The 144179-nt window shown below is 44.1% G+C and overlaps 2 protein-coding genes across 4 annotated transcripts in view; both read left to right on the top strand.

Annotated features, from left to right (window-relative positions):
- ndufc1 (NADH:ubiquinone oxidoreductase subunit C1) overlaps positions 1-12091 on the top strand; it is a 19037-nt gene extending 6946 nt beyond the window's left edge. The window contains exons 2-4 of one of the 2 annotated variants that reach the window (XM_055643498.1): positions 1299-1402; positions 4743-4823; positions 11856-12091. In XM_055643498.1, coding sequence (XP_055499473.1) covers positions 1299-1402; positions 4743-4802 — 164 coding nt within the window. In that variant the 3' untranslated portion in view covers positions 4803-4823; positions 11856-12091. Of the gene's footprint in view, positions 1-1298; positions 1403-4742; positions 4824-11483 lie in introns of both variants that reach the window. The other variant, XM_055643491.1, reaches the window with a different exon arrangement.
- A 16485-nt stretch (positions 12092-28576) lies between these two features.
- Positions 28577-94018, top strand: mgarpa (mitochondria localized glutamic acid rich protein a). 2 transcript variants are annotated; one of them, XM_055643467.1, is made up of 6 exons: positions 28577-28814; positions 44427-44530; positions 48109-48214; positions 70066-70080; positions 75910-76062; positions 81412-94018. In XM_055643467.1, exons 1-6 carry the CDS (start codon positions 28733-28735, stop codon positions 81591-81593), a joined length of 642 nt encoding a protein of 213 aa, XP_055499442.1. In that variant the 5' UTR covers positions 28577-28732; the 3' UTR covers positions 81594-94018. The 2 variants fall into 2 exon arrangements, with proteins under 2 accessions (XP_055499442.1, XP_055499450.1); XM_055643475.1 differs by lacking the exon at positions 70066-70080.
- The last annotated feature ends 50161 nt before the right edge of the window (positions 94019-144179 follow it).

Genomic DNA, 144179 nt, shown 5'->3' with positions numbered 1-144179 from the left:
TCTGCAATCTTGGCCGCCTTTATTCTAGTTCTCCACACCACTGCGTGCAAGCCTTTTGTTTCTTTAGATGATATGTTAACTATCCAAATATGTTTTCTACCTGTTCTGTAGTACTTAATTCTGTTGCACTTGCTGGCCTGCTACTTAATCTGTTCAAGTTCTAAGGTTTGTAAACAGATACTGCATAATGTAATTTTTTGGTAATATCTGGATTGACAATTGGAATGCTGGCTTCACAAGGCTTTAAAGGAAACCAGTGAAAGGAGACAAATCCAAGAGATAGATTATGGGGTGGGTACACCTGGAATCCTAATGTTTGTGAGAGAAGGTAAAGATTTGATGGAGTCTGAAGCCATTGGAAATAAGGATTGAGATTGAAGGTGAACAAGGATGTGTATTTTAAAAAGAAAACACAAGTTTGAATTATTTGACATTTCCTCACAAAGATTATACAAGAGAGTTTAAAAAAAAGTCTTGTATGTTCCTGGTTTTCATATTTAAGGGCCATTCAAATAGATCTGCAAATGAAATGTAGGGCATAAAGGAATTTTTAATAATTCATAGTAGCCAATTTCTGCTTGAACCTTTCCATTACTTCCCTTGTGGAATCTTCCCTTGTGGAATATAAATCAATGTGTTGGCCAGCTGTGAATTATTTTCTGAAGTCATGTCCTCTTGTTTGAATCTTCCCTATTCTCAAAGGGAAAAGATGATCCACAGCAACTCTGTCTATCCCTCTCATCATTTTAAAGACCTCTATCAAGTCCCCCCCTTAACCTTCTGCTCTCCAGAGAATAAAGACCTAACTTATTCAACCTTTCTCTGTAACTAAGTTGTTGAAACCCAGGCAACATTCTAGTAAATCTCCTCTGTACTCTCTCTCTTTTGTTGATATCCTTCCTATAATTGGGCGACCAAAATTGTACACCATACTCCAGATTTGGTCTCACCAATGCCTTGTACAATTTTAACATTACATCCCAGCTTCTATACTTAAATGTTTTCTTTCTTGAAAATTGAAACACATGTTGAGCTGTGAATTCATATTCCTTTTCCAAGTTATCTGACTTTTATGAGTCGGCTGTGAATGTATTCAACCTTGAAGGGATTGTGGCTTAATGTCTTCAAGTGCATTCTTCACAATAAGATCAATGGACAGAAGCTGAGGTTGGAAAATGGCTAGCTTAATTTTTTCTGAACTCTGATGGATGCATTTTGTTGTATGAGGTTCATAGTAACAATGTAAAATTGATGTTATTTCATGCTAGAAAGCAATTAAATGCCCTTTTTATTTTCAGTACTGACTCGATCTGTTTTCACTGCAAGGAAACCTGACTACACAAATCCAAACTGGATACGAGTTGGCTTAGCCTTTGGAAGCACAATAGCACTCTGGACTCTGGTAAGCAATACTGTAGAAGTAAATAATTTAAAAAATACAGTATCATACATTATAGCCCAGGTGAAGAGTTAAGATGAAAAGATAGAATAATATTTTACAGCAGCATTACAACAAAGGATTTTAACTTGAAAAATACTGTGTTGCATCAGTAGCTCTTTTTGTAAAATATAAAATGTAACTTTACACTGGAGGCCTGGTCCCCCAACGCATGAACTAAAATTGTCATTAACTAAATATTTTGAAAATCAAAGCTTCTCCTACACAATCACTTTATACCTACTGACTCATCCCTATTTTGCTGACCTGTCTTCAGCAGAACCATAGGCAGATACCACATGTGATAAAATAAAAGCATGCAAAGCACCAGAAGCAGCCATCTGCAGCAGAACTAAGAAATCCAATCGCCAACTCATTACATTCAACTTCCACAGTCCTACTACATCTTTGCATGAATGGCAATGGACAATTAAACAAACTTAACTGAAGGAGCTTTGAGCATTACCACCCTCTATGATAATGCACTCATTTTTAAGGACACATAGACATGGGCAATAAATTATGCCATATTTGGTGAATTAATAAATAAAATGTGGTGTGACATACTTTTTGACATCTGTTGTCATTCAAAATTATTTTTTATATAATACTTGAAATATTTGCAATTGCATAACGAGTAAGTAATTTTGTTTAGAGCTGCCTGGAAAACAATGTTTAAATAGATAACCAGCATGTTAGAAGTAAGAGCGAGTGTAGGCTTGTATTGTCCTCTGGTATACTACTGGCCAATCTAATAGTCACATGGAGAGTCTATCTTGAAGCCTTCTACAATTAAAGTTCCCCTGAATTTAATACATGAAGCACATCTGTTTCTGTCAGTGCGTAAGATTATCCTCCGAGCACTTCATTGCTATTTCTCTATGTAGAGACATGAAAGCCAGTATGTTGTTTTGAGATTATTAAATAGATCTTCCTGGATTGTTTTAGTACAATATCCCCAAGCAGGGTGGTGTTATAATCAACAATATATTAGTGTGCTGGAAATCCTGCCTATTCTCCACAGTGGTCATTTCCTTCAGGCAAAACTGATATTCATTGAGGAAATTACAATTTCTGAGATGAATTCATAAATGTGATCTGGTACAGATAACGGGCAGTTTTCTCAATCATGTCAGGGATAGGAAATGATTGTAAAATTTAAAAAGTGCATTTAGATTGGGGTCTTGCTGTGAATAAGTTGAAGAAAGCTGATAGCTTAGTTTGGGTCATGTGTGCTTGACAATGATGATGTTCATCAATATAATATTGCATGGTCACTGCCCATATGATTTTTAAATTAATAGGCTATTAATATTTTAAATTAAATAAAAAAATGTCAGAACATTATGAAGACTCTACAGCTTGTACCATTCAACAATTAAGTCAATTTTCTGGCCTCGATCAATTTGAATGGTCCTCCTACATTTTTTACTTGTTTTTAATCTCTTTTTACTTCTATCCCAATGCATGCCCTGTATAACTTTCACTATGCTTGCAATTACTATAATTGAACTGTAGTTTATCACCAGTAACCCTTTCCAATCTAACCCTATGAGTTGATAGGATGGATTTCCAAAAGCATCATTTTTTTCTAAATGTTCTAAGCATGGGGAAGTAATGGGGATATCAGGTAGATTTTATCTGAAATAGTCTTACCTGACCTTGAATTCATGAACATTGTGGAAACCAGTGATTCGTTTAAAAAAAATAATTGACCCATGTTTTTGAGAGACTGGTGCAGAGGGCAGGGATTCAAGTTTCTGGATCATTGGGACCTCTTTTGGGGAAGGTGTGACCTGTACAAAAAGGACGGGTTGCACTTGAACCCGAGGGGGACCAATATAACCATATAACAATTACAGCACGGAAACAGGCCATCTCGGCCCTACAAGTCGTTGCCGAACACTTATTTTTTCCTAGTCCCATCTACCTGCACTCATATAACCATATAACAATTACACCACGGAAACAGGCCATCTCGGCCCTACAAGTCCGTGCCGAACAACTTTTTCCCCTTAGTCCCACCTGCCTGCACTCGTACCATAACCCTCCATTCCCTTCTCATCCATATGCCTATCCAATTTATTTTTAAATGATACCAACGAACCAGCCTCCACCACTTCCACTGGAAGCTCATTCCACACCGCTACCACTCTCTGAGTAAAGAAGTTCCTCCTCATGTTACCTCTAAACTTCTGTCCCTTAATTCTGAAGTCATGTCCTCTTGTTTGAATCTTCCCTATTCTCAAAGGGAAAAGCTGATCCACATCAACTCTGTCTATCCCTCTCATCATTTTAAATACCTCTATCAAGTCCCCCCTTAACCTTCTGCGCTCCAGCGAATAAAGACCTAACTTATTCAACCTTTCTCTGTAACTTAGTTGTTGAAACCCAGGCAACATTCTAGTAAATCTCCTCTGTACTCTCTCTATTTTGTTGACATCCTTCCTATAATTGGGTGACCAAAATTGTACACCATACTCCAGATTTGGTCTCACCAATGCCTTGTACAATTTTAATATTACATCCCATTACATCCACTCATACCATAACCCTCCATTCCTTTCCCATCCATATACCTATCCAATTTATTTTTAATAATAAAATCCTTTCGCACCTCCTATTTATAATAAATATTTTAATGATAAAATAGCTGCTGCACCCGCTGAGTTTCTCCAGCTTTTTTGTGTACCTTCGATTTTCCAGCATCTGCAGTTCCTTCTTGAATAAGATGTTACAGCAGTGCTTTGGCAGGATAGAACCAAGAGTTGAGATGTTTGATTGGAGAAATGGTAACTTGGAGGAGGTGCGAAAGGATTTAAAAGGAGTGAATTGGGACATTTTGTTTTATGGGAAGGATGTAGAAGAGAAATGGAGGACATTTAAAGGTTAAAGCTGAAGTTTAAATATGGTTCTACATCTAGTAACATTGTCCAGCAGAGACCACTGAATGTTGCTTGGATTTGATGATTTGCTTTATTTTTCATCTTTAGTCCTGAGCATTGAAGCAAATTTCTGTAGCAGAATTTGAATAATATGGAGATCGGAGATTGTCGTTGGGTTTCTTCTCTATCTGCTTCATTGTCATAATTTGTTGTAGTTATTCATTGCAATCATAAATTGTGAAGGTGACCAAACAAACAGTTGAAAGTGTCATTATATGTCTCCAGGAAGTAAAGGTTATTTATGACACTCCCTGCTGAATTATTCATTGGTGATCAAATAAATCAACTGTGTACTGCAGGTATAATAAAATGCTCACAGATGTACTATTTATTGTGCACTTATTCTGTTAAATGTTCAGCTCTTCAAGCAACATGATCAGGATGTTCAAGCATACAAAACACACCATGACATCAAATAACTGTCTGCCATTGTACAATGAGTAAGGATAATTTTAATGTTATTTTATAATTAGAATAGTACATCAACAATGTACAAATATCATTATTGTTTAAGAAGTTACTTTGATCTATCTAGTACCAAGGACACCATGATCAAATCGCCATGTTGCATCTTTCATTGTGGCTCTGATATTAGTTGTTATTGTTTGGTGCTCTGCCTCTTTAGACGTGTTATCATTACTCTCCTCCATAGAATAAAACCTCCTTCAAACCCATTGTCCTTGCAAAGCAGAACTACTTCTCCAACCTTTTACATCTCCAGAGTCCTTGAATGTGCTATTGGTTAATAAAGTTTGCTCATCTCTCCCAGAGCTCCATAATTAAATCTGCATGATCAGATTTTGTCCCTGCCAATATTACAAGCTATCTCTCCCATGTTCTCAACTAGTCTGCATCCTTTGTGGGTGGCCTTCTCATTCATCCCTCCCGTCATTTAATTGATTTGCCATTATCTCATTGGGTGAAATTGCATATATGTAATTCCTTGTGTCTTAACTGAACTGATATTAGCTATTCTTCTTGCTGCTGCATCTATTCCATTAATATTCCCAAGGATGTTCCCTTTGCCTCACCTATCTTGCTCAGTGGTTGCTCAGACATTATCTGAAAAGAATGTCATTGTCCATGTCAAAATGCAAAGTGTTGAAGGTACTCAGCACGTCAGGCAGCATCTAGAGGGGGAATGGACAGACAAAAGTTTTGAGACGGGACCCTTCCGTCTGCTTAACCCGAAAAAGGGTGCTGACATGAAACATCGCCATTCCCTCCGTACACGCTGCCTGACCTGTTGAGTTCCTGCAGCACTTTTTGTTTTGCTCAAGATTCCAGCATCTGCAGTTCTTCGTGCAGTCATACTCCACATCAAAGGTATCAAAGGTATTTTATTAGTCACATTCACATACACCCAGGTGTAGTGAAGTGAAATGCTTTTTGCCATTTTGCAGCACACAAAAAAAGAATACAGACATAACACCAATGAGGGTCTAAAACACATAGAACATCCCCCCACAATGGCTCCCACCATGAGGGAAGGCACAAAGTCCAGTCCCCGACCCCAGTTCACACATAGTCGGGCCCATTGAGGCCTCCACAGTTGCCTCTACGGAGGCCCGATGTTCCAGGCCGTTCTCACCGGGTGATGTCGGGAGACCTGGGAACCCTGGAACGGCCGCTTCCGCACTGGAGGCCGCGGCTTCCGAAGCCAACAAGGCTGCGCCGGTTGGAGCTCCACAACTGGCGATCTCATCTAGAGATCCCAGGCTCCCGATGTTAAGTTCAGCGCCGCCGCCCGCAGCTGGTCGCTCCACAGTCATGCAGCTCCACGATGTTTTACCCGGCGGTCTCAGCTCCAGCGCGGCGACCCAGGCAAGGCATTGTCCCCCCGCTCCGCGATAGCGCTCCAGCGCTGTGCCGCCGCCGAAGCCAAGGTTCTGGGCGGTCCCCGACAGGAAACGCCGCTCCAGGCCCGCTGGTAGGCCGCGAGGATGAGTCGAAGCTGCAACCCGGAGAAAAGCCGCCTCTCCGACCAGGTAGGGACCCTGAAAGGTAGCCTGACATACAGCATGGAATTACCATCTGTCTCTCAACATTACTTTTCTCGCTCCTCCACTAGCTCTAAATTATCCAAATGCATTTGACATGCAGCACTGGGTGAACGGGAATCAAGGGGTGAGAGAGATGGGAGGACAGAGAGAGGGGAGGAGAGAGAGAGAGAGAGAGAGAGAGAGGGGCTGAGAGGGGGGAGGGAGGGAAGGGGGGAGAGGGAGGGTAAGGAAGGGAGAGAGGTGGGGGGGAAGGGAGGGTGGGCGCAAGGGAAGGGGATAGAGGAAGGAGGATTAGGGGAAGGAGGGCTAGGGGAAGGAGGGCGGGGAGGGCAGCGGGGTGGGGGAGAGAAAGGGGGGGGAGGGGGGGGAGAGAGAGAGGAGAGAGGAGAGAGGGGAGAGAGAGATAGGCGGAGAGAAAGAGCGAAATGCAATCTTGCGTCACGCGTTCTGAATGTTCTGGAAATGAAGCAGGAGCGTCCCATGCACGAAAGCCGTCGGCAGCTCCATGGAATTCAGGAGAGCAGCCTGCCGCGTCACACACACACTAAACCACCCCCCATCTCTCCCCCCCCCCCCCCTAAAACCACCCCCTCCTCTCCTCCCCCCCCTCTAACCCCCCCTCCTCTCTCCCCCCCCCCAGCTAAACCCTCCCCCCCCTGCTCCCCCCCCTCTCCCCCCCCTCTCCCTCCTCCCCCCCTCTGACCACCCCCCTCTCCCCCCCCTCTGACCACCCCCTCTCCATCTCCCCCCCCCCTCTAACCACCCCCCCTCCCCACCCCCCACCCTCTAACCACCCCCCTCCTTTCCCCCACCCTCTAACAACCCCCCTCCTCTCCCCTCTAACCACCCTCCTCCTCTCACTTCCCCTCTAACCACCCCCCCTCTAACCACCCCCCGCCCACTCACCCTCTCTAATCACACCTCTCCTCTCTCCCCCTCTAACCACCCCCCCCCGTCCTCTTCCCCCCCCCCGGGAAGTCCTCTTCCCCCCCCTCTTCCTCTTCCCCCCGTCCTCTCCCCCCCTCCTCCCCCCCCTCCTTTACCCCCCCTCCTCTCCCCCACCCTCCTCCCCCCGAATTCACTCCGGCCCCCGCATATGGGGAGGGGGTGGGGAAAGAGGGTGGAGTAGGTGGGCGGGCGTGATGCTAAGTGAGCTTGCAGGCCAGGCGTACGCCGTCAAGACGCTGCGTACGCTGTCGAGATGCTGTGTACACCCTCAATGCGCTTGCAGGCCGACAGGCCGATGATGCGCTGGCAGAGCCGGGGGGGGAGGGGGAATGGAGGAGAGCAGGGAAAATCGCTAGTGAAATGTGAAAAATGGTGGCGTTTTTGGAGAAGAGGCGGGCGGCAGCAGCCATTATGGTGGCTGGCCAGCAGGAGGCGAAAAAATGAGTGAGTGGGGGGAAGGATTTTATTAAAAATGTGTACAGAAAAATGTTTGCGGGGAGGGGGGGAAGCTGCGGGGGCGGCATGCGGCATCTCACACACTAACCACCCCCATAATAACTACCCCCTTGATATTATATTAATATTATTAATTAGATCCTTTTACCCCATAATCGCCCTATCCACTGACGCATAGCCCCCAACTCGCAGTCGCGTCTAGAGAGGCAGAGGGGGGTAGAGAGTGAGGGCCAAGAGAGAATGGGGAGGCAGACAGCGAGAGACGCAGAGTCAGAAGGGCAGGAGACGGAGAGACAGGGAGAGGGGGAGGGGTGAAGAGGGAGGGTGGGGGAGGGTAGGGGAGAGAGATGGGAGGACAACAAGGGGGTGGAAGGGAAGGGGGGAGATGCGGTGAGAAGAGAGGGGGAGAGGTGGGGGAAGGGAGGGGGTTTTAGGGGAGGGGAGGGGGGGAGAGAGGGAGGGGAACGAGAGGGGAAGAGAGAAGAGAGGGGGAGAGTGGGGTGGGAGGGAGGGAGCTAGAGGGGGGCGAGGGAGGCAGGGGAGGGAGACAGAACGGGGGCTAGAGAGAGAGAGAGTCACAAGGTCCATTTCAAAGCTCGCGTGCCTGCTCGGCAGATCTTTTCAAAGGAGCCTGGTTTGCATCTGCGATTGTGCGGCGGCTATGAACAGTCACCTCCGGATCTGCAGAACGCTTGTTCTTTCCAAAGATCCTATAGCCGCTTAACCGCTATGGGATCTTTTTTAGTTATTTCTGCGCAATTTGAACAACGGGGGTGGGAGGAGGTTTTGGAGCGGGCGGGCGTGGGGACACCGAGGCACACAGAGGGGCACAGAGGCATACAGAGAGGTGCACACAGAGAGTGGGCGGGCGGGCGTGATCCCGAGTGAGCCTGCGGGCCGGCAGTGAGGACGGCGAAAATAGCAGCGGGGGAGCAGCCGATCTGTGCCTTCCGCCAGCGTGACAGAGACACACACACACACACACACACACACACACACACACACACACACACACACACACACACACACACACACACACACACACACACACACACACACACACACACACACACACACACACACACTATAGATAGACTAGACCAAGTGCAGACCCGTTGGGTCTGTTCCCCCAAAGTGTGTTTGCGGGGGAGGGGGGAAGGGGGTGGGCGGCATGCGGTGTCACACACACTTACTACCCCCCTGCACACACTCTAACGACCCCCTTTGGGCCAGGTGCAAAGGCATTGTGAAAGGGAGGGAGGGGGAGAGTTCTCTCATGTCCCAATTTGACTCATGCAGAAGTTTGATTTTAGTTGAAACACGTGAAGGTTCCAATCTCCGTCACCTGTCCCATTGTGATGTCATATATGTAAATGAGATCCATTGTGATTGGACCTCTGAAGTGGCACTTTGGCTCATGCAGCAGTTTGATTTTAAATTTTTTTGATGTATTGTGAACAATTTTATTCAAAATCTGGGGAAATTGAGAGCCAAATCTAGAGATGGATTTCTGAAATCACGTAAAATCCGTACTGAAATATGTAAATATCTCTGCGTTTTTGCGTCTTGTCAACAAAATAGAGAGAGTACAGAGGAGATTTACTAGAATGTTGCCTGGGTTTCAGCAACTACGTTACAGAGAAAGGTTGAGCAAGTTAGGTCTTTATTCTTTGGAGCGCAGAAGGTTAAGGGGGGACTTGATAGAGGTCTTTAAAATTATGAGAGGGATAGACAGAGTTGATGTGGATAAGCTTTTCCCCATTGAGAGTAGGGAAGATTCAAACAAGAGGACATGATTTCAGAATTAAGGGACAGAAGTTTAGGGGTAATATTAGGGGGCACTTCTTTACGCAGAGAGTGGTGGCAGTGTGGAATGAGCTCCCGGTGGAAGTGGTGTAGGCAGGTTCATTGGTATCATTTAAAAATAAATTGGATAGGCATATGGATGAGAAGGGAATGGAGGGTTATGGTATGAGTGCAGGCAGATGGGACTAAGGGGAAAAAAAATTTGTTCGGCACGGACTTGTAGGGCCGAGGTGGCCTGTTTCCGTGCTGTAATTGTTATATGGTTATATGGTTATAAATGCATTACAAATAGTTAGGTTTAACTGAAGATTTGGGACCTATTCCTGCTGGTGTCTTAAGTTGAATCATGATCAATAGTCTCTACATTCAGATTCAAACTTTATTGTCATTGTGCAGTGTACAGTACAGAGACAACGAAAAGCAGTTAGCATCTCCCTAGAAGAGCGACAAAGAATATGAGCAATAAATAAATAAATATATTTACATGCATACAGTCATAGTAGTGCAATTATTTTTTCCTGGTGGAAGGAGTGTGGGGTGATTGTCAATCACCGAGGTACAGTGTTGAGTAATGTAACAGCCGCAGGGAAGAAGCTGTTCCTGGACCTGCTGGTCCGGCAACGGAGAGACCTGTACCGCCTCTCGGATGGTAGGAGGGTAAATAGTCTGTGGTTGGGGTGAGAGCACTCCTTGACGATGCTGAGCACCCTTCGCAGACAACGCTTGCTTTGGACAGACTCAATGTCCAAATGGAGTGAGGAACCGGTGATGCGTTGGGCAATTTTCACCACCCTCTGTAGTGCTTTCCGGTTGGAGACAGAGCAGTTGCCATACCATACTGTGATATAGTTGGTAAGGATGCTCTCGATGGTGCAGCGGTAGAAGTTCACCCGAATCTGAGGAGACAGATGGACCTTCTTTAGTCTCCTCAGGAATAAGAGACGCTGGTGAGCCTTCTTGACCAGAGTTGAGGTATTGTGGGTCCAGGAGAGGTCACCGGAGATGTTGACCCCCAGGAACCTGAAGCTGGAAACACGTTCCACCTCCGTCCCGTTAATGTGGATGGGGGTGTGCGCGCCGCCTCTAGACTTTCTGAAGTCTACAATGAGCTCCTTGGTCTTCTTGGAGTTAAGGGCCAGATTGTTGTCTGCGCACCATGCTGCTAGGAGCTGGACCTCCTCTCTATAGGCCGACTCATCGTTGTTGCTGATTAGTTCCATTTGACTCAGCTGGGAATCTGAACTGATATCATCACGTATCAACATCGCCTAAAAGTACTTCTGCATTATCAGTCTCAGTCCATCTGCTGATGAGAGCACCATCCATCATTTAGCTCACTATAAACTTGAACTCATCGAAAGATATAAACTCTCATTTAAGTCCTGTTCACACATCATTATCCATAAACCACATTGACTCATGGGTTTCAAAATCCTCCTTAAAATGTTCATCCCCATATTGTATGACAAGAAGAGGCCATACAGTGTTTGTGCTCATTCTGCCACTGAATTAAATAATGGGAGATCTATGTAATGTTCGTGTGCTTGCGATGAATATGCAGTCAGTTCTTGTTTGAATTAAGATGCAGGGAACTGTAAATGGTGGTTTACAAAAAAAAAGTGCTGGACTACCTCAGTGGATCAGGCAGCATCTGTTGAAGACATGGATTGGTGACATTTCATGTTCAAATTGAAGTCTCCCGAACCAAAACGTCACCTATCCACGTCCTCTCCAAATACTGCCTTACCAAATGAGCACTTTATTTATTTTATTGAATTAAGATCGACCAAATAGCATTTGGGATTTTTCCTTCCTTGTACCTTTTTTGTTTGATTTTCTTTCTTGCCTGATTTAACTCCTTTCACCCTTTGTTGTTGAATATTGCAGCTTATTAAATCCTGAACGCATTGGATTTGTTGTTTAGTACCTTGACTTCAGCACCTTGAGAAGGGGATCATGATTTAGTCTGGACGACAACTGACTGGACATACAAGAATTTAACCTAATCCTATCTTTGTGTGTTTCACATTTACTAACTTCACATTACTGCTCATTGTTTTAGTTTGATAATTCATCTATGCTGAAAGGTTTTCATGTCTTTGATTTACAATGAGAAATGAAATGGAGATTTAAATAAAAAAACACAATAGTAATGTTATGTGGGCCATGGCCACCTGTAATAGATCACTAAATGGTCATATCAGGTCTTTGATATAATTTTCCTTTTTAAAGTTGAAGGCATAAACTTTTTTCTTTCAGGAAATAATTAATTGAAGAAGTGCATGAGTGGTGCAAAATTAATCGGCAGAAAACCGACACCAACTATTCAAACGTAACAATCCGAATGATGATTCATTCTGTATTAAGTAGAAATTGTCTGTTTACTTCTGGTGTTCCTCACACATTATTAACATTAGAATAACTTATGAAAAATGAGGTTGCAGCCCTGTGTTGTAAAATGTGCCTGTGATAATTAAATGCAATAGAAGATCAAATTCAGTGTTATGCCTGGTTATTTCCATAAACAATTTGACAGATATATAGACAATAGGTGAAGGAGTAGGCCATTCGGCCCTTCAAGCCATTCAATGTGATCATGGCTGATCATCCACAATCAGTACCCCATCACTGCCTTCTCCCCATACCCCTTGATTCCGCTAGCCCTAAGAGCTCTATCTAACCCTTTTTTTTTAAATGCATCCAGTGAACCGGCCTCCACTGCCTTCTGAGGCAGAGAATTCCACAAATTCACAACTCTCTGTGAAAAAGTTTTTCCTCATCTCAGTTCTCAATGGCCTACCCCTTAATCTTAAACTGTAGCCCCTGGTTCTGCACTCCCTCAACATCGGGAACATGTTTCCTGCATCTAGCGTGTCCAATCCCTTAATAATTTTATATGTTTCTATAAGATACCTTCTCATCCTTCAAAAGTCAGTGAATACAAGCCCAGTTGTTCCATTCTTTCATCATATAGGCTGTGGGCCGAGGAGCTTTATTCCAGTGTTTTGTGACCCAAGTCACACAACTACATGAAATTTTCACATATTGTGTAAAAAAATTATATAAATCACTCCTGAAACTCGTCATGAACAAGACTGGCACATTTTCATTAAGTTAGAGAAAAAACGGAAACGTTTTGGGTATTTATAGTCCAATCAAAGCACGTTTAACATTGAGTTGTCTGCCAGTTGGCCAATCACACACTTTGTTTCAGGCTAGCACACAACATAGCTGAGAGGGCTTCACTGATGCCTGTTTTACTGGAGACTCCGATGAAAGATCTTTGCCGTGGAAACTTGAGGCAGGGTAAATTAATTTAGTGAGAAAAGCATTAAGAAGTCTGAAAAATGTGCAGCTTAGTGGATAGAAGTGGAAGAAAGTCTTGAAAGCAAAGTCACTGCTAAGGTGCTGGAGTCAAACTTTGTGAATCAACGAACTGAAAGGTAAGATCTAAAGTCAGAATTTATGAAAATTAATCTGTATGGACTTTTAATTTCAAAAACAGTTGCTTTCCAAAAGCCATAACCTCCCTGAACTCATACATGTATTGACTTCACAGCCAAACACCCGGACTTCCATCTATCCACCTACTGTAATTTGTACTGTAACTGCATATAAGAATCCTATTTATTCACTCTATTCATCCATTGTCTTTTTATAGATACGTATATAGCGTCGCAGAACTGTGCACCTTATCCCCCCCCCCCCTCTTTGTTTTTTGATTAATTACATGTCTGCACTGTAGGAGCTGCTTTTAATCTCATTGTACATGTGTATAGTGACAATAAAATGGCATTATTATTATTATTATTAATTAATTTAATTGCACCCTTTATAATGTGAAAAAATGAGATTTGGAGGCTGTACTCACTCACTCACTCACTCACTCACTCACTCACTCACGGTTGAGGGCCTAAACTATATGTATCAATAACACGGTAAATTAAACATTTTCACTAATGCCAGCTTGGGCCTATGTAGTGAAGCCGCGGCCTCAATTAAAAAGCGGCCGATTCGCAAACGCGGAGCCGCGGATCTTCTTGGCGGGGGGGGGGGGGGGGGGGGGGGGGGGGGGGGGGGGGGGGGGGGGGGGGGGGGGGGGGGGGTGTACATAGTGCCGTCCGTAGCGGCCGTTTCCAGGAAAACGGAGGAATATATCTATCTGAAATATATATTGGTATAATAATATATTATATGCCTGACCCGCTGAGTTACTCCAGAACTTTGTGTCTAATGTCCACAAATGAATCTCTCCAATGCAGTCATATATTATAGTGCAGTGACCAGAACTGCACACAATGTTCCAAGTGTTATTTATATCATGTTTTTAAAATAATGTATTATATTATTATACCTATATTACTATCTGGAATATATATAGGTATAATAATATATTATATTATTATACCTATATTACTATCTGGAATATATATAGGTATAATAATATATTATATTATTATACCTATATTACTATCTGGAATAGATATAGGTATTATCTATCTTCTATATTACTAAAACTCTGTTCTTGACCGGTTTTGGCTTTCTGTGCTGCGGTTTCCGAGAGAACGCCGCCACCTACGGCCGTCATTTTTGGCCACCTCGCTCAGAGACTTCCTCCACCGCGTGTGTGCCGAGGATTTTTCCTGTCGATGAAAATTGACAGAGATATTAATGTTTTTACAACATTCCCCATTCTCTTTGCTGCACCTGCTGGAGGGAGGGAGAGGGACTATAAAACCTGGAAGTGGTGTGCCTCAATCAGTCTCTGCAAGTGGTGTGCCTCAATCAGTCTCTGCATGTGGTGTGCCTCAATCAGAGCTTTGAATGACGCTGACAAATGTCTACAGCACTGTGAGTACCCTTAATTTAGTTTGAAAATGAAAATAGGGTTAGAAGTAAAAAAGCACTGCCTGCAAATAGTTGTTTGGGTTTGGGTTGTAGTAAAAAGGCACTCTCTCTCTACCCCTCCCCTCTCCTCCTCCCCCCCCCCCCCCCCCCCCCATCTCCTCTCCCCCCCCCCCCCCCCCTCCATCCTCCTCTCCCCCACTCCCTCTCCTCTCCTCTCCCCCCCTTCTCCTCCACTCCCTCCCTCCTCCCTCCCCCCCCTCTCCTCCCCCCCCTCTCCTCCCCCCCTCCCTTTCCCCCCCCCCCCCCCCCCCTCCCCCCCCCCCCTCCCCCCCCCCCTCTCCTCCCCCCCCCCTCCCCTTCCCTCCCCCCTCTCTTCCCCCCCCTCCCCCCTCTCCCCCCTTCCCCTCCCCCTCTCCTCCCCCCCCTCTCCTCCTCCCCTCCCTCTCCTCCCCCCTCTCTCCCCCCCCTCCCCCTCCCCCCCCCCCTCCTCCCCCCTCACCCCCCTACCCTCCACACCCCCCCTCCCCTCTCCGCCCCTCCCTCACCCCCCTCTCCTCCCCCCCTCTCATCCCCCCTCTCTCCCCCCTCCTCTCTCCCCCCCTCTCTCCTCCCCCCCCCTCTCCCCTCTCCCCCCTCCCCTCCCCCCACCCTCTCCCCCCCCCTCTCTCTCCCCCCTCCTCTCATCTCCCCCCCTCCTCTCTCCCCCCCTCTCCCCCTCTCTCCCCCTTCCCCTCCTCCCCTCTCTCTCTCTCCCCCCCTCTCTCCCCCCCCTCTCTCTCTCTCTCCTCTCTCTTTCTCTCCCTCTCTCTCCCCCCTCTCTCTCCCCCCCCTCTCTCTCTCCCCCCCTCTCTCTCCCCCCCCTCTCTCTCTCTCTCTCTCTCTCTCTCTCTCCCCCCCTCTCTCTCTCTCCCCCTCCCTCTCTCCCCCCCTCTCCCCCCCCCTCTCTCTCTCCCCCCCTCTCTCTCCCTCTCTCTCTCTCCCCCCCTCTCTCTCCCTCCTCTCCTCCCATATCTCCTCTCCCCCTCTCCCTCTCCCTCCCCCCTCCAGGATACCCATCTCTCTCCCTCCCCCCCTCTCTCTCCCCCCCTCTCTCTCCCCCCCTCTCCCCCCCCCCCCTCCTCCCCCCCCCCCTCTCTCCCCCCCTCTCTCCCCCCCTCTCTCTCTCTCTCCCCCCCTCTCTCTCCCCCCCCCTCTCTCTCCCCCCCTCTCTCTCTCCCCTCTCTCTCCCCCTCTACTCTCTCCCTCTCTCACTCCCCTCTCTCCCCCCTCCTCTCCCTCCCTCTCCCTCCCTCTCCCCCCCTCTCTCCCCTCTCCCTCTCCTCCCCTCTCTCCCCCTCCCCCTCTCTCTCCTCCCTTCTCTCCCCCTCTCTCCCTCCCTCTCTCCCCCCCCCTCTCTCTCTCCCCCTCCCCCCTCCTCCCCTCTATTAGCGTGAGTGTGGGGGGGGGGGTTGTTAGTGTGTGATGCTGCATGCCGCCTCCCCCCCCCCCACAACCGCACGTTGGGGGAACAGACCCAACGGGTCTGAACTTGGTCTAGTTATATTATATATATTATTGTATTATATACATTATTATATATATATATTATATTTTTATACCCATATTACTATCTGGAATATATATAGATATAATAATATATTATATAATATTATTATACCTAAATAAATCCTGAATGGGGAGGGAGAGGAGCCTGAGGTTGTGGTGCATATAGGTAAAAAAAGAGAAGAGGTCCTGAAAGAAGAATTTAGGGAGTTAGGTAGAGAGTTAAGGAGAAGGACTGGAAAGGTAACAATCTCAGGATTACTGCCTGTGCCACGCGACAGTGAGAGTAGGAATGGAGTGAGGTGGAGGATAAATGCGTGGATGAGGGACTGGTGCAGTGGGTATGGATTCAAGTTTCTGGATCATTGGGACCTCTTTTGGGGAAGGTGCGGCCTGTACAGAAAGGACGGGTTGCACTTGAACTCAAGGGGGACCAATATCCTGGCGGGGAGATTTGCAAAGGCTACTGGGGAGACTTTAAACTAGTATGGTTGGGGGGAGGGACTCAAATGGGGAAAGCTAGCAGTCAGTGTGTGAAGCAGGGGGCAGAGAATGGTAGCACTCTGACCCAAAATGTAGGGGAGAGAGAAGAAAAAGAAAATAATCAGAGAATAAGAGAGGGTGGGTTTCTTAAATGTGTATATTTTAATGCTAGGAGCATTGTAAGAAAAGTGGATGAACTTAGAGCCTCGATTGACACCTGGAAGTATGATGTTGTGGCGATCAGTGAAACATGGTTGCAGGAGGGCTGTGATTGGAAACTAAATATTCCAGGATTTTGTTGCTTCAGGTGTGATAGAATTGGAGGGGCAAGAGGTGGAGGTGTTGCATTGCTTATCAGGGAAGATATTACAGCAGTGCTTTGGCAGGATAGATTAGAGGGCTCGTCTAGGGAGGCTATTTGGGTGGAACTGAGAAATGGGAAAGGGGTAGCAACACTTATAGAGGTGTATTATAGACCGCCAAATGGGGAGCGAGAATTGGAAGAGCAAATATGTAAGGAGATTGCAGATATTAGTAGTAAGCACAAGGTAGTGATTGTGGGAGATTTCAATTTTCCACACATAGACTGGGAAACGCATTCTGTAAATTGGCTGTTGGTTACACAGAAAAGCTGGAGAAACTCAGCGGGTGCAGCAGCATCTATGGAGCGAAGGAAATAGGCAACGTTTCGGGCCGAAACACTGTAAATTGGCTGGATGGGTTGGACTTTGTAAAATGTGTGCAGGATAGTTTTTTGCAACAATACATAGAAGTACCTACTAGAGAAGGGGCGGTACTGGACCTCCTGTTAGGAAATGAGATGGGTCAGGTGGCAGAGGTATGCGTTGGGGAACAGTTCGGGTCCAGTGATCACAATACCATTAGTTTCAATATAATTATGGAGAGGGACAAAACTGGACCTAGGGTTGAGATTTTTGATTGGAGAAAGGCTAACTTTGAGGAGATGCGAAAGGATTTAAAAGGAGTAAATTGGGACAGTTTGTTTTATGGGAAAGATGTGGAAGAGAAATTGAGTACATTTAAAGGTGAAATTTTAAGAGTACAGAATCTTTATGTCCCTGTTCGGTTGAAAGGAAATCGTAAAAATTGTAAAGAGCCATGGTTTTCAAGGGAAATTGGACACTTAGTTCGGAAAAAGAGGGAGATCTACAATAATTATAGGCAGCATGGAGTAAATGAGGTGCTTGAGGAGTATAAAGAATGTAAAAAGAATCTTAAGAAAGAAATTAGAAAAGCTAAAAGAAGATATGAGGTTGCTTTGGCAAGTAAGGTAAAAGTAAATCCTAAGATAGGTGTGGTTGCGGGTAATGAAGTAGAGTTTCAAAGTTTACAGAGAGATTTATGCCAGTTGGAAGAGTGGGCTGAAAGATGGCAGATGGAGTTTAATGCTGATAAATGTGAGGTGCTACATCTTGGCAGGACAAATCAAAATAGGACGTACATGGTAAATGGTAGGGAATTGAAGAATGTAGGAGAACAGAGGGATCTGGGAATAACTGTGCACAGTTCCCTGAAAGTGGAATCTCATGTAGATAGGGTGGTAAAGAAAGCTTTTGGTGTGCTGGCCTTTATAAATCAGAGCATTGAGTATAGAAGTTGGGATGTAATGTTAAAATTGTACAAGGCATTGGGGAGGCCAATTCTGGAGTATGGTGTACAATTTTGGTCGCCTAATTATAGGAAGGATGTCAACAAAATAGAGAGAGTACAGAGGAGATTTACTAGAATGTTGCCTGGGTTTCAGCAACTAAGTTACAGAGAAAGGTTGAACAAGTTAGGGCTTTATTCTTTGGAGCGCAGAAGGTTAAGGGGGGACTTGATAGAGGTTTTTAAAATGATGAGAGGGATAGACAGAGTTGACGTGGAAAAGCTTTTCCCACTGAGAGTAGGGAAGATTCAAACAAGGGGACATGACATGAGAATTAAGGGACTGAAGTTTAGGGGTAACATGAGGGGGAACTTCTTTACTCAGAGTGGTAGCTGTGTGGAATGAGCTTCCAGTGAAGGTGGTGGAGGCAGGTTCGTTTTTATCATTTAAAAATAAATTCGATAGTTATATGGATGGGAAGGGAATGGAGGGTTATGGTCTGAGCGCAGGTATATGGGACTAGGGGAGATTATGTGTTCGGCACGGACTAGAAGGGTCGAGATGGCCTGTTTCCGTGCTGTAATTGTTATATGGTTATACCTACAGTGGCTTGCAAAAGTATTCATACCCCTTGAACTTTTCCACATTTTGTCACGTTACAACCACAAACGTAAATGTATTTTATTGGGATTTTATGTGATAGACCAACACAAAGTGGCGCATAATTGTTAAGTGGAAGGAAAATGATGCATGGTTTTCAAATTTTTTTACAAACAATAAACTGAAAAGTGTGGCGTGCAAAAGTATTCAGCCCCCGTGAGTCAATACTTTGTAGAACCACCTTTCGCTGCAAATACAGCTGCAAGTCTTTTGGGGTATGTAGAACCATGTAGGGGGTGCTGCACTGGCAGCAGCCTGTCGGCAGCGTGTCCGTTTTTTTTCAACTTTTTAAATTTTTTTAGTATGTTTAAAAGTCTGTTTTTAATGTTTCTTTGTGCGTTATGTGTGGGGGTGGTGTGGGGGGGGGGTGAGGGGGAAACCTTTTCGACCGCCTACTCCATGGAGAGGCGACTTTTTTCAGATCGCCTCCCCCGTGGCCTAACATCAAGGATCGGGCGGCCTTTCCCGGAGACGCGCTTGGACAGGCGGGCGCAGCGTGGACTCTCGGCGCGGAGCGGGTGAGACCTTGCTGGGGCTCGCCGGAGGGGAGTGCTCCATTACGCTGGCCCGCGGCAGCCGGCAGCCTGAAGCAGCGGTCTGCAGAACTCCAGCTGGTGCGGTGTCTACAGCCCGGGATCCCTCGTGGAGGACCCGGGGGGAAGAAGAAGCTTCCACCGTCGGCCCGCGGCCGCCTTCTACCGCGGGCGCGGTATGGACTTACCATCTCCCCTGGAGGGGAGCTTCCACCGCCGGCCCTGCAGACTGCGGTGCTTCCGGCTGCGGCACGGCAGGTACTTTAAAACTTTGACCACCGGCCTGCGGCCTACACCAGCCTGAAGCCGCGGTCTCTGGTTGGGAAGAGCCAATCCTGGACTCACCTTGACTTTGTCCCTTACCATCTGGACGCCCGCAGCAACGGCTGTGGAGGGTGGAGGTCCCGACCACGGGGGAAAATGGAGGAGGACTGGCCAAGTTCTGTAACTTCCACCATAGTGATGAATGCTGTGGTGGATGTTTGTGTAAAATTTTTATTGTGGTTGTGTGTTCTTTATTACTGTACCGCTGCTGGCAACCCAAATTCCACCGACCTTGGTTGTGTGGCAATTAAATTATATCGATAAATTAGATCTTATGTCTCTACCAGCTTTGCACATCTAGAGACTGAAATTTTTGCCCATTCTTCTTTGCAAAATAGCTCAAGTTCAGTCAGATTGGATGGAGAGCGTCTGTGAACAGCAATTTTCAAGTCTTGCCAGAGATTCTCAATTGGATTTAGGGCTGGACTTTGACTGGGCCATTCTAACACATGAATATGCTTTGATCTAAACCATTCCAATGTAGCTCTGGCTGTATGTTTAGGGTCGTTGTCCTGCTGGAAGGTGAACCTCCGCCCCAGTCTCAAGTCTTTTGCAGACTCTAACAGGTTTTCTTCCAAGATTGCCCTGTATTTGGCTCCATCCATCTTCCCATCAACTCTGACCAGCTTCCCTGTCCCTGCTGAAGAAAAGCATCCCCACAGCATGATGCTGCCACCATCATGTTTCACAGTGGGGATGGTGTGTTCAGGGTGATGTGCAGTGTTAGTTTTCCGCCACACATTGCGTTTTGCATTTAGGCCAAAAACTTCAATTTTGGTCTCATCTGACCAGAGCACCTTCCTCCACATGTTTGCTGTGTCCCCCATATGGCTTGTGGCAAACTGCAAACGGGACTTCTTATGGGTTTTTTTCAACAATGGCTTTCTTCTTGCCACTCTTCCATAAATGCCCGATTTGTGGAGTGCACGACTAATAGTTGTCCTGTGGATAGATTCTCCCACCTGAGCTGTGGATCTCTGCAGCTCCTCCAGAGTTACCATGAGCCTCTTGGCTGCTTCTCTGATCAATGCTCTCCTTGCCCGGCCTGTCAGTTTAGGTGGATGGCCATGTCTTGGTAGGTTTGCAGTTGTGCCATACTCTTTCCATTTTCGGATGATGGATTGAACAGTGCTCCGTGAGATGTTCAAAGCTTGGGATATTTTTTTATAACCTAACCCTGCTTTAAACTTCTCCACAACTTCATCCCTGACCTGTCTGGTGTGTTCCTTGGGCTTCATGATGCTGTTTGTTCACTAATGTTCTCTAACAAACCTCTGAGGCCTTCACAGAACAGCTGTATTTATACTGAGATTAGATTACACACAAGTCTATTTACTAATTAGATGACTTCTGAAGGCAATTGGTTGCAATGGATTTTATTTAGGGGTACCCGAGTAAAGGGGGCTGAATACTTTTGCACGCCACACTTTTCACTTTTTTATTTGTAAAAAAATTTGAAAACCATGTATCATTTTCCTTCCACTTCACAATTATGCGCCACTTTGTGTTGGTCTATCACATAAAATCCCAATAAAATATATTTACGTTTGTGGTTGTAACGTGACAAAATGTGGAAAAGTTCAAGGGGTATGAATACTTTTCAAGCCACTGTATATTACTATCTGGAATATATATAGGTATAATGATATCTATCTACCTATCTATCTATCTATCTATCTATCTATCTATCTATCTATCTATCTATCTATCTATCTATCTTATCTCTCTTTCATATATTAAAACTGTGTGCCTGCCGGTGTCCGCTGTCCGGCTGCCAGGCCGCCTTTCTTCCTTTGATTCCTTGCTACTCCGAAACCAGACGCAGAAACGCCGAGATCTTTTCCATTTCGGGAGAGATTTCACTTTTCTTTCACTTTCCCCCACCCCCCCGAATATTTAAAAAAAAAACTGACTTCTCACCCATAGAAGCAGCCCCAGCCCCAGCCCCAGCCTCTGGTGAACGTTCCATTGTGTGATGTCACAATGCCCAATGTTCACAGATGTCCAATCGGAATGGATTCATTTACATATGCCTTTGCAGGAGCCCCAGCCACCATGGTGAACATTCCATCGTGTGATGTCACAATGTCCAATGCTCAAAGACATTCTTGCCATAGAGGGAGTACAGAGAAGGTTCACCAGACTGATTCCTGGGATGTCAGGACTTTCATATGAAGAAAGACTGGATAGACTCGGCTTGTACATGCTAGAATTTAGAAGATTGAGGGCGGATCTTATAGAAACGTACAACATTCTTAAGGGGTTGGACAGGCTAGATGCAGGAAGATTGTTCCAGATGTTGGAGAAGTCCAGAACAAGGGGTCACAGTTTAAAGATAAGGGGGAAATCCTTTAGGACAGAGATGAGAAAAAATATTTTCACACAGAGAGTGGTGAATCTCTGGAATTCGCTGCCACAGAAGGTAGTTGAGGCCAGTGCATTGGCAATATTTAAGAGGGAGTTAGATGTAGCCCTTGTGGCTAAAGGGATCAGGGGGGTATGGAGAGAAGGCAGGTACAGGATACTGAGTTGGATGATCAGCCATGATCATATTGAATGGTGGTGCAGGCTCAAAGGGCCGAATGGCCTACTCCTGCACTTAATTTCTATGTTTCTATGTTTCCCTCTCCTCACCCCTCTCCCTCTACCACCCGTCCCTCTCTACCTCTCTCACCCCCCCTTCACTCTCTACCCCACCCCCTTCCCTCTCTCCCCGCCCCCTTCCTCCTACCCCTCTGTCCCTCTTCCACCACTCCCCCTATCCCTCCCTCCGCACTCTTCCACTTCTCTCCCCTTACCCCACCTCTCTCCCTCCCCCCCCCTCTGTCTTCCCCTCCCTTCCCCTCTCCCCTCCCCCACCCCCTTCCACTCTGTCCCTCTTCCACCACTCCCCCGTCCCTCTTCCATCACTCCCCCTACCCCTCTCCTCCTCCCTCCCCACTCTTCCACTTCTCTCCCCCTTCCCCCTCCACTCTCCCTCCCCACTCTTTCCCCCTCTCTCTCCCCCCCCCCCCTCTCCCCCCCCCCCCCCCCCTCTCTCCCCCCCCCCATCCCCCCATCTCTCACCCCCCTACCCCGCTCTCCTTTCCCTCCCAAATCTGTCCAGTTTCCTCCTCCTCCTCCCTCCCCTCTTCTCACCCCCCCTCCCCCCACCTGTGTGTTTGGGGGGTGGTTAATGTGAGTGTGATGCCGCAGCCCCCACCCCCCCTCAAACGCCATTGGGGAAACAGACCCAACGGGTCTGCACTTGGTCTAGTATAGTTTAAATGGACTGCACACGGAAATAGGCTGCCCATCGTGTAATATGGGCATTGGCCACTAGATGGCGCTTACTTTCCCAATCTCATTTTCTAATTAGTTTAATTAATCAATTGCAACTTTCGGCAATGATGAGTTATGACTTCCTTCTCAATTATATTTCATCTAAATCTGTGGAAAATTTCATGTAGTTTGGTGACTTGCGTCACAAAAACATATTTCTAGACACATTTTTGATGCTCGGCCCACAGCCTAATATGACAGTCATGCCATCCTGAGAATTACTCCCTCAATAGCAAGAATGTCCTTCCTCAAATGATTTGTAGATGTAGATCCTAAGGTTTATTTTGTATTTTTTTCCTCTCCTGACGATCTCCTATTTCAAGTGCACACGGACTATATTTTGCAACCTTGAAATGCATTTTAGTGCTCTTGGAAGATGAGTAAAATGTATCTTCTTTATTTAAAAAAAAAGGATAGGAAACAAAATACTCAATTCTTATCAGTTTACCAGATTGTCAAACGCATCAGGACAGTTTGTGGAGTGCAATCTTGTTAATCATGTTCACTTGTCCGATGAAAGGTGGTGCTCTGCCATCCAGAATGCACTACAGGGTACATAAATACCATCATGCAGCTGATTCAAACTGGGAACACATCCAGTGTCCATTCTACAGCTGAGCCGGAAAGGTCCTGTTGCATTTGAAGTTGTCACAATGTGGCATAATTTAGCTGAGTCAACTAATTTGGGGTTACAATCATAGCTTCAACTTTATGCACTGCCAAAAGTAGGAGGATAAACAGACTTTCAAAAAGAAAAGTGCTGTTCTCGATTTTACTCAATACAAAAAATATAAAGAAAGGTGACCTTGATTAAATATTTGAACAGAACAAACTCAGAACAAACTAGAGTACTGTGTAATGTGGCAGTCAATTTGGTAGATAAGATGTGAGATTTCAAATCCCAACACAACAGCTAGGAATTGAAAAAAAAGTTTACATTTCTGCTGAAATTAAAACAAAATAGCTACAGTGCCCTCCATAATGTTTGGGACAAAGACCTATAATTTATTTATTTGATTCTGTACTCCACAATTTGAGATTTATAATAGAGAAAAATCACATGTGATTAAAGTTGACATTGTCAGATGTTATTAAAGGACATTTTTTTATACATTTTGGTTTCACCATGTAGAAATTACAGCTGTGTTTATACATTGTGTCTCTCTCCCCCCCCCCCCCCCCGGTTTATTGCTGTTTATCAACATGAGGACCAAAGTTGTGCCAGTGAAAGTCAAATAAGCCATTATGGGAATGAGAAACAAGAATAAAATTGTTAGAGACATCAGGCAAACCTGATTACCAGCTTGATTACCCTGATTACCAGCTTACCAAAATCAACTGTTTGGAACATCATTAAGAACAAAGAGAGCACTGGTGAGCTTACTAATCGCAATGGGACCGGCAGGTCAAGAAAAACCTCCACAGCTGATGACAGAAGAATTCTCTATAATAAAGAAAAATCCCCAAACACCTGTCTGACAGATCAGAAACACGCTTCAGGTATCAGGTGTGGATTTGTCAATGACCACTGCCCGCAGAAGACTTCATGAACAGAAATACAAGATGCAAACCACTGGTTAGCTGCAAAAATAGGATGGCTAGGTTACAGTTTGCCAAGAAGCACTTAAAAGAGCAACTACATTTCTGTAAAAAGGTCTTGTGGACAAATGAGACAAAGAATAACATGTCAGAATGATGGCAAGAGCAAAGTATGGAGGAGAGAATGAATTGCCCAAGATCCAAAGCATGCCATCTCATCTGTGAAACACAGTGGTGGGGGTGTTATGGCCTGGGCATGTATGTCTGCTGAAGGTACTTATCTTCATTGATGAAACAACTGCTGATGGTAGTAGCATAATGAATTCTGAGGTGTATAGACACATCTTATCTGCTCAAGTTCAAACAAATGTCTCAAAACTCATTGGCCGTTCTACAGCAAGACAATGATCCCAAACGTACTGTGGAAGCAACAAGTGAGTTTTTCAAGGCTAAAAAGTGGTCAATTCTTGAGTGGCCTAGTCAATCACCTGATCTGAACCCAATTGAGCATGCCTTTTATATGCTGAAGAGAAAACTGAAGAGGACTAGCTCCCAAAACAATCATAAGCTAAAGATGGCCACCGGCCTGGCAGAGCATCAGAGAAGACACCCAGCAACTGGTGATGTCCATGAATCGCAGACTTCAAGCGGTCATTGCATGCAAAGGATATGCAACAAAATACTAAATATGACTACTTTAATTTCTATCACATTGCTGTGTCCCAAACATTATGGTGCCCCGAAATTGGGGGTCTATGTATAAATACAACTGTAATTTCTACATGGTGAAGTCAAAATATATTTTAAAAAATGGCCTTTATTAAAATCTGACAATGTGCATTTTTACCACATGTGATTTTTTTCCATTACATATCTTAAATTGTGGAGTACAGAGGGAAATAAATAAATGATGGGTATTTGTCCCAAACATTATGGAGGGCACTCAGGGCCGGATTTACGTATAAACTAGACAAGCTAAAGCTAGGGGGGCCTACTCACCTCGCTGCCTCACCGGATCCATCGAACCTCGCTGCCCCACAGACCATGCGCCCACCGGGACCTCCTCCTCTTTGCCCGCTGACCCTGGCCACTCTACCGTCCTCCAGCAGCCCGCAGTCATCTCCTTAATTGCAGCCTGGACTCAGCCTGAAGTTTCCATGCTGCAGACTCCCACGCCCCCGAGTTTGACTGCGCTGCGTCCTAGTGCCTGTCCCCCAACCCTGGTAATCTCAGTGGTTGTTCCACTGGGTCTTCCCCATTCCCCTCAAACCATGTGACCCCAGCTCTTCCCCACCCACACTACAGTCCTCCTACCCCCCTACCCCCTGACCACCCACCACCTCTCCACCAGACATCGCTTCGGCCTCAGTCCACTCACGTGCCTTCCTCCGACCCCAACCCCCATCTCTGCCGCGTTCACCATCCCTCCTGACCTCCCCCTCTCAGATACCGAATGCTCTGTCCACAGCAGAGGCCTCACCTTTGTCCCCCTCCGTCCCCACCTCAATGAGTTCCGCGGCCGCCGCGCTTTGGAACTCTTCTTCCGTCGCCTCCGCCTCACACTGTTCTTCCATGGGAAGGAGTCCTCGCCCCCATTGATGATCCCTTTTCCTGCCCCCTCCTCTTGGACCCCCCTCATGGCCATTGGTACAATGAAATTTGCGGTCACCATCCAACATTGGAACGGGAGAACATTCTCAGCGACTTGGACTTCCAAATCAGCCACTTCCTACGCGGCTCCCGAAGTCCACAGGCTGAGCTGGGCGGAGATTTTCCCTGGCAGCACTCGGCAAAGGGTTCCCAGGGCTCCGCGATATTAAAATCAGCGCGGCCCGAGGCTGGGAGCTCAGCAAACCATAGCTTCATGATGTTGAAGCAGCAGGCCCAACACTCCAAAGCTTCAAACGGCAATCCTGGTAAGGCATCGCCCGCTCCGCGGTGAATCCAATATGTATTTTAAAATCAACTGTTTAATGACAACATACAGTAGTATCTAAAAGTGTAACACTGTCACTGTCGGGTAGTCATGGTCCTCTAGATGTGGGGGTGGGGGATTGGGAGGGGGGGCTCACAAGTGAAATAGCTTAGGGCCTCTCTTCATCTAAATCCGGCCCTGAGGGCACTAAAGTAAATGAACCGACCAAATTGTAAAAACGTTTCTGGTTAACTAGTGACCATCTCTCTTTATTCAGTTTGGCATGTACTGTTTGTGACTATGGCCAAGGTTGTTGATTCTTTTGTAGGAAGGCACTGCCCATGCTGGTTAAACCGAAGATAGACATCAAAAGCTAGAGTAACTCAGTGGGACAGGTAGCATCTCTGGATAGAAGGAATGGGTGATGTTTCGGGTCGAGACCCTTCAGATTCTTAATTCTCTCCTCAGTTTGATAAGAGGTGGAAAATAAATAACAGCTCCTTCCACGTCACGTGAAAACTTTTTTTTAAATTGCATATTTATTTGCTCCATGTTGGAAATTAACACAAGGCTGTGGTCAAACAGCTTGCCCATCTTTCAGTTTCACACACGATATCAAAACTACACTAAGCGGCCCCCTCGTCTCGTATCCTGAGCTCATCCCAACGCCGTTAAATCACTTCAGTGCTGTTTGACCTTGTTTGCTTGTTTCTCCTACTAGAACCTTGAGCCAGGGAGGTTTGAACCGGAAATTAAACAAAATTGCAACAGGTGGAAATCTGATATAAAAACAAAGTGCTGGAATAGTCACCAGGTAGAGTATAGTTTGTCTTCCCCCCAAATCCTGCCTGAATTACAGGTACTGTACAGGTTTTGAAATTGGCTGCTTTTATGATGCCGTCCACAAGTACGTTTCTCTATTCAACCGCCAAGATTGGCTATCATCGGTTATTTAACTTGCATTTAGTTTAAAGAGAAAATAGAAAAAAATGTTACCATTAATTTGTTACCAGGCTGGAGATGAGGACATTCAAGGTTTAGGAAACATGCGGCTAGTTAATACTTTTAAGTCGTAAGAACAACGTTCACACAATTTCAAACACATCCGATGCGAATCCAGTTGAATGAAAAAATTACCATATCTCGTATATTGCTGAAATACGATAAACACAACGATTTAAAAAAAATGCATTCAAACAGCTAAAATAAAAACCCCACAAAATGCTGGAAACAGTAGGCCAAACGCAGACAAATGGAACTAGCTCAATTAGGCATGGTGAATCTGGCTGAAGGGTCTGTTTCCGTGCTGGACAGCTCTGACTCTCGGTCACAGCCTCTATTGAACGAGAAACTGAATAAATGTTCTAGTGGAAGACCCTTCTTGATCCCTGTATTTCCAGCATTTTCATGTTTTCTGTAAGATTTTCAGCATTTTCTGAATAAATGTTCTAGTGGAAGACCCTTCTTGATCCCTGTATTTCCAGCATTTTCATGTTTCTGTAATCTTTTCAGCTTTTTCTGCCCCCCCCCCATTATTTCCGAACTGTTTAATTATTCGCAAGAGTTAACATGGGAAACTCACTGACTTTTTTCCTATTTTTTGTAAGCCTCTTATTTAAATCCCAAATATAGTTAAAGAAATACACTTCTAAATAAATGTAATTTTTGCTTAACATAGAGCATTGAAATAATAGTTTAAAATAGCAAGATACATAGCCAGAAACTCAAACTTATGTCCTAACCACATCCAATTAAAAGTTTAATGTAATGCTTAAAGTGTGTCTTTGGTTTTGGAGAACTTGGTTGCCCTCGCTTGACACCATGTTTCGACCAGTCTGAAGAAGGGTCTCGACCCGAAACATCACGCATTTCTTCTATCCAGAGATGCTGCACGCCCCGCTGAAGTACTCCAGTGTCTATCTTCCGTTTAAACCAGCATCTGCAGTTCCTTCCGACACGACATGTTGCGTCCAGAGCCAGGTTCATCTAACTTTTTGAAAAGGGGGTATTTTGTGGATGAAAAGCCTTGCTGATCTAAGATGATAACTTGTTTTCGAGCTTCCTCTGATGTATTTCTGCACAATGATTTTGACATTGTTGAAAACTAGCCGCCGACTTTCGTTGTTTAATAATTATTCAGTGTGGGCGGGTTTCGGAAACCCACATGGCAGAAGCGACCTCGGGATTTTGCTACTTGCACACTTTACGCTTGCCGTGGACGTGACGCTGTCAGTCAAGCAGCGGCGGCGGTTTGGGAGTGTGTGAGTGAGAGAGAAGATCTACTGTGATCTGCAGAGCGCCCGGCGCTGTTGGTCTTTTCCACAGCAGAAGCTGCCACCGTTTGGATCACCAAACAGGCACGATGTATCTCTGCAGGGTCGCCTACCACAACCTGGCCAAGCTGTCGATATCCTCACGATTACTTAGGAACGTGTACAGAGACGGTGAGTACTGCACAGATATGCCGGCTCCTCGGAAACGATAGATTCAATTATTTTAGGTGACAATTTGTCAGAGTCCCGGAGAGAATTCACTTTTTGCAGCTGAACTGAACACAAAGATCAAACGAAGTTAATCATTGTACAATAACACTCCCCCGATTTAGGCCAGACTTTGCGAAAATGCGCGTTGTCAAGAAAGATAAGTGACAGTACTTTACTTTTGTAATTAATACCCGTTGGATCAGTAACGTTGCAATGAAGCCTACCCTACAAGACAGACCTCAAGGTCAATCGCTTTGCTCCAAGGGCAGTTCTTTATTCTAACCACGCAGCGCATTTTTGAGAAAATTCGTATCTATTGGCCGTGGGCTTTTTGGGAGAGCAGATTGAAATGTTATTTTTAGAGTTGGTTATGAAAGCATTCAGCCTCAAGCGTTTGGCGGTGCCCTCCTGAAGCCAATCCACTTCATCTCAGCTGACTGCCTTTAAAATCCGCGATTCCAAGAGTTAGGAGAATTATTTAGTTACCTCCCAACCTTAGACTTTCACACCGGCAGTGACAGGATGACCATTCCAGTGAGGTTATCTCTTGGGCCTTATAAATGCTCAGTGAGCGGTGAAATGGAGAGCGGTACATAAATAGTGTGACTGCGCTGTGGTGGGGCAGGTGCTCCCATGATACTCTGTTTCGAGAGCCACGCTTGTCATGAGTTAAGCCGCACGAAGCTCCGTCTGCAGGCTAATAGAAAACTAGGTCACAGGTAGATCAATGACACAGAGCACAGGAATGTCCTACTTATCTGCCTTCAGAGGGGTGCAGATGAAAAACTAGAGAAAACAATTATTATGCAAATCCAGTTCACGCAAGTAAAACCAAACGTATAAACCCCCTCCATTTTTCCCTCCACCGTCTGAACACATTTGTCCCCAGGGTTCGTGGTACCGCCCCCACATTGCATAACCTTGCCCCGTGTTTCACAGGCTTCAAATATAAGATCTTTGCTTCAAATGGTCAGGCGCGGCGGGTGCAGCAGTAATTCCATTAGTGTCTCAGTGCATTTGGCAACTATAGGGAGGTTTCACGGCAGTCGGGTCACGACCCATGACCCGTGCTGTTGCTACGCTACGCCAACTGGAGTACACGCGATGAACTGCAGGTAGGCAGTTCATCGCGTGTTCATTGTTTCCAGCGTAGCCGCACGGCAGTTCATTGTTTCCAGCGTAGCGGGCCCGTTAAAACCTGCCGAAATTGTCAATTTTTGCGCTGGAAATCGGGATAAGCGTCTGAGACATTTAGCCTACTTCAGAATTCCAAAAGTGAGGAGAAATGACGGTAGATAGAAGTGAGAGCTGAAGGGACAACAACAGACAGAGTGCTTAGCGAACATTGGCCGTTTGCTCACTGCATTTCATCAACTAAGGCATTATTTGTGTTTTTTCTTGATTCCTTTGGCATCTAAAAAGTTTCAGAAGTGATAAATCTGGCTGTAAATTTTTTAAATCGCCCATGGTTCTCAAGTGGGTTTTTACATCCAAAATAAAAACGCATCTGAAGAAAAATTTACAGCCAGATTTATCATTTCTGAGACTTTTTAGATATCAAAGGAATCAAGAAAAAACACAAATAATGCCTTACTATTGATGAAATGCAGTGAGCAAATGCGATAATTCCCAATATTTTCAATTCCGATATCTGCACAGCCAATGTTTACCAAGCACTTTAGCTGCTGTTGTCCCTTCAGCTCTGCTTCTCTTTACCTTCATTTCGCTTCACGTTTGGAATTCTGAAGTTGGGTACATGTCTCTCACGCTTACCCCGACTTCCACAATTTTGTTCAGCGCAAACATTCAACATTTTGCCGTTTTTTAACAGGTAGGAAAGTACGCGATTCTTGCATTAATAACATATACCGGAAGTTACGAATGTCCTCCAGATGGATTGAGCGGCTCTGTGCGTCAAGCCCTATGACTCAGTGACCTTACGTGCAACCCCCCTATAACTGGGCAAGTGTCCCCTCTAGTGATTTTATCAGTGTTCTGAGTCCGATGTTCATGAGACGGTCAAAGGGGGAAAAAATATGTGGTGCGACCCGGCACTTTGATGTGTCCCGGGTTGTTTTAGATTTAAAACACATTTTGTCCATATTCCACCGTAAGAGGCTGTCTGGAAATGTGGGTCTAAAGTCATCAGTGGATTAGGAGCATTTTCAGGTTCAGTCATTGCCCGAATAAGGTTTCCTCAACAAAGCTGCATTTTTAGTTTGGATTTCAGATTTAATTGCAATGGATTTTTTTTTTCAACGAACAACAACCGATGTTAGCTTGTGAAAATTACACATTATTTTTTTCAATGTGTTGAGTTCTTATAAGTTTGGCAACTTCCTGAAACGATAACCAAAAAAGAAAAATATTGTTCATTGAAAACAAAATTGATTGGACTCTTAGAGGTAGAATAGAGGCTCGCAATTAGCAGGCAAAAATATAGTAGACAAGCTCATTTCTAATATTTAGAAGAAATAATATCCTATAAATATCAGGCCCTATTTCAAATATCAGACAGGATCAGAAAACTTGACAATCTAATTAGCGAAAGCATTTAGGTGACACCACATGTATCCCCAACAGATTCTGGATCGTTTTATATAAAACTGCTTGTATTTAAGTCAAAAGTAAATAATGTCCCAATTCACATATTTCTTAACATTGCTTGGTATGGGTATGCTAGTACTTATTTCTGGGTGATTGCAGAAAAAGGGATGCAATTTTATGAGATCATTAGAAGTGATATAAGAAGCCTTTTAATAGAAGGGGCAATGGATATTTTGAAGTCTCTTCTGAAGCTTTTCAATATCAGGATAATTGAACTCAGGATTGACTGGCAATTTTAGGCAAGAACATCAAGGAGTATGAAGCATAGCCAGTTGTCATCATTAAATGGCAAGCTGTCTACTGTCTATGCTTCATACTCCTTTTGTCGCCTTTTCATCTCTAATATTTGTCACTTATTCCACCCACATGCCTATCAACCCCACCTATCACTTTGACCCACTGCCGCCTCTTTACCAACTTTCTACACCCTACTACAGTCAGTCTGAAGAAGTCCTGAAATGTTGCCTATCCGTTTCCTCCACACATATGCTGCCTGACCCGCTGAGTTGCTCGTACACTTTGTGTTTTACTTAGGAGTCCAGCATCTGCAGTTGGTTGTGTAAACAATTTTGGGGACTTGACTGGGTTGTTCCTGTTCCAAACGTGTATCCACAAACGGCCCTGGGCTTGTATCCGCTGGAGTTTAGAAGAATGTGGGGCGACCTCATTGAAATGTATAGAATAGTGAAAGGCTTGGCTAGAGCGGATGTGGAGAGGATGTTTCCACTAGTGGGAGAGTCTTGGACTAGAGGTCATAGCCTCAGACTTAAAGGATGTTCTTCAGGAAGGTGGTAAGGAGGAATTTCTTCAGTCAGAGGATGATGAATCTGTGGAATTCTTTGCCACATAAGGCTGTGGAGACAAAGTCGGTCGATATATTTAAGGCAGAGATAGATAGATTCTTGATTAGTCAGGGATAATGGGGAAAAGGCAGGAGAATGGGGTTAGGAGAGAATATCTCCCTGATAAGCATGATTGAATGACAGAGTAGGCTTGATGGGCCGAATGGCCTAATTCTGCTCCTATCACTTATGATCTTATGAACGACGTTCCAGGAAAAGAACATTTATTTTCAAAGTTTTTTGTCCTTTCAAATTCTGACACCCAAATCAGGACATACTGTGGAGGCGAATCACCCCCTGAGACCTGCTTGGAGCTAACAGTAAATGTGCCAAGGTTTGGGTTATTCCAAAGCAATGTCTCAGCACAGCTTCTGGTCAGCAGAGCACCAGCTGCCAGACACCTCTTGCTGCCCTCAAACCTGACTGATAAATGGTGGGGCAATTTCACAGCTGAAGACTGAAGATCATGCCAGAAGAAACAGCATGGCTGAGGTGAAAATGGCTGAAGTTTCCTGGTGAAAATTGCTGAAAATGCCTTTCAAAACTTTATTCCCTTGCACATTAAATTTTGCATCCATGATAATATGCTTATGTTCACCAGCTTAATTAATTTTTCAGATTTCCAAAAATAACACCTTTGTTTAGGATTAATCAAACTTTGAGCAATAATTCAGGTGGCTAGCTAGGCAACAGCAATGTTTAGACTACAGAGTGATTAAAACAATTAGTTGACCAAATATATCCCGATTTAATGTTAAAAGTGAAAGGGCTCTGATGATTACATTTCCATAGTTTTCATAAAAATTCAAACCAAAGATAATTCCTGAAAACTTCCATTGCATAAAGATTGGGCCAAGCCAATCTTGCCCTAATTTCCTGCAAGCTAAAGTGCATGCACTGTAGAGGAGCTGCAAGATTCGAGCAAATGTGCATCTCACCGGTTGTAACTTTCTTTGGGCTAATTTTAATTTCTATATTAATCTCATTCAATGTTATAAATGCTCTCTCTCCACTTGTAATCAAATCATATTTTTCTTCCTCCTTGCCAATATATAATTCATTATGTTCTTCCACTAATTCTAAGGAAGAAGGCTTCATTGCTTCTTTATAATTCCAGTTGAAGGATCATTAATAGTGATTTTACCAAAGTCACCAAAAGAAACATTTAACATTTAAATCAGAGGATAGTGTATAGTTGTACACTTTACTGACCTTACTCTTCCAAGTGGTTCCATTTTCTTTTGGCTACATAGCTGGCAGGTTGCCTTCATTGCAATAGCTACATTCCATTATTACTTGCACCCAACTTTCCAAGATCCTGAAGTATTGCATCTCTTTTGCCCTTAAAACAATAAAGAGATGAAGAAAATCCATTGAAACAAAATTATTTCAATAATTGGCAAAGATAAAACACTGACCACAATCACTTAACCTGAGACACAAAGACTTTGGATGGCCCCTGTCTATGCCTCAAATGAACAAGAACATGCTTCATGAGCACCATGAGAATGTCAACACTGGTTGACATTGAGATCCCGGTTACGTCTTAATTGGAATGGATGTGGTCCTGACTTTACATAATGTTGTGCTAGAGGTTATAGACTGAAGGCACATCCCCTCTGATATCTCAAAGGAGGAGGAATCTTGAGTAAAAGTCATACCTAAGTAGCATGTTTTATTTGAGGCATACTATGCATGTAAAATACATAGTGATCTTTGTAGTCATTTTGGAATTCAATCAGTGATGTCTGACCACTCTGGCTTGTCATAATACCAGTACACATTTCAGGTCTGTAAATCTAGTTAAACAAAGGTCAATTTGGCTACTTACATTCAATAATAATAAATTGGATTACACTTCCAGAAAAAATAAACCCAGTTTTCAGATCTAAATAAATAACGTAAAGTTTGTTTTTGAGTTTTCTTTGCATAACTTTAACCATATAACAATTACAGCCCGGAAACAGGCCATCTCGGCCCTTCTAGTCTGGGCCGAACACGTATTCTCCCCTAGTCCTATCTACCTGCACTCAGATCATAACCCTCCATTCCTTTCCCGTCCATATACCTATCCAATTTATTTTTAAATGATAAAATCGAACCTGCCTCCACCACTTCCACTGGAAGCTCATTCCACACAGCCACCACTCTAACCATATAACATATAACCATATAACAATTACAGCACGGAAACAGGCCATCTCGACCCTTCTAGTCCGTGCCGAACACATAATCTCCCCTAGTCCCATATACCTGCGCTCAGACCATAACCCTCCATTCCCTTCCCATCCATATAACTATCCAATTTATTTTTAAATGATAAAAACGAACCTGCCTCCACCACCTTCACTGGAAGCTCATTCCACACAGCTACCACTCTCTGAGTAAAGAAGTTCCCCCTCATGTTACCCCTAAACTTCAGACCCTTAATTCTCATGTCATGTCCCCTTGTTTGAATCTTCCCTACTCTCAGTGGGAAAAGCTTTTCCACGTCAACTCTGTCTATCCCTCTCATCATTTTAAAAACCTCTATCAAGTCCCCCCTTAACCTTCTGCGCTCCAAAGAATAAAGCCCTAACTTGTTCAACCTTTCTCTGTAACTTAGTTGCTGAAACCCAGACAACATTCTAGTAAATCTCCTCTGTACTCTCTCTATTTTGTTGACATCCTTCCTATAATTAGGCGACCAAAATTGTACACCATACTCCAGAATTGGCCTCCCCAATGCCTTGTACAATTTTAACATTACATCCCAAATTCTATACTCAATGCTCTGATTTATAAAGGCCAGCACACCAAAAGCTTTCTTTACCACCCTATCTACATGAGATTCCACTTTCAGGGAACTGTGCACAGTTATTCCCAGATCCCTCTGTTCTCCTACATTCTTCAATTCCCTACCATTTACCATGTACTTCCTATTTTGATTTGTCCTGCCAAGATGTAGCACCTCACATTTATCAGCATTAAACTCCATCTGCCATCTTTCAGCCCACTCTTCCAACTGGCATAAATCTCTCTGTAAACTTTGAAACTCTACTTCATTACCCGCAACCCCACCTATCTAAGTATCATCTGCATACTTACTAATCCAATTTACCACACCATCATCCAGATCATTGATGTACATGACAAACAACAGTGGACCCAACACAGATCCCTGTGGCACCCCACTCGTCACTGGCCTCCAACCTGACAAACAACCATCCACCATTACTCTCTGGCATCTCCCATTCAGCCACTGTTGCTACTCCACCATTAATACCCAACCATTGAACCTTCTTAACCAACCTTCCATGAGGAACCTTGTCAAAGGCCTTACTGAAGTCCATATACACAACATCCACTGCTTTACCTTCATCAATTTCCCGAGTAACATCTTCAAAAAATTCAAGAAGATTAGTTAAACATGACCTTCCAGGCACAAATCCATGTTGACTGTTCCTAATCAGACCCTGTTTATCCAGATGCTTATATATATTATCTCTAAGTATTCTTTCCATTAATTTGCCCACCACTGATGTCAAACTAACAGGTCTATAATTGCTAGGTTTACTCTTAGACCCCTTTTTAAACAATGGAACAACATGCGCAGTACGCCAATCCTCCGGCACTATTCCCGTTTCTAATGACATTTGAAATATTTCTGCCATAGCCCCTGCTATTTCTACACTAACTTCCCTCAATGTCCTAGGGACTATCCTGTCCGGACCTGGAGACTTATCCACTTTTATATTTCTCAAAAGTGTCAGTACTTCCTCTTCTTTGATCCTCATAGTTTCCATAGCTACTCTACTTGTTTCCCTTACCTCACATAATTCAATATCCTTCTCCTTGGTGAATACCGAAGAAAAGAAACTGTTCAATATCTCCCCCATCTCTTTTGGCTCTGCAGATAGTTGTCCACTCTGACTCTCTAATGGACCAATTTTATCCCTCGTTATCCTTTTGCTATTAATATAGCGGTAGAAACCCTTCGGATTTACTTTTACCTTACTTGCCAAAGCAACCTCATATCTTCTTTTAGCTTTTCTAATTTCTTTCTTAAGATTCTTTTTACATTCTTTATACTCCTCAAGCACCTCATTTACTCCATGCTGCCTATAATTATTGTAGATCTCCCTCTTTTTCCGAACTAAGTGTCCAATTTCCCTTGAAAACCATGGCTCTTTACAATTTTTACGATTTCCTTTCAACCGAACAGGGACATAAAGATTCTGTACTCTTAAAATGTCACCTTTAAATGTACTCAATTTCTCTTCCACATCTTTCCCATAAAACAAACTGTCCCAATTTACTCCTTTTAAATCCTTTCGCATCTCCTCAAAGTTAGCCTTTCTCCAATCAAAAATCTCAACCCTAGGTCCAGTTTTGTCCCTCTCCATAATTATATTGAAACTAATGGTATTGTGATCACTGGACCCGAACTGTTCCCCAACGCATACCTCTGCCACCTGACCCATCTCATTTCCTAACAGGAGGTCCAGTACCGCCCCTTCTCTAGTAGGTACTTCTATGTATTGTTGCAAAAAACTATCCTGCACACATTTTACAAACTCCAAACCATCCAGCCCATTTACAGAATGTGTTTCCCAGTCTATGTGTGGAAAATTGAAATCTCCCACAATCACTACCTTGTGCTTACTACTAATATCTGCAATCTCCTTACATATTTGTTCTTCCAATTCTCGCTCCCCATTTGGCAGTCTATAATACACCCCTATAAGTGTTGCTACCCCTTTCCCATTTCTCAGTTCCACCCAAATAGCCTCCCTAGACAAGCCCTCTAATCTATCCTGCCAAAGCACTGCTGTAATATCTTCCCTGATAAGCAATGCAACACCTCCACCTCTTGCCCCTCCAATTCTATCACACCTGAAGCAACGAAATCCTGGAATATTTAATTTCCAATCACAGCCCTCCTGCAACCATGTTTCACTGATCGCCACAACATCATACTTCCAGGTGTCAATCCAGGCTCTAAGTTCATCCACTTTTCTTACAATGCTCCTAGCATTAAAATATACACATTTAAGAAACCCACCCTCTCTTATTCTCTGATTATTTTCTTTTTCTTCTCTCTCCCCTACATTTTGGGTCAGAGTGCTACCATTCTCTGCCCCCTGCTTCACACACTGACTGCTAGCTTTCCCAATTTGAGTCCCTCCCCCCAACCATACTAGTTTAAAGTCTCCCCAGTAGTCTTTGCAAATCTCCCCGCCAGGATATTGGTCCCCCTTGAGTTCAAGTGCAACCCGTCCTTTCTGTACAGGTCGCACCTTCCCCAAAAGAGGTCCCAATGATCCAGAAACTTGAATCCATACCCACTGCACCAGTCCCTCATCCACACATTTATCCTTCACCTCACTCCATTCCTACTCTCACTGTCGCGTGGCACAGGCAGTAATCCTGAGATTGTTACCTTTCCAGTCCTTCTCCTTAACTCTCTACCTAACTCCCTAAATTCTTCTTTCAGGACCTCTTCTCTTTTTTTACCTATGTCGTTGGTACCTATATGCACCACAACCTCAGGCTCCTCTCCCTCCCATTTCAGGATTTCTTGGACACGTTCAGACACATCCCTGACCCTGGCACCAGGGGTGCAAACTACCATCCGGGACTCCTGTCTGCGTCCACAGAATCGCCTATCCGACACCCTGACTATAGAGTCCCCTATTACAATTGCCCTCCCCTTCTTTTCCTTACCCTTCTGAGCAACCGGACCGGCCTTTGTGCCAGAGACCCGGTCGCTGTCGCTGCCCCCAGGTAGGCTGTCCCCCCCACCCTTACTCAAGCATGAGTACTTATTTCTAAGGTGTACAGCCACCGGGGTACTCACCAGTCCCTGCCTCTGCCTGTTGCCCTTCCTAACTGTGACCCAGTTTTCTGTCTCCCGTGGTCTTGGAGTGACCACCTCCCTGTAACTCCTTTCTATGACCTCCTCGCTCTCCCTGAGCAGACAGAGGTCATCGAGTTGCTGTTCCAGGTTCCTGACACGGTCCCTTAGGAGCCCCATCTCGACGCACCTTGCGCAGATGTGGACGTCTGGAGGGCACTCCGACTCCATGACCTCCCACATCTGACATCCAGAACAGTAAACTGCCCTGGCCTTCATTGTCCCCCTTATCCAAATACAATAAAGCCTTACAATTACAATGCAAATACAATACAAGCCAATCAGCTGAGTAAAGAAGTTCCCCCTCATGTTACCCCTAAACTTTTGTCCCTTAATTCTCAGATCATGTCCTCTTGTTTGAATCTTCCCTACTCTCAATGGAAAAAGCTTATCCACGACAACTCTGTCTATCCCTCTCATAATTTTAAAGACCTCTATCAAGTACCCCCTTAACCTGCGCTCCAAAGAATAAAGACCTATCTTGTTCAACTTTTCTCTGTAACTTAGGTGCTTGAAACCCAGGCAACATTCTAGTAAATCTCCTCTGTACTCTATTTTGTTGACATCTTTCCTATAATTTGGCGACCAAAATTGTACACCATACTCCAGAATTGGCCTCACCAATGCCTTGTACAATTTTAAAATTACATCCCAACTTCTATATTCAATGCTCTGATTTATAAAGGTCAGCACACCAAAAGCTTTCTTTACCACCCTATCTGCATGAGATTCCACCTTCAGGGAACTATGCACAGTTATTCCTAGATCCCTTTGTTCAACTGCATTCCTCAATTTGCTACCATTTACCATGTACACCCTATTTTGATTTGTCCTGCCAAGATGTAGCACCTCACGCTTATCAGCATTAAACTCCATCTGCCATCTTTCAGCCCACACTTCCAAATGGCCTAAATCTCTCTGTAGACTTTAAGGCTGTAGGCGAGGAGCTTTATTCTGTAGTTTTGTGACCCAAGTCACCAAACTACATGAAATTTTCACATATTGTGTAAAAATATTTATATAAATCACCCCTGAAACTCGATATGAAGAAGACTTGCACAGTTTTATTAAATTAGAGAAAAAACGGAAAAATGTCGGGAATTATTTAGTCCAATCAAAGCACATTTAACATTGATTTGTCTGCCAGTTGGCCAATCACGTGCTTTGTTTCAGGCTAGCACACAAAATGGCTGAGGAGGCTTCACAGATGCCTGTTTTACTGGAGATTCCGATTTGTTGTTCTGTGGAATAAATGTCGTGGAAACTTGCAGCAGGTTCATTGTATTTAGTGGGAAAAGCATTCAGCCTTTTTGGCTGAAAAAAGTGCTGCGGTGGATTAAAGTGCAAGAAAGCCTTCAAAGTCCCTGCTGATGTGCTGGAACACAAAGAAGGCCCCCATGAATCAACTCTAACTGAAAGGTGAGACTAAAGTCTGAATTTATGCAAATCTATCTGTATGGACTTTAATTTAATTGCACCCTTTATAATGTGAATCAATTAATTCATTCATCATTCATTCAATCATTCATTCATTCATGCATGCATTCATTCATTCATTCATCATTCATTCATCATTCATTCATTCATTCAGTCATACATTCATTCATTCATTCATGTGGTGCGTGGGTCTCGAAAGGAGGCACGAAGTCCAGTGTTTTGAGAAGCACCTTTATTGTATTCCTCCCGGTTGAAGGGAAGACGAAACCAGAGGAAGATGGCACCCAAACCCTGCCTTTTAAACCCTCCGGCTGAGGGCCGCCTCCGGACTGCACCACTCCTGTGCCGAGGGGTTCGGCAGTATAATGGCACGACCCTTAGGAGCCGCCACACCTTATTCATTCATTCACTCACTCACATTCATTCATTCATGAAATTGAGGGCCTAAACTATAACACAGTCAATTAAACATTGCCACTAATGCCAGCCTGTTGTAGAGTAAAGTCTTTAACAACTAATCTCGGAGCTGCCTGCGATAACTTAAGGGAAAAAGTGCTCCGATCGCGGCACCTAGGTACTCGCGGTAAATAGCGATCGATGTCCCTCCATTTTTCTCCCATTATCGGGGTCTGAAAACGACCGCTACAGACGGCACTACGTACAGGCTCCCCCCCTCCCACCCCTCCCTGACCGCCCGCGGAGATGGCCCGCGGCTCCGCGATCGCGAATCGGCCGCTTATTAATTGAGACCGCGGCTTCACTTTACGGCAAGTATCTATGTCGGAGCACTTTTTAACCATATAACCATATAACAATTACAGCACGGAAACAGGCCATCTCGGCCCTACAAGTCCGTGCCGAACAACTTTTTTTCCCTTAGTCCCACCTGCCTGCACTTAACCCAAACCCTCCATTCCCTTCTCATCCATATGCCTATCCAATTTATTTTTAAATGATACCAACGAACCTGCCTCCACCACTTCCACTGGAAGCTCATTCTACACCGCTACCACTCTCTGAGTAAAGAAGTTCCCCCTCATGTTACCCCTAAACTTCTGTCCCTTAATTCTGAAGTCATGTCCTCTTGTTTGAAACTTCCCTATTCTCAAAGGGAAAAGCTTGTCCACATCGACTCTGTCTAACCCTCTCATCATTTTAAAGACCTCTATCAAGTCCCCCCTTAACCTTCTGCGCTCCAGAGAATAAAGACCTAACTTATTCAACCTTTCTCTGTAACTTAGTTGTTGAAACCCAGGTAACATTCTAGTAAATCTCCTCTGTACTCTCTCTATTTTGTTGACACAAAATTTTTTTTTGTTTTTCTTGGTAAGTTTTCGCAGGCAGCTCCGAGATTAGCTGTCAATGGCTTATTACTCTACAGCAGGCTGGCATTAGTGACAATGTTTAATTTACTGTCTTATAGTTTAGGCCCTCAATTTCATGTATGAATGAATGAGTAAGTGAATGAATGAATAAAGAATGAATGGATGAATGATGAATGAATTAATTGATTCACATTATAAAGAGTGCAATTAAATACAGATAGATTTTCATAAATTCAGACTTTAGTCTTACCTTTCAGTTAAAGTTGATTCATGGATGTCTTCTTTGTGTTCCAGCACATCAGCAGGGACTTTGAAGGCTTTCTTGCACTTTAATCCACTTCGCAGCACTTTCTTCAGCCTTTTTAATGCTTTTCCCACTAAATACAATGAACCTGCTGCAAGTTTCCACAACATTTATTCCACAGAACAACAAATCGGAATCTCCAGTAAAACAGGCATCTGTGAAGCCCCCTTAGCCATTTTGTGTGCTAGCCTGAAACAAAGCACGTGATTGGCCAACTGGCAGACAACTCAATGTTAAATGTGCTTTGATTGGACTAAAACATTCCCGCCATTTTTCCGTTTTTTCTCTAATTTAATAAAAATGCGCAAGTCTTCTTCATATCGAGTTTCAGGGGTGATTGATATAAATATTTTTACACAATTTGTGAAAATTTAATGTAGTTTGGTGACTTGGGTCACAAAATCCTATTTCTAGACACATTTTTGATGCTCGGCCCACAGCCTATTTGAAAATCTACTTTGAAAACCTCTTTGAGTTATGCACATAACATGGATTGCTAGCGTCGTGATTATAAAGTTCATAGAACATAGCACATAGAAACATAGAAAATAGGTGCAGGAAGAGGCCATTCGGACCTTCGAGCCAGCTTCGATTCATTGTGATCATGGCTGATCGTCACCTATCAATAACCCGTGCCTGCCTTCTCCTCATATCCCTTGACTCCACTAGTCCCTAGAGCTCTATCTAACTCTCTCTTAAATCCATCCAGTGATTTGGCCTCCACTGCCCTCTGTGGCAGGGAATTCCATAAATTCACAACTCTCTGGGTGAAAATGTTTTTTCTCACCTCAGTCTTAAATGACCTCCCCTTTATTCTAAGACTGTGGCACCTGGTTCTGGACTAGCCCAACATTGGGAACATTTTTCCTGCACCTAGCTTGTCCAGTCCTTTTATAATTTTATATGTGTCTATAAGATCATCCTTCTAAACTCCAGTGAATACAAGCCTAGTCTTCAATCTCTCCTCAAATGACAGTATAGCACAAGAGCAGGCCTTTCGGCCCATAATGTAGGTGCCGAACATAATGCCAAGATCATCAATTGTCTACCTGCATATAACACATATCCCTCCATTCCCTGTATATCCATATGCCTATCCAAAAGTCTTTTAAATGTCATTAACATATCTTCTACCCTGGCAGCATGTTCCAGGCACTTGCCACTCTCTGTGTAAAAAGCTTGTGGGGTGCATCTTCTTTCAACTTTGCCCTTTCACCTTGAAGCTCTGTCTTCCAGTGTTTGATTTTTCCATCCTGGGAAAAGATTCTGACTGTCTATCCTATCCATGCCTCTCTTCTATCAGTTCGCTCCTCAACCTCCGGTGTTCCAGAGAAAACAATCCAAGTATGTTAATCCTCTCCCTATAAGTAATACGCCCTAATCCAGGCATCATTCTGGTACATCTCTACACCCTTTCCAAAGCCTTCACATCTTTCCTGTAATGGAGCACCCAGAACTGCACACCATATTTCAGATAAAGTTAACTACACATTCTAATGTTTATTTGGGAATATATAATTCAAGCTTAGTCAGCAGAGGTAGATAATTGTGTTTAAAATTTCAGCTGGATTTAACCATTTGAACATTCTTGCCTGCCCTGCCGTTCAAAGCTGTTCAATAATTTTTCACTTCATCGCCCTAAACTCTGAACATGTTTTTATCTCTGGACAGATCTGCAGTGCACTTTGTGGGAGGTGCCGTATTTTTGTGGAAAATAATAAATCGAGCTAAATACCGGACCATCTTTGCTCCTTTGAGGCAGTTTGACAGACATCATAAGTGTAGCACTGCAAGGTACTCTTCACTCTTTGAAGCTGAAAAGCAAGAACAGACTGCTGACCTCCAACAGACGTCAAGCATCTCCTGCAAGCTACTTCCTGCTCTAACCCTTGCAGCCCGCAACAACCATGTGAGGTCTTGAATCGCTCTATCCAAAGGCTGAGACCACCCGCTCTACTGATATTGTTGCTTCCCACCCTAGCCCTTTGCACTGTGAGCCTGATGTCTTGTGCTCACCCTTGTTCTGAACATGTGGTGTTATACAGGTTCTCTCCACTCCAGTCCATTTCTGAACCTTTCCTGTCCATGAATTCCATTCACCATCTTCCTCAAATCTGTTCCTACTGAATTTATGACCTATGATATCTTTGTTTGGCTGCAAGGTTAATGATTTACCTTCTCGAGAGACTGCTCCTCTACCTTAAAATCTATCATTGTCATCCCTTTTCTCATGGCCAATCTTCAGCATCACAATCTCCTCCTCTTGATCCAATTCCCAACTTTCCTCTGCCTTGCTAAGTCTCTAGTTTCCCATCTTTGCATCTATCCTGGTTGGAACTGTTAGTCTGTCTTCTGCCACTCAGGTTCCTGACATGGCAGTGAATTCCACTAATTGAAGATAGATACAAAATGCTGATGTAACTCAGCAGTATCTCTCTGGAGAAAATGGATGTAACGTTTTAGGTTGGGAGCCGGGTGGGGGGTACTGGAAACATGAAAAGACTAGGACAAATCAGAGCCAGCAACAGATGCCCTCTGTTAGGGAGGTTCCCTGATAGGCCAATTATTATCTAGGGACAGTGTGATCCCTAGAGGGATACATTGTTGCAAACTGTGGAATTAGTTAACCAATTGTAGTGGAGGAAGGGGAGCAAGAAGGGAAGAGGGGAGGAGAATGTTTGTAGCAGTTACCTAAAGTTAGAGAATTCGACATTCATACTGCTGGGTTGTAAGCTACCCATATGAAATACGAGGTGCCCTTTTTGTTTGCATGATTTGGAGCTACAGCTCTGTTCAGTTTGTGGTTAATATATCAGTTTAATGTTCTTGAGGAGATGAATTCTTCTCAATAAGGCTACTATCAAATTTAGATTGTCTTGTGGTTGAAATTTGATCAGAATTCCCCTTCATCATTTCATAGAACTCCTTTACCTTAATTTTGTGTCAAGTGTGCAGAGCTGCCCTGTCCTGTTCAGACCTAAATAACAAGCTCTGTGGTTGCCTCCTTGTTGCTCAGGGCCAGGTGGCTTCACTGATAGGCTGGAATGACTTTAACCATTTAGAGCCACGTTATCCCATTGGTGTTGCCAACTGTGGCCAGATCAAAGAGTAACTATCTGCTTCTATACCTTCTCAAGCCCGTGACTTTGCTTTGCTTCACAGGATCGATACGACAGTTATCGTTTGGTGGTCATTCAGGCTCCTCGGGAGAGAACATGATATATGCTCTAATAGTCGGTGGAGTGATTGGAGGTGGAAGCCTTTACGTAAGAGCCAATTCCATTAACACTTTCAGACCTATATCCGTTTCAGACTGTGTTCTTCTGCTTGGCACAATATACTATACCTCACCTTCAAGCTCATGACTGAGACTCCCTGCACACCAAGCTCCCCTTTGTGGTTTGGTAAGAGAATAACCATATAACAAACATAACCATATAACAAATTACAGCACGGAAACAGGCCATCTCGGCCCTACAAGTCCGTGCCGAACAACTTTCTTCCCTTAGTCCCACCTGCCTGCACTCATACCATAACCCTCCATTCCCTCCTCATCCATATGCCTATCCAATTTATTTTTAAATGATACCAATGAACCTGCCTCCACCACTTCCACTGGAAGCTCATTCCACACCGCTACCACTCTCTGAGTAAAGAAGTTCCCCCTCATGTTACCCCTAAACGTCTGTCCCTTAAATCTGAAGTTATGTCCTCTTGTTTGAATCTTCCCTATTCTCAAAGGGAAAAGCTGATCCACATCAACTCTGTCTATCCCTCTCATCATTTTAAAGACCTCTATCAAGTCCCCCCCTTAACCTTCTGCGCTCCAGAGAATAAAGACCTAACTTATTCAACCTTTCTCTGTAACTTAGTTCTTGAAACTCAGGCAACATTCTAGTAAATCTCCTCTGTACTCTCTCTATTTTGTTGACATCCTTCCTATAATTGGGCGACCAAAATTGTACACCATACTCCAGATTTGGTCTTACCAATGCCTTGTACAATTTTAACATTGCAGCCAGCTTCTATACTCAATGCTCTGATTTATAAAGGCTAGCATACCAAAAGCTTTCTTTACCACCCTATCTATATGAGATTCCACCTTCAAGGACCTATGCACGGTTATTCCCAGATCCCTCTGTTCAACTGCATTCCTCAATTCGCTACCACTTACCATGCACGTCCTATTTTGATTTGTCCTGCTAAGGTGTAGCACCTCACATTTATCAGCATTAAACTCCATCTGCCATCTTTCAGCCCATTCTTCCAAATGGCCTAAATCACTCTGTAGACTTTGGAAATCCTCTTCATTATCCACAACACCCCCTATCTTGGTATCATCTGCATACTTACTAATCCAATTTTCCCCACCTTCATCCAGATCATTGATGTGCATGACAAACAATAAAGGACCCAACACCGATCCCTGAGGCACCCCACTAGTCTCCTGCCTCCAACCCGACAAACAACCATCCACCATTACCCTCTGGCTTCTCCCATTCAGCCACTGTTGAATCCATCTTGCTACTCCTGCATTTATACCCAACAGTTGAACCTTCTTAACCAAGCTTCCATGAGGAACCTTGTCAAAGGCCTCACTAAAGTCCATATAGACAACATCCACTGCTTTACCCTCGTCAATTTCCCTAGTAACCTCTTCACAAAATTCAAGAAGATTAGTCAAACATGACCTTCCAGGCACAAATCCATGCTGACTGTTCCTAATCAGACCCTGTTTATCCAGATGCTTATATATATTATCTCTAAGTATCTTTTCCATTAATTTGCCCACCACTGAAGTCAAACTAACAGGCCTATAATTGCTAGGTTTGCTCTTAGAACCTTTTTTAAACAATGGAACAACATGCGCAGTATGCCAATCCTCCGGCACTATTCCTGTTTCTAATGACATTTGAAATTTTTCTGTCATAGCCCCGGCTATTTCTGCACTAACTTCCCTCAATGTCCTAGGGAATATCCTGTCAGGACCTGGAGACTTATCCACTTTTATATTTTTCAAAAGTGTCAGTACTTCTTTTACTTTGAAACTCATGATATCCATAGCTACTCTACTAGTTTCCATTACCTCACATAATTCAATATCCTTCTCCTTGGTGAATACCGAAGAAACGAAACTGTTCAATATCTCCCCCATCTCTTTTGGCTCTGCAGATAGCTGTCCACTCTGTCTCTCCAATGGACCAATTTTATCCCTCATTATCCTTTTGCTATTAATATAGCTGTAGAAACCCTTTGGATTTACTTTCACCTTACTTGCCAAAGCAACTTCATGACTTCTTTTAGCTTTTCTAATTTCTTTCTTAAGATTCTTTTTACATTCCTCATACTCCTCAAGCACCTCATTTACTTCATGCTGCCTATAATTATTGTAGATCTCCCTCTTTTTCCGAACAAGATGTCCAATTTCCTTTGAAAACCAGATCTCCTCCCCTTCCTTAACCCTCGAGCTGTCTCCTCCCATCCCCCTGCCCTCAGGCTCCTCCTCCTCCCTTCCTTCTCCTCCTCCTCCCTTCCTTCTCCTCTCCCACCCCCCATCAGTCTGAAGAAGGGTTTCGGCCCGAAACGTCGCCTATTTTCTTCGCTCCATAGATGCTGCTGCACCCGCTGAGTTTCTCCAGCAATTTTGTGTACCCTCTTTCCACTTTTTACTGTTTCCTTTCAACCGAACAGGAACATAAAGATTCTGTACTCTTAAAATTTCCCCTTTAAATGTCCTCCATTTCTCTTCTACATTCTTCCCATAAAACAAAATGTCCCAGTTCACTCCTTTTAAATCAAATCGAATCATAGTGAACTGCTCCCAGAAGATAGATTCAGAGAGTCATGTAGCACGGAAACAGGCCTTTCACCCCAGCCAAACTGTCCCATCTGAGCTAGTTGAATTTACCCACGTATAGCTCATATCCTACTAAACCTTTCCTATCCATGTACCTATTCAAATGTCTTTTAGATGATGTTATTGTACCTGTCTCAATTACTTCCTCTGTCAGGTCATTCCGCATATCCATATGTGTGAGAATGGTCCCACCCAAGTTCCTATTAAATCTTTCCCCCTCTCACCTTAAATTTATGTCCCCTAGCTCTTGATTCACCAATCCTTGGAAAAAAAGTTTTTTTTAAATCTATCCTATCTATTCTCCTTGATTTTATACCCCCCTATGTTCACTCCTTAACCTTCTACACTCCAAGGAATAAAGTCCTAGCCTGCCAACCTCTCCCTGTAGCTCAGGCCTTTGAGTCCTGGCGGCATCCTTGTAAATCCTCTCTGCACTCTCTCTAGCTTAATGGCTTATTTTCTGTAGCAGGATTACCAAAACTGAACACAATGCACAACTGATAACGGTGAGTACAATTCATAAACACAGAACATAGAATAGTACAGTACAGCAACAGGTCCTTTGGTTCACCATGTTGATGCTAAACATGATGTCAGATTAAACTACTCTCCTCTGCCTGCGTGGGATCTATCTCCCTCCATTCCTTGCATATCCATGTGCTTTAACTACAATCCGTTTTGAATGCTTTATTGACTTAAAAAATAGTGAACAATGTTTTACAAATGTGAATATTTCTGCTCCCTTCCTTTTAAATGTGGAAATTGTTATTTAAGATGTCCTTTTTTAGAGAGCACCGGTAAAGATCCAGCTACTGATTGACTTCTGAACTTTTAGGCAGAAGCAGCATCTGGAATGAGATGATGCAGAAAGGATAAAAATAAATGATTGATTTTCTATCGCAATTATTTGCAGAAACTACATAACATTTTCAATTGCCTGCATTTTTTGTTGGCATAGGTGATCAATGATGGATTGTGTTTCCCCAGACATACAAGGTTCTCCACAATGACAAAGCCAGATACAATGACAGAGTTGCAGAGATAATGGAGCGTCCGAAGAATGAGAGCACACCCAAGGAACTGCAACCTAAGGGTAAGTTATACTGTTATGTAAAGTTACAGCTGTCTCGGGTTGTGATCCAATTGCTGCAGACTCAGCTACGATGTTTGAGCTTGAGTTTAGTTTATTGTCTCGTGTACCGAGGTACAGTGAAAAGCTTGTGTTGAGAGCCAACCAGTCAGCAGAAAGACTATGCATGATTACAATCCAGCCATCCACTCTGTACAGATACATGTTAAAGGGAATAACATGAATAACGTTTGGCGCAAAATAAAGCCAGTAAAGATGTTTGTTGCTGTTTGGAATAATGGCCAGGACATACAAGAGTTTGGACATTTCAAGCATTACCACAGACCCACTGACTGTGCTCTAAGTTTCTAAGGGGTGCTGTCTGTACGGATTTTGTACGTTCTCCCTGTAAACGCATGGGTTTTCTCCGGGTGCTCCGGTTTCCTCCCACACTCCGAAGATTCAAAGGTTCGTAGGTTAATTGGCTTCGGTAAAGTTTGTAAATCTAGTGTGTAGGATGGTGCTAGTGTATGGGGATCGCTTGTCAGTGTGGACTCAGTTGACCAAAAGGCCTGTGTCCACGCTGATTCTCTAAACCAAACTAAAATAAAATTATAAACACAACTTGGACCAAAGTCCTCAGCAATTGTAGACACAAGGACTGCAGATGCTGGAATCTTGAGAAAAACACAACATGGACTAACTGAGTAGATCAAGCAGCATCCGAAGAAGGGTCCCGACTCGAAATGTCATCTTTCTATTCCCTCCAGAGATGCTACATGACCGGCTGGATTACTCCAACGCTTTGCGTTTTACTTAGGAATTATTCCTGGCTTCAAGCATGTCATTATTTAGTTTGTTAAAAAAATTACTCAAACTGTGCTGCATGTCAGATAGCACTGTGACTGGAGAGTGTGGAGTAGAGGAGAGAGCTGATGGTGAGGCTGAACTCAGTGTTATTGGAATCTGACGTGTTTTCAGATGTTTGCATGAAGGATTAGGAGAGGGTTTTGTATGAATCCTGGGGGAAACTTAGAGGCACAGGCACGGGAACAGTGCCATTATAGGTGGTTCTCTTGGATAAGATAATAGATATTCATGCAATCAGATGGGAGCAATCGTAGAGTTCTGGATATTGGAGGAGGGATGCCGAAGGAAAGCGTTGTGGAGTCCCACGGAAAAACCTACAGACAACACAACATAGAGCAAAGGAGAGAGTCAGTTCATCGTGGTCATAGTTATTACATCTGAAAATAAGAAGTATACAACTTCACTTTTCAATGAATTATGCCAAATATAATGTGGATAAATGTGAGGTTATCCACTTTGGTGGCAAAAACAGGAAAGTTGACTATTATCTAAATGGTGGCCCATTAGGAAAAGGGGAGATGCAACGAGACCTGGGTGTCATGGAACACCAGTCATTGAGAGTAGGCATGCAGGTGCAGCAGGCAGTGAAGAAAGCGAATCGTATGTTAGCATTCATACCAAAAGGATTTGAGTATAGGAGCAGGGAGGTTCTACTGCAGTTGTACAGGGTCTTGGTGAAACCACACCTAGAGTATTGCATCTATGGAGTGAAAGAAATAGGCGACGTTTTGGGCCGAAACGTCGCCTATTTCATTTGCTCCATAGATGCTGCTGCACCCGCTGAGTTTCTCCAGCAATTTTGTGTACCTTCGATCTTCCAGCATCTGCAGTTCCTTCTTGAACACCTAGAGTATTGCGTACAGTTTTGGTCTCCAAATCTGGGGAAAGACATTCTTGCCATAGAGGGAGTACAGAGAAGGTTCACCAGACTGATTCCTGGGATGTCAGGACTTTCATATGAAGAAGGACTGGGTAGACTCGGTTTGTACTCGCTAGAATTTAGAAGATTGAGGAGGGGAACTTATAGAAACTTACAAAATTCTTAAGGGGTTGGACAGGCTAGATGCAGGAAGATTGTTCCCGATGTTGGGGAAGTCCAGGACAAGGGGTCACAGTTTAAGGATGAAGGGAAATCCTTTAGGACCGAGATGAGAAAAACATTTTTCACACAGAGAGTGGTGAATCTCTGGAACTCTCTGCCACAGAAAGTAGTTGAGGCTAGTTCATTGGCTAAATTTAAGAGGGAGTTAGATGTGGTCCTTGTGGCTAAAGGGATCAGGCGGTATGGAGAGAAGGCAGATACAGGATACTGAGTTGGATGATCAGCCATGATCATATTGAATGGCGGTGCAGGCTCGAAGGGCCGAATGGCCTACTCCTGCACCTAATTTCTATGTTTCTATAATTCAAGTTTCTTTCTATTAGGCAGGGATCTGAAGGAAGAACAACCCTGTAGTTGCCTAAATAGACCAAAATGCTGGTGCAACTCAGCTGGTCAGGCAGCATCTCTGGAGAAAGGGAGGGGGTGACGTTTTGGGTCCAGACCCTTCTTCAGACCTGAAATGTCACCCATTCCTTCTACCCAGAGATGCTGCCTGTCCTGCTGAGTTACTCAAGCATGTTGTGTATATCTTCAATTTAAACTAGCATCTGCAGTTCCTTCCTACACCAGGAGATGCTGATATACATTTCCAATAACAATTGCAAAGTGATTTGACTATAAATCTGAAAATAAATATTACCAAGCAAATAATTAAATTACAAGACACAAAGTGAAGAAAGAACCCAACCTGAAGCATCATCTATTCACCTTCTCCAGAGATGCTGCTTATAACCATATAACCGTATAACAATTACAGCACGGAAACAGGCCATCTCGGCCCTTCTAGTCCGTGTCGAACACTTACTCTCACCTAGTCCCATCTACCTGCACTCAGACCATAACCCTCCATTCCTTTCCCGTCCATATACCTATCCAATTTATTTTTAAACGATAAAATCGAACCTGCCTCCACCACTTCCACTGGAAGCTCATTCCACACAGCTACCACTCTCTGAGTAAAGAAGTTCCCCCTCATGTTACCCCTGAACTTCTGTCCCTTAATTCTCAAATCATGTCCTCTTGTTTGAATCTTCCCTACTCTCAAAATGGAAAAGCTTATCCACGTCAACACTGTCTATCCCTCTCATCATTTTAAAGACCTCTATCAAGTCCCCCCCCTTAACCTTCTGTGCTCCAAAGAATAAAGATCTAACTTCTTCAACCTTTCTCTGTAACTTAGGTGCTGAAACCCATGCAACATCTAGTATATCTCCTCTGTACTCTCTCTATTTTGTTGACATCTATCTATCTATCTATCTATCTATCTATCTATCTATCTATCTATCTATCTATCTATCTATCTATCTATCTATCTATCTATCTATCTATCTATCTATCTATCTATCTATCTATCTATCTATCTATCTATCTATCTATCTATAAAACTCTGGGGCCATCCGACCGACTGCCGTCCGGCGCCCTTCCTGCCTTTCAATTCGTGCCCAATACTCGCAGATGTCCAATTGGAATGGCCGATGCTCGCAGATGTCCAATCGGAATGGATTCATTTGCATGTACGGCTGCCGGCTGCATTTCTTCCTTTGATTCATTGCCACGCCCAATCCAGACGCTCAATCTCCGAGATCTTTTCCATTTCGGTAGAGATTTCACTTTTCTTTCTAAGTATCCGCTCCTCATTACATTTCGTCGTGTTGAAGTGCACGTTTTTAATCAAATCCTTCTCCCCCCCCCCCCCCCCCCCCCCCCCCCATTTACATGTCTCCATTTACATGTCAGCTACCAACACACTTCGAAACAAAGTTGCAAGACAGGAACACTCTGAACTTTCCACTGCTGCAGCAGGCAGGGTAGGTGCCATTGGATTTTCTTTTAAATCCACTGCTGAGGGAGGCAGGGCAGTGCTGGAATCTTACTTTTGGGAACGGCTTCAGTTCCATTGGAGGAGACGGGTGCATGGTGGAATATTGGGTTGGGGGATCACACCATTGGGGGAGCAGACCCAATGGGTCTGCACTTGGTCTAGTATACTTTTAAAACTCTCGCCCCATCCGACCGCCTGCCGTACGGATCCCTTCCTGCCTTTCGATTCGTTCCCGCCGTGCGATGTCACAATGCCCGATGCTCGCGGACGTCCAATCGCGATGCCCGACGCTCGCGGACGTCCAATCGGAATGGATCCATTTGCATGTACGGCTTCCGGCCACGTTTCTTCCTTTGATTCGCTGCAACTCTGAAACCGGACGCAGAATCGCCGACGTCTTTTCCATTTCGGTAGAGATTTCGCTTTTCTTTCTAAGTATCCGCTCCTCATTACATTTCGTCGTGTTTAAGTACACTTTTTTAATCAAATCCTTCACCCCCCCCCTCCCCTCCACCACAATATTTCAAAAATAAACAGGCTTCTCACCCATAGAAGCAGCACCAGCCCCAGCCCCAGCCCCCTGGTGAATGTTCCATTGTGTGATGTCACAATGCCCAATGCTCACAGATGGCCAATCGGAATGGATTCATTTACATATGCCTTTGCAGGAGCCCAGCCCCTGGTGAACGTTCCATCGTGTGATGTCATAATGCCCAATGCTCAAATACATTGTTGCCATAGAGAACGCTCAGCGATTATTCAAATTCTTCACTAACTGTCATTCTGACTTTGCTTGTGAAGTGAAAAGTCCTGAATTGCATTTGTCTGATGCAGGAAGATTGTTCCCGATGTTGGGGAAGTCCAGGACAAGCGGGACACGGTTTAAGGATAAAGGGGAAATCCTTTAGTACTGAGATGAGGAAAACATTTTTCACACAGATAGTGGTGAGTCTCTGGAACTCTCTGCCACAGAAGGTAGTTGAGGCCAGTTCATTGGCTATATTTAAGAGGGAGTTAGATGTGGCCCTTGTGGCTAAAGGGATCAGGGGGTGTGGAGAGAAGGCAGGTACAGGATACTGAGTTGGATGATCAGCCGTGATCATATTGAATGGCGGTGCAGACTCGAAGGGCCGAATGGCCTACTCCTGCACTTAATTTCTATGTTTCTATGTGTCCCTCTCCTCACCCCTCTCCCTCTGCCACCCATCTCTCTCTCTCCCCCACCCCCCTTCCCTCTCTACCCCACCCCCTTCCCCTACCACTCTGTCCCTCTTCCACCAGTCTCTCTACCCCTTCCTCCCCACTCTCCCCACTTCTCTCCTCTTCCCCCATCCCTCTCCCTCCCTTACCCCTCTTTCTACCCTTCCCTGTCACACCCCTTCCCCTTACCCCTGTCCCTCTTCCACCACACTCCCCGTCCCTCTTCCACCACCCCTCCCGCTACCCCCTCCCTCCCTGCCCACTCTCTTCCACTTCTCTCCTCCTTCTCTCCTCCCCCCTCTCCCTTTCCTCACCCCTCTCCCATCCCTCTCTCCCCCCACCCCTTCCCTCTCTAGCCCACCCCCCCCTCCCTCTCCCCCGCACCCCTTCCCCTCTGTCCCTCTCTTCCACTCCCCCCCCTTCCCCTCCCTCTCCCACTTCTCTCCCCCCCCCTTACCCCACCCCTCTCCCTCCTCCACCCCTGTCTCCCCCCCCCTTCCCCTCTCTCCCTCACCCCTCTTCCCCAACCCCTCTGTCCCTCTTCCACCACCACTCCCCCTGTCCCCTCTTCCACCATTCCTGCTACCCCTCCTCTCCCCCCTCCCTCCCTCCCTCCCTCCCTCCCCACTCTTCCACTTCTCTCCCCCCCTCCCCCCTCACACTCTTTCCCCTCTCTCCTCCCCGCACCCCTCCCCCCCACCCATCCCACTCTCCCCCTCCCTCCACATTCTTCCCCCTCTCCCTCCTCATTCCCTTACCGTGCACAGTCTCTGCCTTTAAGAAGGAACTACATATGCTGGAAAATCGATGGTCGACATAAAAAAAGCTGGATAAACACAGCGGGTGCGGCAGCATCTATGGAGCGAATTGAATGGTCAACGTTTTTGGCCGAAACCCTTCTTCCGGGTTTCGGCCAAAAACGTTGCCCTTTTCCTTTGGTCCAGCTGCACCCGCTGAGTTTATCCAGCTTTTTTGTTGTTGTTCCAGCCTCTCTCTCTCTCTCTGCCCTTCTCTCTTCTCTCGACTCATGCACACCCGCTCCAACCCTCCCCCCCACCTCTCTCCCCCCATCCTCTCCTCCTTCTCCTCCCCTCCCCCCTCCCCCTCCCCCTCCCCCCCACCCCCCTCCCCCCCTTCCTCACACAATATTTTTTGTGGGGGGGCGGGTCCACAGTATGTGTGACTGTTTGTGGAGGCAGCCACGCACTCTCTATTCAAGAAGACGCTCATCTGTTTGTGGAGGCGCGAGCTTAGTGTGTGACCAAAGATCTTATAGCGGAGCTCACCGCTACAAGATCTTTGTGCGTGACGACACACGCTCCCCCCCCCTTTGGTGCAGGAGGCGCGCGCAGCATCTGAACGTTCAGCGATTGTTCGAATTCTTCACTAACCGTCATTCTGACTTTGCTTGTGAAGAGAAAAGTCCTGAATTGCATTTGTCTGATGCAGGAAGATTGTTCCCGATGTTGGGGAAGTCCAGGACAAGCGGGACACAGTTTAAGGATAAAGGTGAAATCCTTTAGTACTGAGATGAGGAAAACATTTTTCACACAGATAGTGGTGAGTCTCTGGAACTCTCTGCCACAGAAGGTAGTTGAGGCCAGTTCATTGGCTATATTTAAGAGGGAGTTAGATGTGGCCCGTGTGGCTAAAGGGATCAGGGGGTATGGAGAGAAGGCAGGTACAGGATACTGAATTGTATGATCAGCCATGATCATATTGAATGGTGGTGCAGGCTCAAAGGTCCGAATGGCCTACTCCTGCACTTAATTTCTATGTTTCCCTCTCCCCACCCCTCTTCCTCTCTCCCACCCCCTTCCCCCTACCCCTCTGTCCCCCCCGCCACACCATCCCCTACCCCTCTGTCCCTCTTTCACCACTCCCCCTACCCCTCCCTCCCCACTCTTCCACTTCTATCCCCTTACCCCCACGCCTTTCCTACCCCCACCCCTCTCTTTTCCCCTCCCTTCCCCCTCTCTCCCCCCACCCCATCCCCTACCCCTCTGTCCCTCTTCCACCACTCCCCGTCCCTCTTCTACCACTCCCCGCTCTACCCCCCTCTACCCCCCCCTCCCTCCCCACTCTTTCACTTCTCTCCCCACTCTTTCACTTCTCTCCCACTCTCTCCTCCCCCTCTCCCATCCCTCTCTCCTCCCCCCCCCCCCTCTTCCCTGTCTACCCCACCCCCTTCCCTCTCTCCCCCCTTCCCTCTCTCCCCCCCACCCCCTTCCCCCTATCCCTCTGTCCCTCTTCCATCACTCCCCCTACCCCTCTCCACCTCCCTCCCCACTCTTCCCACTTCTCTCCCCTTCCCCTCCTCTCTCTCTCTCCTGACTCTTTCTTTCCCCTCTTTTTTTCCCCACACCTCTCCCCCATCCCTCCCTCCTCCCCATCCCCCCCCTCCCCCACATCTCTCTCCCCCCATCTCTCACCCCCTACCGCGCTCTCTCCTTTCCCTTCCAAATCTATCGCGTTTTCCTCCTCCACCCTCCCCTCTTCACACCTCACGCCCCCCCCCCCATCCCCCGCAAACGCTGTTGGGGAAACAGACCCAACGGGTCTGCACTTGGTCTAGTATATTACTAAAACTCTGTTCTTGACCGGTTTTGGCTTTCTGTGCTGCGGTTTCCGAGAGTACGCCGCCACCTACGGCCGTCATTTTTGGCCACCTCGCTCAGAGCTCCCCTCCGACGCATGTGTGCCGAGGATTTTTCCCGTGGATGAAAATTGACAGAGAATTTTTTTTTTTTTTAAATATTTTTATTAGTAGACATATTATAAAGTATAGTTACATATTATAGTAAAAAGACTTTTCATATACATCAGTCATACATTATTAAAATTTTCAATTATCAATTACTTCTGCATCCAGTGTTTTTATTTTTTTATAGAAAAAGAGAGAAAGAGAGGGTAGAAAGTTACAAATAAAAAATAAAAAAACCCCAGAAAAACAAAGGAGGTGGAATGGATTACCTTTAATACGTCAATGGAGATAGGTTTGTAGATTATAAAGTATAGCTTTTCATCTGATCCTGAGTTCAAGTTTCAGTTGGGTCCTCGTGCTGTGCCAATCTATCCCTTCAGAGGGTTAATGAATGGAGCCCAGATTTTATCGAAAAGATCTTGTTTGTCCATTAAGACAAGTCTAATTCTATCTAAGTATATGGTCTCCGACATTTCTGTAATCCACATTTTAATTGTGTATAACCCCGTAGGGCCTTTCCAAAATTTTAAATTTTAATATTAATTTTTTCCCGATTATTATACTGTAGTCGAGGAAATTTGTTTGGTTTGTTGTGAGTGTTAAACTTTGTTCTGATATTCCAAGTATTATTAATTTTGTATCTGGGTCCAGTTTTGTATTAATAACTTCTGAACTTATTTCAAAAATATCAGTCCAGAAATGTTTAAGTTTTATACAGTTTGCAAACGTGTGTGTTAAATTAGCCTCTAGATGTAGACATTTATCACAAATAGGAGAGATTTGTGGGAAGATTCTATTTAGTTTTATTTTAGAGTAGTGTAGTATATGTAAGACCTTGAATTGTATTAAAGTATGTCTGGCATTTAATGAACATTGATGTATTATTGTAAACATTCGTCCCACATATCTTTCATTATAAGGTGACCTATTTCATTTTCCCATTTGTATCTATATGGTTCGGTCAGTGGTACCTCGTTGTTTAGTAGGGTGTTATAAATATAAGCTATTCGTTTTTCAGTATTAGGATGTTTGTTCAAACATTCATCAAGAATTTCTGATTCCCTACTCCTGTAGACTTGTGTATTAGATTTAACATAATCTCTAATTTGTAGATATCTGAAGAAATTATTTGAGTGCAGTCCATAATTCTGTTGTAACTCTTGAAATGAAAGAAAAGTGCCTTTCCCATAAAGATGTCCTATATTTTTGATTCCATAATTTTTCCATTGTGTGAATCCTTTGTCCATAAAGGATGATTTGAATAAAGGATTATTTACAATGGGAAGGCATAGTGTTCCACTATGTATTATGGGGTTTTCTTTATAGTTTTTTTTGTGCAGTTTTGTGGGGGCAAATATGATCGGACCAATTTCAAAAGGTAGACAGTCTTCCTTTTCCATCATTTACCAATCTGGTTGTTGATCCATTTCTTCAAGCCAGAAATTCATGTTTTTAATATACTCTCCCCCCCCCCCCCCTCTCCTCCCCTCCCCCCTCCTCCCTCCTCTCCTCCCCCTCTCTCTCTCCCCTCCCTCCCCTCCTCCCTCTCCTCCGAAGTCCCCTCCTCTCCTCTCCCCCCTCTCCTCTCCTCTCCCCCTCTCCTCTCCCCCTCTCCTTTCTGTCCCTCTCTCTGTCTCTCTCTTACTCGCCTCTATCTTTCCCTCTCCCTCTCTCTGCCCTCCTCTTTCCCTCTCCCTCCCTCCTTTGTCTCTCTCTCTCTCCCCCTCCTCTCCTCTCCCCCCCCTCTCTCCTCTCCCCTCCTCTCCTCTCCCCCCCTCTCCTCTCCCCCCCTCTCCTCCCTCTCTCCCCCCCCTCTCCCCTCTCCTCCTCCCCTCTCCTCCTCTACCCTCCTCCTCCTCTACCCTCTCCTCCTCCTCTCCTCCCCCTCCTCCTCTCCTCCCCCCTCCTCTTCCCCCTCTCCTCTCCCCTCCCCTCCTCCCCCCTCTCCTCTCCCCCCTCTCCTCTCTCTCCTCTCCCCCCTCTCCTCTCCTCCCCCCCTCTCCTCCTCCCCCCTCCCCCCTCTCTCCTCCCCCTCCTCCTCCCCTCCTCCCCCTCCTCTCCCTCCTCCCCCCCCTCCTCTCTCCCTCCTCCTCCTCTCCCCTCCTCTCCCTACCCCTCCCTCTCTCTCCTCCACCCTCTCCTTCCCCTCTCTCCCTCCTCCCCTCCCTCCCCCCTCCCCCCCTCTCCTCCCCCTCTCCCCCTCTCCTCCTCCCCTCCTCCTCTACCTCTCCTCCTCCTCCCCCCTCCTCCCCCCCCCCCTCCCCTCCTCCCTCCTCTCCTCCCCCCCTCCCCTCCCCCCTCTCCTCGCCCCCCCCTCCTCCCTCTCTCCTCTCCTCTCCCCTCATCTCCCCCTCCTCCTCCTCTCCTCCTCCCCCCTCTCCCCCCTCTCTCCTCCCCTCCTCCTCCTGCCTCTCCTCTCCTCCTCCCCCTCTCCTCTCCCCCTCCCCCTCCCTCCCCTCTCCTCTCCCCCTCCTCCCTCTCTCTCCTCCTCCTCTCCTCCCTCTCTCTCCCTCCTCTCTCTCTCCCTCCTCCTCTCCCTCTCCTCTCCTCCTCTCTCCCCTCCTCCTCCTCCTCCTCTCCCCTCCTCATCTCCCTCCCTCCTCCTCCTCCTCTCCCCTCTCCTCTCTCTCCACTCCTCCCTCTCCTCTCCCCCCCTCCTCCTCTCTCCTCTCCTCCTCCCCCTCTCCTCCTCCTCCCCTCTCTCCTCCTCCTCCCCTCCCTCTCACCCCCCCTCTCCCCCTCTCCTCCTCCCCCTCCCTCCTCTCTCCTCTCCTCTCCTCTCCCCCCTCTCTCTCCCCTCCTCCTCCTCCCTCTCTCTCTCCTCTCCTCTCCCCCCACTCTCCTCCCTCTCCTCCCCTCCTCTCCTCCTCTCCTCCCTCTCCTCTCTCTCCTCCTCCCCTCTCCTCTCTCCTCCCTCCCCTCCCTCCTCTCTCTCCTCTCTCCTCCCCTCTCCTCCTCCCTCCCCTCTCCCCTCCCCCCTCTCCTCCCCTCTCCCCTCTCCTCTCCTCTCTCTTCCCTCCCTCCCATCTCCTCTCCTCCCCTCTCTCTCTCTCCCTCCCCCCCTCCCCTCCCCTCCTCTCCCCCCCTCCTCCTCTCCTCTCCCTCTCTCCTCCTCCCCTCTCCCCCTCTCCTCTCCTCTCCTCCTCTCTCCCTCCTCTCCTCTCTCTCCTCCTCTCCCTCCCTCCTCTCCTCCTCTCCTCCTCTCCTCCTCTCCTCCCCTCCTCTCCTCCCTCTCCCCTCCTCTCCTCCCTCTCCCTCTCTCTCCCCCCTCTCTCCTCTCCCTCTCCTCTCTCCTCCCTCTCCTCTCCTCTCCTCTCTCTCTCTCTCTCTCTCTCTCCTCCTCTCCCTCCCTCGCTCTCTCTTCCCCCCTCATTCTCCTATTCTCCTCTACCCTCGTATCACGCCCTCCCTCTCCCTCCTACTGTAACCCTCTCCTCCCTCCCCTCTCCTCTCCTCTCCTCTCCTCCCCCTCCCCTCTCTCTTCCTCCCTCCCTCCCCCCTTTCCCCTTTCCCTCTCCTCCTCTCCCCCTCCCCTCTTCATTCCTCTCCTCTCACATACTCTCCTCCCCTCCCCTCCCCCCCTCTCTCCCCTCCTCACTCTCCCCTGCTCTCTCGCCCCTCTGGCCCCCCCCCCCTCTCCTCTCCTCTCCTCTCACCCCTCTCCTCTCCTCCCCCCTCCCCTCTCTTCCCCCCTCCCCCCCCCTTCCCCTCCTCCCCTCCCCTCCCCCCCCCTCTCCCCTCCTCCCCTCTCCTCCTCTCCCCTCCCCCCCTCTCCTCTCCTCCTCCCTCTCCTCTCCCTCCTCTCCCCCCTCCTCTCCTCTCTCTCTCCTCCTCCTCCCCCCCTCCCTCCTCTCCCTCCCTCTCCTCTCCCCTCCCCCCCTTCTCCTCCCCTCTCCTCCCCCCTCCCCTCTCCTCCCCTCTCCTCTCCCCCTCTCTCTCTCCTCTCTCCTCTCCTCTCTCTCCTCGCCTCCTCCCCTCTCCTCCTCCTCCTCTCCCTCCCCCTCTCCTCCCCCCCCTCCTCCCTCCCTCCCCCCCGCTCTCCTCCTCCTCCCGCTCCTCTCTCCCCCTCTCCTCTCCTCCCTCTCCCCCTCTCTCCTCCCCCTCTCTCCCCCCTCCTCTCTCCCCCCTCCCCCCCTCCTCCTCCTCTCTCCTCCCCTCTCCTCCTCTCCCCCTCCCCCCCCCTCCTCCTCCCCTCCCCCTCCTCCCCCCCTCTCCCTCTCTCTCCTCCCTCCTCCCCTCCCCCTCTCCCCCCCTCCTCTCCCCTCCCTCCTCTCCTCTCCTCTCCTCCTCCCCTCCTCCCCCCGCCCTCCTCTCCTCCTCCCCTCCCCCCCTCCCCTCGCCTCTCTCCTCCCCTTCTCTCCTCTCCCTCCTCTCTCCCCCCCCCCCCTCTCCTCCTCCTCCCCTCCCTCCCCGCTCCTCCCCTCTCCCCCCTCCCCCCTCCCCCTCTCCTCCGCCCCCTCTCCCCTCCCCCCCCTCTCCTCTCTCTCCCTCCCCCTCCTCTCCCTCCTCTCCTCCCCCCCTCCCTCTCCTCCCCCCCTCTCCTCCCTCTCTCCCCCTCTCTCCTCCTCCCCTCTTCCCTCCCTCTGCCTCTCTCCCCCCTCCCCTCCTCCCCTCCCCCCTCCGCCTCTACCTCCCCCTCCCTACCTTCCCTTCCCCCTCCCCCCTCTTTCTCTCTCCCCTTCTCTCTTCCCCCCCCCCTTCCTTCCCTCCCCCCTCCTTTCTCTCTCCCCCTCCCCCCCCCCCCCTCCCTCCCCCCCTCTCCCCCCCCCCCTCCCCTCTCCCCCTCTCGCTTCCCCTCTCCCTCCCTCCCCCTCTGATTTATAAAGGCCAGCACACCAAAAGCTTTCTTTACCATCCTATCTACATGAGATTCCACCTTCTGGGAACTGTGCACAGTTATTCCTAGATCCCTCAGTTCAACTGCATTCCTCAATTCGCTACCACTTACCATGCACGTCCTATTTTGATTTGTCCTGCCAAGATGTAGCACCTCACACGTATCAGCATTAAACTCCATCTGTCATCTTTCAGCCCACACTTCCAAATGGCCTAAATCTCTCTGTAGACTTTGAAAACATACTTCATTATCCACAACACCACCTATCTTAGTATCATCTGCATACTTACTAATCCAATTTACCACACCATCATCCAGATCATTGATGTATATGACAAACAACAGGGGATCGAACACAGATCCCTGTGGCACCCCACTAGTCACCGGCCTCCAACCTGACAAACAGCCATTACTCTCTGGCATCTCCCATTCAGCCACTGTTGAATCCATCTTGCTACTCCACCATTAATACCCAACAATTGAACCTTCTTAACGAACCTTCCATGTGGAATCTTGTCAAAGGCCTTACTGAAGTCCATATAGACAACATCCACCGCTTTATCCTCATCAATTACCCTAGTAAGCTCTTCAAAAAATTCAAGAAGATTAGTCAAACATGACCTTCCAGGCACAAAGACCTTCCAGTTGACTGGTCCTAATCAGACCCTGTTTATCCAGATGCTTATATATATTATTTCTAAGTATCCTTTCCATTAATTTGCCCACGTCAAACTAACAGGTCTATATTTGCTAGGTTTACTCTTTAAACCCTTTTTAAACAATGGAACAACATGCGCAGTACGCCAATCCTCCAGCACCATTCCCGTTTCTAATGACATTTGAAATATTTCTGTCATAGCTCCTGCTGTTTCTACACTAACTTCTTTCAATGTCCTAGGGAATATTCTGTCAGGACCTGGAGACTTATCCACTTTTCAAAAGTGTCAATACCTCTTCTTTGATCTTCATAGTTTCCATAGCTACTCTACTTGTTTCCCTTACCTCACATAATTCAATATCCTTCTCCTTGGTGAATACCGAAGAAAAGAAATTGTTCAATATCTCCCCCATCTCTTTTGGCTCTGCAGATAGCTGTTCACTCTGACTCTCTAATAACCATAACCATATAACAATTACAGCACGGAAACAGGCCATCTTGACCCTTCTAGTCCGAACACGTATTCTCCCCTAGACCCATATACCTGCGCTCAGACCATAACCCTCCATTCCTTTCCCGTCCATATAACTATCCAATTTATTTTTAAATGATAAAAACGAACCTGCCTCCACCACCTTCACTGGAAGCTCATTCCACACAGCCACCACTCCCTGAGTAAAGAAGTTCCCCCTCATGTTACCCCTAAATGTCTGTCCCTTAATTCTCAAGTCATGTCCCCTTGTTTGAATCTTCCCTACTCTCAGTGGGAAAAGCTTATCCATGTCTACTCTGTCTATCCCTCTCATCATTTTAAAGACCTCTATCAAGTCCCCCCTTAACCTTCTGCGCTCCAAAGAATAAAGCCCTAACTTGTTCAACCTTTCTCTGTAAATTAGTTGCTGAAACCCAGGCAACATTCTAGTAAATCTCCTCTGTATTTTCTCTATTTTGTTGACATCCTTCCTATAATTAGGCGACCAAAATTGTACACCATACTCCAGAATTGGCCTCCCCATCTCTTTTGGCTCTGCAGACAGCTGTCCACTCTGACTCTCTAATGGACCAATTTTATCCCTCGTTATCCTTTTGCTATTAATATAGCTAGAAACCCTTTGGATTTACTTTCACCATACTTACCAAAGCAACCTCATATCTTTTAGCTTTTCTAATTTCTTTCTTAAGATTCTTTTTACATTCTTTATACTCCTCAAGCACCTCATGTACTCCATGCTGCCTATAATTATTGTAGATCTCTCTCTTTTTCTGAACCAAGTGTCCAATTTCCCTGGAAAACCATGGATCTTTCCAATTTTTACTATTTCCTTTCAACCGAACAGGGATATAAAGATTCTGTACTCTTAAAATTTCACCTTTAAATGTCCTCCATTTCTCTTCCACATCTTTCGCATAAAACAAACTGTCCCAATTTACTCCTTTTAAATCCTTTCGCATCTCCTCAAAGTTAGCCTTTCTTCAATTAAAATCTCAACCCTAGGTCCAGTTCTGACCCTCTCCATAATTATATTGAAACTAATGGTATTGTGATCACTGGTCCCGAACTGTTCCCCAACGCATACCTCTGCCACCTGACCCGTCTCATTTCCTAACAGGAGGTCCAGCACCGCCCCTTCTCCAGTAGGTACTTCTGCAGTAGATTGCTGCAGTAATCCTGAGATTGATACTTTTGCGATCCTTCTCCTTAACTCTCTTCCTAACTCCCTAAATTCTCCTTTCAGGACTTCTTCTCTTTTTCTACCTATGTCATTGTACCACAAACTCAGGCTCCCCTCCCTCCCATTTCAGGATATCTTGGACACGTTCAGACACATCCCAGACCCTGGCACCAGGGAGGCAAACTACCATCCGGGTCTCCTGACTGCGTCCACAGAATCGCCTATCTGACCCCCTAACTATAGAGTCCCCTATTATTATTATTGCCCTCCTCTTCATTTCACTACCCCTCTGTGCCGGAGGCCCGGCCGCTGTCGTTGCCCCAGTTAGGCTGTCCCCCCCCAACAGTATTCATACAGGAGTACTTATTTCCAAGGTGTACAACCACCGGGGTACTCTCTAGTCCCTGCCTCTGCCCCTTGCCCCTCCTAACCGTGACCCACTTGTCTGCCTCCCGTGGTCTTGGAGTGACCACCTATCTATAACTCCTCTCTATGACCTCCTCACTCTCCCTGACCAGACAGAGGTCATTGAGCTGCTGCTCCAGGTTCCTAATACGGTCCCTTAGGAGCCCCATCTCGACGCACCTGGCGCAGATGTGGACGTCTGGAAGGCTATCAAACTTCATGACTTCCCAGATCTGACATCCAGAACAGTAAACTGCCCTGGCCCTCATTCTCCCCCCTTGCCCAGGATACAATACAAAATGCTGTAAGAAATCAGCAGGGATCTGACTCCCAATCAATTGCTTCCTCTAGTCCACTTCCACCAATCAGTGGCTTCCTCAAGCCCACTTATTTTGAAATGTGATGGAACGTTACAGATTGGGTACTCCTCCCCCTCCAAAGGCTCCTGGGCCTCTGTGAAACAAAGCCCCCGCACTCGGTGCTTGACCTTCTGAGTTGCTCCAACACTTTGTGTCTTGGTTTGTAAACCAGCATCTGCAGTTCCTTGTACCCAAATAATTAAATTAGATTTATTCACCTATTCTGTTCCTGTAAAATCTTAACAATCAGTGATATTTTTATCTTTTGTCTTACTTTATGAAAAATGACAGGGCGAAAATTACGAATCATTATGAATCATGAAGTTGATGTTGATAATAGGATATTTAAAACATTATGAATATGGCTCAGGAATAAAGACACAGGGGGTGAAATTGGCCTTTAATAAAAATGCAAAATGAGCAGGGGTGAATAATTTGTTTGTGTAATTTCCGTTTAGGAATTAAATAATTTTATATTGCGTATATGGTTGTAGACTCAAAACCTTTTTTGCGCCGTACTTATTATCGTAAGGGCTGCAGATTTCCAAAATTAGGAAACAGAATAGCTCCTACCATATGTCTTTTAGATATTTTAGGAATTATATTTATGCAACAACATCGCTAATTTAGCACATTAATATCTCTCAGTCTCTTTAGGTACAAATCCACAAATTGGCAATAATGATCATTAACTCCAGTGGGTGTAATATAATTTAAATAAAACGTGTTGAGAATGGGTTCGGAAAATGTTTAATAATAACAGTAAAAATAATAATATTGTTGGATACCACAGATAATAGAGAGCAAGTCATTAATATTTCATAATCTGTATTCTCTACTCATCTTTCAGGCCCAAATAATGCATTATAATTAGAATCCAGTTCATTTTCTTTTCTAGTTGAAATAAAGATGTACAGGTATCTACATACAATGTCAGTTATTTTAATAGACTTTGCTCCAGTAATTGTGCAGATATGCAAGTTTGAAAGACCAGGAAAACACAAGCATTTGGAAAATATCTCGTGCCAGAATAGTGAATAAGAAGATTTTATTCAGAATTTTAGTTTAATTTAGTTTAGTTTTGAGATACAGCGCGGAAACAGGCCCTTTGCCTCACCGAGTATGCACCGACCAGCGATCCCCGCACACTTACACTGTCCTACACACACTAGGGATAATCTACATTTATACCAAGCCAATTAACCTACCAACCTGTACCTCTTTGGAATGTGGGAGGAAAACGAAGATTTCGGAGAAAACCCATGCAGTCACAGGGAGAACGTACAAACTCCATACAGACAGCACCCGTAGTCGGGATCGAACCCGGGTCCAAGAAAGGGAAGTTAAAAAACACCAGAGTTTGGGATCTTGGGAGTATTAATCAAGTCTTCAAATGAAGAGAAAGCATTTCTAGACATTGTACTCTGTTTTATTACTGAGATGATGGGACTTTGGTGGGGTTCGGATGTGTGGAATATGCTTGCAGTGCAAGTGTATATACTTATTTCGCTCTGGTAAAACATTCTGAATTAATAAAATCATCTGAGGATTTTATGTTGATATTATTAGTGGGATGTTTAAGCACACATTCGTGCTTGGTGTGATGGCAGAAATAACTAAATATATGGTGTAAAGTAATGGCACATTAAATAATGTTGAGATCAATTCATAATGGAAGAGTGTAGAATGCATAAGGCAGGGCAAACAACGTTTATCTGTGAAAATAAGTCAAACGTTAAATGACTGAGGTAGTTCTGGGGTCAAGTTGGGATTTCACAAAAACTGGATCATGCAAATGAGAACATAGAATTATGGGGACGACTTCCCAGTGGAAGAGTTAATATTCTGCAAAACCTTGAGTGCAGACAAAATCCTGAGAACATGAAACAGGGGCTGACGAAGGCTTGTGATATCTCATGCTTGTTCAACCATTCAGTAAGATCTTGGCTAGTCTTCCACATTACGTTTGTTTTCTGCCCTAATCTATATCCCTGGTTTTACTTCGCAGCTGATAACTAGTTCATCACAGCCTTGCACATGCTTATAAACTGATATTTGTAGCTCTTTGGGATGGAGAATTCCAAGGATTCACAAACTTCAGTGTGAAGAAATTTCCCCCCGGTTCAGTCGTATACACATCTTAACTTGAGATAACGACTGTGAAATTGGACTTTGAGGCAAATTGACACCCAAATGGTTTGTGATGAATGTGCACAGAAAAGATCAATCATAATGTCAACCCTCATGCTGTGCTAATTTAATGCCATGGTGCCAACTTGGGCCTAAATGTTGAGCAGTTGGAGGAACTCAGTGGGCCAGCCCACATCTGTGGAGGGACATTCACAATGTAGATTACATAGAAAATATGTGCCGGAAGAGGCCATTCGGCCCTTTGAGCCAGCACCGCCATTTATTGTGATCATAACTGAACGTCCCCAATCAATAACCCTTGCCTGCCTTCTCCCCATATACGTGATCCCACTAGCCCCTAGAGCTCTATCTAACTCTCTCTTAAATCTATCCAGTGATTTGGCCTCCACTGCCCTCTGTGGCAGGGAATTCCATAAATTCACAACTCTCTGGGTGAAAACGTTTTTTCTCACCTCAGTCTTAAATGACATCCCCTTTATTCTAAGACTGTGGCCCCTGGTTCTGGACTAGCCCAACATTGGGAACATGTCAGAGACAATAGGTGCAGGAGTAGGCCATTCGGCAGGAGAATAGACAATAGGTGCAGGAGTAGGCCATTCGGCCCATCGAGCCAGCACTGCCATTCATTGTGATCATCCCCAATCAGTACCCCGTTCCTGTCTTCTCCCCATATCCCATGCACAATGGGGTGGAAGTGAATCGAACAGTACCCTAGCTTAGGGGAGGGACCGTTCAGAAGCCTGATAACAGGGGAAGGAGATGTTCCTGAGTATGGTGGTGCACGCTTCCAAGCTTCTGTATCTTCAGCCCAATGTGTAACAGCTAGAACATGTCAAATGGGAAAAACATCCCGCCAAAAAAAAAATACTCCTAAAAAGGAATTGTTGAAAGAAATGTAGCAATCAGCAACTGCAGATGTTGGTTTACCAAAAAAACCCACAAAGTGCTGGAGTAACTGAACCATGGGCGGGTGCCGTTTTGGGTCGGGACCCTTCTTCAGACTTCCCATGGAGGGAAGTGCACAGTCATCATTTCTGGTCGGGACTCCTCATCAGACTGGCCAAACTAGCCAGTCTAGCCAAACTGACATTTGCCAATCTAGATGAAGTGTCCCGACCCAAACCGTTTCCCTTCACAGAAGCAGTCTGACCCGCTGTTCCTCCAGATGCTCTCCTTTATTTACTACAGACTCCAGCATCTGCATTCTCTTGTGCCTCCTCAGTCTAAATCGTGCAGCTTTCATGATTTCACTAGGAGTTGGCTGTTGTGGACCATGCCTCTTTAGACCAAAACTCTTTAGATTCTGGAGTAGTTCCTGAGGATTGGAGGGTAGCTAATGTAACCCCACTTTTTAAAAAGGGAGGGTGAGAGAAAACGAGGCTACAGACCAGTTAGTCTAACATCGGTAGTGGGGAAACTGCTAGAGTCAGTTATTAAAGATGGGATAGCAGCACATTTGGAAAGTGGTGAAATCATTGGACAAAGTCAGCATGGATTTATGAAAGGTAAATCATGTCTGACGAATCTTATAGAATTTTTCGAGGATGTAACTAGTAGCGTGGATAAGGGAGAATCAGTGGATGTGTTATATCTGGACTTTCAGAAGGCTTTCGACAAGGTCCCACATAAGAGATTAGTATGCAAACTTAAAGCACACGGTATTGGGGGTTCAGTATTGATGTGGATAGAAAACTGGCTGGCAGACAAGAAGCAAAGAGTAGGAGTAAACGGGTCCTTTTCAGAATGGCAGGCAGTGACTAGTGGGGTACCGCAAGGCTCAGTGCTGGGACCCCAGCTATTTACAATATATATTAATGATTTGGACGAGGGAATTGAATGCAACATCTCCAAGTTTGAGGATGACACGAAGCTGGGGGGTTAGCTGTGAGGAGGATGCTAGGAGGCTGCATGGTGACTTGGATAGGTTGGGTGAGTGGGCAAATGCATGGCAGGTGCAGTATAATGTGAATAAATGTGAGGTTATCCACTTTGGTGGAAAAAACAGGAAAGTAGACTAATATTTAAATGGTGGCCGATTAGGAAAAGGGGAGGTGCAACGAGACCTGGGTGTAATGGTACACCGGTCATTGAAAGTAGGCATGCAGGTGCAGCAGGCAGTGAAGAAAGCGAATGGTATGTTAGAATTCATAGCAAAAGGATTTGAGTATAGGAGCAGGGAGGTTCCACTGCAGTTGTACAGGGTCTTGGTGAGACCACACCTGGAGTATTACGTACAGTTTTGGTCTCCTAATCTGAGGAAAGACATTCTTGCCATAGAGGGAGTACAGAGAAGGGTCACCAGACTGATTCCTGGGATGTCAGGACTTTCATATGAAGAAACACTGTATAGACTCGGCTTGTACTCACTAGAATTTAGAATATTGAGGGGGGATCTTATAGAAACTTACAAAATTCTTAAGGGGTTGGACAGGTTAGAAGCAGGAAGATTGTTCCCGATGTTGGGGAAGTCCAGACCAAGGGGTCACAGTTTAAGGATAAGAGGGAAGTCTTTTAGGACCGAGATGAGAAAAACATTTTTCACACAGTGGTGAATCTCTGGAATTCTCTGTCACAGAAGGTAGTTGAGGGCAGTTCATTGGCTATATTTAAGAGGGAGTTAGATGTGGCCCTTGTGGCTAAGGGGATCAGGGGGTATGGAGAGAAGGCGGGATACTGAGTTGGATGATCAGCCATGGTCATATTGAATGGCGGTGCCGGCTCGAAGGGCAGAATGGCCTACTCCTGCACCTATTTTCTATGTTTCTATGCCACTGACTGCACTCATTTTGCATAGAAAGAAACACTTGGCACTTCTTCATGGACTAAAACTGGAAGTGATTCTATCCCCTCAATATCCAGATAATCCGCCCTGTGTGGCAGTGCTTGACATCTGGACTACAGTCATGATTTGTGTACTTCACTGCAGTCTGCTATGGCTTCAATATATTGGCATTTCCTGAAAGATAAGCAGAACAATCTTCCTAATTTGTTTGAATTTTGTGATCTTATGAAAGGAACCTTTCAGGCAGGTGTTGTAGACCGCAAAGCAGAAAAAAAAACCTAAATCCATGAATACAATTTGGATTACATGGCAATTTATTGACAGTGTGATTGCACATCGAACAAATTAGATCCTCCTTTAATCAAAGTTCTGTAATTCAAGTTATTCAGTTCATTTAATTATTTTTTCATTAAATTCCCACTTCTTTCAGATTGTAATTTTCCTCAATTCTATTTTTCTTTCGTGCAAAGTGGAGTTCTGAGTTATTAGGAATCAGGACCCGGAGACTTGTTTCCAGACTTTTGCTCACTTGCCCTTTCCTGTGGCTGTAATTTTCCCGAGTTCCTTCCTCTTTTCCAATTCCCAAGCTACGGCTATTTCTGGGATTTTGCTGATATCCTCTACGGTCTGATATCCTCTACATATGCAAAATGACTCTTTGAGCATCTACTGTCTTCAAAGTCATAGATCACATATTTTTATCTACCCATTAAGACTTGCACTTAGAAGCGCCTCATTTTTATATTTGGCATTTTAGGAACATTCTATATCATTCTGTCCAAATTTCTCTCCGTATTTTTCCTATCTGCTCTCTGGAATTAATTGTCGTTTTAACACATTGTTGCTTCATAATGCAATTTACGTGACAGTGTCATGACAGGATTAACAAACTTCCTGCTTACCACCCAATCATTTTACTTCACTCCCAAAGTTGTTGATTCATGCTGGGATACAGGTCCTTGGGCTGTTATCCATGTTTTTCCTTCCAACCAGCAGGTACATGTTGGCACTGCATGGCATGTATCCACATGTGACCAGTATCTGAACCAAAGTTAGGGGCTGGAGCCAAGTTATTTTTTTCTCTTTGTTAATTCAGAGATCCAGAGACCATTTGCCATAAGCCAGTTGCTGCTGGCCTAAGCAAACTCATAACAGAGCTGGAATACTGCTTGAGACATTACTCTCTGCAGTGATGACATTTTTATTTGCTAGGCGTTTGAGGGAAAGTGAGCATTTTCTGCCATTAACAAAAAAATCTTGATACTATTTGAGTTTTAACAAATTCATTATTCTTCATTTTTCCTTTCTACAGTTACAGAGAAAGCTGGTGAGTACACAATAATAATTGCACCTTAATGTTAACAGTTTGCCATAAATAGTGAAATGCCTGGAAAAATTACAGATTACATTCTTAACGATTTGTCGAAGTGTCTTCTTAGTTACTCACGATGTTACTCACAAATTCTCCCGAGTTTTCCCCTTGATTCAAACTCGGGGAATGTCCGTAGGAGGCCGTAGATATTTCGTAGCAGCTCGTAATGCCAGCCGTAGGTACTCGGGGCATCAGGTAAGTCGGGACGTTTTTTCAGCATGTTGAAAAATGTCCACGAGTAAAAAAAATAGCCCGAGTACCTACTGCTGGCATCTCCGAGTTTGAATCAAGGGGAAAACTCGGGAGAATTCGTGAGTAACTCAGGAAAGTGGGACAGGCCCTTTAGTGTTAAGACATAATTCGTTTGAGATTTGCATATCGATATGCAGTTAATTACATGGGCGGCACAGTGGCGCAGCGGTAGAGTTGCTGCCTTACAGCGCCAGAGACTCAGGTTCGATCCTGACTACGGGTGCTGTCGGTATTGAGTTTGTATATTCTCCCTGGTACTGCGTGGGTTTTCTCTGGGTGCTCCGGTTTTCTCCCACACTCCAAAGGCGTGCAGGTTTGTAAGTTAATTGGCTTCGATAAAATTGTAAATTGTCCCTAATGTGCTGGATAGTGCTAGTGTACGGGGTGATTGCTGGTCGGCGCGGACTCCGTGGACCGAAGGGCCTGTTTCCACGCTGTATCTCTAAAGTAAAGTTTAATCTGAGTCCATTCAGCACACTCTATGTCTTAAATGGTATATATTTATTCTTTCCTGGTTTCCAAGTAACTGCAGTAAGTTGTTACTTAAGTGCCTTTCAAGAAGAGGTTAGACTTTACTTAATTTTGAAAATAAATCCTTATCTTCCAACTTGTCTGTTTTCTGTGCTCTGTGTTCATGTTAAGTAGTACAGGTGCACAACCTTTTATCCGAAGATCCAAATAACGAAAACCTCCGAATAGCGACATTTTTTTGGTCCTTGAAGAAAGGTCCTTGAAAACGTTCACCGAGGGCGGCCCGCAGAGGTGACAGCGGAACCTCCGGTCGGTCCTCGAAGAAAGGGGAACTAAATCCCCATCCATAAAAGAGAAGGTGAGGGTATATTGCGCGGGAGGGTTAATAATTGACAATATGCTGCTACCTGCCCGCTGAGTTAAAAAGTTCCCACGGTAGACACGATACACAGTTTATCGTGAGTCTTGCGTGGGAACTTTTTAACTCAGCGTGCAGGCAGCAGCAGATTGTCGCTCCCTTCAGTTTCACCCCACCTACACCCCTCTGCTCCCCGGCGATGTGTGTGACCCCTTCCCTCCCCTCTCCAGCTCCCCGCTCATTGCACCGGCGCGGGGGCTTTGTACTGTCTTCAAGTCGGCGATGGCTGCAGGTCAGTGCAGTCACCGGAGACGTCAGGACCAATTGGACATCGACCACCGCAAGCACGGAGAACCCAGAGACCCACAGCCAGCAGCAGCCCAGCCCAGCCCCGCTCCAACTACAGAGGAACCTGGGTTGCGGATGACGGGGCGCAGCTCGGGGCGTCGTAGGGGCCCATCGGGGAGCGGGTTCCTGTTGGTCCTGACGTCTCCGGCCACCTGCTATCCTCCGGGAACTGTACCGCCCTTGCAGGAGAGTGGGGTTGTTTGCAGTTGCAGAGGGAGGGGGCAAGGGTGGTACAGTTCCCAGTCGCAGCTCCAGTCCAGGGGGGTGGCCGGAGACGTCAGGACCAACGGGACAGCGACCCCCCAGGCCCACTGCAAGCACGGAGATCCCAGAGACCCACAGCCAGCAGCAACTCCAGCCCAGCCCCGCTCCAACTCCAGAGGAACACGTAGGGGCAGAAGCTGATGGTGTGCAAGGTGTTCTTGGGGTGGCGCAGCTCGGGCTGTGGGCAAACTGCCACTTGTCGCCGTAGCGTCCAATCGGGGAGGGGATTCCTCTGGAGTTGGAGGGGGAGGGGGGTATTGTGCTGTTTGATCGCCCCCTGCTATCCCAGGGACAGGGAGACACAGCGGCTTTTTAGACTGGTGGGCAATCACTTCCAAAGTTCTGCCCACACAGTCAGTACACCTCTCCTACACTGCATTTCATACAAACATTTATTCTGCAAGAAAAAACGACATTGAAGACTCAAACTCGCGACCGAGTAACTGCCTGGATCAAGGCACAAACTCGCGACGTTGCGGATATGAGCCGAGCACTCTACCACTGAGCCAGCCATTAAAATCTACGCTAAAAAATTTCCATTCCGAAGACCGACAAATTCTGAATTACGAAAAGTGTTCTGGTCCCAAGGCTTTCGGATAAAAGGTTGTGCACCTGTATTGGTACAGTTAATTTTTAATCATTGATCTTAACTAATGCAACAAAATGCCATCCTAAATTTATGGTATAGCTGGAAAATTATTACTAATAATAAACATGTAACAATGACTTACTGTTCATCATTTTAATAATTTCCTTCTTTATTGTACGCTTTCCAGAATAAAATACCAAGAATACTACTGTCTAAAATGAGGATGTAGAATTGGACACCAGGGGTAGCCATTTTATATTTTTTCCATTCCTATAGGAATTAATTTGAATGGAATGACTGCTTATTATTGCCAACATTGCTTTCAAACATTATTAATTTGCACAATGTGGAGCTTGAAAAGCCATTCAATTGAAGTATTTAAATGAAAGTACATTTTTAGAGGACATCTTTATAAAATATTCAATTTTTTTATTAGTTAGTTTATTTGAAAGCTGAGCAAAAAATGCATGTTTCCATGCCTGTTTTTACAACATTTTATGTTTATCCACCTGCTATGTACTCTAATTCAGTAATTCCTTTCTTTCAAGCCAACCAATAAACTACCATGCATCATCACGTGTTTCCTCACTGATGAAGAATTTATATAAAACACATTAACTTCCGCCTAACTATAATATCCTTCATGTAACTCGCAAGAATAGTTTACAAAGAGGGGAGTTACTGTATCTTCATGTCGTTGTCTGCCTTTTCTTTCTCTACTTTTCATTTACATTAATGACTATCAATTACATTTTTTTTAAGCTGAGTATTTGTCTTTTGCATGCTGCGAAGGCATGCAAGCGAGACTGCTTTTTGTGCTTTTGATGGGACTTTTTACTCCAGTTGTCATCGTGGATTAATTCAACAGGTTTCAATATGCTAAGGTTCAGCTGGTGATGCAGTGCTGTTTGCCTTGGAGATTCCAGTTGTGCCGTTCCTTCAGGATCTAATTATATTACGCAACAGTTCCTCCAAATGTTGCTTGTGTATTGAATCATGTGTGGGCAGACCCTGTTCGCACTATATTCCACCACATTGGTCTCAGCATAACAATGTGACCAGTTTGCCGTGAGATTGTAGGCTGGATATTAATAGTCCATTAAGCTATCCCTGCTAATTATGACCCTGCTTCAACTGATAGCTACACTAATTCATGTCTCAGCATCAAATATTTGCCAGGATTGAAACCCTAGCTTATTTATTTCACCATCTCATTGGTGTAGAGTCCATTGTTGGTGTACATCTCCTGCTTTGTGTAGGATTTCAATTTTCAATTTCAATTCCCTAGGACATTGAGGGAAGTTAATGTAGAAATAGCAGGGGCTATGACAGAAATATTTCAAATGTCATTAGAAATGGGAATAGTGCCGGAGGATTGGCGTACTGCGCATGTTGTTCCATTGTTTAAAAAGGGGTCCAAGAGTAAACCTAGCAATTATAGATAGACCTGTTAGTTTGATGTCAGTGGTGGGCAAATTAATGGAAAGGATACTTAGAGATAATATATATAAGCATCTGGATAAACAGGGTCTGATTAGGAACAGTCAACATGGATTTGTGCCTGGAAGGTCATGTTTGACTAATCTTCTTGAATTTTTTGAAGAGGTTACTCGGGAAATTAATGAGGGTAAAGCAGTGGATGTTGTATATATGGACTTCAGTAAGGCCTTTGACAAGGTTCCTCATGGAAGGTTGGTTAAGAAGGTTCAATGGTTGGGTATTAATGGTGGAGTAGCAAGATGGATTCAACAGTGGCTGAATGGGAGACGCCAGAGAGCAATGGTGGATGGTTGTTTGTCAGGTTGGAGGCCAGTGACTAGTGGGGTGCCACAGGGATATGTGTTGGGTCCACTGTTTGTCATGTACATCAATGATCTGCAGATGATACTAAGATAGGAGGGGTTGTATTGTATTGTATTGTATATTGTATTGTATATCTTTATTGTCATTTCCTGAGTATTCGCATACCCAGAGGAAACAAAAAAACGTTGCTCAACCAGTGTCCATTCAGTGTGCATGAAAAAATAAATAGAAATGAAAATAAAAAAATACATGTCATGAACAAATTTAACACTCTACTAAACATTCAACAGCCGTTCCGACCGGCAGCGGCACAACAGTGGCTCTGCTGTAGTGGGGGTTTGTGCGCGATACTTGGCAGGGGGCAAAGTCCATTTAACAGTCTTATAGCCTGTGGGAAGAAGCTGAGGAGCATCCTGCTGGTTTTGCAGCTAATGCTCCTGTACCTCTTCCCAGATGGGAGGATGGAGAAAATGTCATGCGATGGGTGGTAAGGGTCTTTGATGATGGAGATGGCTCTGTTGATACATCTCTTCCTGTATATGTCCAGCAGGAAGGGGAGTGGAGCACCAATAATCCTGCTTGCTGTCTTCACTATCCTGTCCAGTTGTGGGTAATGAAGTAGATTTTCAAAGGCTACAGAGAGATTTATGCCAGTTGGAAGAGTGGACTGAAAGATGGCAGATGGAGTTTAATGCTGATAAGTGTGAGGTGCTACATCTTGGCAGGACAAATCAAAATAGGACGTACATGGTAAATGGTAGGGAATTGAAGAATGCAGGTGAACAGAGGGATCTGGGAATAACTGTGCACAGTTCCCTGAAAGTGGAATCTCATGTAGATAGTGTGGTAAAGAAAGCTTTTGGTGTGCTGGCCTTTATAAATCAGAGCATTGAGTATAGAAGTTGGGATGTAATGTTAAAATTGTACAAGGCATTGGTGAGGCCAATTCTGGAGTATGGGGTACAATTTTGGTCGCCTAATTATAGGAAGGATGTCAACAAAATAGAGAGAGTACAGAGGAGATTTACTAGAATGTTGCCTGGGTTTCAGCAACTAAGTTACAGAGAAAGGTTGAACAAGTTAGGGCTTTATTCTTTGGAGCGCAGAAGGTTAAGGGGGGACTTGATAGAGGTCTTTAAAATGATGAGAGGGATAGACAGAGTTGACGTGGATAAGCTTTTCCCACTGAGAGGAGGGAAGATGCAAACAAGGGGACATGACGAGAATTAAGGGACAGAAGTTTAGGGGTAACATGAGGGGGGAACGTCTTTACTCAGAGAGTGGTGGTTGTGTGGAATGAGCTTCCAGTGGGTGGTGGAGGCAGGTTCGTTTTTATAATTTAAAAATAAATTGGATAGTTATATGGACGAGAAAGGAATGGAGGGTTATGGTCTGAGCGCAGGTATATGGGACTAGGGGAGAATATGTGTTCGGCACGGACTAGAAGGGTCGAGATGGCCTGTTTCCGTGCTGTAATTGTTATATGGTTATATATGGTTAGCATCTAAGGTCTGAGTGGTTTACTACCAGACCATCGAGTGCACTCTCCTCATTACTTCAAATATACTGTGTGTTTGCCAGTAAATCCTGCAAGCAGCCCTGCATCAAACTGATTGGGTTGAAATTACATGTTAAGCCTAACTCATATTGTGACTGCTTATAATTTCATGTGGTTCTGTTAAACTTTCAATAAAATCAGATGAAGTGCAACCTCTTGAAGTGGTAGAAGCTGGTGAAGAAGGCCCGGCAGAAAACGTTGAGCCACTTGAGAGTCCTTCAACAGTTGAACCCAACTTGGAAAAGTCAACAGTGGAAGAAGAAGTGATTGAAGTTCTGCCACTACCTACTTCAGGTAAAGATTAACTAGCCTATACTAGCCCATAATTCTATACTGCTGCTCCTCGACCTACGATGGGGTTACGTTCCGATAAACCCATCATAAATCGAAAATATCGCAAATCGAAAAGGCATTACTATCACGTGACCGGAAGTGACGTGCGGCTCGCTGTGGTTGCCGAGCGTTTGCTGATCGTAAAGCCAAAACATCGTAAGTCGAAGCATCGTAAATCGGGGAGCATCTGTACTTCAATAGAAGTCTATCAAAGGCTTATCTATCTTTCAACAGAAGGATATACACTTTGTAGGTAGGTAGGTTGATGTTACCTATGAAGGTTGATATTACCCAAGCGTCAGCTTCAGACACATTTTTTTCACACATTTCAAACTCAAGATGAAATATTATGATGTCCTTAGTAAATTAGGTGAAAGAAGCATCTGACTTTGGCTAGAGCTGTGATGAAAAAATATCCATCTGCTAAAGTAACTAGATAGTCAATGGTCAGTAACTACTGGAATAGTTTCAGCCTTCAAAACATAATTTTGAATTCAAATGTTTTACATTATAAATGTAGAGAAATAGCTCAATCCAATTATTGTATTTGTAAGTACAGGCAGTACCTTGGTTACATAATGGTGCCATTCCTGAAAGCTATTCATAAGCCATTTTTGGTCTGTTTTCTACAGTAATCCATATCCTATTGCTCTACATACACTCACTATAATTCTTCCATGTCATCAAATATGCACCATAACTACCCATAATTGACCGAATATGCTGTATACCTTTGTTAATGAATGCCACAAAGCATTGTATTATTATTATTATTTCTTGAAAAAATCTCAAAAAATGTATGGGATAATTTGCGACAAATTTAATTTCCTTAAAAGTCAGGTCTTCTGCAACCCGCAAAGCCTGCATTTCGCAAATTATACAAAGCAAAACCAGCATATTTTTCCTAATTAACCTGTAAACTGTATTTAAATTAAAAAATAATAATTTTTACAATTATGGAATCTTTGGTGTAACTATTCATATTTATTCGTTAGTACCAGAGAGGAAACAGTGAGCAGCTAATTCCAACATTACTTTAGGTAACAAAAGACAAATTTCCATCTTGGAGTATCTTTTGGATGTTGGATCTTTGAACTTTTTTTAATGACGGACAATGGAGCCATAGTATGTAGGAAGGAACTGCAGATGCAGGTTTACACCAAAGGTAGACACAAAATGCTGGACTAACTCAGCGGGACAGGCAGCATCTCTGGAGAGAAGTAATGGGTGATGTTTCGGGTTGAGATTCTTCTTCAGACTTAGGTAAAACTGGGCCATGCGGGACTGGGGAATGATAAGGTTGGAGGCTGTGGAGGGCAGACAGCTCAAAGTGATAAAGTCAGAAATGATCTGCGAGGCGTAGTAGGTTGATAATGGATAAATAGTAATTTATTTCCCAAGATAGTCTGCTTTCATAATAGTTTATTAATAATGTGCAAAATGCACTTTGAAGTAGTTGTTCCCCAGATTTTCAACATTGGAAAGTAGGATGACTGATGTAAATGGGATGACTCATGCAAAAATGTTATTCAACTACTGTCATTTCTTTATTCCCCATTATCACTTCTCCTGCATAATTCTCCAGTGGTCCAATGTCCATTCTTGCCTCTTTCTTACTCTTTATAGAACTGAAGAAACTCTTGCTATTTTTTATATTATTGGCTATCTTTTATATTATTTGTATTTCAACTTTTCTCCCCATATTGCCCTTTTAGTTACCTTCTGTTGCTCTTTAATAACTCCCAATCCTCGGGTTTCCCACTAATCTTTGTTATATACATTCCTAACCAACAGAGCTACCCCACCCGCTCTGCCCACCTTTCTGTCTTTCGGATAGGACGTATAATCCTGACCCTGACATATAACCCTGTTTACTTGGGCATCTTTTTAAGAGAATATTCTTCTTGTACAGTGTATACTAGCCCATCCATTGCCAGTGAGCATCTCTGGTGATTATGATCACGTGGTCTTCTGATACCTACATACCTTCAGTTCCAAGTAACTTTCATTGGACAATGTGTAAGGTTGAAAAAAAATGTTGTTTTTTATCCCTACTTCCACTGGTGCTGAAATTGTTTTTTTGCATCCAACTGCAGCTATCACAATAGACAATAGACAATAGGTGCAGGAGAAGGCCATTTGGCCCTTCAAGCCAGCACCACCATTCAATGTGATCATGGCTGATCATCCCCAATCAGTACCCCGTTCCTGCCTTCTCCCCATATCCCCTGACTGCTATTTTTAAGAGCCCTATCTAGCTCTCTCTTGAAAGCATCCAGGGAACCTGCCTCCACCTGAGGCAGAGAATTCCACTCTCTGTGAGAAAAAGTGTCTCCTCGTCTCCGTTCTAAATGGCTTGCTCCTTATTCTTAAACTGTGGCCCCTGGTTCTGGACTCCCCCAACATCGGGAACATGTTTCCTGCCTCTAGCGTGTCCAAGCCCTTAACAATCTTATATGTTTCAATGAGATTCCCTCTCATCCTTCTAAACTCCAGAGTGTACAAGCCCAGCTGCACCATTCTCTCAGCATATGACAGTCACGCTATCCCGGGAATTAACCTTGTAAATGTACGCTGCACTCCCTCAATAGCAAGAATGTCCTTCCTCAAATTAGGGGACCAAAACTGCACACAATATTCCAGGTGTGGTCTCACTAGGGCTCTGTACAACTGCAGAAGGACCTCTTTGCTCCTATATTCGATTCTGCTTGTTCTAAAGGCCAACATGCCATTTGCTTTCTTCACTGCCTGCTGTACCTGCATGCTTACTTTCATAGACTGATGTACAAGGACCGCCAGATCCCGTTGTACTTCCCCCTTTCCCAACTTGATGCCATTTAGATAGTAATCTGCCTTCCTGTTTTTGCTAACAAAGTGGATAACCTCCCATTTATCCGCATTAAACTTCATCTGTCATGCAGCTGCCCACTCCCTCAACCTATCCAAGTCGCCCTGCATTCTCATAGTATCCTCCTCACAGTCCACACTGCCACCCAGCTTTGTGTCATCTGCAAATTTGCTAATGTTACTTTGAATCCCTTCATCCAAATCATTGATATATGTTGTAAATAGCTGCGGTCCCAGCACCAAGCCTTGCGGTACCCCACTAGTCACTGCCTGACATTCTGAAAGGGACCCGTTAATTCCTATTCTTTTGTTTCCTGTCTGCCAACCACTTCTCTATACATGTCAGCACTCTATCCCCAATACCATGTGTCCTAATTTTGCCCACTAATCTCCTATGTGGGACCTTATCAAATGCTTTCTGAAAGTCCAGGTACACTACATTCACTGGCACTCCCTTGTCCATTTTCCTAGTTACATCTTCCAAAAATTCCAGAAGATTAGTCAACCATGATTTCCCCTTCGTAATTCCATGCTGACTCAGAGCAATCCTGTTACTGCTATCCAAATGTGCGGCTATCTCATCTTTTATAATTGACTCTGTCAGGCTAACTGGTCTATAATTCCACATTTTCTCTCTCCCGCCTTTCTTAAAAAGTGGGATAACATTAGCTACCCTCTAATCCCCAGGAACTGATTCTAAGTCTATAGAACATTGGAAAATTATCACCAATGCATCCACGATTTCTAGAGCCACTTCCTTAAGTACCCAGGGATGCAGACAGACCATCAGGCCCTGGGGATTTATCAGCCTTCAGTCCCATCAGTCTAGCCAACACCATTTCCTGCCTAATGTGGATTTCCTTCAGTTCCTCTGCACCCCAGATCCTCTGGCCACTACTATATCAGGAAGATTTTTTGTATCCTCCTTAGTGAAGACAGATCAAAAGTATCTGTTCAATTCATCTGCCATTTCCTTGTTCCCCATAATAAATTCACCTTTTTCGGTCTTCAAGGGTCCAACTTTGGTCTTAACTAATTTTTTCCTCTTCACATACCTAAAGAAGCTTTTACTATCCTGCTTTATATTCTTGGCTAGCTTACCTTTGTACCTCATCTTTTCTCCCCTTATTGTCTTTTTGGTTATCTTCTGTTGTTCTTTAAACATTATCTAATCCTCTTGCTTCCCGCTCATCTTTGCTATGTTGTATTTCTTCGCTTTAATTTTTATACTGTCCCCGACGTCTCTTGTCAGCCATGGTCGTCCCTTTCTCCCCTTGGAATTTTTCTTCCTTTCTGAACTGATCCTGCACCTTCTGTATTATTCATAGAAACACCTGCCATTTTTGTTCCACTGTCATCCCTGCTAGTGTATCTTAGTGTAGCTCCTCCCTTATGGCCCCATAGTCCCCTTTATTCAACTGCAACACTGACACCTCCGATCTACTCTTCTCCCTCTCCAATTGTCGATGTTATGGTCACTGCCTCCTAATGGCTCATTAACCGCGAGGTCCTTTATCAAATCCGGTTCATTACATAACACTAAATCCAGAATTGCCTTCTCCCTGGCAGGCTCCAATACAAGCTGTTCAAAGAATCCATCACAAAGGCACTCGACAAAGTCCCTTTCTTGGGGTCCAGTACCAACCTGATTTTCCCAGTCTACGTGCATGTTGAAATCTCCCATAACAACCACAGCATTACTTTTACTACATGCCAATTGTAACTCCTGTTTCAACTTGCGCCCTATGTCCAGGCTACTGTTTGGGGGCCTGTAGATTAGTCCCATTAGGGTCTTTTTACCCTTACAATTCCTTAGTTCTATCCATACTGACTCCACATCTCCTGTTTCAATGTCACCTCTTGGGACCTTTCACTGGGATCATTAATACCAGACGATGCTGAACACTGTTGGCGCTGCCTAGGATTACTAGTATAGCACCAGACTCTGCTGAACCTTTGTCATACATTCTGTGCATACAATCAGTTGATTGCAGTGAGTTGGCAGTCTGTTTTACTTCATTCCTTTGACTTAAACGGAATTAAAATCAATGGACTTACAAATAGTGGTTGCCTCCATTAGTTGTGCAAAACACAAAATTTACAATGCAAAATCAATATCTGCACCTTTGTGCAAGAGTAGATTCTGCAAGTAGCCCTGCATTTAGGGCGAGGTTTCCCTTCAAACAAGACCAATGTTTTTTAAGAAGGAACTGCAGATGCTGAAAATCAAAGAGACAAAAATGCTGGAGAAACTCAGCGGGTGAGGCAGCGTCTATGGAGCAAAGGTTTGAAGAAGGGTTTCGACCCGAAACATTGCCTATTTCCTTCGCTCCATCGATGCTGCCTCACCCGCTGAGTTTCTCCAGCATTTTTGTCTACCAATGTAATATCTCCCTCCAAACAATACCAATGTAATATCTGGATATGTTTTAATTTGCCATCTGGAACTGTCGTTAAAAACAGATGATTCCCAGACTTCTGAAGAGGTTGAAGCTGATGCAGAGACTCTGGAGTCAACAGCAGTGGAGGAGGAAGTCCCTGCGGCTAACATTGTTGAGCAGGTTGAAAATCTTCCAATGGTTGCGGAACCCAATATGATGCCAGAGGAAGACGAGGCTGAGACCCCAGCTGAACAGGCACAGTAGCTACAACAGAACAAACTAAGAACATCCTTCCTGATAATTTATTTTGAAATATAAAAATATCCATCATGATATGAATCTTTTTCTCAATTTACCCTTTTCCTCACATTTGAGTTTGCCACCACTTGGAAGCTGGAAAGGTTGCAGAGAAGATTTAGGAGGATGTTACCAGGACTCGAGGACCAGAGCTATAGGGTTGAGCAGGCTAGGACTCTATTCCTTGGAGTCCTTATAGACGTGTACAAAATAATGAGGGGAATAAATCGGGTAGATGCACAGTCTTTTACCAAAAGTAGGGGAATCAAGAACCAGAGGACACAGGTGTAAGCTGAAATGTGAATGATTTAATATATACCTGAGGGATAACTATTTTACACAAAGGGTGGTGGGTGTATGGGACGAGCTGTTAGAGGAGGTAGTTCAGGTACTATTATAGCATTTTAAAAACATTTAGACAGGTACATGGATAGGACAGGTTTAGAGGGATATGGGCCAAACATAGAAAGGTGGGACATGTTGATCGGTGTGAACAAGTTGGGCCGAAGGGCCTGTTTCCACGCTGTATGACTCTTTGACTATCATACTTGCCCTCTTTTATCCCTTCCCTTCTGCTTTCTCTCCCCTATGTGGGCATACCCTTGCTCTTGCACAATTTGATTATTCCCATCTCTTAATGACAGCCAGAACATTTCTGATCACCTCTTTATATCCCCCAATATCTCCAACCAACCCCACCCCCCTTTTCCAAAGATGCTTGTTCACCATTGTATCTCTGCCACTGAATCTCTTCAAACATCCTCACCCTAAGGTTGTTGATGCCCTCTACCTATCTTTCTCTAGCACTGGGCCTCATCCTTGATGCCTTGTTATCTGAGGATGATTAAGTACTTGGAGTCATAGAGTCATACAGCACAGATACAGGCCCTTCAGCACAGTTCGTCCATGCTAATCAAGATGTCAATAGACAATAGGTGCAGGAGTAGGCCATTCGGCCCTTCGAGCCAGCACCATTCATGGCTGAACATCCACAATCAGTACCCCGTTCCTGCCTTCTCCCCATATCCCCTGACTCCGCTATTTTTACGAGCCCTCTCTTGAAAGCATCCAGAGAACCGGCCAGAGAACAGCCAGAGAATTCCACAGAGAATGTCCCATTAAAGCAAGTCCCATTTGCCCATGTAACTCAGCAAACTCAACTGTGTGGTGTTACTCAAGAACTTAGTGTTTATCTGATAGCATCATAAAGATATTAGGAATATCAATATATTACAGAGGAGCAACATTCAAAAGTGGGTTGGCAACCATAGGAGATGCTTCAACAACATTGATTAATTCCTTTACTTGAGACTGAAGATTTACCCAACACTGGTCTATTTCATCATAATTTCATAGAAACAGAAAATAGGTGCAGGAGGAGGCCATTCGGCCCTTGGAGCCAGCACTGCCATTCATTGTGATCATGGCTGATTGTGCCCTATCAATAACCCGTGCCTGCCTTCTCCCCATATCCCTTGACTCCACTAGCCCCTAGAGCTCTATCTAACTCTCTCTTAAATCCATCCAGTGACTTGGCCTCCACTGCCCCCTGTGGCAGGGAATTCCATAAATTCACAACTCTCTGGGTGAAAAAGTTTTTTCTCACCTCAGTCTTAAATGACCTCCCCTTTATTCTAAGAGTGTGGGCCCTGGTTCTGGACTCGCCCCACATTGGGAACATTTTTCCTGCATCTAGCTTGTCCAGTCCTTTTATAATTTTATATGTTTCTATAAGATCACTCCATATCCTTCTAAACTCCAGTGAATACAAGCCTAGTCTTTTCCATCTTTCCTCATATGACAGTCCCGCCATCCCAGGGATCAATCTCGTGAACCTATGCTGCACTGCCTCAATCACAAGGATGTCCTTCCTCAAATTAGGAGACCAAAACTGTACACAATACTCCAGATGTGGTCTCACCAGAGCCCTATACAACTGCAGAAGAACCTCTTTACTCCTATACTGAAATCCTCTTGTTATGAAGGCCAACATTCCATTAGCTATCTTTACTGCCTACAGTACCTGCACGCCAACTTTCAGTGACCGGTGTACAAGGACACCCAGGTCTCGCTGCACCTCCCCCTTACCTGACCTAACCCCATTGAGATAATAATCTGCCCCTTTGTTTTTGCCGCCAAATTGGATAACCTCACATTTATCTATATAATATTGCATCTGCCACACATCTGCCCACTCACTCAACCTGTCCAAGTCGCCCTGCAACCTCCTAACATCCTCTTCACAGTTCACACTGCCACCCAGCTTTGTGTTATCCGCAAACTTGCTAGTGTTGCTCCTAATTCCCTCTTCCAAATCATTAATATGTATGGTAAACAGTTGCGGCCCCAACACTGAGCCTTGCGGCACTCCACTCGCCACTGCCTGCTATTCTGAAAAGGACCTGTTCACTCCTACTCTTTGCCAACCAATTTTCTATCCATATAACCATATAACAATTACAGCACGGAAACAGGCCATCTCGACCCTTCTAGTCCGTGCCGAACACGTATTCTCCCCTAGTCCCATATACCTGCGCTCAGACCATAACCCTCCATTCCTTTCTCGTCCATATAACTATCCAATTTATTTTTAAATGATAAAAACGAACCTGCCTCCACCACCTTCACTGGAAGCTCATTCCACACAGCCACCACTCTCTGAGTAAAGAAGTCTCCCCTCATGTTACCCCTAAACTTCTGTCCCTTAATTCTCAAGTCATGCTCCCTTGTTTGAATCTTCCCTACTCTCAGTGGGAAAAGCTTATCCACGTCAACTCTGTCTATCCCTCTCATCATTTTAAAGACCTCTATCAAGTCCCCCCTTAACCTTCTGCGCTCCAAAGAATAAAGCCCTAACTTGTTCAACCTTTCTCTGTAACTTAGTTGCTGAAACCCAGCAACATTCTAGTAAATCTCCTCTGTACTCTCTCTATTTTGTTGACATCCTTCCTATAATTAGGCGGCCAAAATTGTACACCATACCCCAGAGTTGGCCTCACCAATGCCTTGTACAATTTTAACATTACATCCCAACTTCTATACTCAATGCTCTGATTTATAAAGGCCAGCATACCAAAAGATTTCTTTACCACCCTATCCACATGAGATTCCACTTTCAGGGAACTGTGCACAGTTATTCCCAGATCCCTCTGTTCACCTGCATTCTTCAATTCCCTACCATTTACCATGTACGTCCTATTTTGATTTGTCCTGCCAAGATGTAGCACCTCACACTTATCAGCATTAAATTCCATCTGCCATCTTTCAGTCCACTCTTCCAACTGGCATAAATCTCTCTGTAAACTTTGAAAATCTACTTCATTAGCCACAACCCCACCTATCTTAACCATATAACTATATAACCATATAACAATTACAGCACGGAAACAGGCCATCTCGGCCCTACAAGTCCATGCCGAACAAATTTTTTTCCCCTTAGTCCCACCTGCCTGCACTCGTACCATAACCCTCCATTCCCTTCTCATCCATACGCCTATCCAATTTATTTTTAAACGATACCAATGAACCTGCCTCCACCACTTCCATCTTAGTTTCATCTGCATACTTACTAATCCAATTTACCACACCATCATCCAGATCATTGATGTACATGACAAACAACAATGGACCCAACACAGATCCCTGCGGCACCCCACTAGTCACTGGCCTCCCACCTGACAAACAACCATCCACCATTACTCTCTGGCATCTCCCATTCAGCCACTGTTGAATCCATCTTGCTACTCCACCATTAATACCCAACAATTGAACCTTCTTAACCAACCTTCCGTGAGGAACCTTGTCAAAGGCCTTACTGAAGTCTATATAGATAACATCCACTGCTTTACCCTCATCAATTTCCCGAGTAACCTCTTCAGAAAATTCAAGAAGATTAGTCAAACATGACCTTCCAGGCACAAATCCATGTTGACTGTTCCTAATCAGACCCTGTTTATCCAGATGCTTATATATATTATCTCTAAGTATCCTTTCCATTAATTAGCCCACCACTGACGTCAAACTAACAGGTCTATAATTGCTAGGTTTACTCTTAGACCCCTTTTTAAACAATGGAACAACATGCGCAGTACGCCAATCCTCCGGCACTATTCCCGTTTCTAATGACATTTGAAATATTTCTGTCATAGCCCCTGCTATTTCTACACTAACTTCCCTCAATGTCCTACGGAATATCCTGTCAGGACCTGGAGACTTATCCACTTTTATATTTCTCAAAAGTGTCAGTATTTCCTCTTCTTTGAATCTCATAGTTTCCATAGCTACTCTACTTGTTTCCCTTACCTCACATAATTCAATATCCTTCTCCTTGGTGAATACCGAAGAAAAGAAATTGTTCAATATCTCCCACATCTCTTTTGGCTCTGCAGATAGCTGTCCACTCTGACTCTCTAATAGACCAATTTTATCCCTCGTTATCCTTTTGCTATTAATATAGCTGTTGAAACCCTTTGGATTTAATTTCACCTTACTTGCCAAAGCAACCTCATATCTTCTTTTAGCTTTTCTAATTTCTTTCTTAAGATTCTTTTTACATTGTTTATACTCCTCCAGCACCTCATTTACTCAATGCTGCCTATAATTATTGTAGATCTCTCTCTTTTTCTGAACCGTGTCCAATTTCCCTTGAAAACCATGGATCTTTCCAATTTTTACTATTTCCTTTCAACCGAACAGGGACATAAAGATTCTGTACTCTTAAAATTTCACCTTTAAATGTGCTCCATTTCTCTTCCACATCTTTCCATAAAACAAACTTTCCCAATTTACTCCTTTTAATTCCTTTCGCATCTCCTCAAAGTTAGCCTTTCTCCAATCAAAAATCTCAACCCTAGGTCCAGTTCTGACCCTCTCCATAATTATATTGAAACTAATGGTATTGTGATCACTGGTCCCGAGCTGTTCCCCAACGCATACCTCTGCCACCTGACCCGTCTCATTTCCTAACAGGAGGTCCAGCACCGCCCCTTCTCTAGTAGGTACCTCTATGTATTGCTGCAAAAAACTATCCTGCACACATTTTACAAACTCCAACCCATCCAGCCCATTTACAGAATGTGTTTCCCAGTCTATGTGTGGAAAATTGAAATCTCCCACAATCACTACCTTGTGCTTACTACTAATATCTGCAATCTCCTTACATATTTGCTCTTCCAATTCTCGCTCCCCATTTTGCGGTCTATAATACACCCCTATAAGTGTTGCTACCCCTTTCCCATTTCTCAGTTCCACCCAAATAGCCTCCCTAGACGAGCCCTCTAATCTATCCTGCCAAAGCACTGCTGTAATATCTTCCCTGATAAGCAATGCAACACCTCCACCTCTTGCCCCTCCAATTCTATCACACCTGAAGCAACAAAATCCTGGAATATTTAGTTTCCAATCACAGCCCTCCTGCAACCATGTTTCACTGATCGCCACAACATCATACTTCCAGGTGTCAATCCAGGCTCTAAGTTCATCCACCTTTCTTACAATGCTCCTAGCATTAAAATATACACATTTAAGAAACCCACCCTCTCTTATTCTCTGTTTATTGTCTTTTTCTTCTCTCTCCCCTACATTTTGGGTTCGAGTGCTACCATTCTCTGCCTCCTGCCTCACGCACTGACTGCTAGCTTTCCCAATTTGAGTTCCTCCCCCCAACCATACTAGTTTAAAGTCTCCCCAGTAGCCTTTGCAAATCTCCCCGCCAGGATATTGGTCCCCCTCGAGTTGAAGTGCAACCCGTCCTTTCTGTACAGGTCGCACCTTCCCCAAAAGAGGTCCCAATGATCCAGAAACTTGAATCCATACCCACTGCACCAGTCCCTCATCCACTCAATTATCCTCCACCTCGCTCCATTCCTACTCTCACTGTCGCGTGGCACAGGCAGTAATCCTGAGATTGTTACTTTTGCAGTCCTTCTCCTTAACTCTCTACCTAACTCCCTAAATTCTTCTTTCAGGACCTCTTCTCTATTTTTACCTATGTCGTTGCTACCTATATGTACCACAACCTCAGGCTCCTCTCCTTCCCATTTCAGGATTTCTTGGACCCGTTCAGACACATCCCTGACCCTGGCACCAGGGAGGCAAACTACCATCCGGGTCTCCTGTCTGCGTCCACAGAATCACCTATCCGACCCCCTGACTATAGAGTCGCCTATTACAATTGCCCTCCTCTTCTTTTCTTTAACCTTCTGAGCAACAGGACCGGTCTTTGTGCCAGAGGCCCGGCCGCTGTCGCTGCCCCCAGGTAGGCTGTCTCCCCCACCCTTACTCAAACATGAGTACTTATTTTCCAGGTGTACAGCCACCGGGGTACTCACCAGTCCCTGCCTCTGCCCATTGCCCTTCCTAACTGTGACCCAGTTTTCTGTCTCCCGTGGTTTTGGAGTGACCACCTCCCTGTAACTCCTTTCTATGACCTCCTTGCTCTCCCTGAGCAGACAGAGGTCATCGAGTTGCTGCTCCAGGTTCCTAACACGGTCCTTTAGGAGCCCCATCTCGACGCACCTGGCACAGATGTGGACGTCTGGAGGGCACTCAGACTCCATGACCTCCCACATCTGACATCCAGAACAGTAAACTGCCCTGGCCCTCATTCTCCCCCTTATCCTGGATACAATACAAAGCCTTACCCGGGATACAAGCCAATCAGCTGCTTCCTCTAGTCCGTTTGACCAATCAGAGGCTTCCACCAGCCTCCTTAATTTGAAGTGTGATCTGCGAATGGAACGTTGCAGATTTTAGCTCCTCCCTCACCAACGGCTCCTGGGCCTCTGTTGAAACAAGCCCCGCGATGTGTTTTTGAACTCACCACACGGACGTGGCTCCTCCCTCTGTAATGGCTCCTGGGCCTTAACTCCCAGAATCCTTAACAGCTCTAGGTAACTCCTCCTCACACCAACGGCTCCCCGGGCCATGTCACCACCCTACCCCCAATGCCATGTGCTCTAATTTTAGTCATTAGTCATTAGTCTCCCATGCGGGACCTTATCAAAGGCTTTCTGAAAGATTAGATACACTACATCCACTGGCACCCCTTCATCCATTTTACTTGTCACATCCCCAAAAAAATCCAGAAGATTAGTCAAGCATGATTTCCCTTTCATAAATCCATGTTGACTTGGACTAATCCTTTTACTGCTATCCAAATGCCCCATTATCACCTCTTTAATAATTGACTCCAGCATCTTTCCCACCACCAAAGTCAGGCTAACTGGTCTGTAATTCCCTGTTTTCTCTCTCGCTCCTGTCTTGAAAAGTGGGATAACATTAGCTATCCTCCAATCCACAGGAACTGATCCTGAATCTATAGAACATTGGAAAATGATCACCAATGCGTCCACTATTTCTAGAGCCACCTCCCTGAGGACCCTGGGATGCAGACCATCAGGCCCAGGGGATTTATCATTCTTTAGTCCCATTAGCCTACCCAATACTATTTCTCGCCTAATGAAAATTTCTTTCAGTTCCTCTACCCCCTTAGATCCTCTGTCCTCCAGTACATCTGGGAGATTGTTTGTGTCTTCCTTAGTGAAGACAGATCCGAAGAACCTATTCAATTCTTCTGCTATTTCTTTGTTGCCCATAATAATTTCACCCGTGTCTGCCTTCAAGGGACCCACATTTGACTTTGCTACTCTTTTTCCCTTAACATATCTAAATAAGCTTTTACTGCCCTTCTTTATATTCCTTGCCAGCTTCCCTTCGTACTTCATCTTTTCAGCCCGTATTGCCCATTTTGTTTCCTTCTATTGACCTATGAAAGTTTCCCAATCCTCTGGCATCCGGCTACTCTTTGCTTTTACATCTTTTCTTTTAGTTTTATTCTATCCCTAACTTCTCTTGTCATCCACGGTTGCCTCCTACTCTCCTTCGGCAACAAATAGATAAAAAATGCCAAACTAGTAGCATTGTAATTTGTTCAAAATATAGCCATCTAAAGTATACCAGGATGAAATATCTGATAGTACTAGCAAAATATGGTATTGGATTAAAATGACACTTGATAATTAATGAAGATCTTGGTTCAGGGAAAATAAAGGGATTTCTAGAAATCGATTGTGAATTGCAGTGTTCAATAATGAGAACATCGCAAACAAAATCATTGATGATAATAGGTTTATTTGTTCCATCTCTGTTACAGATGAGCTGATTTTTCACATTTGTCAGCATGATTGTTTGGATCCAACAAATAGTGTTGCAAAGATGATGCGCAGACAATCTGCAATGTCTAGGATGGCAGAATGGTCTCATAGTAATTTATTTCTTAGTTTACATTCTATGCTATAGTGCAAATTTATTATTTCAACCAGGGATAGGCATTATGCCATAAGATTAGGATTGTGCAATGATTATCTCTGTCATTATACTTATACTTCAGATTTCTAAATGTATATTAATATTATTGATAAATAACTAATTGCAAATATTTTTTTTAAGTTTCTAACTAGAGTGAATAATGTAATTATGTAACAAAGGACAAATATATTACAGTGGAGCAAGATTCAAAGTGGGAGGGCACCAGAGGAGATCTTTGGGGAGGAGTGCAGCAGTAGAGTTGCTGCCTCACAGCGCCAGAGACCAGGGTTCAATCCTGACGATGGGTGTTGTCTGTACGGAGTTTGTACGTTCTCCCTGTGACCACATGGGTTTTCTCCGGGTGCTCTAGTTTCCTTCCATATTCCAAAGAGGTACAGATTTGTTGGTTAATTGAGTCTTTACTCAGAGAGTGGTGGCTGTGTGGAATGAGCTTCCAGTGAAGGTGGTGGAGGCAGGTTCATTTTTATCATTTAAAAATAAATTGGATAGTTATATGGACGGGAAGGGAATGGAAGGTTATGGTCTGAGTGCAGGTATAAGGGACTAGGGGAGAATATGTGTTCGGCACGGACTAGAAGGGTCGAGATGGCCTGTTTCCGTGCTGTAAATTGTTATATGGTTATATGGTTAATTGACTTCTGCAAGAAAAAATGTCCTTAGTGTGTAGAAATCTTTCTAACCTTACATCAATAACAATACAAATTCTTCCACTCCTCAAGTCGTGGATTGCTACTAAAATTACGCTCGCAGCGAAAGTGATAGTGAGATTGGTTTACACAGTCAAAGAATAAATGTGGTAATTACAATTTCTATAGTTGCTTTGGTTCAACTCGAGATTAGCATACAAACTTAAAGCACATGGTATTGGGGGTTCAGTATTGATGTGGATAGAGAACTGGCTGGCAGACAGGAAGCAAAGAGTAGGAGTTAACAGGTCTTTTTCAGAATGGCAGGCAGTGACTAGTGGGGTACCGCAAGGCTCAGTGCTGGGACCCCAGCTATTTACAATATATATTAATGATTTGGACGAGGGAATTGAATGCAACATCTCCAAGTTTGCGGATGACACAAAGATGGGGGGCAGTGTTAGCTGTGCGGAGGATGCAAGGAGGCTGCAAGATGACTTGAATAGGCTGGGTGCGTGAGCAAATGCATGGCAGATGCACTATAATGTGAATAAATGTGAGGTTATCCACTTTGGTGGCAAAAACAGGAAAGTAGACTATTACCTGAATGGTGGCCGATTAGGAAAAGGCGAGATGCAACGAGACCTGGGTGTCATGGTACACCAGTCATCGAAAGTAGGCACGCTGGTGCAGCAGGCAGTGAAGAAAGCGAATGGTATGTTAGCATTCATAGCAAAAGGATTTGAGTATAGGAGCAGGGAGGTTTTCTACTGCAGTTGTACAGGGTCTTGGTGAGACCACACCTGGAGTATTGCCTACAGTTTTGGTCTCCTAATCTGAGGCAGGACATTCTTGCCATAGAGGGAGTACAGAGAAGGTTCACCAGACTGATTCCTGGGATGTCAGGACTTTCATATGAAGAAAGACTGGATAGATATGCATATATATACATACATACATATACACACATACATACATGCGTATAAGTACGCATATCTACGCATACCTCGCTAGAATTTAGAAGATTGAGGGGGGATCTGATAGAAACTTACAAAATTCATAAGGGGTTGGACAGGCTAGATGCAGGAAGATTGTTCCCGATGTTGGGGAAGTCCAGAACAAGGGGTCACAGTTTAAGGATAAAGGAATTTTAGGACTGAGATGAGAAAAATATTTTTTACACAGAGAGTGGTGAATCTCTGGAATTCTCTGCCACAGAATGTAGTTGAGGCCAGTTCATTGGCTATATTTAAGAGGGAGTTAGATGTGGCCCTTGTGGCTAAAGGTATGGAGAGAAAGCAGGTACAGGATACTGAGTTGGATGATCAGCCATGATCATATTGAATGGTGGTGCAGGCTCGGAGGGCCGAATGGCCTACTCCTGCACTTATTTTCTATGTTTCTATGTTTCTAACTCCTTGGAAATTCGGAGGGTCATTTCAAGGTACCCGTACCACTAAAATCAGTGTTTTTCACTCTTGTCCACAAAGAAGAGGGACCTGAATCTAACAACGTCGCAAAACTTGAATCACAACTGGGCCATTCAGCCCCAGCCTCTTCCACTATTTTAGAAGAACACCAACTGCTCCATTACTTCATATTGCCAGCCCCTGGTACTTTCATAGCATCAATTAACGAATGTTAAATTAACAACTTTTGCCCAGAGGTTTGTCTTCCAACTTCTCTGATGAAAAGTCAGAGAGAGGTCTGAAGAAAGGTGTTGACCCGAAATGTCACCCATTCCTTCTATCCAGCTGTCCCGCTGAGTTACTCCGACATTTCGTGTACATCTTCACTCATGAAAGTATTGACTCTAATTTTTCCGTATTCAACAGTGTGACAAGTGCAGTAGCACACATGTTGTGAAAATGATTGCTGTCAAGTTCACTTAACGATAAAACATTTTCAGCATCTCCATTGTAAAAATGATTCCAGGGACCCTGTCCATCTCCCAGCAAAAATAATTCCTATTTCTCTTTCCCATCAAATTCTTTCAATACCTTTAACCTTCAATCAACTAACTTCTTTGTAGGTCAGTTCTGCTGGTCACATGGTGTTGTACTCAACCTAACCTCAAAGTAGAACCTTAATATGGAATCAAACAGCAGATGCCTGTCTGCAGATGTTGCCTTTCCCGCTAAAATACTCCAGTACTTTGTGTCCTAGAACCTTAATAGTTCTTACCAATCAGTGAGAACATTATACTCAATTGTTTTGAGTTAATTGATGCACAACTATTGTTACAGGGAGAAGGCAGGAGAATGAGGTGTGAGGAAAAAAATTGATCAGCCATGATTGAATGTGTGTGTGTGTGTGTGTGTCTTTCTGCCAGACTTGTGGGTGCCAGCCTTTGATTCGTTGCTACGCCAACACCAGGCCCAGAAACGCCAAGATTTTTTCCATTTCGGTAGAGATTTCACTTTTCATTCCAAGTATCCACTCCTCATTAAATTTTGTACACATTTTTGATAAAATCCTTCTCCCCCCCCCCCCCCACTCACTCATTTTGTCGCCTCCTGCTGGCCAGTGACCATAACGGCTGCTGGCGCCCGCCTCTCACCTCAAAGACGCCATTTAAAAACAGCCGCACTGCTGAGTCCTGGAATCTTATCTTCGGGAACGGCTTGAGTTGGAGGACCACGTCTCCCGTGGGGGCTACGAGTAGGGAATGGCTGCGTTGGGGGAGCAGACCCAACGTGCCTGCACTTGGTCTAGTATATAGTAAAGCACTGTTAAGGGCCTGTCCCACTTTCACGACCTAATTCAAGACCTCTGCCGAGTTTGCCCTTGACTCATACTCGCAGCATGGTCGTCACGAGATCGTAGGAGGCTGTGGGTAGGTCATAGGAGGTCGTGATGCTCATCGTAGGTACTCGTGGCATCACGTAGGTCGGCTCGTTTTTCTAGCATGATGAAAAATGTCCACGAGTAAAAAAGGTCGTGAATTAGTCGTGAAAGTGGGACATGCCCTTTAGGGTATTAACTAAATCTGGATCATTGCTCAATTTCAAAGCTAATACTTACTTGTTCTGGACATATTATTTCCGAAGACCATCACAAATGAACTTAGTGGCTCTCCTTCAACAGCAATGGCAAGGGTGAAGGTAATACCATTGCTGTTACTACACTGTGAAATTGACAGTAATTTATGAATTTTCCCTGCGAACACAGTTCTCCAAACAATCGAGGGTGCAGGCAGTGATTTTCCCTTCTCTAAAACTTTCAAGGGAAATCAGTTGAACTGGTGAATATTTCGAGCAATTACCAAACGAAAATATGAAGTTTAGTCATGAGGTCTGAATTTTAAGGGATTCCAAGCCATAATTAGTAGACTCTTTTGGTTTATAAAAAAATTAAATGCAAATTGTAAATCCTTCAAAAATGTTAAAAAATATATAATAAACCAAGAAATAATAAACATGAATTGTATTGTAAAAATGATTTTCATTCTTTTTGATGTTTGTGCATTGATATTAAAAGGTCTGTAAAATATTTCAATTCTCATCTATGAATTAAGCTTTTACTTTCCTGGCTTGGCAAACTGAGAATTCTTTAATGTGTTTGCTCAGCCGGTTTGATGACATCGTGACTGCTGGACGCTGGTGGTCTTTTGAAACTGAAACCTCGTGAGAACTGATGTTGGAAAAAGGTAGAACTGCCGGTCAGAGATTGAAATATCTTTCTGAACAAGTTATCAGTTTGGTGTTGAGCACCAGGGCAAGAATTAAGTCCATCATAACATTAAAGGCAGTAACATTTAAAATTAATCAAATCAACACTTATTTTTTATTTGCAATAATAACCATATAACCACATAACAATTACAGCACGGAAACAGGCCATCTCGGCCCTACAAGTCCGTGCCGAACAAATTTTTTTTCCCCTTAGTCCCACCTGCCTGCACTCATACCATAACCCTCCATTCCCTTCTCCTCCATATGCCTATCCAATTTATTTTTTAATGATACCAATGAACCCGCCCCCACCCCTTCCACTGGAAGCTCATTCCACACTGCCACCACTCTCCGCGTAAAGAAGTTCCCCCTCATATTACCCCTAAACTTCTGTCCCTTAATTCTGAAGTCATGTCCTCTTGTTTGAATCTTCCCTATTCTCAAAGGGAAAAGCTTGTCCACATCAACTCTGTCTAACCCTCTCATCATTTTAAAGACCTCTATCAGGTCCCCCCTTAACCTTCTGCGCTCCAGAGAATAAAGACCTAACTTATTCAACCTATCTCCGTAACTTAGTTGTTGAAACCCAGGCAACATTCTAGTAAATCTCCTCTGTACTCTCTCTATTTTGTTGACATCCTTCCTATAATTGGGCGACCAAAATTGTATACCATACTCCAGATTTGGTCTCACCAATGCCTTGTACAATTTTAACATTACATCCCAGCTTCTATGCTCAATGCTCTGATTTATAAAGGCTAGCATACCAAAAGCTTTCTTTACCACCCTATCTATATGAGATTCCACCTTCAAGGAACTATGCACGGCTATACCCAGATCCCTCTGTTCAACTGTATTCTTCAATTCCCTACCATTTACCATGTACGTCCTATTTTGATTTGTCCTGCCAAGATGTAGCACCTCACATTTATCAGCATTAAACTCCATCTGCCATCTTTCAGCGCATTTTTCCAAATGGCCTAAATCACTCTGTAGACTTTGGAAATCCTCTTCATTATCTTGGTATCATCTGCATACTTACTAATCCAATTTACCACACCTTCATCCAGATCATTGATGTACATGACAAACAACAAAGGACCCAACACAGATCCCTGAGGCACCCCACTAGTCACCTGCCTCCAACCCGATAAACAGCCATCCACCATTACCCTCAGGCTTCTCCCATTCAGCCACTGTTGAATTCATCTTGCTATTCCTGCATTTATACCCAACAGTTGAACCTTCTTAACCAACCTTCCATGAGGAACCTTGTCAAAGGCCTTACTAAAGTCCATATAGACAACATCCACTGCTTTACCCTCGTCAATTTCCCTAGTAACCTCTTCAAAAAATTCAAGAAGATTAGTCAAACATGACCTTCCAGGCACAAATCCATGTTGACTGTTCCTAATCAGACCCTGTTTATCTAGATGCTTATATATATTATCTCTAAGTATCTTTTCCATTAATTTGCCCACCACTGAAGTCAAACTAACAGGTCTATAATTGCTAGGTTTACTCTTAGAACCCTTTTTAAACAATGGAACAACATGCGCAGTACGCCAATCCTCGGGGACTATTCCCGTTTCTAATGACATTTGAAATATTTCTCTCATAGCCCCGGCTATTTCTACACTAACTTCCCTCAATGTCCTAGGGAATATCCTGTCAGGACCTGGAGACTTATCCACTTTTATATTTTTCAAAAGTGTCGGTACTTCTTTTACTTTGAACCTCATAGCTACTCTACTAGTTTCCCTTACCTCACATAATTCAATATCCTTCTCCTTGGTGAATACCGAAGAAAAAAAATTGTTCAATATCTCCCCCATCTCTTTTGGCTCTGCAGATAGCTGTCCACTCTGTCTCTCCAATGGACCAATTTTATCCCTCGTTATCCTTTTGCTATTAATATAGCTGTAGAAACCCTTTGGATTTACTTTCACCTTACTTGCCAAAGCAATCTCATATCTTCTTTTAGCTTTTCTAATTTCTTTCTTAAGATTCTTTTTACATTCCTTATACTCCTCAAGCACCTCATTTACTTCATGCTGCCTATCATGCTGCCGATAATAGCTTAAAACATCTTAAAGTATTAGAAATTAATTGAGAATTACTTATGTTTTAATTCAAGATCAGTGAACCAACTCAAGTGAATGCGTTTGTGGTTCTTATGCCAGCCATCTCTTAGATCTCCTTAATGTCAGAAGCACTAGCACCTAGCTTCCAACTTGGTAATGGTGCCAGTGTTTCAGCGTTTCAATACCAGTCACATACTTGGAGACAAGCTGAACAGCAAACAGCAGATACCCAAACTGTGCTCAATGGAACAACAGGCAGAGGTCCAGATCCAAATCCTGATCCAGAGATGTTGCCTGTCCTGTTGAGCTACTCCAGCATTTTGTGTCTATCTTAGGCGGAGGTACAATCTTGCCAAACATACCCTGACCACTTCTATGGCCGCTTCGACAGGGACAATCTAGAGACAGCTAAAGGCACTCAAGGCTGTGCTCCCTGCTGATCACCAACCCCTCACACTCACCCCCTACAACGTGTACGTGGCACTGAGTAGGACTAATGCACGTAAGGCTGCTGGCCCTGACGGCATCCTCAGGGCCTGTGCTGCACAGCTGACAGACTTCTGGATTGACATCTTCAACCTGTCACTTGCCCAAGCAGTTGTCCCCACGTGCCTTAAAACCACCTCTATCATGCCGGTGCCAAAACACTTCACTGCGGCAAGCCTCAACGACTTCCGCCCAGTTGCACTTACTCCCATCATCACCAAGTGCTTTGAGAGGCTGGTCCTGGCACACCTCAAAGGCTGCCCACCCCCCACATTGGATCCCTATCAGTTTGCCTACCGCAAGAACAGGAGTACGGAGGATGCCATCTCAACGGCACTTCACTCCGCCCTCTCCCACCTCGACAACAGAGACATTTACGTAAGAATGCTGTTCATCGATTACAGCTCAGCATTCAACACCATTATACCCTCTAAACTGATCACCAAACTCGGTAACCTGGGCATCGACCCCTCCCTCTGCAACTGGATACTGGACTTTCTAACCAATAGTCTGTTAGGTTAGACAAGCACCCCTTTTCAACCCTCACCCTGAACACCGGCGTTCCACAGGGCTGTGTGCTGAGCCCCCTCCTCTACTCCCTCTGCACCCACGACTGCACACCTGTACATGGTACTAACACCATCATCAAGTATTCAGATGATACAATGGTGATTGGCCTCATCAGCAACAACGATGAGTCGGCCTATAGGGAGGAGGTCCAGCTCCTCGCAGCATAGTGCGCTGATGCCAACAACCTGGCCCTTAACTCCAAGAAGACCAAGGAGCTCATTGTAGACTTCAGGAAGTCTAGGGGCAGCACGCACACCCCCATCCACATCAACGGGATGGAGGTGGAACGTGTTTCCAGCTTCAGGTTCCTGGGGGTCAACATCTCCGATGACTTCTCTTGGACGCACAATACCTCAATCTGGTCAAGAAGGCTCACCAGCGTCTTCTTCCTGAGGAGACCGAAGAAGGTCCATCTGTCTCCTCAGATTCTGGTGAACTTCTACCGCAGCACCATCGCGAGCATCCTTACCAACTGTATCACAGTATGGTATGGCAACTGCTCTGTCTCCGACCTGAAAGCACCGCAGAGGGTGGTGAAAATTGCCCAACGCATCACCGGTTCCTCACTCTCCTCCATTGAGTCTGTCCAAAGCAAGCGTTGTCTGCGAAGGGCGCTCAGCATCGCCAAGGACTGCTCTCACCCCAACCATGGACTGTTTACCCTCCTACCATCCGGGAGGCGCTACAGGTCTCTCCGTTGCCGGACCAGCAGGTCCAGGAATAGCTTCTTCCCATCGGCTGTCACACTACTCAACAATGCCTCGGTGACTGCCAATCACCCCCTCCTCATGGACACTCCTCCCACAGGAAAAACACTATGACTATGCATGTAAATAGATTTATTTATTGAAATCATATTCTATGTCGCTCTTCCAGGGAGATGCTAACTGCATTTCGTTGTCTCTGTACCGTACACTGACAATGACAATTAAAGTTGAATCTGAATCTGAATCTGATTCTGATGTATTTAGTCACAATCATCTTGCAAGCAAGGCACATTTCAATTTTTGATTGATTGGGAAAGATGCAGCACGGAAACAGGCCCCTCAGCCCACCGTGTTCCTGTTGACCATCAACCTCCCCCGTTCACACCAGTTCTATGTTACCCCACTTTAGCATCCACTCTCTACATACTTGCGGCAATTTACAGAGACGACTTAACCAGAGGAAACCTGCGCCATCACAGGGAGAATGTGAAAAAACTCCACACAAACAGCAGCCAAAGTCAGGTCTTTGGCACCGTGAGTCAGTAGCTCTACCAACTGCGCTACTGAGCCACTATCATGACACCATGCCACTCTACTGCGCCACTACACCACCCTTAATGTCCCTTTGAACAAATATAAACATTCCACCCTCAATGTTTCACAATTAGATTTCTAATTTATCTTTAAAAATCAGCTATCTATCTTAAAGTTCCGCTGCATCCATATGCGGCAGTAACAACCATTTTGTATGTTAAACCAAACTTCAGCTGCACACAGAGCTCAGGTATTGACACAACTGAATGAATATTGGACATTTTTGTAATGACGTGTGTGCTTTCGAGGAATAATACTGGTTTGTTAGGGCTACTTTGAGAACATGGGGTGTACTCGGCATGATTATGTTGGAGAATGATGATCCTTGGGTTGTGACTACTTGCATGTAGTCTGGAAGGACTGGATGTGGGCTCAGTTAGTTGGGAAGGGAGCAAAGTCTGGATCCATCACACTTCAACGCATTACCAATTATCATTGGACAAACTGCTCTATTTGGAATTATTTAACATTAAAACTATTCAAAGCAGATATTTGCATTAAAATCAGTCTGCCATTGTTTTGCCCTTTCATTTAATTTAGCTGTAACTTTATAAATACTTTAGAATGATTGAGTCATTTAGCATAGAAACAGGCCCCTCGACCCAACTTACCCATGTCAACCAAGATGCCCATCTACATTAGTCCCACCTGCCCACATTAGGCCCATATATCCCTAAACCTATCCATGTAAGAAGGGTCTCGACCTGAAACATCTCCTCGTCCTTCGCTCCACAGATGCTGCCTCACCCGCTGAATTTCACCAGCATTTTTGTCCATCTTCGATTTTCCCCGCATCTGCAGTTCTTTCTTAAACACGTGTACCTGTCCAAATGTCTTTTAAATGTTGTTATAATACCTGCCCCAACTACCTCTTCTTGCAGCTGGTTCCATATTATCCATTTAACATACAAACCTGTACATCCTAGGGGCGCTGCACTGGCAGCAGCCTCTGCCTACAGCCTGTCTGTTATTTCTGTCTTTATTATTATTTTTAGTTAGTCCAAAGTGTTGTGTTGGGGGAAACTTTAACTTCTCAATGTGGGGGAGGGGGGCAGGGTAAGGGGAAAACCGTTTCTCAGTCTCTTCCTGGCGGGGACGCGACTATTTCTCCGAGTCGCGTCCTCGCCCCCCCACCTCGCGGCCTACCAGCTGGATCGGAGCGGCCTTTCCTGCCGGGAACCGGACCAGGGCTGCTACAGCGGCGGCGCAGCGCTGGAGTCACCGCGGAGCGGGCGATGCCTACCTGGGTCGCCGTTGGAGCTCCGGAGCGTTGGGCCGTTGCTGCAACATCTTGGAGCTCTAGTGCGGAGAGCTTCCAACGCGGGCGGCGCTGAACAACATCGTGGAGTCCTGGGACACCTTGCAGAGGGTCTCCAGCAGCAGTCTCCACCCGGCGCGGCCTGCGGACTTTGGGAGCCGCAGACTCCGGTAGGAGGGGGCCGACTCTGTGTCCACGCCGCTGAGGACGTCCCGCAGCCCCGACGTCGGACTTTTAACACCCCGGCGTGCGGTCCTGAACATCGGGCCGCCCGTAGCAGCAACTGCGGAGGGCTTGGGGAGGCCCCGACCACGGGGAATAGTGGAGGAAGAAGACTGACTTTGGTGCCTTCCCACACAGTGGGGAACTTTGATTCTGCAGTGTGGGGATGTTTTATGTCAAACCCTATAGTGTGTTGTGTCCTGTTGATTTTTATTGTATGGCTGTATGGAAATTCATTTCACTGTGCCATCAGGCACACGTGACAATTAAATCTATCTTGAATCTTGAATATACCCACCCCCCTTTGTGTGAAAAGATTGCTCCTCAAGTACATATTAAATCTTCCCCATCTCACCTTACGCCGATGTCTGTTTTTTCATTCCCATACCCATGGTAAAAGACTGCATCTACCCTATTTATTCCTCCATCAGGTGGGGAGATTTGCAAAGGCTACTGGGGAGACTTTAAACTAGAATGGTTGGGGGGAGGGACTCAAATAGAGAAAGCTAGTAGACTGAGTGTGAGACAGGAGGCAGAGGAAGGAAGCACTCAGACCCAACATGTAGGGGGGAAAGAAGAAAAAATAATAATAATAAACAGAGAATAAGAGGTGGTGGGGTTGTTAAATGTGTGAGCAGAGAGACAGAGGGGTGTAAAATGAGGGTAGAAGCAATAGGTAGCAAGGTAAAAAGTAAAAGTGGCAGGCAGACAAATCCAGGGCAAAAATCAAAAAGGGCAACTTTTCAACATAATTGTATAAGGGGTAAGATCGTTGTAAAAACAAGCCTGAAGGCTTTGTGTCTCAATGCAAGGAGCATTCGTAATAAGGTGAATGAGTTGAATGTGCAAATAGCTATTAATGATTATGATATAGTTGGGATCACGAAGACATGGCTCCAGGGTGACCAAGGCTGGGAGCTCAACATCCAGGGATATCCAATATTCAGGAGGGATAGACAGAAAGGAAAAGGAGGTCGGGTAGCTTTGCTGGTTAGAAAGGAGATGAACGCAATGGAAAGGAAGGACATTAGCTTGGAGGATGTGGAATCGATATGGGTAGAGCTGCGAAACACTAAGTGGCAGAAAACACTAGTGGGTGTTGTGTACAGGCCACCTAACAGTAGTAGTGGAGTTGGGGATGGCATCAAACAGGAAATTAGAAATGCATGCAACAAAGGTAACACAGTTATAATGGGTGACTTCAATCTACATATAGATTGGGTGAATCAAATTGGCAGGGGTGCTGAGGAAGAGGATTTCTTGGAATGTATGCGGGATAGTTTTTTAAACCAACATGTAGAGGAACCAACGAGAGAGCAGGCTATTCTAGACAGGGTCTTGAGTAATGAGGAAGGGCTAGTTAGCAGTTTTGGTGTGCGTGGCCCCTTGGGCAAGAGTGACCATAATATGGTTGAGTTCTTCATTAGGATGGAGAGTGACATTGTTAATTCAGAAACAAGGGTTCTGAACTTAAAGAAAGGTAACTTTGAGGGTATGAGGCGTGAATTGGCAACTGACTGGCAATTGATTCTTAAAGGGTTGACGGTGGATATGCAATGGAAGGCATTTAAAGACTGCATGGATGAACTACAACAATTGTTCATCCCAGTTTGTCAAACGAATAAATCAGGGAAGGTAGTGCATTCGTGGATAACAAGGGAAATCAAGGATAGTATCAAAACAAAAGATGAAGCGTACAAATTAGCCAGAAAAAACAGCCTACCAGAGGACTGGGAGAAATTCAGAGTTCACCAGAGGAGGGCAAAGGGCTTAATTAGGAAAGGGAAAATAGATTATGAAAGAAAACTGGCAGGGAACATAAAAACTGACTGCAAAAGTTTTTATAGATATGTGAGGAGAAAGAGATTAGTTAAAACAAATGTAGGTCCCTTGCAGTCAGAAACAGGTGGATTGATCATGGCGAACAAGGACATGGCAGACCAATTGAATAACTACTTTGATTCCATCTTCACTAAGGAAGACATAAATGAGAGGGAATACATGAAGAGCCCGCCAGTACGCTTGTGTGCCATTCTTCAAAGCAGCGGAGTGAATCACAGATACCTGTAATGACTTAAGCATAGTAAGATTAGAGAAAAGATACCAGTTGTGTTTATGATCAAGGGTGGGAGTGGAGGGCATGTATTCCCTCAACGTTACTCCTCATAAAATACAGATCAAACTTCGAACTGGTAAGTTCTCGTTTAATCTTACTATTTTACTTCGGAGTCACGTGAGTGACTACATGAAGATTTCAAAGCTCTGTGATTCAAGCCGTGGAACGAGTCCATCATCACGTCTGCCTTGGTTTTGGGGAGAATATTGATAACATATTAAACATCAATATGATATATATAAATAACCATAAAGTTAATAATAATTGATAGCCCCTGTTTTTTGGGGTAAATTATGGTATAGAAACTTAACAATGTTTCTGAAAAAATTCCAGTTTCCATTACTGGTTTGTATAATCTTTAGAATGTTCTTTTCGATGGCCATCCTGCAGTCCTGAGGATTTTATCCATAGGAAACCTCCAATTTAAATGCTGCCGACGTTGCTGCAGCCTGGTGGAGTGAGATTTTACACCAACTTTGGTCAATACTATGTTAGCCATTTAGCTGGTCTGGCCTGTTATTCTTTAATGAGGCTGTCTGTAGTTGATGAAAAGTTCCTCTTCTGTGCCACTGATGGTCTTGGTTTGTTCCATGTATATTTGTAGATGTCTCACAACACAGTCAAAAATGTTATTTTAAGGCCCGCTGACCCCTGTCTGTTTAGTTCCCTAATTCCTGAATATAGAAATGTAAGTTTCCAGGTGAACTGGTCTAGTTATCCAGCCTTAATTTGGTAGGGACTGAGTCCTTAGTGCCCTGACCTAAGCCATCAGCATGACAGTTTTGTAAAATGTCAAAACCTGTAATGACAGCGCTGTGGCTGGAGCCCAGTTCTTTAACAACGTTAAGACGATGCTGATGTCCCATATTTGGGAATACCCGGTCTTTGGGGAATTCCCATAAAAGTGCCCCCATAAGCTGTTGTTCCGTTCTCTTGCCATAGGTAAGTAGATGGACCACTTCTGGCACAGTTGATGTCACTAATACTAAGCCCCTGTTGGTTAACAAAGCTGCCAAACAGGCTGGATGATGTATTATGGTTGCAACACATCTCCCATTAGTTTATGTATTTTAGACATTGTCTTTAGGTTGATTGTCTGTGGCCCGCTGTGATCATGTCCATTGCTCTGGCCGTCAGTCCCAGATGTAATAGCGGCGCTTTCAGACTCTACGATTTAAGCGATTTATATGTTCATGGCACGGGTGGTTTTCCCCATACTTCATCGTCTGTTTAGGCTGGTGCTGCATGGTTCTAATCTCATTCCCAGTACCACCAAGAACCATGGTTGGGTAGGTCAGTGGGGTACTATTAAAACACCCCTACTGATGAGGTTGCCAAATTGTGTTGGCCAGATAGTTACATGATGTAGATTCCCTTTCACCCATGTGCTACCACAGTTGATATGTGCTACCACAGTAATATTGTTAATTTATAATCTAATAACCTGTTTAACATTTTCCAGAGCAACATGACTTTAGGCCATGAAAAAACACCCAACATTTCCAGGTAGTTATGCCCAGTGTTAGTAATAATGATGCTTCCTGTGGATTCCATCTTCCTCCACAGTTGGAGATGGAATTGGTAACACACCATCCTAGTGCATAGCATGCATATGTAGGACCATAGACTGGTTGCTGACAATGATAGGATTGGAGCAATGCCCAATGTTATCTTTCCACCATTTAGTTCCAATATGGCTTCTGTATGGCTTCATCATTCTATCGAAATGATCACATTAATTTTAAGAGCTCATATTTTGGCCCTCTGTAATCTTTATAATGTAAGGGTCTGAATTATGTGGCTGGAACCCATATTCCCAGTACCACCTGTTGCCAATTCTTGCTACCAGTCTGATGGATGGTTTATCCTCATGTCAATGATTTTGCTGTATGCCTTTGTTAAGGTTGTAACCTCTGTTGGCAAAGTTACTGACATGAGGACCTGAGTTATTGGTGAACCCCAAATAATCCCTTTAGTTTGAAGGCTTTAATTTTGATTTAATTGGATGGATAATGAATCCTAGTTTCCAATAATTTGTTAAGCAGTAACAAAGGTATCTATTTTGTCAGATCTATGATGATGCGATGACCATCATCTTTTTGTTTTGATAGATATATAGGACACGAATTTTAATGGTTCGTGTTGAGTTTTCTCAATTACACCTTTTATGTAAAGCCGTTTCAGTTCAGCTTGCGCTTTTGATTTCCTTTATCAGAAACACGAACATTTGGTTCAGTATATGCTGAACTGGAGGGCTGTACTTGTGTATAAACTCTGTTGTATATCCCTGGATACTGCTTAAGATGTAGGTATTGGTTTTTATCATGCTCCATGCATTAAGAAGAGAGTGTATCTCCACCCAAATCTCCGTGCCCACTGTTTGTAGGGAACCAGACCCACCTACCTCCATGTTACTAGTGGCAGGTTTACCTTTTTGTAGGTTCTTCGCTGTTGTTGTAGCGCTTGGTCTGGATTTGCAGTTTGGTTGGTGTTGGAGGTCCCGCATCTTCTAGGAAGGTCGGCCTGGGCCATGGCCTTAAAAAGACTCATGTTTTGAGTACCGGTCCTTCGAGCTTTCACCAGTTCTCTGGTGGGTGCTTGGGGGTGCCAGTAGGTTCGCTTGTTCCTGCACCCCCTGCACTCTTGTCTGTTCTTCTGCGGACCCCTCTTCCAGGTCAGCCCAGAACTGACCCGCAGTGCTCCCCTCTGATGGGGTAGAAGCACTGTGCAGCCCTCAAAGAGGTACTGCTGTGGGTTTATCATAGGGCCCACAGTGACCCGACTCCATCTGCCAGAGTCTGTCACGTTGGAGCAAAGCTCCATACACCGCTTCTTCCCGCTCCAGCGCTCTCGGGCGCTGGCCGCCGGCGGTTATGCAAAGTCGGACTCCTCTGAGTCCACGACCTTGTTTGTTTTGTGTCTAGCCTTACCGCTCGGCCGCATGGATCTGGCTGGTGCGGGGGCGACATCGGGCACAGCTGATCCCACTACGGGTGATCCAAGTGCCGCTGGCTGCTGCTGGCTGCCCGCTGCTCCACGGTCCTCCTTCTCCAGCTTTGTCCTTCCTTCCGTGGAGTGGATATGGCCGGTGTGGAGGACATCTGGCATAGCTGATTCAATCTAGCCCACCAGCTTTGTCGCAGCCCATTATTTCTGCACCTGCAATCACCATAGAAATGTAAAAAAGACCGCAGCTCTTACCTGCAGGTCCAAGTTGTTGCTACGGGTGAGCGTCGTTCCACCCGTCTGCTGCCGTTATTGACTGGTCAAATCAACGGCTCTATTTGAATGGTCTCCCGCCCGGCCGTGGTGTTCTGGCTGGTGCGGGACCAGGTCAGCACTGCTCTCCTTATAACGGGAGTTAAACGTGCCTATGGCGGCTGCTGCTGCCGGCTGCCTCTATCTTCCCCAGCCAGCTTTACTAGCAGCACTATGGACAGTCCTTTGTTCAGCTTCCCCTCCTGTACAGACCCAGTGTGGGGAAACATTAGTCGGGAGCGAAAGTTGGGCACAGCTATTCCTATTACAGGAGCCGACTCCGGTCGCAGCTGTTGTCCCCTGTTGCGCTTACTCCACCTGGCTTAGCCACGGCAGGAGCGCAATCTCATATTGTCCTCTAATTTTTAAAAAGCAGGGGGCAGAGCACTAATACAACCTACTGTTGTGTAGGTTATTGGCTCCGTTTTTCTCCACCCGTATGGGGGTGAAGTTGGCACTCGCTCCCGTTTATGGGAGATAGTGGTGCCGACTTCCGTTGCTGGCTGCCTGCTGCTGTTCAGCGGCAGCTCGGCAGCCTTCCTGGAAACAAGAAGAAAGGTAAGGACATTTCTTACCTGTTCCGCAGCCCCAGACCCATGTAGCGTCCGTCCTTGGGCTGTTGTCCGAGTTGTCGGACTGACGGCTCCGAAGTACTCCCTTGTCGGCGTTTTCTCCCGGAGCTGAAGTCGCACGAACTCCCGCTAAGGGAGACTGTCGTGCCACCGGCCGTTGCTGGCTGCCTGCTGCTTGCAGACTCCTCCCCCGCCAGCTTTCACCAGCCTTCTGTAGAAAAAAGGTAAGTATGGAAACGATGTTCCCTTACCTTACTGTTGCAGGTTCGAAACCCTGCCGTTCGGGAGGAACGTCCTTCCTCCCGACAATGACGAGTTGCAATGCGTGTGGCGTAATGACACGCAAGCATACTGGCGGGCTCTTCATGTAGTCACTCACGTGACTCCGAATTGGTGATATAGTGGAGAATGAGGAAGAACATCTAGTTCATAATAGGATCTAGATCTGTTGGAAAGGTGGGCCAAGGAATGGCAAATGGAGTTTAACTCTGGTGATTATAAGGTGTTGCACTTTGGTATGTCAGACTTGCACAATAAATGCTAGAGTCTTGGAGAGTGTTGCAGATCAAATAGATGTGGAAGCACAGGTGCATGAAAGTGTGACTCGGGTGGACAAGGTGACGAAGGTTGCATTTGGAATGCATTTGGGGGGAGTGGTATTAAGTATAGGGTTGGGGCATCATGATGCAGCTATACAAGTCATTGCTGAGACCACATTTGGAGTGTTGTGTGTAGTTCTGGTCAGCTAGTTATTGGGCAATATCATTGTTAGAAATGGTGTAGCAGAAATTCTCCAGGATTTTACCTGGACGAGCTATAGGAAGAGGTTGAATAGGCTGGGACTTTTTATCTTTGGAGCATAGGAAGATGAGGGTGATCTTGATGAGGTGTTCAAGATCATGAGATATGGATAAAATGAATGGTCAGTCTTTTTCCCAGGGTAGAGGATTCTAAAACTAGTGGGCATAGTCTGAAGGGAAGAGAGTTAAGAGAGACCTCAGGGGTAACTTTCACTCAGAGGGAACTCCATATCTGGGATGAGCTGCTGGGGGAAGCTTTAGAATTGGATACAATTACCACATTCAAAAGCCATTTTGGACAGATATATTGATCCGAAAGGTTTAGAGGGAAATGAGACAAATGCAGGCATATGGTTGAGCTCCGAATGCTAACTTGGTCAGCATGAACTAAATGGGCCAATAGCCCATTTCTGTGCTCTATAGTTCTATAATGCTCTGATTCCAGCAAAATTGTGACCATTGGCACCTTTCGTGTCATTGCTAAATCTGAATGCGTGACTTTTTATCCCAACATCCAAATTAGTTTTTGGTATAGTGAACAGTTGAACACCAACACACTATGAATCACTGTGCATCACTATGAATCCCATTCGAATACCTTTTCATTGTCTTCACTTAGATCAATATCAAATCTACCAAAGTTTCTTGATGGCATAGATATGCTCAAGAATGTCTATCCCTGAACCACACTGTTCTTTCCGAGGGGGTCTGGACATAATCTTCCACAGTACATTGAGCATGAAACCATGCTCAGTGCATTGGCTGGGCCTATGGCAACATAGTACACTACGGGGTCCCTCCCAGTGGGAGGGGTAGGCGCTAGGCGGAAGAGGGCTTTGCCCGAGCCGGCAGCCTGACCCTTTTCCGGGGTTACGTCCACGACAGCTGGTACTAGGAAGGGACTACGCACTGTCTACGGGTGCCCTAGGGGATTTCTGGGACCGTTGGGCACCATGGGGGGTGGAGTGCATCCTTAATAAAGATGGTGATACAGTTGTATAATAGTTTATTTAGTATATTTGTTTTGCTTGTGTTGTGATGGTAGATTTGTTTTGAATATTGTACAAATTATTGTAAATAGGTGGATACATTATGTTTGTTATTTTTTAAGTGGGAGGAGTAGCTGGCAGTGCTGATGGGGTGCCTGGGAATGAGCTTAATTACCTGTCAAACCTGTCACTATCACTGTACGAAAAAAAAATCACTGAACTGTAAAAGTGAATAGAATATATATTTTTTTATTGAGTAATGCACAATTTCAACACATGCAATTTAACCTAATTGAGATAATCCTTCCCATTCCACTCAATGGGCTTGCTGCACTTGCTCCATGTTTGCCTGCAGAATTCCCAGAGGTAGAGGTAACAGCATCTTCCAAACCAATGACCATTCCAGCTGAGAGGAAGTCCCAATTCTTTCCGAGAGAGAAATAAATCTCTAATCCAGGAAACCTTTTGAAAATAATACTGTAAAAGTATATTAAGTTGCATCCTGACTAAGGGTGCTGTCTGTATGGGGTTTGTACTTTCTCCCTGTGACCAGGTGGGTTTTCTCCAGGTGCTCCTGTTTCCTCTCACAGGCATGCAGGTTTGTAGGTTAATTTGTTTCTGTAAATTGTCTCTAGTGTGTAGTAGGAGAGAACTAGTGTATGAGTGATCGCTGGTTGGTGCGGACTCAGTGGGACTAAGGGCCTGTTTCCGTGCTGTATTTCTAACAACTAAAGCTATATTCTAACATGTAACAAGGTGATTTAGCATGCATGACTATGTACAGGAAATGCTAGTTCATGTTCCAAACTGGTTCAGACAAGTTTTTATGCCCCAAACTGGTTCTCACTATCCTTGCAAACTCGCTGCACCTGCCCAACGATTGTCTGGAGGCAACCCACTTTTACAGAGCACCAATTCCAAGGAAGCTCATGATGTTTAACCCTTTCAAGCACAAACTCTCCAAGTGTTATCCCTAGTAACTTGCATTCTGCCAGAGAAGCAAGCTTCCACTACACTGTATCAACACTGCGGACGGCTAAATTGTGATCTTATATAGTGTTTCCACTGAGTGGTAAGCACGAAAGAAAAACAGTATCTTGGTACACGTGATAATGAACTAAAATAAACTCCCTCAGACTTGATTGATAGATTAATTGAAAGATGCAGCATGGAAACTGACCCTTAAGCCCACCATGTCCATGTTGACCATCAATCATCCCGTTCACACTTTCACATCCATTCCCTACAAATTACGGGCAATTTACAGAGGCCAATTAATCTACAAACCCTCATGTCTTTGAGATGCGGGTTTCTTCCAGAGCACCACAGTGAGAATGTGCAAAGTTCACACAAACAGCACCCGAGGTCAGGATCAAACCTGGCTCTCTAGCACTGTGAGACAGCAGCTCTACCAGCTGTGCCACTGTGGGAAGCACACCAATTAATTAGCCACTGCCCCAATCAATTTGCACGTACAAACACCATACAGACAGCATCTGCAGTGAGGCTTGAACCCAGGGGGGTGGGACATTTAGCAATGGAAAGTGAAAGTCATCTGCAATGGCAAGATCAGATTTGTTGGGGCTTATTTACAGAAATTAGATTAACATAAAATGAAAATATAGGTTCCTTGGGGCACAGAGAGACACCTCAATCGGTTGTTGCTTGGTGGGAAAGTGAATGTTTCTGTCCATGGATCTGCTATAAGAGAACTTCAAGAGAACCAGCGATCAAGAACATCAGGCACTACTAAACTGGCTTAATCAAAGCAAAGTTCTTCATTCATGGGGCACACTAAAGAATTCACCTATGTAGCTGAGTATAGGGGGGTTGCACGTAAGGTCACTGAGTCATAGGGCTTGACGCACGGAGCCGCTCAATCCATCTGGAGGACATTCGTAACTTCCGGTATAGGTTATTAATGCAAGAATCGCGTACTTTCCTACCTGTTAAAAAACGCCAAAATGTTGAAATTTTGCACTGAAAAAAATTGTGGAAGTCGGGGTAAGCGTGAGAGACATGTACCCAACTTCAGAATTCCAAACGTGAAGCGAAATGAAGATAAAGGGAAGCGACAGCTGGAGGGACAACAGCAGCTAAAGTGCTTGGTAAACATTGGCTGTGCAGATATCGGAATTGAAAATATTGGGAATTATCACGTTTGCTCACTGCATTTCATCAACAGTAAGGCATTATTTGTGTTTTTTCTTGATTCCTTTGATATCTAAAAAGTCTCAGAAGTGATAAATCTGGCTGTAAATTTTTCTTCAGATGCGTTTTCATTTTGTATGTAAAAACACACTTGAGAACCATGGGCGATTAAAAAAATTTACAGCCAGATTTATCACAGATGGGTTGGAGTTTGTAAAATGTGTGCAGGATAGTTTTTTGCAGCAATACATAGAGGTACCTACTAGAGGAGGGGCAGTGCTGGACCTCCTGTTAGGAAATGAGACTGGACAGGTGGCAGAGGTATGCGTTGGGGAGCACTTCGGGTCCAGTGATCACAATACCATTAGTTTCAATATAACTATGGAGAGGGTCAGAACTGGACCTAGGGTTGAGATTTTTGATTGGAGAAAGGCTAACTTTGATGCGATGCGAGATGATTTAAAAGGAGTGAACTGGGACATTTTGTTTTATGGAAAAGATGTAGAAGAGAAATGGAGGACATTTAAAGGGGAAATTGTAAGAGTACAGAATCTTTATGTTCCTGTTCGGTTGAAAGGAAACAGTAAAAATTGGAAAGATCCCTCGTTTTCAAGGGAAATTGAACATCTTGTTCGGAAAAAGAGGGAGATCTACAATAATTATTCAGATTCAATTTTAATTGTCATTGTCAGTGTACAGTACAGAGACAACGAAATGCATTATAGGCAGCATGAAGTAAATGAGGTGCTTGAGGAGTATAAGGAATGTAAAAAGAATCTTAAGAAAGAAATTAGAAAAGCCAAAATAAGATATGAGGTTGCTTTGGCAAGTAAGGTGAAAGTCAATCCAAAGGGTTTCTACAGCTATATTAATAGCAAAAGGATAAGGAGGGATAAAATTGGTCCATTGGAGAGACAGAGTGGACAGCTATCTGCAGAGCCAAAAGAGATGGGGGAGATATTGAACATTTTTTTTCTTCGGTATTCACCAAGGAGAAGGATATTGAATTATGTGAGGTAAGGGAAACTAGTAGAGTAGCTATGGATACTATGAGGTTCAAAGTAAAAGAAGTACTGACACTTTTGAAAAATATAAAAGTGGATAAGTCTCCAGGTCCTGACAGGATATTCCCTAGGACATTGAGGGAAGTTAGTGTAGAAATAGCCGGGGCTATGACAGAAATATTTCAAATGTCATTAGAAACGGGAATAGTCCCCGAGGATTGGTGTACTGCGCATGTTGTTCCATTGTTTAAAAAGGGTTCTAAGAGTAAACCTAGCAATTATAGACCTGTTAGTTTGACTTCAGTGGTGGGAAAATTAATGGAAAAGATACTTAGAGACAATATATATAAGCATCTAGATAAACAGGGTCTGATTAGGAACAGTCAACATGGATTTGTGCCTGGAAGGTCATGTTTGACTAATCTTCTTGAATTTTTTGAAGAGGTTACTAGGGAAATTGACGAGGGTAAAGCAGTGGATGTTGTCTATATAGACTTTAGTAAGGCCTTTGACAAGGTTCCTCATGGAAGGTTGGTTAAGAAGGTTCAACTGTTGGGTATAAATGCAGGAATAGCAAGATGGATTCAACAGTGGCTGAATGGGAGAAGCCAGAGGGTAATGGTGGATGGTTGTTTATCGGGTTGGAGGCAGGTGACTAGTGGGGTGCCTCAGGGATCTGTGTTGGGTCCTTTGTTGTTTGTCATGTACATCAATGATCTGGATGAAGGTGTGGTAAATTGGATTAGTAAGTATGCAGATGATACCAAGATAGGGGGTGTTGTGGATAATGAAGAGGATTTCCAAAGTCTACAGAGTGATTTAGGCCATTTGGAAAAATGGGCTGAAAGATGGCAGATGGAGTTTAATGCTGATAAATGTGAGGTGCTACACCTTGGCAGGACAAATCAAAATAGGACGTACATGGTAAATGGTAGGGAATTGAAGAATACAGTTGAACAGAGGGATCTGGGTATAACCGTGCATAGTTCCTTGAAGGTGGAATCTCATATAGATAGGGTGGTAAAGAAAGCTTTTGGTATGCTAGCCTTTATAAATCAGAGCATTGAGTATAGAAGCTGGGATGTAATGTTAAAATTGTACAAGGCATTGGTGAGACCAAATCTGGAGTATGGTGTACAATTTTGGTCGCCAAATTATAGGAAGGATGTCAACAAAATAGAGATAGTACAGAGGAGATTTACTAGAATGTTGCCTGGGTTTCAACAACTAAGTTACAGAGATAGGTTGAATAAGTTAGGTCTTTATTCTCTGGAGCGCAGAAGGTTAAGGGGGGACCAGATAGAGGTCTTTAAAATGATGAGAGGGATAGACAGAGTTGATGTGGACAAGCTTTTCCCTTTGAGAATAGGGAAGATTCAAACAAGAGAACATGACTTCAGAATTAAGGGACAGAAGTTTAGGGGTAATATGAGGGGGAACTTCTTTACTCAGAGAGTGGTGGCGGTGTGGAATGAGCTCCCAGTGGAAGTGGTGGAGGCAGGTTCATTGGTATCATTTAAAAATAAATTGGATAGGCATATGGATGAGAAGGGAATGGAGGGTTATGGTACGAGTGCAGGCAGGTGGGACTAAGGGGAAAAAAATTTGTTCGGCATGGACTTGTAGGGCCGAGATGGCCTGTTTCCGTGCCGTAATTGTTATATGGTTATATGGTTATCACTTCTGAAACTTTTTAGATGCCAAAGGAATCAAGAAAAAACACAAATAATGCCTTAGGTGATGAAATGCAGTGAGCGAACGGCCAATGTTCGGCAAGCACTCTGTCTGTTGTTGTCCCTTCAGCTCTCACTTCTATCTACCGTCATTTCTCCTCACTTTTGGAATTCTGAAGTAGGCTAAATGTCTCACACGCTTATCCCGATTTCCATAATTATTTACAGCGCAAAAATGGACAATTTCAGCGGGTTTTAACGGGCCCACTACGCTGGAAACAATGGTAAGTGCCTACCTGCAGTTCATCGCGTGTACTCCATTTAGCGTAGCGTAGCAACAGTACGGGTCATGGGTCGTGACCCGACTGCCATGAAACCTCCCTATTGTGCGAGAGAGAGGAAAAGGGGTTAGGCGTGATGTTGTGAGCGAGGCACATGGATATGAAGGACGATCAGATTGAGGATTAATAGTGCAAAGGCCTGTATAGGTAGAGCGGGAGAGCTGCTGCCTTGCAGCGACAGAGAACCGGGTTTGAACATGACCTCGGGTTTCTCTGTACGGAGTTTGTACATTCTCCCTCTCCGGGTGCTCCTGTTTCCTCTCATACTCCAAAGATTCAGATTCAGATTCAGATTCAGATTCAATGGCGATTGGCAGTCACCGAGGTACGTTGTTTAGTAGAGTGACAGCCGCCGGAAAGAAGCTGTTCCTCGACCTGCTGGTTCGGCAACGGAGAGACCTGTAGCGCCTCCCGGATGGTAGGAGGGTAAACAGTCCATGGTTGGGGTGAGAGCAGTCCTTGGCAATGCTGAGCGTCCTCCGCAGACAGCGCTTGCTTTGGACAGACTCAATGGAAGGGAGCGTGGAACCGGTGATGCGTTGGGCAATTTTCACCACTCTCTGCAATGCCTTCCGGTCGGAAACAGAGCAGTTGCCATACCATACTGTGATGCAGTTGGTAAGGATGCTCTCGATGGTGCAGCGGTAGAAGTTCACCAGGATCTGAGGAGACAGATGGACCTTCTTCAGTCTCCTCAGGAAGAAGAGACGCTGATGAGCCTTCTTGATCAGAGTAGAGGTATTGTGGGTCCAAGAGAGGTCATCGGAGATGTTGACTCCCAGGAACCTGAAGCTAGAAACACGTTCCACCTCCGTCCCGTTAATGTGGATGGGGGTGTGCGTGCCGCCTCTGGACTTCCTGAAGTCTACAATGAGCTCCTTGGTCTTCTTGGAGTTAAGGGCCAGGTTGTTGTCAGTGCACCATGCTGCTAAGTGCTGGACCTCCTCCCTGTAGGCCAGCTCATCGTTGTTGCTGATGAGGCCAATCACCGTTGTATCATCTGCATACTTGATGATGGTGTTAGTACCATGTACAGGTATGCAGTCATAGGTGAAGAGGGAGTAGAGGAGGGGGCTCAGCACACAGCCCTGAGGAACGCCGGTGTTCAGGGTGAGGGTTGAAGAGGTGTGCTTGTCTAACCTCACAGACTGGGGTCTGTTGGTTAGAAAGTCCAGTATCCAGTTGCAGGTCCATTGGCTTCAGTAGAATTGTAAATTGTCCCTGATCGCTGGTCGGTTCGGACTTGATGGGACGAAGGGCCTGTTTCCACACTACATCTCTAAAGTCAAAAGTCTAAAGAGATGGAGCAGGATTAGGGGTTCGGGCAGTGGTATTAGACATGTATTCTGTGTTTGGGGCTGATGGACATTGGTACCGCAGTGGTGGGGGCCCCACTGTAGAGCCAGTAGGTAAGTAAAATGTTGTCAGTGTTGGCAGGGGACCTGCTCAGCGGAACGCCTTTAAATCGTGCCACTGCATTGCAGGGAGTGGTAGGAAAATCTGTTTGGGTCGTGAGCGAACAACAACAGATGTGCTTCGGATCAGTGACCTAATTTCACATGGCAACACTCGAGTCGAGAGCTGCAGCAGGGTTGACCTCATTACTTCAGTAAGGAAAATGGCATATCCACACAAACACAGTTCGGGATGGCAGTCCGTATTTCTAGAGAGGCCTGGTGAGACGAGGCACACTGTTTAATGATGGTGAAATCTGGAAAGATTTGATTTTGTTTTGTGGCACTGAAAAAGATAACGCTACCCGACTGAATTTTTACATCATGTTTTAAAATTAAAAGGATAAAACATTAACAATGTTATCTGTAAACCAATTAAAACAAAGGCTCAAATTGATATAAATGCTTTACATTGTTGTACACATTAGCTCCAATTCTTCACTGATGTTTTATTCTGTTATGGAATTCAAAGATTTTTGAAGTTAACATAGTTACCATATTCCTTTCTCACAGCAAGCTTAATATTTGCTCTGGGCTTTTAACTTCTCTTTCTTCTAACCCTTTTGTTACACATTTAGTTGTGTTTGAATGATGGGGATAGAGGTAAGGATGAGTATTTAGGGGATAGATATTCAGTCTCTTTAACTAAAAATGTGTGTGTCCACTGAGGTAGGTTTAGTCAGAGTGACCAAGGACACATTGCTTTCCCAAGTTTCCAATCCTGTGTTCCTCATGGCTTTGTTTTACAATATCCAATCTTATGATAAAGTTTATTATTAGCTCTGCTGATAATACGATTGCCAAGAAATTCATTTGGTCATATTTAACACCACAAATAGAACCAGCTACTTGTTCTTCTCTGATTACGAACATTAAAAAAAATGCATAATCAGAATACAAAGTTACTGCCAATGCTCATTTAGCACCACTGATCAAGACTGGACTGTTAGGCATTTAACCATATAACAACCATATAACAACCAATTTATTTTTAAATTATACCAACGAACCTGCCTCCACCACTTCCACTGGAAGCTCATTCCACACTGCTACCACTCTCTGAGTAAAGAAGTTCCCCCTCATGTTACCCCTAAACTTCTGTCCCTTAATTCTGAAGTCATGGCCTCTTGTTTGAATCTTCCCTATTCTCAAAGGGAAAAGCTTGTCCACATCAACTCTGTCTATCCCTCTCATCATTTTAAAGACCTCTATCAAGTCCCCCCTTAACCTTCTGCGCTCCAGAGAATAAAGACCTAACTTATTCAACCTGTTTGTTTTTCTATTCTTCCTACCAAAATAATTATGGTTGTATTCTCCTATATGGCCTTCATCTGGGCTAAATGGTCCAGATTTAGTTAAAGTAATGCCACTCTAAGTACTATAGCTTACCACAATTACACTCTGAAACTGTGGGCAACTGTAGGATTTAATTTAGTTTTGTTTAGAGATACAGCATGGAAGCAGGCCCTTCCACCCAACGAGTCCGCACCGACCAGCTTAACACTATCCTACACACATTAGGGACAATTTACAATTATACCAAGCCAACTAACCTACAAACCTGTATGTTTTTGGATTGTGGGAGAAAACTGAAGAAAACCCACGCGGTCACAAGTAGAACATACAAACTCCGTACAGACAACATCCGTAGACAGCGCCTGGGTCTCTGGCACTGTAAGGCAGCAACTCTACCGCTGTGCCACTGGTACGACCCAAATTTATGCGTGTTCAATGTTTAACGCAGAAGTCCTGAAGCTGCTATCAGTGATATAGAAGCATAGAACTGCAGATGTTGATTAATACACAAAAGGACACAGTGCTGGCCTAACTCAGCAATGAAGAGCATATTGAGATCCATTTTGAAAGTCCTGTTTACTGTTTACAAAGCAAATCGATCTTTTTATTCACAGCAAATAAGCATCTCATGATTTTATCCACCTTTAGTTAATCTCCCCTCAGCCTCCAATTTTCCCATAAATTTAATCCTCCAGCCCTGACAGCAGTTTTGTAAATCCTTTGTATACTCTTACTGTTGTTATTGCTCTCTTTAATGCAGTGACCAGAACTGTATGGGAAGAAACTGTAGTTACTGGTTTACACCGAGGATAGACACAAAATGCTGCAGTAACTCAGCGGGAGAGGCAGCTATCTGGAGAGAAGGAAAGGGTGATGTTTTGGGTCAAGATTGTTCTTCAGACTGAGAGTCAGGGGAGAGGGAGACACCGAGATATGGAAGGGTAAGGTGTGAAAACGCAGATCAAAGTGGACGATGATCAAGAAAAATGTGGAATGCTTCATTGTTGGCTGAGGGGAAGGTGACAACGAGGCATACAATCAGTAAAATTGAATCAGGAGGACAGTGTAAACAGTTCTCGACCTTATCTTGGACATCTTTGGTGCAACATGGAGGATCAAAGCTAGAAGGTGTGGGAGTGGGGCAAAACGACAAAGTAGCAGGTGACTGAAGATCAAGGTAGCCCTTGCTTTGTGACTTACAGCAATTTCTGCTTTCACATCTCCCTTCAGTCTTCAAGGGTAATACTCAAGGGGACATGACTTGAGAATTAAGGGACAGAGGTTTAGGGGTAACATGAGGGGGAACTTCTTTACACAGAGAGTGGTGGCTGTGTGGAATGAGCTTCCAGTGAAGGTGGTGGAGGCAGGTTCGTTTTTATCATTTAAAAATAAATTGGATAGTTATATGGACGGGAAAGGAATGGAGGGTTATGGTCTGAGCGCAGGTATATGGTTCTAGGGGAGAATACGTGTTCGGCACGGACTAGATGGGTCGAGATGGCCTGTTTCCGTGCTGTAATTGTTATATGGTTATATGGTTTATATGGTTAACTGTTACTTTCATTCTCTTCTCCACTCCCCATCTGACATCTGTGTCTTTCACCTCTTACATTGCTCGAACAATACCCAACTTGAGCCTGAGGAACAATATCTGGAAGAGAACCTGCCCCCCAGTGCCAGAGACCAGGGTTCAATACTGACCCTGGAGATTGTATGGAGTTTGCACATTCTCCCTGTGACCACATTAATTTCCCCCGGGTGCTCCGTTTCCTCCCACATCCAAAGGACATGTGGAACTGTAGGTTAATTGGCCTCTGTAAATTGCCCTGAGTGTGTAGGGAGCGGAAACGAAAGTGGACTAACATCAAACTAGTGTGAACGGGTGATTGATGGACAGCATGAATTTGGTGGGCTGAAGGGCTTGTTTCCATGCTGTATCTTTCAATTTGAATTCAACCGAATACCTCATTTTCCTTCTGACTACGTTGAAGCCTTTCGGACTTAATATTGAATTTAATAATTTTAGATAGTCACTCTTTTTTTCACCATGGATGTAATTGTACATTACTGCTTCAGTTTTATTTACACAAAATGATGGAGTAACTCAGTGGGTCAGGCAGCACCCCTGGAGAAAAGGAATAGGTTACGTTTCTGGTCGGAACCCTTCTTGATGGTTCCCTTTATTCAATTTGAACTTTGCAAACGTTCTTAGATGCAAGTTCTTAGATTCTTATATACAGATGTCAGTCTGCTATAGATGCCTACATTTGCAGGAAGATTGCTCCCGATGTTGAGGAAGTCCAGGACAAGGGGTCACAGCTTAAGGATAAGGGAGAAATCCTTTAAAACCGAGATGAGAAGAACATTTTTCACACAGAGAGTGGTGAATCTCTGGAACTCTCTGACGCAGAGGGTAGTCGAGGCCAGTTCATTGGCTATATTTAAGAGGGAGTTAGATGTGGCCCTTGTGGCTAAGGGGATCAGAAGGTATGGAGAGAAGGCAGGTACGGGATACTGAGTTGGATGATCAGCCATGATCATATTCAATGGCGGTGCAGGCTCGAAGGGCCGAATGGCCTACTCCTGCACCTAATTTCTATGTTTCTATTTGGAGTTGGCGTGAACCCACAAAGGATGTTAATGTTGCTCACGTGCAGTGCTGGTATTTAAAGTGATTGAGATGTCCAAATGTTCTTTCCTTATGTTGCAGCTGTATGTTAAAAATAAACACCTTGTATTAAAGCTATTAAGGGTTGTGGCAACTGTGCTCTCAAGATAATGCATAGCTGAACAGAATTAAACTGCCCGAGTAATTAATCTGCTATTCCTTGCAGATTTATTAGAGGGGAAGATCTATAGGGTTGCACTGTGCATGCTACCCAGAGGGAACAAAACACTTTTACAACTTGATTATATAATACAAATGGCTTTCACTCATTTGACCTAGTGCCGATCTGCAAAAATCCATGATTGTCAAATATTTCTCACCAGCAGTCAATTGTTTCCTGGGGTAGGGTGGGGGTAAGGGGAGATGGGGGAGGGGGATACTAGTATTTCATTATAGTGCCACATTTCAGCTTCACAGTGTTGAACATACTCTAGGAGGCAATGAATCCTGATCTGACAGTTGTACGGTGCAGACAGCTTCTGGACTCCTGCAACGAGGACAGTCAGAACCTTTTTTTCCCAGGGTGGAAATGTCTAACAATAGATGGCATAACCAGAGAGGGGGAAAGTTTACTGGAGATGTGTAGGCAAGTTTTTTTTCAACAGAGAGTGTTGTGGGCCGGGAAATCATTGCCAGGTGTGATAGTGGTAGCAGGTGACATTTAAGGGGCTTCTGGGTGTGCAGGGAATAGAGGGATATGGATCATGTATAGGCAGATGAGATCAGTTTAACTTGGCATCATGTTCGTTACAGATATTGTGAGCTAAAGAGCCTGTGCCTGTATGGTACGTTCTATGTCCTATGTTCTGTTTTAAGGCGAACTACAAAAGGAAACAGTAAGGAGGCTAAATTCAATGTTCTGGAAATGCAATGAAAAATTGAACCTGCAGTATATCTGTTCATTGCAATAGGGTTACAGTACAACCATTACTGCCTTATAACCATATAACCATATAACAATTACAGCACGGAAACTCGAAACAAATCCGTGCCGAACAATTATTTTCCCCTAGTCCCATCTCCCTGCACTCAGACCATAACCCTCCATTCCTTTCCCATCCATATACCTATCCAATTTATTTTTAAATGATAAAATTGAACCTGCCTCCACCACTTCCACTGGAAGCTCATTCCACACAGCTACCACTCTCTGAGTAAAGAAGTTCCCCTCATGTTACCCCTAAACTTCTGTCCCTTAATTCTGAAATCATGTCCTCTTGTTTGAATCTTCCCTACTCTCAATGGAAAAAGCTTGTCCACATCAACTCTGTCTATCCCTCTCATCATTTTAAAGACCTCTATCAAGTCCCCCCTTAACCTGCTGCGCTCCAGAGAATAAAGACCTAACTTATTCAACCTTTCTCTGTAACTTAGTTGCTGAAACCCAGGCAACATTCTAGTAAATCTCCTCTGTACTCTCTCTATTTTGTTGACATCCTTCCTCTAATTGGGCGACCAAAATTGTACACCATACTCCCGAATTGGTCTCACCAATGCCTTGTACAATTTTAGCATTACATCCCAACTTCTATACTCAATGCTCTGATTTATAAAGGCCAGCACACCAAAAGCTTTCTTTACCACCCTATCTACATGAGATTCCACCTTCAGGGAACTATGCACAGTTATTCCTAGATCCCTCTGTTCAACTGCATTCCCCAATTCGCTACCATTTACCATGTACATCCTATTTTGATTTGTCCTGCCAAGATGTAACACCTCACACTTATCAGCATTAAACTCCATCTGCCATCTTTCAGCCCATTCTTCCAAATGGCCTAAATCTCTCTGTAGACTTTGGAAATCTACTTCATTATCCACAACACCACTATACAAAAGGTTTTGACATACAAAATTCTTAAGGGGTTGGACAGTCTAGATGCAGGAAGATTGTTCCCGATGTTGGGGAAGTCCAGGACAAGGGGTCACAGCTTAAGGATAAGGGGGAAATCCTTTAAAACCGAGATGAGGAGAACTTTTTTCACCCAGAGAGTGGTGAATCTCTGGAACTCTCTGCCACAGAGGATAGTTGAGGCCAGTTCATTGGCTATATTTAAGAGGGAGTTAGATGTGGCCCTTGTGGCCAAGGGGATCAGAGGGTATGGAGAGAAGGCAGGTACGGGATACTGAGTTGGATGATCAGCCATGATCATATTGAATGGCGGTGAAGGCTCGAAGGGCCGAATGGCCTACTCCTGCACCTAATTTCTATGTTTCTATGTTTCTAGCTTAGTATCATCTGCATACTTACTAATCCAATTTACCACACCTTCATCCAGATCATTGATGTACATGACAAACACCAGTGGACCCAACACAGATCCCTGTGGCACCCCACTCGTCATTGGCCTCCAACCTGACAAACAGCCATCCACCATTACTCTCTGGCGTCTCCCATTCAGCCACTGTTGAATCCATCTTGCTACTCCGCAATTTATACCCAACAATTGAACCTTCTTAACCAACCTTCCATGAGGAACCTTGTCAAAGGCCTTACTGAAGTCCATATATATAACATCCACTGCTTTACCCTCATCAATTTCCCGAGTAACCTCTTCAAAAAATTCAAGAAGATTAGTCAAACATGACCTTCCAGGCACAAATCCATGTTGACTGTTCCTAATCAGACCCTTCTTCTTCTATGTAGTGTTTTTTGGCGGTTGGCAAACAACTTTTACCGCCACCAACTGGCATGGAGTGTGGATCAAACAACACCATTACATATACTAATAACCTATATCCTTCCGAACAAATTGGTTACCCTAAGAAAAAGCAACAGGATTTGATAGCACTTATATGAACTCCGTTGCAAAATACCTACCAAATCAAATTGTACTCTTTCTTTTCTGAACTGCTCACTCATCCGTCCCCTCTCCTCCTCATACCTCTCACAATGTACAATGACATGCTCTATTGTCTCTTCTTGCCCACAGTATTCACATCTGCCTGTATTATGCTTGCCTATTATAAAATGTGTACTGTTCAGACCAGTGTGTCCAAATCTAATTCTTGAAATTACTGTCTCCTCTTTTCTGTTTTTTCCTGCACATCTCATTTCTCACACTTTCCTCTGGACTCTGTAGAACCACTGTCCTTTCTGCTCTTCCTCCCATTGCTTTTGCCATCTTTCCCTCAGTCTTTGCTTAATAATGTCTTTGATTTCAGTTTTACCCATGTTAATACTTAAATCAATCTTACTTCTTTTTGTTACCTCTTTTGCTACCTTATCTGCCATTTCGTTTCCTCTAATGCCAATGTGTGCTGGTACCCATAAAAATATGACTGTAAGCCCCATCATTTGAATTCTGAATAGTGTTTGTTGTATTTCTATCAAAATGTCTGGTCTACTGTCTGAATGGCTGTGCTATAAACTCTTTATTGCTAAACTTGAATCTGAACAAATAACTGTCCTTAAAGGCAATATCCTCGACCCACTGTACCGCTAACAATATTGCAATCATTTCACCTGTGTATACTGAGACCTCATTATTGATCCTCTTCCCTACTTTGATGTGAAATTCAGGTACAATAAATGCTACTACTTTATCTACTGAATCTTTTGATGCATCTGTATAAATTTGAACAAAACTGTAGTATCTATCAATGTATTCCTGTATGATGACTGAATTATACATATGTTGTTTATCCTTGTTTTTCTGTTCTAATATTATAACGTTGCATCTGGAAGTATCCAAGGTGGAATTGAAGGTAATGGAACCGTTGGAACCACATTTAATTGTGCTATGCTGATTTGTAATGCTCTCTGGGTCACTGTCCATCCAAAACGTTTTGTTTCCCTTCTCTCCTTTCCCCAGCATGGTTTGACAGTAACTTGTGCTGGGTGTTCTTGACTGTGGCCCTGTAGGTTAATCCAATAATTCAATGAAAGCTGTATCCTTCTCATCTCTAGAGGCATCTCCCCCATTTCAACCTGTAATGCTGCTGTTGGAGTTGTTTTTATTGCACCTGTACATATTCTCAATGCCCGATGTTGAATGTTGTCTATTTTCTTAAGAGAAGTACTTGATGCGGACCCATACACCACACAACCATAATCTAACACAGATCCAATTAACCCAGTGTATATAGCCTTCAAAGCTGTTCTATCTGCACCCCAATCACATCCCACTAAACATCTCATTACATTAAGTATCTTCTTACATTTGTCCACTACTTTCTGAATATGAACCATCCATGTAATCCTCTCATCAAACCATAAACCTAAAAATTTATAGTATTTTACTCTCTCCAATTCCTGGTTATATAATTTTAGTTTTACCTCACTACCAATTTTCTTCCTAGTAAAAAACATTATCTTTGGCTTTTCCACAGAAAATTTGAATCCCCATTTATATGACCACTCTTGTACCTTTATTATAGCCCTCTGTAGTTTCTGCATAATAAACTTCACATTTCTCCCCCTTTTCCAGATTGCCCCATCATCCACAAACAGTGAAACTCCCAATACATTTACAATTTCTTCATATACATCATTTATCATTACTAAAAATAGTAAAGGACTTATTATGCTCCCTTGAGGTGTTCCATTTTCAATATCTAATGTTCCTGAGTATTGATTTCCAACTCGTACTTGTATTGACCTCCCAAATAAAAAATCCTTAATCCATTTAAATATACGACCTTTAATCCCCAATTTACCTAGTTTCACTAATAACCCTTCTCCCCACATCATATCATATGCTTTCTCAATATCAAAAAATACAGCTACTACACTTTCTCTGTTACTTTGTGCTCTTCTAATTTCATGTTCTAAACATATAGCTGGATCCATGGTGTTTCTCCCCTTCCTAAAACCACTCTGGTAATTGGATAAATATCCTTTATTTTCTACGTAATATGTTAACCTTTCATTTACCATTTTTTCCATTACTTTACATATGTTGGATGTTAATGCAATAGGCCTATAATTCCCTGGGTTTGTCAGATCTTTACCTGGCTTGCCTATTGGGATTACTACTGCCTCCTTCCAGCTTTGCGGTAATTTCCCACCCTCCCACACTTTATTATAAAATTCTAACAAAAAATCCTTGGATGTTTCACTGAGATGGTTTAACATATAACCATATAACAATTACAGCACGGAAACAGGCCATCTCGGCCCTACAAGTCCGTGCCGAACAACTTTTTTCCCCTTAGTCCCACCTGCCTGCACTCATACCATAACCCTCCATTCCCTTCTCATCCATATGCCTATCCAATGTATTTTTAAATGATACCAATGAAGCTGCCGACACCACTTCCACTGGAAGCTCATTCCACACCGCTACCACTCTCTGAGTAAAGAAGTTCCCCCTCATGTTACCCCCTAAACTTCTGTCCCTTAATTCTGAAGTCATGTCCTCTTGTTTGAATCTTCCCTATTCTCAAAGGGAGAAGCTTGTCTACATCCATTCTGTCTATCCCTCTCATCATTTTAAAGTCCTCTATCAAGTCCCCCCTTAACCTTCTGCGCTCCAGAGAATAAAGACCTAACTTATTCAACCTATCTCTGTAACTTAGTTGTTAAAACCCAGGCAACATTCTAGTAAATCTCTGTACTCTCTCTATTTTGTTGACATCCTTCCTATAATTGGGCGACCAAAATTGTACACCATACTCCAGATTTGGTCTCACCAATGCCTTGTACAATTTTAACATTACATCCCAGCTTCTATACTCAATGCTCTGATTTATAAAGGCTAGCATACCAAAAGCTTTCTTCACCACCCTATCTATATGAGATTCCACCTTCAAGGAACTATGCACGGTTATTCCCAAATCCCTCTGTTCAACTGTATTCTTCAATTCCCTACCATTTACCATGTATGTCCTATTTTGATTTGTCCTGCCAAGGTGTAGCACCTCACATTTATCAGCATTAAACTCCATCTGCCATCTTTCAGCCCATTTTTCTAAATGGCCTAAATCACTCTGTAGACTTTGGAAATCCTCTTCATTATCCACAACACCCCCTATCTTGGTATCATCTACATACTTACTAATCCAATTTACCACCCCTTCATCCAGATCATTGATGTACATGACAAACAACAAAGGACCCAACACAGATCCCTGAGGCACCAACATGGTGTAACAAATCTGATCTTTACCTGGTGCTGACATCTTGGATTTTCTAAGAGCTCGGTTGAATTCTATCTTTGTGAATGGTTTGTTAAGAACATCGTTAGTGTCTTCCTCATGTCGTATTAACTGAATATTCTCTGCTATAGTATTTTCTTTTCCTTTTCTTCCTTCTTCACTAACATTGTCTGAACTGTGAATTTTAGCAAAAGATTTTGCCAACATCTCTGCTTTCTCTTCATCTTTCACTGCTGTAATTTCACCATCAGTTAGGATTGGACATTTGTATTCTCTTTTAATTCCTTTCATTCTCCTTATCATTCCCCAAACTTGACCTACTTTTGTCTCCCTTCCCACTGAGTTACAAAATGTCCTCCAAAATTCCCTCTTTGCATTTTTTATTACTCTTCTTACACTTGCTTGCAATCTTTTGTATTCAATAAGATTCTGAAAATTGTGATTTCTTTTCAAACTTTTAAAAGCTTTATTTCGACACTTAATTGCTTTGTCACACTCCTTAGTCCACCATGGTACACTCTTCTTGTTGTGCTTACCTCCTTTCTTTTTAATGAACTTTGTTGCTGCCTCTAAAATGGCATCACAAACAAAAATATTTAAATTATCCACATCTTCATAAATATCAATTTTCTCCATTTCTTGATCACTAATAATCTTAAACGTCTCCCAATCAGCACCACTAAAAGACCACTATTGTATTCTCTCTGTATTATACTCCTCTAAACTCACTCCTACTACTATTATCTAGAGGGTAGTGGTCACTTCCTACCGTTGTTCTTCGAACTACTTCCCATGAACAAACACCCGCCAATGAGTCTGACACTAGTGTGAGGTCTATGGCTGATTCTGACCTTGTTCTGATGTTGATTCGTGTCCCACTTCCATCATTAAGACACACAAGGTTTTTATTCTCCATTAAATCCTCAATCACCCTCCCATTTTCATCATTAGAATCATCCCACAACGTGCTATAAGCATTAAAATCTCCACAACATATAACTTTCCCCCCTAAATACCCAGCAAGTTCGTCCATCAACTCCATTGAAAGCCAATCCTTGCTTTATAAATATTACACCCCCCCCTCTATCTCTACGGATACTATCTTAACCTTTGATGACAAAGTCTAATGAAGGCTTAAGCCAGGTTTCTTGAATATATATGACTTCTGGTTTCTTCTTTAACTCTTTAATGAATCCTTAAAACTCTTGTCCATTTGCTATTACGCTCCTTGCGTTCCATTGTAATATAATCAATTTGACCTATCACCAGAACCTTCCTGCCTTCCATCTGCTTCAAGCTTTTTATTGATACTCTCCCATGATACTTCTTTTAAACCCAAAAACTTCTCTGTTCCCTTAACAATGATTTTTATTTTTTCTGTTTTGTGTTTAACCTGATCAGTACAGTTGATTACATATGCAATTAAAACAATAAGCTTATTAGCTGTCAGTTCTGTGTGAGTTTTGACTGCTTGACTTTCCTCTGATCTCAAAAACGGATGATTCTCCCTCCCAATAATATCCACTCTTCCCCTTTGTTCTTGCACCTTCTTCACTGCCTCTGAGTAGCTTATGTTACTTACTGTTTTCACTTGCTGAATCTCCACAGCCCTCTTCCTGACTTCACATCCCCCATATGTTACCCTGTGCGGTCCTCCGCAATTGCAGCATTTATCCTGCATATTTTCTCTGCACTCTTCAAATCTATGCTCTCCTCCACACTTGGGACACCTCTGCTTCCCCTTACACACCGCTGCTATATGTTCATACCTTTGGCATTTATAACATCGGAGCAGTGGAGGGATATAAGGCCTCACTGGAAAGCTCATGCATCCGATTCTCACTTTTTCTGGTAGTTCAGACTGCTGAAACTCCAGAAGCACAGACAAGCTCTCTACCTTTTTACCCTCCCTCCACTGTTCTTAACAATCTCTTAGCTACACTCACCTGGCCACCAAAAATACTCCATTTGAGTTTCTCCAGGTCTTCATCTACAGGAATACCTGTTATTACTCCCCTTGTCACTCTACTCTCACCCAGAGTCTTTTTTTCACTGACCATCGTCTTGCAAACACTTTCAATCTTCAGAGCCTTATTTTCCTGCTCCTCCATTTTACATATTATTAACAAGTTCCCGTCTCTCAAAATCTTAGCTGTTTCCACCTCTCCTACCTTCTTCTTTAGCTCCCTGGATAAAGCTATCGGACTTAAATTGACATGCTCATCTTCCTTTCTAAATTTCAGTATAATTTTAACCTCCTTCCTTTCAACCTTTTCCCGAACCATTTTCCTATCCTCTTCCGAACTGTTCCCTTCAAAACTCCTTTTGCTGCTTTGGCTGAGCTCGTTTTGCCTGACTCCTCCTTCTCCTTGATTCCTCCCTGATCTCTGACTAGACACTGACGTCCAGTCACCAAAAGCCCTATCATCTTGATCTTCGTCATCCTCTAATCCTACCTGAGTTGCCATTTGATCCAGTCACAAACCAGTTTATGCCAACCAAAATCAGGGCATTGAGTATAGAAGTTGGGATGTAATGTTAAAATTGTACAAGGCATTGGTGAGGCCAATTCTGGAGTATGGCGTACAATTTTGGGTCGCCTAATTATAGGAAGGATGTCAACAAAATAGAGAGAGTACAGAGGAGATTTACTAGAATGTTGCCTGGGTTTCAGCAACTTGTTACAGAGAAAGGTTGAACAAGTTAGGGCGTTATTCTTTGGAGCGCAGAAGGTTAAGGGAGGACTTGATAGAGGTTTTTAAAATGATGAGAGGGATAGACAGAGTTGACGTGGAAAAGCTTTTCCCACTGAGAGTAGGGAAGATTCAAACAAGGGGACATGACTTGAGAATTAAGGGACTGAAGTTTAGGGGTAACATGAGGGGGAACTTCTTTACTCAGAGAGTGGTAGCTGTGTGGAATGAGCTTCCAGTGAAGGTGGTGGAGGCAGGTTCGTTTTTATTATTTAAAAATAAATTGGATAGTTATATGGATGGGAAGGGAATGGAGGGTTATGGTCTGAGCGCAGGTATATGGGACTAGGGGAGATTATGTGTTCGGCACGGACCAGAAGGGTCGAGATGGCCTGTTTCCATGCTGTAATTGTTATATGGTTATATGGTTATAACCGCCAACTCCTAGTCCCTCTCTCCCTTCCACACGGGAGCTCCTCCTCCACCCACTGCTAGCGCGGGTCCGGCTCACACAGCCCCACCTAATCAGCCCCTTTTTATCCAGATGCTTATATATATTATCTCTAAGTATCTTTTCCATTAATGTTCCCACCACTGAAGTCAAACTAACAGGTCTATAATTGCTAGGTTTACTCTTAGAACCCTTTTTAAACAATGGAACAACATGCGCAGTACGCCAATCCTCAGGCACTATTCCCGTTTCTAATGACATTTGAAATATTTCTGTCATAGCCCCGGCTATTTCTACACTAACTTCCCTCAATGTCCTAGGGAATATCCTGTCAGGACCTGGAGGCTTATCCACTTTTATATTTTTCAAAAGTGTCAGTACTTCTTTTTCTTTGAACCTCATATAATTGCTACTCTACTTGTTTCCCTTGCCTCACATAATTCAATATCCTTCTCCTTGGTGAATACAGAAGAAAATAAATTGTTCAATATCTCCCCCATCTCTTTTGGCTCTACAGATAGCTGTCCACTCTGTCTCTCTAATGGACCAATTTTATTCCTCGTTATCCTTTTGCTATTAATATAGCTGTAGAAACCCTTTGGATTTACTTTCACCTTACTTGCCAAAGCAACCTCATATCTTCTTTTAGCTTTTCTAATTTAGTTCTTAAGATTCTTTTTACATTCTTTATACTCCTCAAGCATCTCATTCACTCCATGCTGCCTATAATTATTATAGATCTCTCTCTTTTTCCAAACCGTGTCCAATTTCCCTTGAAAACCATGGCTCTTTCCAATTTTTACTATTTCCTTTCAACCGAACAGGGACCGCCTGTTCATTTCCGACATTGTTGTTTGGTGAGAGACTTCACTGGGCCGGTGCAATTAGTGCAGTCACCAGTGTAACTCACCTGCACCCAAGGAACTGGGAGTAATCTTGCGTTTGGAACAGGCAATTAATAACTAAAGCGCTACACGTTAGTAACTGGGCTTTGTCGATTTGGGATATTGGGACACTGGAGGCCCGGGTGATACAGGTGGAATCTAGCATGTCAACAGAAGGCCAGAGATCATCAAACATCCACCAGATGTATCGCACCAGCAAGTCACCTTTGAGGTCAATGCAAAGAGACAAGTCCTGAAGTCCAAGGTGTAGCATTGCAATAAGTTCAATGACTGTGCTGTACTGTTCAATGTTTTAGATTCTGAGGCAAATTACAAAAGGAACCAATAAGGTTCGCAGCAGTAAAGTTGCTGCCTTACAGCACCAGAGACCCAGGTTCAATTCTGACTACGGTGCATGTCTGTACGGAGTTTGCACGTTCTCTCCATGACCTGCTTGGGTTTTCTCTGGGTGTTCCAGTTTCCTCCCACACTCCAAAGTTGTACAGGTTTATAGGTTAATTGGCTTAGTAAAATTGTAAATTGTCCCGAGTGTTAAGGATAGTGTTAGTGTGTGGGGATCGCTGGTCAGCGATGAGTCGGTGGGCCTGATTCCGCAATGTATCTCTAAGCTAAACTAAAATCTGAAGAAGGGTCTCAACCCGAACGTCATCTATTCCTTCGCTCCATAGATGCTGCCTCACCCGCTTAGTTTCTCCAGCATTTTTATCTACTTCTTTTAAACTCAACTAAAATCTCTTGTGAAGGCTAATGAGCACATCATCAAATGACATGTCCCATCCATTATACAGTAACCTTAGGCAACGCTGAGTTCACCATATCCTCATTATGCATCTATCAACAAGCACCATCAATTAGCACATAACTAGTGTTCATCAGCTCCACTACACCATTTCACATTCAACACTCAATGCAGCTCCACACCCATCCAACCTCCCGCTTCACACCACAATCGACATGTCTGCCTTCATTGTTAACTGGTTGTTGTTTGCAAATAGGAATGTTTTGTCACAGTTGTGCAGGGTGTTGGTCAGGCCACACCTGCAATACTGTGCACAGCTTTGGGTCACTTACCTAAAAAGGGATCTGGTAGCTTTGGAAGTAGTCGAATTGGAGATTGGAAGTAGTCGAAAGGTGCAGCGGTAGAGTTACTGCCTTACAGCGCCATCCACCCGGGTTCAATCCTGACTATGGGGGATGTCTGTACGGAATTTGTCCGTTCTCCCTGTGACCGCGTGGGTTTTCTCCGTGTGCTTCGGTTTCCTTCCAACACTCTAAAGACAATCACTATCAATCACAATCGCAATCAATCACAATAATACTTTATTAGCCAAGTATGTTTTGCAACATACAAGGAATTTCATTTGCCAAGTCAGTCATACAAATAAAAAGCAACAGAACATACAAAACACATTTTAACATAAAAATCCATCACAGTGACTCCTCCACATTCCTCACTGTGATGGAGGGCAAATAAAAGTTCATTCTCTTCCCTTTGCTCTTCCGCAGTCGGGGGCCTCGAACCCTCTGATGACGGGATGATCTTGACTCCCGTAGCCCTCCGCGTCGAGGTGATCAGCTCCTGCATCGGAAGGGTGTCAGCTCCTCCGTGCTGGATGATCGCGACGGGGCTGCCAATCGTGCGGTGCCCCTGGTGGTCACGATCGACCCCGGGTACAGGTTTGTAGGTTAATTGGCATTGGTAAAATTGTAAATTGTTCATGGTGGACCAAAGGGCCTGTTTCCGTGCTGCATCTCTAAAGTAAAGAGATATTAATTTGAAGGGTTGAGGAATTGAGGGCTGTGGTGAATTGGCATAGAGGAGGTGTTGTGACCAGTATAGCTCAGCCATGATCATATTGAAGGATGGTGCAGGCTTGAGGAGCCTGGTGGACTACTCCTGCTCCTATTTTCCTGTGTTAAGAAGAGGTTTACCAAAATGCTTCCAGGGATGAGGATCTTCAGTTGCGCTAATAGATTGAAAAAGCTGGCGTTGTCTTGGAAAAGCTTGTGAGGAGATCTAATGGTGGTATTTAAAATCATTAGTTCCAGTAGATGGAGATAAACTGTGCCCATTTTCAGAAGGGTCAAAGCATGCGGGTCAGAGAATGTAGGTAGCAAAAAAAATCCACAAACAGCCTAAGGATAAATGTTCTAAGCAGTGATGCGTTTGGATCTGAAGCCACTATTAGAGAATGAGTGGAGGTAGATTCAGTGGTAGCATTCAAAAGGGAACTAAATAAATGTCTGAAAGGAAAGAATTTGCAGTGCTATGACAAGAAGGCAGGGGCGTGAGACAAGCTGGATTGCTTTAAAAAGAGAGATAATATGACCACAATGGACCATGACTGGAATAATTATCCTGTGATTCTGTGATACCTCCACTGTTCACCACCAGCAGCCAATAGATAGCTAATTGCTGCAATGGAAGATGATTTGCATACTCAGTTTGCTGCCATTATCACCAAAGATCCTATAAGATCTTTGATTATCACTGTGCACAGCAGTGTGTAAAGGAACTGGCAGCCCAGTGATCTGTTCCCCAACAGATAATGAGTGTTGCTGAGACACTTCCCTGAGGAGTTGGCCGTGGTGACAGACCTGCCAGATTCTCACTCTCCGAATACATTTCTTCTCCCATCCCCCGTAAGTCTGGCAGTGAACCCACTGTTGTCCAAGCAGCCAGCGAGCTTGGATTGCTATTTGACGTTGCCAAGTTGGTTCAGTCTGCGGTGGAGCAGAGTTACTCACCCCTGCTGTCTCAGTCCTTCTGCAACCTGTCCTTGTGAAAGTCAACAGCCTCAGCCTTCCACGTTACATGCACTGGGTGGCACTGCGCAATGGCACTTGGGCACGCATGGACATTGGGTAGCATTGAGCTCTGAGAACTAAGAGGGACCAGTCAGGGGGGCCGCCGAGAGCTGGTGGGGGGGAACCGGTTGGAGTCCGCCAGGAATGCTGACTGATAAGCACGCAACAAAAGCTTTTCACTGTACCTCAGTACACATGACACTAAACTAAACTAAAACTAAGATGGACCCAGCAGGAGGTACTGTGTACTGCCTAGGTGAAGTCTGCTGAGGTCTGATTGTACCAGAATGTATGCAAAAACAAAGAATGACATATACATGTGACAATAAATTATCATTAAATCAATTAATCATTGAAGCACTAAAAGGTGATTAGTTGATCTTTTGTGTAAGAGGACATGATTTAATTTGATCTGCAATGTTTATTTTGCGGTGGCTTTTGTTTTTGCATTGCAGTCTAGTGGGCGGTGTTATGGTCAGTGACACAATGGACGGTTGTGGAGAAAAAAACCACAACTCTTACTGGAATCATACAGTTAAGCTAGGCACAAAGCAGCCTGACAAGGTTTATTCAGTTTGTTAATCTTCCCCCTCCCCCCCCTCACCTCCATCACACTTCCTCCATTTCTTTCCTTCTCTGCTCCAGAGCTGTTAGTCTACTGGCTGGGGACATGGTTTATGTAAATAAGTTATAGGAGCAGAATTAGATCATTCGGCCCATCAAATCTATTCCGCCATTCAATCTATCTTTCCCTCTCAACCCCATTCGCCTGCATTCTTTCCAAATCTGTGCCTTAAAAAATATCCAATGACTTGGCTCCACAGCCTTCTGCGGCAATGAATTCAACAGATTCACGACCCTTTGACTAAAGAAATTCCTCCTCATCTCCTTCTTCTTATCTTCTTACACAAGATTAAAAGTTGTTCAGCCAGAGCTGAACACACTTCTCGTCATCTGCATACAATGGTATCTGTCTTGCGTTTCTTGTGTGTGGTGGTGGAAAGATTGGTGGAAACAGGGCCGTGACGTGAACGCACTTTGCGTGACCCCTCCTCATCTCTTTCTTTATTCTGAGGCTATGAGTTCTGGTCCTAGACTCTCCCACTAGTGGAAATATCCTCTCCACATCCTCTCTATCCAGGCCTTTCACTATTCAGTAAGTTTCAATGAGGTGCCCCATCATCCTTCTAAACTCCAGCGAGCACAGTCCCAGTGCCAACAAACGCTCATCATATGTAAACCTAATCATTCTCGGGATCAGGAATAACAATAACATTATGCAACAGAAAGCAGAGGACTGTCATTCCTGATGCGTGCCCGTCTCTGGATTCCTCCAGTTCAGTCCAGTGAGTTGGAGCATTACCATAACATGACAGTGATCTCCTTGTCACATTCCATGTGGTAGCAGGCCTGTTCTTGTAAGCCTGTTGTAGTAGGGTTTGCAGGCCAGATTCATTGGCCATTTCATTAAGCAGATTGCCCCTGATTTGCAATTAGCCAACACATTGGTTTGTCAAGATGACTCAGATGCAATTGGGACAAAAGACTGCTGCAGAATTACAGCATCGCGGTTGTCACCTGGGAACTGGGCATTAACCTGGATTGATTTGCTGAACATCCGGCAGACATTTGGCAAGCTGAAGAAACCTGCAATCCTCACAAAGCCCGCTGGTCTGCTGTGTTTGAGAATGAGATGTCTTCAGCTCCCTCTCAATCATTGAGTACCCTTAACCAACAATAGATGGCAGTCCATCCAAGGTAGGTTACTCCAATGTCACAGTCTACCCACTGTATCTAGTTTATATATCCTTTCACTTTGCCACGTCTAATTGCATTTTGACAAGAATAACACATGGACACATAAATATTCTGGTAAAAATTACCCTCGTGATTGTCAGCCAGGATCCCAAATTACCCTATTTTGCTTTGTTGACGGTGATTTTTAGCCATGTAAATCGAAGGAATCCTTTTCTCCCAACTGTTCTTATCCTTGCAAAGTCTGATCCTAAATGGTGAGCAGTGCCAGTGAGTTATATACAGCTGTGATCCGCTGAGTTACTGTTGCTTTTTGTGAACCAACTAAGTTACTCCAGCTTTTTGTGTCTATCTTCAGTTTAAACCAGCATCTGCAGTTCCATCCTACATATACATCATGTGGGAATTTGCTGGAAAATTGGAAAACATATCCAGCAAGTATGATGCATTTGCAACAGTGATTAAACAGTTTCAGTCAATTTCAACCTTTACTCAGAACGATAGCAGTTCGGCTGATTCAAGATGCCCTACAGATGTCGTCTTAGCTCTGTTAGTCAGTAGGATAATGTGTAGGATATGCTCAATTGTTGCAAATGCAACCAATCCAAAACTGTTGGAAAAATAATCACCACATTTTTTTTTAGTCAGCAATAATTTTGTTATAAAACCAATGAAGTAAAATACTAAAGAGAGACACAAAATGCTGGAGTAACTCAGCGGGTCAGGCAGCATCTATGGAGACAGTTAGAAGGAAAATATTATTTGTAAAATAAGTATATCAGTTTTGGAGGGATATGGACCAAGCAGGTGGGACTAGTGTAGCTGTTGGTCGGTGTGGTGATGTTGGGCCGAAAGGCCTGTTTCCACACTGTATCACTCTATAACTCTATAGTATTTATTATTCGGTATATTGTAGTAATTAGTATTAGAAAGTAGTATTTTACTATTGTAAAATAAGTTGTAATATACAATGTCACAATTATGTGGAATAATAGCATTTAATATGCATTTTGGACGTGAATGATGAGAGTTTCAGCAATTTTAATCATTGAACAAAAGGATAAGTTATATAGACTTACTTGTACTAATGCATTTAAATGGCTGGAATTTGAAAACACTCCCAGGTTTGAAACCCTTGTTAATCTACATTGGATTGCCCATATTTACATATCCTTGCAGCTACACAATCAGATATAAGGGCGGCACAGCAGTAGTGTTGCTGCCGTACAGCACCAGAGACCTGGGTTCGAACCTGACTACGGGTGCTGTCTGTACCGAGTTTGTACGTTCTCCCTGTGACTGCATGAATTTTCTCCGGGTGCTCTGGTTTCCTCCCACACCTCAAAGACGTGCAGGTTTGTAATTAAATTGTCCCTTGTGTGTAGTGGTGGCGTATGGGGTCATCGCTTGTCGGTGGGAAGTCGATGAGCCGAAGGGTCTGATTCCACACCGTGGTTGAGTTTAGTTTACCTATTGTCACGTCTACTGAGGTTCAGTGGAAAGCTTTTGTTGCATGCTAACCAGTCAGTGGAGACTCAAAACATGATTACAATCGAGCCTTTCACAGTGTACAGATACATGATAAAGGGAATAACGTGAATAATGTTTAGTGCAAGATAAAGCCAGTAAAGTCCGATCAAGGATAGTCCGAGGATCTTCAATGAGGTTCAGGACTGCTCTCTTGTTGGGTTAGGTTGGCTGTATATTTTACTGTAATTTTCATCAATTTGGAGTAGCAAGTAGCAAATTGTTGGACCTCGTGTTTTTTCCAGCTGTGAATTGTCCGTTGAATTTTTGCCATTTAGTAGTATTGAGCTGGAGTTTCAAATTCACGGACACCTCGCTTTAGTGATTTAATAGTTCCTGGATCTCTGGCCATTTCATCAAACCTGCTATGGTGTTTAATGAGAGAGAGGCCAAGAGTTTCATTGCAGTAACTCTATGTGCTAACACTATGGGCACTGTGCCACTTCAGTTGGTTGAGAGTCACTGAGCTGTGTATGAGGTCTAGTCTAAAGCTCAGAATTGAATATCTGCTTCTGGAGTCCAGTGTCAGGCATGCAAATGGCAGCCTGTCCAGAATAGTTGACTGAGAGAAACTAGGGTCTGAATGATGGAAATTTCAGTCTGGGAGAAAGATGAAATTTGTTTGTATGTCTTCCAGTGTATTTTGTAAACACAATGTTGATATTTTCCATTGGCTTGAGATGTTGGCTGCAGACAATATATACTTTGACAAATTTATAGTGGAGAGCATACTGAATGGTTGCATCACCCTCTGGTTCAGTGATTCAAATGCCCTGGAATGAAGGAGGCTGCAGGAAGTGGTAGGCATTGTTCGGTCCGTCATGGGTATTGACCTCCCCGCCAATGATGGATCTATCGGAAGCTCTACCTCAAAAAGGCAGCTAATATCATGAAAGACCTACACCACTTTGACCTTGCATTTACCATTGGAAAGAAGGGTCAAGAGTGCCTTCTTACAATCAAGTTCATTAACCATACCTCACAACCTTACCTCAGCACCAAACTACTATGGGCTTTTTATTACTACGGCTATTACTTTGACTTACACTATTATTGCCTGGTTTACCTCATATAATTGATCATTTCGGATTTTTTTTTTGCTGTGTTATTGTCCATTTATTGGTGTGTTATTACCTGTCAAGCTGCAGCAAGTAACAATTTCATTGTTCCCATCCCATTGCATTTGACATTTAAACACTATTTACTCCTGTTGACAACCCACTTGACAGTCCAGGTATAAGACATGTAGAAAAGGGTAGGGATCACTGTTGCCCGATGGACCATTTTCATGGAGCAATAGTGTCATACAGCATGGAAACGGGTCCTTCAGTGCATCACATCCCAGCCAGCCATCAAATATATATCTACACCTACCCCAATTTTCCAGCATTCATCCTGCAGCCTTCTTTGCCTTGGCACTTTGACTGTTGATTGAAACAGTTAAATCCAGAAGAGTACCATCCTCTATCATCCTCGGTCCTCTTTATAACTTTGAATACACCAAATTGATCCTCACTAAACCTTCTCTACTCCAAGGAAAACATACCCAGCCTCTTCTGATGCTGAAATGCTCCCTCACAGGCAAAATCCTCTACACCTGCTCCAGCCCCACCATGTCTTTCTATAAATAAACACCCTGGGTCTCGATCTGAAACATCACCCATTCCTTCTCTCCACAGTTGCTGACTGAGTTACTCCAGATTTTTGTGTCTTCTTTAAATCTTCGGTTTAAACCAGTATCTGCAGTTCCTTCTTGCACATGTCTTTCTATAGATTGGTTTCCAGTCACAAAAGCAACCGTTGACCTTCTACCTTCTACCATGAAACTTGTTTTATATCCAACCGGGTTTAAAGGAGGGACGGCAGATGCTGGTTCACACCAAAGATAGACACAAAATGCTGCATTAACTCAGCAGGGTCAGGCAGCAATTCTGGCAAAATAGAATAGGTGACGTTTCGGTTTGCGACTTCAAGACAAACTGCCCCCATGTCTTCTTCAAATGATAACTGTGGATTTAAACATTTACATCTGTAATTACGCTACAAACTAAAAGACAATATGATGAAAAGTAATGAAAAAAATCTAATTTTGTATTTTATAATCTGATGAACACTGTTGAAATTTTCATTTGAAAATAATGTGGGTGTTTTGCAATCACTAGAATTTTACTGGATGATCCATGTTTCTAATGACTTAGCATGTTCAAACTTATTATTTACACCTTCTTCCTTTCTCTGATCATTAAAACGCTAGTTGGAATCTAAGGTTTGCTGAGTCACGTGAGCTGTAAGTACTTGGAGAATAGTAGCTGCCTTGTGCTGTGAAAAGAGATGAGTTAACTGTACATACCAGTGACCATTAACCCATTGAGGCAAACCTTTCTAATTGCACCCCATGACCCCCTAAATGACCCAACATGAAAGGTCTAAAGGAAGGGTATTGAATGCCAAATGCGGAGAAATAAATGGCAATTTCTTGAAACATTATTGAAGTGGAAAAAGTAAAATAAATGTATAATATGTTTTAACTTTCGAGTTTCTGGCAGCACAAATATCACAAATATCTATTATCAGATATAAACAATACTTATTATTTACACATTCTTCCTTTATCTGATCATTAAAACGGTGGTTGGAATCTAAGGTTTGCTGAGTCATGTGAGCTGTAAGTACTTGGAGGATAGTAGCTGCCTTGTGCGGTATAAACATTTACTTCTCTAATTTCAGGCAGTCCTTACTTTCTCCTCCCCTTCTCAGCTCTCCCTCAGCCCACTGGCTCCATCTCTTCCATTCTTCTTCCAGCCCCCCACCTCCACGCACATCAGTCTGAAGAAGGGTTTAGGTCTGAAACGTTGCCCATTTCTTTCGCTCCATAGATGCTGCCTCACCCCCTGAGTTTCTCCAGCATTTTTGTCTACCTTCGATTTTCCAGCATCAGCAGTTCCTTCTTAAACAATACTAAATCTTTGTTTATTATATCTATATAAATAAATAAATGGTTAAATGGCAGATACTACTAATTCAAGTAAAAATGTTATGATTCAGGCTAAGAAGGGCAATTTCATCTTTATGAACATTACTTTAAAAGGCTTGTATTTAGACAAGCAATCAAATATTCAAAAACTGCCTCCAATGCAAATTTTCCATTGTTCAAAATGTAAGAGAATAAGAGCAGGAGAACAATAAGAAATACATATTTTTGGAATTGAGTGTCATCCTGTATTGAAACAGGCTCTTTCGCACTGAGTTGAACCCGATCATCAGCCTTCTACTTATAGACAATAGACAATACGTGCAGGAGTAGGCCATTCGGCCCTTCGAGCCAGCACCGCCATTCATTGTGATCATGGTTGATCATCCGCAATCAGTACCCCGTTCCTGCCTTCTCCCCATATTCCCTGACTCCGCTATTTTTAAGAGCCCTATCTAGCTCTCTCTTTAAAACATCCAGAGAACCTGCTCCTGCACAAATCCTACATTAATCCATTAATCCACTCCCCACACTCCCGTCAACTTCTCCCAGATTTTAGCACTCACATTAGCATACACTTAGATGAGCTAATTAACCAACCAACTCACATGGTTTTTGGATGAGGGAGGACACTAAAGCACTCGGGGGGAAATCTCTGTTGTCACGGGAAGAACTTTCAAAGTTCACTCAGGCTACGCTGGAGATCTGGATTGAAGCCAGAGCTGTGAGGTAGCAAGTCTATTAGCTGTGTACTGTGCAGGGCTATTGGATAGCATTTTGGGTTCCATTTGGCCAAATCCAGTGAACGACTACATTACCCAAATTTAATGCTCTCTTTTCAAGTTTAGCTTATTGTCACATGTACCAAGGCACAGTGACAAACATTTGTTAGCGGAAAGACAATACATGACTACAATTACACCCTATTCAAATACATGATAAAGGGAATAACGTGAATAACGTTTAGTGCAAGATAAAATCCAGTAATGTCCTATTAAAGATAGTTTGAGGGCCTCCAATGGTGTATATAGCAGCTCAAGACTGCCCTCTATTTGTTGGAAGGATGATTCAGTTGCCTGAAAACAGCTGGTAAGAAATTGTTCTTGAATCTAGATGTGTGCGTTTTCACACTTCTATACCTTTTGCCCGATGGGTGAGGGGAGAAGAGGGAGTGGCCAAGATGAGACATGTCCTTGATTATGCTGCTGGCCTCTTGTGCTAAAAAATGTGTGCGGACTCTGGGTAAAGGCAGAATTACACTCCGTGATGTTGCCCTCCACATGGAAGAAGGCTTAACACACAATGCTGGATTTTAATGTGGTGGATCATGCGTAAAATGACTAATAACAGACAAGGTAAAGATGATAGGAGCATGGAAAGACATTCAGTTCAGGATGGTGAGGTGAATGTAGACTTTGCTGACTCATTTCATCTCTGTATACCCACCCCAACTCTAGCATTTCTACCCTTTCTATCTATAGAAAGAACATTGGGTGGACCCTACAAAATAACAAGCCAATTCTTTAGATGACCAACCAGGCAGTGAAGACAACAATTATCTTGATGCCTACTGGGGAGAAGGGCTGGAAAAATGACATTTCCTCCCATTTACAAACCCCTAAATCATTCCATGATAAACCTCTCCCCCAGGTGGAAGGATGGGGTGATTCAAAATTGAGATTTGGACAATCTTGCTTGGCACAACATCGTCCGAAGACAATCTTGCTCTGCATATCAAGTTTTATAAAGGATTTTTCAAGTGAAGATGAGGAATGTTATTTGCAGTCAAATTTTTGCCTCAACCAGCTGACGTCTAGTCACGGAGGAGGTCATGACTTCCCCTCCCCCCTTCCCTCCTCACACACACACACACACTAAATGACCTTCCCGTGACTATCACTAGTCCACAGTGAGCTTTGCACGGCAGATAAAGTGCAGCTGTGGTCAGGCTATACACGCAAGGACGTGGAGGACATGGCATTCCCACAAGGGGCAAGGTATAAAAGGTGACACCAGCAAACCCTGAGGTAGGTGGTTCTGGTTCTGAAAGAAATATATCAGATGTTTCATATTCACAAACTGGGGGAAGGTTACAATTCTTCCTAAAAGAATGGCGTAAAATAACATCTGACGCTTAGATACTATGCAGTATAATGGGGTTTAGAATTGAATTCTACCAACATGAATATCCCCCTACTCAACATATTCCGATACGAATACATTATTTCTCTAAAGAAGAGCATAGAATCATTCAAGAAGAGGAGGACAATAGTAATAGGGGACTCTATAGTCAGGGGGTTGGATTGCCGATTCTGTGGACCCGGATGGTAGTTTGCCTCCCTGGTGCCAGGGTCAGGGATGTGTCTGAACGTGTCCAAGATATCCTGAAATGGGAGGGAGAGGTGCCTGAGGTCTTGGTATATATAGGTACCAACGACATAGGTAGAAAAAGAGAAGAGGTCCTGAAAGGAGAATTTAGGGAGTTAGGAAGAGAGTTAAGGAGAAGGACCGCAATGGTAACAATCTCAGGATTACTGCCTGTGCCATGCGACAGTGAGAGTAGGAATGGAGCGAGGTGGAGGATAAATGCGTGGCTGAGGGACTGGTGCAGTGGGTATGGATTCAATTTTCTGGATCATTGGGACCTCTTTTGGGAAAGGTGTGGCCTGTACAGAAAGGACAGGTTGCACTTCAACTTTGGGGGACCAATATCCTGGCGGGAGATTTACTGGGGAGACTTCAAACTAGAACGGCTGGGGGGGGGGGAGGGACTCAAATAGGGAAAGCTAGCAGTCAGTGTGTGAGGCAGGAGGCAGAGAATGGTAGCACTCGGACCCAAAATGTAGGGGAGAGAGAAGAAAAAGACAATAAACAGAGAATAAGAGAGGGTGGGTTTCTTAAATGTGTATATTTTGATGCTAGGAGGTGTAAGAAAGGTGGATGAATTTAGAGGCTGGATTGACACCTGGAAGTATGATGTTGTGGCGATCAGTGAAACATGGTTACAGGAGGGCTGTGATTGGAAACTAAATATTCCAGGATTTCATTGCTTCAGGTGTAATAGAATTGGAGGGGCAAGAGGTGGAGGTATTGCATTGCTTGTCAGGGAAGATATTACAGCAGTGCTTTGGCAGGATAGATTAGAGGGCTCGTCTAGGGAGGCTATTTGGGTGGAACTGAGAAATGGGAAAGGGGTAGCAACACTTATAGGGGTGTATTATAGACCGCCAAATGGGGAGCGAGAATTGGAAGAGCAAATATGTAAGGAGATTGCAGATATTAGTAGTAAGCACAAGGTAGTGATTGTGGGAGATTTCAATTTTCCACACATAGACTGGGAAACACATTCTGCAAATGGGTTGGATGGGTTGGAGTTTGTAAAATGTGTGCAGGATAGTTTTTTTGCAGCAATACATAGAGGTACCTACTAGAGAAGGGGCAGTGCTGGACCTCCTGTTAGGAAATGAGACAGGTCAGGTGGCAGAGGTATGTGTTGGGGAACTGTTCGGGTCCAGTGATCACAATACCATTAGTTTCAATATAATTATGGAACTAGTCAGAACTGGACCTAGGGTTGAGATTTTTGATTGGAGAAAAGCATTTTGAGGAGATGCGAAAGGATTTAAAAGGAGTTAATTGGGACATTTTGTTTTATGGGAAAGATGTGGAAGAGAAATGGAGGACATTGGTGAAATTTTAAGTACAGAATCTTTATGTCCCTATTCGGTTGAAAGGAAATAGTACAAATTAGAAAGATCCATGGTTTTAAGGGAAATTGGACACGGTTCGGAAAAAGAGGGAGATCTACAATAATTATAGGCAGCATGGAGTAAATGAGGTGCTTGAGGAGTATAAAAAATGTAAAAAGAATCTTAAGAAAGAAATTAGAAAAGCTAAAAGAAGATATGAGGTTGCTTTGGCAAGTAAGGCGAAAGTAAATCCGAAGGGTTTCTCCAGCTATATTAATAGCAAAAGGATAACAAGGGATGAAATTGGTCCATTAGGGAGACAGAGTGGACAGCTATCTGCATAGCCACAAGAGATGGGGGAGATATTGAACAATTTATTTTCTTCAGTATTCACCAAGGAGAAGGATATTGGATTATGTGAGGTAAGGGAAACAAGTAGAGTAGTTATGGAAACTATGAGATTCAAAGAAAAAGTACTGACACTTTTGAAAAATATAAAAGTGGATAAGTCTCCAGGTCCTGACAGGATATTCCCTAGGACATTGAGGGGAGTTAGTGTAGAAATACCAGGGGCTATGACAGAAATATTTCAAATGTCATTAGAAACGGGAATATTGGCGTACTGCGCATGTTGTTCCATTGTTTAAAAATGGTTCTAAGAGTAAACCTAGCAATTATAGACCTGTTAGTTTGGCTTCAGTGGTGGGTAAATTAAAGGAAATGATATTTAGAGATAATATATAAGCATCTGGATAAACAGGGTCTGATTAGTAACAGTCAACATGGATTTGTGCCTGGAAGGTTATGTTTGACTAATCTTCTTGAATTTTTTGAAGAGGTTACTAGGGAAATTGATGAGGGTAAAGCAGTGGATGTTGTCTATATGGACTTTAGTAAGGCCTTTGACAAGGTTCCTCATGGAAGGTTGGTTAAGAAGCTTCTATTGTTGGGTATTAATGCAGGAGTAGCAAGATAAATTCAACAGTGGCTGAATGGGAGATGCCAGAGAGTAATGGTGGATGGCTGTTTGTCAGGTTGGAGGCCGGTGATTAGTGGGGTGCCTCAGAGATCTGTGTTGGGTCCCCTGTTGTTTGTCATACACATCAATGATCTGATTGATGGTGTGGTAAATTGGATTAGTAAGTATGCAGATGATACTAAGGTAGGTGGTGTTATGGATAATGAAGTAGATTTCCAAAGTCTACAGAAAGATTTAGGCCATTTGGAAGAATGGGCTGAAAGATGGCTGATGGAGTTTAATGCTGATAAGTGTGTGGTGCTACATCTTGGCAGGACAAATCAAAATAGGACGTACATGGTAAATAGTAGTGAATTGAGGAATGCAGTTGAACAGAGGGATATAGGAATAACTGTGCTTAGTTCCCTGAAGGTGGAATCTCATGTAGATAGGGTAGTAAAGAAAACTTTTGGTGTGCTAGCCTTTATTTCAACAAATGGATGTCAACAAAATGGAGAGAGTACAGAGGAGATTTATTGGAATGTTGCCTGGGTTTCAGCAACTAAGTTACAGAGAAAGGTGGAATAAGTTAGGTCTTTATTCTTTGGAGCGCAGAAGGTTCAGGGGGTGGACTTGATAGAGGTCTTTAAAATGATGAGAGGGATAAACAGAGTTGCCGTGGATAAGCTTTTCCCATTGAGAGTAGGGAAGATTCAAACAAGAGGACATGACTTCAGAATTAAGGGACAGAAGTTTAGGGGTAACATGAGGGGGAACATCTTTACTCAGAGAGTGGTAGCTGTGTGGAATGAGCTTCCAGTGGAAGTGGTGGAGGCAGGTTCAATTTTATCATTTAAAAATAAATTGGATAGGTATATGGATGGGAAAGGAATGGAGGGTTCTGCGCTCCAGAGAATAAAGACCTAACTTATTCAACCTTTCTCTGTAACTTAGTTGCTGAAACCCAGGCAACATTCGAGTAAATCTCCTCTGTACTCGCTCTATTTTGTTGACATCCTTCCTATAATTGGGAGACCAAAATTGTACACCATACTCCAGAATTGGTCTCACCAATGCCTTGTACAATTTTAACATTTGGACGACAGATAGCACAATGGGCTAAGAGTTCGGCTGGCGACCGGAGGGTAGCCGGTTCAAATCCCGCTTGGAGTGCATACTGTCGTTGTGTCCTTGGGCAAGACACTTCACCCACCTTTGCCTGTAATGGAATGTTACGGCGGCAGGCGCGGGCACACCGCGACGCCCTGTGTCTCCCTTTCAAGGGAGATGCTAAAAATGCATTTCGTTGTCTCTGTACTGTACACTGACAATGACAATAAATTGAATCATTTCATTTCATTTCAACATTACATCCCAACTTCTATACTCAATGCTCTGATTTATAAAGGCCAGCACACCATAAGCTTTCTTTACCACCCTATCTACATGAGATTCCACCTTCAGGGAACTATGCACAGTTATTCCTAGATCCCTCTGTTCAACTGCATTCCTCAATTCGCTACCATTTACCATGTACGTTCTATTTTGATTTGGCACCTCACACTTATCAGCATTAAACTATCTACGATCATTACCATGCACAACCACAGAGTAATATGCATCTTGAAGCTCTATGCTGGCTGTATAATATTTTCTTGATATTAGCTGTATAGCATTGGCAAATGTCTCCATTTTAAAATGTTTATACTGTACAAAAGGGTTAAGACTTGTCAGATCTAGAATAATTCCACATCCACCATCCTTTTTTGTTCTTTGAAAAATACCTGACAGAAATTGGTGTTGGTGAACTGACTTCTCAATCACCC

Source organism: Leucoraja erinacea, chromosome 1 (assembly GCF_028641065.1).
Source record: "Leucoraja erinacea ecotype New England chromosome 1, Leri_hhj_1, whole genome shotgun sequence".
NCBI lineage: Eukaryota > Metazoa > Chordata > Chondrichthyes > Rajiformes > Rajidae > Leucoraja > Leucoraja erinaceus.
This window is presented reverse-complemented; position numbering and strand designations above follow the sequence as displayed.

Bases quoted from the DNA above. Each gene is read 5' to 3' on its own strand.
- mgarpa (XM_055643467.1), top strand. From the start codon at position 28,733: ATGTATCTCTGCAGGGTCGCCTACCACAACCTGGCCAAGCTGTCGATA. The intron at 28,815-44,426 runs GTGAGTACTGCA...TTTGCTTCACAG, and splicing joins TAGGAACGTGTACAGAGACG to GATCGATACGACAGTTATCG. The intron at 44,531-48,108 runs GTAAGAGCCAAT...GTGTTTCCCCAG, and splicing joins TTGGAGGTGGAAGCCTTTAC to ACATACAAGGTTCTCCACAA.